At 58.9% G+C, this 116496-nt stretch overlaps 4 protein-coding genes across 14 annotated transcripts; 2 read left to right on the top strand and 2 right to left on the bottom strand.

Moving 5' to 3' along the window:
- Positions 1-403: 403 nt before the first annotated feature.
- Positions 404-6551, top strand: LOC107133240 (uncharacterized). Of its 2 annotated transcripts, none has more exons than XM_059875761.1 (3): positions 404-1674; positions 5355-5437; positions 6464-6551. In XM_059875761.1, the coding sequence occupies exons 1-3, from the start codon at positions 1121-1123 to the stop codon at positions 6532-6534; spliced, it is 708 nt and encodes a 235-aa protein (XP_059731744.1). In that variant the 5' UTR covers positions 404-1120; the 3' UTR covers positions 6535-6551. The 2 variants fall into 2 exon arrangements, 1 of the variants encoding a protein (XP_059731744.1); XR_003029758.2 differs by lacking the exon at positions 404-1674 and adding an exon at positions 1796-3376.
- A 1626-nt stretch (positions 6552-8177) lies between these two features.
- Positions 8178-57479, bottom strand: MORN1 (MORN repeat containing 1). 7 transcript variants are annotated; one of them, XM_010813423.4, is made up of 14 exons: positions 57109-57472; positions 56608-56679; positions 55686-55784; positions 55079-55189; positions 53985-54075; positions 53304-53391; positions 43951-44047; positions 42924-43034; positions 35845-35968; positions 35373-35497; positions 20971-21104; positions 20798-20871; positions 10374-10420; positions 8178-8424 (listed from the first exon to the last, which is right to left on the bottom strand). In XM_010813423.4, the coding sequence occupies exons 1-14, from the start codon at positions 57269-57271 to the stop codon at positions 8276-8278; spliced, it is 1485 nt and encodes a 494-aa protein (XP_010811725.1). In that variant the 5' UTR covers positions 57272-57472; the 3' UTR covers positions 8178-8275. The 7 variants fall into 7 exon arrangements, 6 of the variants coding, with proteins under 6 accessions (XP_010811725.1, XP_002694170.2, XP_015330674.1 ...); XM_002694124.6 differs by having other exon boundaries at positions 57163-57468; XM_059875760.1 differs by having other exon boundaries at positions 8313-8424; positions 10345-10420; positions 57109-57471.
- Positions 57480-57636: 157 nt separating this feature from the next.
- On the top strand, positions 57637-67676 carry RER1 (retention in endoplasmic reticulum sorting receptor 1). Its single transcript, NM_001105492.1, is given in 7 exon segments — positions 57637-57666; positions 60934-61015; positions 62024-62128; positions 63675-63774; positions 64948-65026; positions 66200-66335; positions 66882-67676. Coding segments are annotated over 6 exon segments (591 nt in total). The 5' UTR covers positions 57637-57666; position 60934; the 3' UTR covers positions 66972-67676.
- A 2-nt stretch (positions 67677-67678) lies between these two features.
- Positions 67679-73269, bottom strand: PEX10 (peroxisomal biogenesis factor 10). Of its 4 annotated transcripts, XM_024976457.2 has the most exons (7): positions 73079-73269; positions 72103-72183; positions 71815-71871; positions 71344-71744; positions 70021-70196; positions 69787-69922; positions 67679-69048 (listed from the first exon to the last, which is right to left on the bottom strand). In XM_024976457.2, exons 1-7 carry the CDS (start codon positions 73188-73190, stop codon positions 68980-68982), a joined length of 1032 nt encoding a protein of 343 aa, XP_024832225.1. In that variant the 5' UTR covers positions 73191-73269; the 3' UTR covers positions 67679-68979. The 4 variants fall into 4 exon arrangements, with proteins under 4 accessions (XP_024832225.1, XP_024832224.1, XP_005217172.1 ...); XM_024976456.2 differs by lacking the exon at positions 70021-70196; XM_005217115.4 differs by lacking the exon at positions 71815-71871.
- Between the last annotated feature and the right edge of the window lie 43227 nt (positions 73270-116496).

The raw sequence follows: 116496 nt of genomic DNA, 5'->3' as shown, positions 1-116496 counted from the left end.
CCGTCACCGGGGGCGTCTGCCTTCCCCACGGCTGCTTCCCCGGCGGGAAAACAGCAGCTGCTTGGACACGCCCAGCGCCGGGAGGCCCAGCTGGTCCGGGCTCCTCCGCCCAGTGCGGCCTCCCTGCCAGGACGCGGGGCGCACCGCCACCCTGCTGTGCCCTCGGGCCTGAGGGAGGCGGTGGGCCGGGAGCCCGGGACGGAAGGCAGCGCCGTGGGGCGCCCGGGTCTCCCTCGGCCTGGGTTTACCCCAGAACCCATGAGATTGCGACCCGGCCAGACGCCAGGGTTGCCCCCAGCCCTGGAGTACCACCCCCTCCTCGGAGGCAGGCTAGGCCCCGCCCCCCCTGGCGGGAGGCGGGAGGCGGGAGGCGGGAGGCGGGGGGGGGGGGGGGGGGGGGGGAGAAGCCTGGGGAGAGTTATAACTCCGGTTCCAAACATTCCAAATTCCTGCTTCTTCCGGCCTGGCCGGAAGCCGGGCTGGGGAGGGTGCGCAGGCCCAGGGTGGCGGGGGGATGGTTGCAGGCCGTTTTGGGGTGAATCTGAGCCCCTTTGCCACCTCCCTTGCGCGCGGCTCCAGGTTCCCAGTGCCGAGTCTAGGGCGGTGGGTACGGGGGCCACGCCCTACTGCGCAGAGGCTGGACACACCCCAAGGCTGCACGGCACCCCAGAAGGCCCCTCCCAAGTCACGCGGGTCTCAGATGCCCCGCAAACGCACCGAAGCGGGTGCATAACGTGAACCCGAGATGCACCCCAGCACGGGGTGTCCGTACGGGGCACGGCGCCCAGTGAGTCAGGCAGAGTGGGTGTCACCGCCGGAGTGAGTCACCAAGAGGGTGTGCGCCCCTCGTGGGCGGTGCCAGGAGCCTGGGGAGCGGGCTGCGCCCGCCCCAGGAAGGCCACGCCCCAGTTGGGGACTAGGCAGATTCCCCCCACTTCCTTCCGCGAAGCTTCCTTCTGCGATCCAGAGAGGCTGTTGAGGGCCGGGGAGGGGCGCGTGATGCGCCCCAGTCCGCGGCCGAGGGGCTTCCCGGGAAGGGCGGGTGCGCCGGGAACGCTGGCGGCCGGGTCCGGAAGGGCCGCGCGGCTGCCGCGCCCCCGCCCCGCAGCCTCAGTTTCCGATGACGCGTCTGCAGAAACCCCGACGCGGCCCCCAGGCTCCGCTGCCCGGTTTCACTTCCCCTCCCCCTGCCCGGCGTGAGGCGCGGGGCTCAGTCTGCCTCGGATTCCAACGGGGGTGGGCACGGAGGCGCTTCCGGCCGTGGGGCTGGGTCGACGAAGGGGTTACGACGGGGCGGCCCGCCCCCGCCCAGGCCCCTCCTCTCCACGCCTGCGCCGGCACCGGGGGTGGGGCCGCGCGGTACCCGGCCGCCCCGAGATCGACCCCTCCCCCGCGAGGGGCGGGATTAGGTTCAGGCCACGGTGGGGGCCGAGCGGGCCGCGACAACCCCCACTCCGCAGCCTGGGCGCGCGGTCCGCGGGGCCCGGAGGCGGCGCTAGCTCGGGAAGGAGGGGGTCAAGCGGCAGGAAGTGCGCTCTCCCACCGCGTCCTGAGCACAGTGACCCCCTCCCGTCCGACGCGCGGGGGAGAATTGGGATGGCGGGAGAGAGAGGGGTACCCTGGGGAGGAGGCGCCTCGCGGGCACGTTGCGCTGGAGCGAGCCCTCGCTCAGGGGTAGGGTGGGGGCTCCCTGGTTCTCTGAGCGTCTTCCTTGCGGGGGCGGACGGGCGCTGACGTGTCCACGCGTCTGAGTGCAACTAGGTTTGGTGGAGCCGGTGGGCGGGGGGGAGGGGGGGTGGGGAAGGAGTGTCAGCGCGACCCCCGGCGGCGGAGGTGGAAACTGCAGCTTCCGACCGAGCGCGGGGAGGGGCGCACCCTGGGGTCCGCATTCGAATCGAGGTTTCAGCTCAGTTTGGGTGCTGTTTTTCTGTGGGGGGGGGGCGTCGCTTGTCTAGTATGCCAGGTTCGAAGGAAAACCCGATCCTTTTAAATCCCTTGAATTCTGGGAGCGCGATCCCACTGGTATGGAAAAGCGTCCCTGTGCCAACAACCGTGCCCCACTCAGTACAGGCCCTGGGCTCCATTTCTCTGCAGTGTTCCCCATCCAGGTCCCTCATCCAGGCCGGACTTTATCCTAGTCACTGCTAGGCGGCTAAGCGCTTCTTCTGGAGAGGCAACCCCAGGGCACCCCAGCCGCCAGTGTGGGTGGGAGGTGGAATGGGCCTTGAAGGACGTGACCAAAGAAAGCCACAGTGACCTGCTCCCCCTGCGTTACACTCCCTCCCTGTTTTCTCTAGGCCTGTCTCTGTCCCCAAGCTTCTCGGTCCATCAGGATGGTAACCCCCTACTCCACACGGCTTACCTCTCTCTGGCACTGTCCAACGCATGGACCCCTCACCCCACTGGCTTCCTGCCTCTCTCCACCAGCTCACTGCAGCCTGCTGGCTCCTTCCCCAGCCCTCCAGTGCACCACTGGCAGCAGGTTCTTGCCTAATCAGCATCTGTGTGGTGCCCAGGTGCATCCCAGCCCTGACCCTGGCATCTGCCTGATGGCTGCCCTTCATGTCTACTCCGTCTTCTCTAGCAGGGTCCTCAAGAGGAGCTCACCACGGATGAGCCCACAGGATGAGAAACTCCTGGAGGGTCAGGGAGCACTGAGGGGTTGGGGGCTGGGCAGCGTTCCTCAGGCTGACCCTGGAGGCAGGACTCCCATCCGGTCCACCCTGCTGGGCTCTGCAGCTCCATCCGTGGGAGAGCCTCTCCTGGTGTTGGGGCGGGGGGGAGCAGGACGAAGGGGGTGACACCCCTGAGGGCAGTGACCAGGAGGACGGTAGGAGGACTGGCCTGCTGGCTCAGTCCCGTACATCTGGCGCACGGTCAGGCTGCCTCCGACTGATGACAGTCCTATTTATAGCCTCCACCAGAGAACGTCCCTGGCCGTGGCAGTGGGCACCCGCCTGCGCCTTGAGACCTCGGGCCTCCTGCCAAGAGGAGCCTGGGCGGGGGCTGCTGTGGCCAGTGCGGGTCACCACCTGGCTCGCTGCCTGCCCCAGCCGCTCCGCAGGCCTACTGAGGGGCCGAGGCAGTTTCCAGCCTGAGGAGAGGGGCTACTGGAGACACCACCCACCCAACTCTTGAGGTCCCCTATGCCTGACCCAGCCTAGCTCTTCCATTGGAGAGGCCCCGGGCTGTCCTCAGTGGCTGGCTGTGCCCTGCAGGGATGGGGCAGGAAGGAAGAGGCCTTGGGCAGCTGGCGTGTGCCCCAGTGATCTGGCTGAAACAGGCCCAGAGACCCCTGCTGATGCCCCGAGGACCGAGGTTCCCAGGGTGCCTCAAGTCCACAGTGAGCTGCCCACGCTGCACAGGAGCCAGACTGGTAGGCTGGTCCCCTTGCACCCTCCAGGAAGCCCTGCTTGGGGTGGCGGGAGGTTGTTCTGCACAGCTGGCCTCGCCACCTGCCTGGCACTGAGACTAGGAGGCCTGCCCAGGATGCAGAGAAGGAAGGCCTCCCCCAGCGGCATCCCGGGTGACCCAGGACCAGTGGGAGGGGAGGCCAGGAGGCGCTGCCTGTGCCAGGCTCTGTCCTGTGCTGACTGCTACGCGGCCGCTGATGGTCTGAGGGGCTGTGCCTGCCAAGGCTCTGCAGGGAAGTGGGCTGGACAGAGGGCAGGTGCCCCCACCTTTCTCATCTCTTTGTCTCTGCATCTCTTGTCTGTGGCTCTAGACTCCAGTCGAGGAAGGAAGATGTTTTCTGTTTCTGGTGATTCCTGACTCAGGGCTCAGGCTCGTGCTTGTCACTCAGTAAATGTCCATTACATGAGTGGACCATCCGGAGCTGATGTTGCCACCCTTTTAGAAGTCAGAGGGCAGGAGGAGGGCCCACAGGGGACACTGAGGCCCCAGGGGGAAAGGTGCCCTCCTTGGGGTGTGAGGCACGTGGGGGCAGCCTCATGGCACCTCTACACCCACCTCAGTCTGCCTGCACCCCACCCGGCATGGAGGTGGGTGGGTTGGGGGCCCACCTGGCCTGTGGGAGACCCCAGGAGGCCTGATTCCTCTGAGAAGGTGGCCCTGGGGTCTTCAGGCCAGGGGCAGATGCAGAGCCGCCCCAGAGAGGCAGGCCTGATGGAGTCCAGCCATCTTGATGCTCTGGCTGTTTATGGTCCAGGCTGGACACCACCCTCTCAGGACCATCCCTCTCCCTACCCAGCTCCTCCTCCAGCCCACATGATGGCCAGGCCAGCACCTTTGGCCGCTGCTGACTCTCCCTCTTTTTTTTGGTGTGTTTTTTGAGAATTCAGATTTTGTATAGATTTGTCTGTGGGACACAGTGTTAGGATTGGGGGGTCCTGTCAGGGAGGGGCAGTACCTCTGTGAACCTCCAGCTCCCCAACACCTTCAACCAAAGTCCAGCAGGTTCCTGAGGCCGTGGCCCCTAAAAGACCTGCTGGTCATCAACTCAGGTGCATTGGCCAGGAGCAGTGCCCACGCCCCACCCAGGACTCCTGCCAGGGGGTGGGCACAGGGTGGGGCAGGGGAAGTGCCTTTCACCTGGGACCAGAACTGCCGCGGCTCCCCCGCCTCCCAGACTCCAAGTCGCCCTTGCTCTCAGGCTTTGCAAAGTATAGAGGTTTCACTGGTTTGCATTTGGAGAGGCTGCCGACTGAAAAGTCAGCTTTGCTCCAAGTCTGCAGGGGCCCCACGTGGGGACCCCCCGCCCTGCGTCCAAGTAGGCCTGTGTCCTCATGAGACAGTGGCCCTGAGCTTGCGGCCCTGGGCTTGGTGACTGGAAACCATGATGCCGGTTTGGAGTTCAACCCGAGAAGATGCCTCCTGACCCGGGCGTGCGGGAGACAGCAGCTGCTTCTGTTTCCAGCGTTTTTGTTTTCTAAATTGAAACATCATTTTCATTGTTTTCCTTTTGACAGAAATGTGGTTTCATCTTGTGGGGAAGGAAGAGCTGCAGAGAATTTGCTGTCTTGGGCGGGCCGGGTGGACTACGGTGGCTGGAGGAAGTGGTCTCAGGGGGCTTTTAGGGACACGTGGCCCTTTGGCTCCTGGCCCCACACTTGGGGGGTCCCGCTGGGGATCTGCCCCCACATTCATGCAGCCAAGTGTGGACACTGCAACCCCCCAACCCTGCAGCTCACCTGCACCCCCTTCTGGAGGGGACTCCGTCCTGCAGGCCCTCCAGCTACCTCCATGCTCTTTGGGCAGGACAGAGACCCCTGGGGCCCAGGCACGACGCAGGAGTCAGAGCTGCCTGAGAACAGGTCTCTCTGGGGACCTGTTGTCCCCAGAGGGGACATGATGTCCTCATCTCTGGGACATCATGACCTATCCTCTCCTAACAGATGTTCAGAGGCCGAGGCCCGGCTGGATAGGGCTGGCATCGTCAGTGGCCGCTTGAGCTCCTGGAACAGAAAGAGGCTGGCAGGTACGGCTTGCTCCGGGTGCCTGGCAGCACCCCCCATGCTTCTCAGACTCAGAACTAGGCCAGCCCCCCTTTTCCTGGACCCCCTTCTCCTTGGCTGTCATTCTTCTCTGTTCTGTTGCCACAGCTAGCCCTTTGGGGGTTCAGTGCCCAGCTGCCCCACCTGCTCTGGGAGCTGGGGTCCAGCAGAGGCGGAGGTCATCTGGTCCTGCAGGGGGACCAGCTCCACCCCAGCTGCCCCTACTGCTAGCTGTGACTATGTGGAGGCAGGTGTGTTGAGGGAAATTGTGTGCGAACCTACTAAGAGACAAGCAGGAATGGTGAAGGGATGGGTGGGTCCAAGGACATGACTGGATTGGTTCCAGTCATCAGACTCGTCTGGCCTTTCATGTGAGAACATAATTATCCCACGGTAGGAGAAGGCAATGGCAACCCACTCCAGTACTCTTGCCTGGAAAATCCCATGGACGAAGGAGCATGGTAGGCTGAAGTCCATGGGGTCGATAAGAGTCAGACACGACTGAGCGACTTCACTTTCACTTTTTACTTTCACGCATTGGAGGAAATGGCAACCCACTCCAGTGTTCTTGCCTGGAGACTCCCAGGGACGGGGGAGCCTGGTGGGCTGCCGTCTATGGGGTCGCACAGAGTCGGATACGACTGAAGTGACTTAGCAGCAGCAGCAGTGACATAGTGGTGGTGTTAGTCTTCAGTTGAGTCCAGTTGTTTGCAACCCCATGGACTACTGTAGCCCTCCAGGCTCTTCTGTGGGACTCTCCAGGCAGGAATACTGGAGTGGGTTGCCATACCCTCCTCCAGACCGGCCTCCCACATCCATCCGTCCATAATTATACCCATCCCCACCCACCATCCCTCCATCCGTCCGCCCTCTGCCTGTTCTTCCAGTTGTCCTCTGCCTCCCGCCCTGTCCTGCACACCTCTCTGCCTGTTTGTCTCCAGTGCCTCTGGACACATCACAGAGTGGCTGTTGCACCAGCCGCATGCTCCACGTCCACCCTTTGGTTACAGGTACCTTCCGGGCACCTCCTGTAGGCCACACACTTCGCCATGTACCGAGCTGTGCTGGTGAACAGAACTGAAGAAGTGCCGGCCTTTGGGAGATTCCTGTGTGAGATGCATGGCGTGCTGGCCCGTAACATGTGCAGGGGAAGAGAGAGTTGGGGGCGGGGGGCTTTGAAGCAGGTGACCTAGGAAGGTCTTGTGAGCAGGTGAAGAAAAGAAAGTGTTAGTTGCTCAGTTGTGTCTGACTCTTTGTGACCTCATGGATTGTAGCCTGCCAGGCTCCATGGGATTCCCCAGGCAAGAGTACTGGAGTGGGTTGCCATTTCCTTCTCCAGGGAATCTTCCCGACCCAGGGATGGAACTGGGGTCTCCTGCACTGCAGGCGGGTTCACCTGCCAAGCAGGTGAAGGGCACATGCAGAGGCCGTGAGGCAGAGCGTACCTGGCTCAGCTGAAGGGCTGCAGGGAGTGGGGGCCATGGGGGGCCAGGGCAGTGAGCTGTGGGTGCCAGCTCTGGTTGGGCCTGCAGTCCTGGTCACGATGTGGCCCAGCGGCCCCTTGTGTTGGGGAGGGGTGTCGGGTGAGATGGCTCGTGCTGCGGCTGCACCTTGAGCACCCGCAGGGTCATTGTGGGGTGGGGCAGGGATGTGACCCACAGAGCCAGAGAACAGTCGGATGCTGACGGTTTGGGCCTTGACGACAGAAAGTTGTGGTGTTCTCCATGGAGCAGGAGGAGCTGGTATGGAGCACGTCAGGTCTGAAGGGCCCTGGACCCCCGCCCAAGGGGGCTGCCCCACCATTGCTACTGGCCATGTGGCTGGGAGAGATCAGAAATCTGGAGGAGGGACCGGGCCCTGGGCCCCAAGGCTGAATCAGGGGCGGGGTGTGCAGGGTGGGGCATACCAGGGCCAAGAGTGATGTCTGGAGCCCCTGGGGTGTGCTGGGTAGAGGAGGCAGGGCCCCTGCTGGGAGTACTCCACAGGTGGGGTAGAGTGCTCATGGGGGAGAAGGAGGGCGTCGACCATAGGTGTGGGAGGGCAGTGGGTGCTGGATTGAGGGTGATGGCCAGGAGGGCCTTTAAGATGGGAGACAGCAGCTGGGGCTTCAGTGGCCAGTCCACCCTGGCCCGGAGGTGACTGCCGGCCAGGACCAGAGGGCTCTGGGTGTCCCTTCCCCCATTCCGTGAAGAAAGCAGGTGGTCAGGTGAGAGGATGGGGGTGAGCTCATCCCTTCTGGATGCAGGGAGATGGGGGGCCTTGGATCTGAGGCTGGTGTGTGGTCAGCCCCAAGTAGGGGGTTGGCTGCTCCCTGGCTTCCTGGTGTGCTGGGCCTCTATCCCTGACCTGAGGCCTGGCTTATCCGCTGGGGCTGCATTTCAGAGGCCCTCTATTCCCAACCCCCAGGCCAGGCTTATCCCCGGGGTGCATTTCAGAGGCTGCTGTAACATCTGAAAAGCGGTCCCTGCAGACAAGGCCTCTCAGTTCAGCGTGTGACTCAGTCACCGGCCCGTGGCCTCTTGACCTCCCGTTTGGGAGCCGTCGTGGCCCCCAGCTTTGGGAAGGCCCCTGAGCCGCCCTCCAGGGCAGGAATGGTGGGAAGCAGGCGCTGGCTGGCCCGGGCTCCCCCCAGGGAAAGCATGGATAGTGCAGCTGAGACAGCAGAGAAGGGTACTGGTCACATCATCCGCCCAGCCTCGGGAGGCCCAGATGAGCCAGCCTGGTTCTGGGCGTTCAGGCAGGGACCGCACCCTCTGGTTAGCACTCAGAAGTGGTTGTTGAGCATTTTATTAAAACCAGTGGCGGGAGTCTTGGGCACCCCTCTAGCTCAGGGCTTCCGGGTCTTCTCTGGGGACGTGGGGCTGTTGGCCTGCCCCCCTCGCCAAGACCCGAAGGTGTTTGAAGGCTGTGGGCAGCGTGTGGCCCAGGAATGGAGGGGTGGTCACGTCGCGAATCATGATGACATACTCGCCTACAAGAGACGGGCACTTGGACTCAGCTCCTGCCACCCTCAGATCCTCTGCTCCCACCCTCAGGGCCCCCGGCTCAGTGCCTGGTCTAGGGCGGCAGGGCTTTCTCTTCCTGGGGTGCTGGTACAGTGTAAGTAAGTGCATTGCGGGTGAGTGAAGCCACCTCCCACCTCAGGACAAAGGCCAGTGATGACTCCGTGTCCTAGGGCGGAGTGGGGGGCCACACCAGGGACGCAGACCAGCTCAAGGCCCCCCCTCCCCGCCAGTGGGGCCGTGTGGCTGAGGGCAGGGGTTCTTTCGAAAATACTTTCCTATCTTTTTAGGAGAACATTAACTTCCTCTAGAATGTTTTTAAAAATAATTAGCCTCTGAAGACACGGTTGTCTGGCTTGTTTTGTGGGAAGGGGCGGCTCTGGGGGTGGGGTGGGGGGCCGCCCGCTGGGGGACATGGGGAGAGAAGGAAGTACTTTTCCTCCATAGTCTGTAAACTGTCTGGAGAGCTTCAAAGTTGGAGAAACCATAAAAAAGAAAATAAGAAATAACAGAAAGTGAGGTTGCCGTGGAAACCGTCCTCTCCCGCCTGAGCCCGCGGGGGCTGGCACCGGAGCGCGGAAAAAGCTCGCCGGGCTGGCCGGGGCTCCCACCAGGAATGCAGCCGCAGCCGAGGGGGCCGCGGGAGTCCGCTCCCACCATCAGGGAACATTCCAGCACCCGGGCCTGGAAAACAGGCTGCCTCCCTGGCTGCGCGGCTGCCCTCCAACTCAGGCCAGCCTGGGGGCCCGTGGCTGCCCCATGTTTCCCGGGGCGGATGAGAAAGGGCCTCTGGGGCTGGCAGGAATTTGCTCAGCCTTGAGTCAGTTCCTTCAGAAGAAACCACGGTTCTGGGGGGCCGAGGGGCCGGGAGGGGGCCCACATTCCGCAGCCGGGGCACCGGGCCTCCCTGGCGGGCCCGGAGGAACACTGCACATGGCAACGCAGTGTTTCCAAGCAGCCGGTTTCTAGGTGTTCCCGGGAACACGCAGCCACTCCAGCCGCGGCCGAGGGCGCCCACCGGTTGGGGAGCGGCCTCAGAGCCGAGCCCGAGCCCTCAGCTGACCTTGTTCCTGAGGCCGCCCTTCTCCCAGCAGATGGGAAAGGAACTGGCCAGGGGCCCCCTTGCCTGCCTCAGAAACCATCTGAGGCCTGGCCCCAACCGCCACGTGGTCCTGCCATGGGCCCGGCGCCCAGCCTGGCCTGGCCTGGCCTGACCCACGTTTCAGAGCCGTCCACCTGGCTTCGCCCCTCACAGCCTGGACATCCAGCCTATCCCCTGCCGGCCTCCCCCAGGTGGTGCACAGGGTGGTGGGGGGCAGCCTCTCCACCACCTCCTCAGCATGTGGGGGTCCTAGGGTTCTGCTGGGGGTGACCTCGGTGCTGACCCTACTGGCTGGTTGGTAGGCATGTGTGGCTGTTGGGACAGTGAGTACCAGCCCAAAGGAAAGATGGGGGCACTGCCTGGAACCCCAGCCCTGCCCCGCACAAAGGCCCTTCTGGCTTTAGCAGGGCTTGTCAACACTCACCACTGCACAAGGGGTTGGGGGGGCCCACACCTGGAGGCCTACTGGCCTCCCGATCAGGATCCTAGAGACAGGAGCCAGGGTTTTTTGCCTTGGCCGAGGGGACGGGAGGTACCCTTGCCTGGCATATGCAGTCCTTTGAGGGGACCAAGGCTTGGGAAGACCCTCGGCCCATTGGCACACCCTCCTCCCCCCTCCCAGGCCCTCTTGGTGCTCCTTCGGAGGGCCCGGAGAGCATGGTTGGAGGCAGCTTCATGCACCTCAGGGCCCATCCGGAGCCCCAGAGCTGCCCTTTATGACGATGTGCTCAGGGGTGGACACAAAAGTTCTGCTGGGATGGTGGAGTGACAGCCGGGGATGCCCTACCTGACCATGTTTGCCAGCTGCCTGCCTACCTGGGAAGGCCTCTGCTGCTGGCTCCACCGTGGCCACCCCATCAAGCCTGCGGGGAGAGAGGAGGAAGCTCTGAATGCACAGCCCGGCCCCCGAGTCTGGGCCCCTGGCATCCAGGCCTGAGGATGGCAGAGGCCACAGGCCGGCCCTTATGTGACCGTCTTGTCCTCCCAGGCCCACTGCTGTCAACTTCTCTTTGCTCTGCCTGCACCTGGGCAGGACAGGTGTCCCTGTGAGGCTTGGGACCCCCTGGGGCCTCAGCCCCTGAACCCCATTGTCTAATCCCAGACGTGCCCATGGATGGATGGAGCTGGAGACAGACAAACCCGGTCCCGTCTACCCCACGGGTGCTGCGCATGCAGAATCCAGGCACGGCTTTGAGAAGTGGGTGCCAGAGCAGCAGCGGGCCTCGAGGACACGCGGCGTCTGTGTGGAGGGGACGTGAGAGCTGTGCTTATTTTCCAGCAGGAAGTGACAAGCGGCAGCCAGGACTCAGCGGTTTTGGGGCCGTGGGGCACTGGCACCCCCCACGTGAGGCGGGAGAGGAGAGGCAGCAGGTGAAGACAGGAGGGGCCAGGCCCACACGTCTGAAGGCTGGAGCCCGTCACCTGTGGCCACAGCTGCTGCAGCTGTTCCCCGAGGCCCAGTCTCAGCGTGTCTGTCTCGACCACTCCAGCTTCCGCTCTGCTGTGTGAGAGGCTCACTCTGCCTGCCCACAGGGGAGGGTCACCTGCCCAGGAGGACCTGGCTGTGTCCCTGGCAAGGACCAGCTGGCATCGTCTCCAGGGAAATGCAGGTTGCCTATATGGGGCCCTGTGCCCAGTTGACTCCTGGCCGCCTCCTCCGTTTCTCCTCTGGGTCAGACCCTCAGGCCCCCTATGCTTCCTCGGGGGACAAGGGAGCCGGCAACGCGTGGATGGCCACCCTGGATCCTCTCTGGGAGGCAGAGTCCGAGGTGCGAATTATCCTGAATTATTTGCCCTGAATTATCCTCCAAAGGGACCTGGGGGAACCAGGCAACGCCCACCCCTGTCCTCCTGGCCAGCGGTTTCCTGTTCTCAGAACCCGGGGAGGGGGGCGCTCCTTGCGCAGGCTTGGTGACCCACCAGGTTCTGACCCCTTGCCAAGCTTCGATACCACATGCATGGTTTGGGTGATAAAAAATTAAAGACAAAAGATTTCAAAATTATTTCATTTTGAGTAGGGGAAAATGGGCCTTGGCTTGGACCCAGGAGCCACGTTAAAGATTTTGAAGTGCGGGTAAGGAGGGGAGGCAGATAAATAATTCAGCTCTAAGAATAACCAGAGCCTGTCAGGCTGCCAGCTTTAAGAGAAATAAACCGGGTTACAAGAATCCTGAGAGTTTTTACAGAACCCCCAGTGTTTCAAGAAAACAGGCAGAGTCAGGAAGGAGCCGCCAGAGGTGCAGGTTAACTGACAGTTCCCGTGGACCCGCAGGCGCAGCTGCAGCCTGGGCAGCCTGTGAGGTGGCGGTTCTGTCTGGGCCCAGAAATGCCAACTGGACCCCCCTGGTGTACACAGCACTGGAATCAGGAGGGCTTGGAGCTGGGACCCTTGACGGGCTGCCTCTCAGACTCCACCTGGACCCCAGGTCGGGGGGAAAGCACACGGGGGAGACCTGTGACTTGGGTTTGGGTGGGGTGGGGAGGGATGCGGGAGGGGCTGGGTGCACCCCGAGGTCCTACAGTCCTCTGCTCTGTGATTAGGGTCTTTGTGCTCCTGTTTCTTGTGCTTGGGGTTCTTCATTGTCTGGTACCTGTGGGTTCATAGTTGTCATCAAATTTGAAAAACTTCTGGCCATTATTTCTTCAAATATTTTTTCTGTCTTCTCCTCACCGCATCACTTTGGAAGCTCTGGTTTTTATGTCTATTTGGCTTCTTGAGGTCTCAGGGTTCAGTAAGCAGGATTGGCTTACTGGGTCTGGTCATGTCGTTCTCTCTGTATTTCACTTTGGATCCACTTGCCCTCTTTACAGCTGTTACCCCTCCCTCGGACACTGCAGTTTCAACCTCCAGACGTTTGATTCAGTCTTTTCGTACCTTCCATGTCCTGTCCAGTTATCACCCGTCCAGCGTCCTTGTCTACAGATTCTTACAGCTCTGTCATTCAGGCTCAGTTTTGATCGATGGTTTTACTCTTATTATGGGGCCTGTCTTCCTGCATTCCCTGCATGCCTGGTGATCTTTGAAAAGATGCCAGACACTGGAGTTACCCTCTTGCAGGCCGGATACTTTGTATTCTTGTACATATCCTCGATGCTGTTACACTGCTTAAGAACAGTTTGATTCTTGTGGGCCTTTCTTTGAAGGTTTGTGGGGTTTAAGGTAGGATCCTTGTGAGTATTATGCCAACACTCCGTGAATTCAGCCTGGCTGTCAGAATGAGCCCCCACTTTTCACATCTTGTTTGAGTTCTGGGCATGACTCCCTTTGACCCTCTTGGTGGGTCTTTCCTGGCCTCCGGCACAATTGATCCTCTCATGCATGGGTTGATCTGTGCTCTGCAGACTCTAGGGCTCCCTCCTCTCCAGGGCTCCCATCCAGCAAACTCTCACTGCCTTCGCTTTCCAGGCCTCCCACTCCGTGTCTCCCCTTGGGGGCACTCCTGAACCGGCCTGAGTCCCCTTCCTGCGCCACAGTTGGAGACCCTAGGGGCAGCATACTGGGGGCTCCCACCGCGATGGATCCCCGCCCTTCAACATCGAATGTGAAATGTCTCTAGCTCTGTTGTGTATCTTGTCCAGTTAATTACATGTGTCCTCGTGGGAGAGCAAGTGCGGCCCCTCGTGATCCACCTTGGCTGGAAGCAGAAGCCTGAACAGACCAAACCGAGGTCTGGCACCCAGAGAGCCCAGGCTCGTCTCCCAGTGACCCGCCCTGAAGGGTGGGACTCCTTGGTGCAGGGCAGCCTCCAACTGCTGCCCCCTCACCCTGTACCTGCTGTGTGGTCTTGTCCTTCCAGGCCCCACAGCGGCATCTCGATCTGACGGATGTGTCCCTGTGAGACGATGCTTGTAGTGAAGCTCCTGGTGGTCCCCCACGAGGCCCGGGGGCCTTGCCCTCTGCCAGTCCACCGGCTGTCCCCTGGCCATGCCTTTCCCTCCTGGAGGCCCAGAGAGCATCCTTCTGGAGCTGGTGCTATACAGGACTGCACCGGGGTCACAGGGGCCCCAGGAGTCTGCCCTGGGTCTTGTCCATGGAAATGACCACGAATACGTCTGTCCCCCAGCAGAGCCGTTGCCAAGGCGATGCTCACTGATCCTGGGCACAGTGTGGGTGCCACAGCCAAGCTCCGTGTTCTGTGGCTTCTCAGTGCTTTTCCTCATGTCTCAGGTCGGGAGAGCCAATGGGTAGAGGTGAGAAAAGGGCCCTGATGGGATAAGAAGCTTGAGGCTGGCTGGCCAGACCCTGGCAAGTGGGGCACCTGCACACACCCCATTCTTTGGCTGGAGCAGCTGAGTGGAGGCAGGAGGTGGGGGAGCAGGCAGTGGACTTCCCTGGCCAGGTGCACCGAGGGCAGTGGCGAAGTGGTTCACGTTCTGGGGAGACTGGTTCCCTAGTGGGTCAGGGGTTCCCAGCAGCCCTGTCCGCCATAGACCCACAGGCCAGGGGGCTCAGGGCATGGGTTCTGGCCCTGACCCTTGTGGCTGTCAGTTTTCCAAACTCTGAAATGAACACATAGGCAGCACATGGAGTGTGGATCCCCAGACCTGATCTGGCCATGGCAACCAGTCTATGAGGCTGACCGGCTGGGAGAGGGCGGGGGCCCTTTTCTGCAGCCTGGTCAGGGGACAGCCCTGGGAAGTCTGGGTTGAGTCCAGACCCTGGCAGTGGTGGTGGTGGGGGGCGGGGGGAGGATCAAACCGGCGCTCATGGGAGCCCAGTCAAGACATGAATCAGGGACACGGTTGCCCTGAGGGTCTGCAGCTCACGGGGGCTGTGGACCCAGGGCTGCTGTGGCCCCCACTGAGAGCCTGTAAGAAACTTCCAAAATTGGAAGTCAGCTAATTGCAGCATTGCAGCTGACCCTGATTTGGGGCCAAGCTGGAAACTGTTGCTGCCTCCCGAGGGCCCCCGAGAAACAGGAGCCGCAGGCCACGAGCCCTGAGCCCAGGCTGAGGCGCAGGCCCAGTGTCTAGCCCAGCTCCGCTCCCAGGGAGAGCGGAGCTGGGAGCTCATCTGCAGAGGCTCTTCTGTCCCACGGGGTGCCTTCTGGTGCTCAGCTCTGGGCCCTGGACAGTCTGCAGGGTGCTTTCTGTTTGGGGGTGCCTGCTTGCCTGCTGCAGGGGTCCTCACCCTGGGGAACTGTGGGTTGTACCTAGCAAAAGGTGTGTGAAGGGTTAAGGGCGCTGCCCGGCCTCCAGCTTCTCCATCTGCCGTGGGAGTGATTCTTCCAGGCCTGCGTCAGGCGGGAAACATCCTGCCCTGCTGGGCGGGGGGAGGTCGGGGCGCCAGAGCAACACGGCCTGGCCAGCTGTTCTCACCCGGCCCCCACACCTGCTCTGGTTTGTTATTCCCGCTCAGACAAGGCTCACTTCTCAGTCTTTGAAAGTCTCTAATGGCGGTGCAGTGGTAAAGAACCTGCCTGCCCATGCAGGAGACGCGGGTTCGACCCCTAGATTAGGAAGATCCCCTGAAGAAGGAAATGGCAACCCACTCCGGTATTGCTGCTTGAGAAATCCCATGGACAGAGGAGCCTGGCAGGCTACAATCCATGGGTTCGCAAAGAGTCAGATGACTGAGCAACTAAACAACAACAGAAAGAAGAACTTTCTGTTTCTCTCCTGTTCCGTGAACACCCACCTGGAGGCTCTCCTAACTGGGGTAGGGCGGGGGTGGGGAAGAGGGCCTGTGGACTTTGCCCTTGTCCTCATGTGGGGATTCTTAGGGTCATTTGAGATTCAGTTCTATGGCATTTGCCTGCACACCCCAGGGCTGAGCTCTGGGTAGGACAGAGTGGGGAGTTTGTTGTTGTTCGGTCGTTAAGTTGTGTCCGACTCCTTGTGACCCTATGGACTGTAGCACGCCAGGTTCCCTGTCCTTCACTATCACCCAGGGTTTGCTCAAACTCGTGTCTATTGAGTCAACGATGCCATCCAACCTCTGTTGCCCCCTCAACTCCTGCCCTCAATCTTTCCCAGCATCAGGGTCTTTTCCAATAAGTTGGCTCTTTGCATCAGGTGGCCAAAGTATCAGAGCTTCAGCTTCATCATTAGTCCTTTCAATGAATATTCAGGGTTGATTTCCTTTAGAATTGACTGGTTTGATTTCCTTGCTGTTCAAGGGACTCTCAAGAGTCTTTTTCAGCACCACAGTTCAAAAGCCTCAATTCTTTGGCGCTCAACCTTCTTTATGGTCCAACTCTCACATCTGTGCATGACTCCTGGAAAAACCATAGTTTTGACTACAGGGACTTTTGTCGGCAAAGTGATGTCTCTGCTTTTGAATACGCTGTCTAGGCTGGTCAGGGTGCCCAGAATTGGCTCTCAGAAGCAGAGGGTGCAGGGAGAGGCCTGGGGGCTGAGGGAGGCAGCAGCCCCTGCCTGCGGCCGTGGGGGGAGTTGCCTGTTTACTCAGTCATGGGGGCTGAGGTGGGCCCCATTCCTACCCCACGCCTGGGGGTGCACCTCTCTCATGTCTGCCTGCCAGGCCTCACCAGGCCTGCCCCACCGGGCCCAGTGCACTGGGGAGGGGGTGCTGACGTTCAAGACAGGACTCGTGGACCCTGGTGTCCCCAGTGCCCCCAGCGCTGTCTGGGACTTGGCAGGCAGGGCGACGGCAGGCAGGACGCAGGCTCAGGGCGGGTAGCCTTTCAGGGGGACGAGAGCCTGTCCTAGGTGCTTGGCGGTCACAGCGACCCTGCGTGGAGGTGGGGTTCCTGGGCCTCGGGCATCAACTATCTGTTCAAGTAAAAAATTGTCTCCATCTGTGTTGGCTAATGACTGATTAAATGACTAATCACGGAAGTCTTAATTAAACCCATTTTTCTTCGAGCAAGTGGGGGAGGGGCCCCGTTCCTGGCATGTGTTAGGCTCTGGCTGGTTCTCCGCGGAGCAGTTACGGGCAAGGTCAGTGCAGTCACTGCGCTGATGGGGCTGCAGGCATGTCTTCCTGTGTGGAGCCTGTGTTCAGGATTTCGGGGAGGATGCGGCTGGAGCCACGCTCTGTGCGTTTTGACGGGAGTCCCCTGTGTGGCCGGGCAGGCTCCAGGCCACGGTTCTGAAATGGAGTCGGTCTTGTGCAGCAAGCGGACACAGTCTCACGTCAGTCAGGAACTGCCAGGGCTCTGTGTCATGCTGTGAAATTCCGTAACATGCCAGGAATGTCTCCACAGGAATGCGGCGGGGCCGGCGGCGGGGCCCGGGCTCGCCTCGGGAGCAGCGCCGTGCAGGGCCGCCTGCCGGCCTGCCCGGTGCTGGGGCCGCCCCGTGTGCACACCGTCTCTCCCAACCCGGAGCTCAGAGCCGGGCGACCCGGGCAGGCTCCCCTGATCGTGCTGAGCCAGCCACTCAGGAACCAGACTTGAGATATGACGAAGCCGCGAGTGCGATGGCCAGCAAGGGCCGGAGCCCTGTGGACACAGGCCATTACCAGGGGAGGAGGAGATCAGGGCGGCCACACCTGTCTGTGAACCCCGGGCTCAGGCCCTCCCAGGTCGTGCACGCAAAAGGCCCCTTGCAGGCCTTGACTCTCTGGGGTTGGGGTCTGTGTGGTGAGGGGTCCCAGTGGGCTGGGCCAGCCTGGGAACCCCAGGACTTGGCAGTACCTGGGCACCCCTTCTCCAAAATTGGGGCACTCACCCCAAGACCATTCTGTCTTTGGAGGGGCAGGGGTCTGGTGGGCCACCGGCTGGGCTCTGGGAAGGCCCAGACCCCTAGGCCAAGGGTGCTAGTCCGCCCAGTGGACCCCTTCCTCCACTGTGTTTAGGGAGCATGCTGCTGCTGCTAAGTCGCTTCAGTCGTGCATGAAGGTAGTTTAATTAGATCCGAATATCGTGACAAAAGGCCAGAAGTCCGTCCTAAAGGCGCCCTTGTCGTGTGAAATAAAGACCCACTCGGCCCTGAAGTTGGGGGCCCATGTCTTGCCAGACCTTGTGGGGATGAAGAGACACTGCTTCAACCCTTCCTGTTCTTGGAACCCCTTGATGACGACCATGGGTGAAGCTAACACGTGACCATGTGAGGTGTCCTGTGGCTCTGGGGGGTCACCAGGTGAGGACGCACGGGGGCCCCGGGGCAGCAGGGCAGGGAAGGCGGTGACTGAATGCGGAGCCATGCAGGCTGTGGGCCTCTGGAGCCTGCTCTGAGGGTCAGGTGGCCCTGGGGCCTCAAGGTTGGTCTGTCCTGGGCCCAGCCCCGCAGTTGGCCGCCTGGACCCCTTCCTCGCTCACCAGAAGCTGAGGAATGGCTGGCTTGCCCTTGATCTCCTCCTGGGCCACCTGGGGGTTGGGGGGCACCACCTGAATTCAGCGGCTTCTTCCACCCTTCCTGGACTTTGGGATCTGACACTGAGAGGCCAAAACCACAGGCCAGCCTGGAGGCTCCAGGGTCATGGCCAAACTCGGGCCCGTGGACAGGGCGTGGACAAACTCGGGCCCCATGGGCGGGATTTTGGGGAAAACAGAAGGGTTTTAAGTGCCAGCTGCTGCATGCTCGCGGACCAGACATCAGGGGTGGGCTGGGCTGTGCCCTGCTGGGCACTTCGTGCTCCTGTCTCACTCCTTGCAGGTGGTCAGAAGGACTGTCCCTTTGCCCCATCAGGTCATGGGGGAGATCTGTGCAAACATCCTGCCCCGGGGGGCGGGCATTGGTGTGTGCTAAGTCGCTTCAGTCGTGTCCAGCTCTTTGCGACACCCATGGACTATAAACCACCAGGCTCCTCTGTCCACGGGATCCTCCAGGCGAGGATACTGGAGTGGGTTGCCATTTCCTTCTCCAGGGGATATTCCTGATCCAGGGATTGAACGCACGTCTCCTGCATCATCTGGCATTGCAAACGGATTCTTTACCACTGAGCCACTGAGGAAGTCCCAGGAGGCCCAGCTGAAATGAAGTATCCACAACCTCACAAGGATTCTCAGTGCAACCCAGGTGCTTCTCATTTGCCTGAGCCAGTTGCTGGAAAAGATGGATTTCTTAGAAAACCTAAAGGTGGGCTTTTAGGGTCCAGAGCCAGGTTTGGATGCTGGCGCGAGGCACTGGAGCCTGAACACACGTGAGGAAGTAGTGGTGGGGATGGTGGATCAGGAGGCCCTGGGGGCCTTGGGCAGGCTCTCCACCTCTTCTCTGGGTGGGAGCCTCGGACATACAGACACCCATCGGGGTGGGGGCTCAGGGGCACAGAGCTGGGCCTGGATTCAGGAGGTCTGGAGACCAGTGCCCGCAGGAAGGAAAGGCGCTTATGGCTGCAAAAGCCTGGCCTGGGGCCTCAGGGGCAGGTCAGGCTGGGTAGGTAGGCTCGGGCCGGGGCGCTGTGGCCAAGCCAGGGTTGCCTGACCACGCTGGCTCGTGTCTTTAACCAAGGTAACTCTAGGCCCATGGGGAGCTCTGTACACAGCCAGCATGGCCGGGGTTGGGGGGTGACCCGGGAGCTTTGGGAGAATATCTCCCTGGGGTTTCTGTATTTGGAGAACAAGCTCAGAGGGGCTCCCTGGGGAGAACGGGCCAGCCTGCCCCTTGGGCCGAGATGAGGGAATGCAGCAGAGCACAGGGACCCTCTGCGATGGTCCCAGCCTGGGTGAGGACACTGCATTTCAAGAGCTTGGAGAGCCCTTGGCAGAGCGGACGGCAGGAGGAGGAGCTCGCTGCTCCTGTCTTCTCGGAAGAGGACAACAGTGAAAGCCTCCTTTTTTGCTGAAATCAGACGTTTCCACATCAGTCTCAGCTGCCGAGTTGCCACAGTTACTGAATCCAGCACATGCTTCGCTGTGAGCATCTGGGCCTGGGCTGTGTTGTGAGTTAGTCTTGGGGGTGTTTCAGCCTTTGGCTGCGCACGCACGTCCCTGAGACCGAAACACCGGGCAACGTGGGGTCTCCGTGTCTTGCAGGAGCCTTTTCTTTTTTGGAGGCTGTGCTTCTCTGGTTGTTGTGTGAAATGAGCTTCATATTTAGTTCACACACCATGACTCAGAACGATGCAGAAGGGTGGCCCCTTCCTCTGGAAATGGCGCATCCCCACACAGCCTGCGACCCCGTGCCAGCCTCCAAGTGTCCCAGCCGGCCCACGCCTGCTGGCGTCATCATCACCAATGAGCAAGCTAATTGCAGAGTGTTGGCGGATGCAGTGGCTCAAGGCCGCTTGCCCCCTGCCCGTTTGTCCTGCGTTTCTCATTTTCCTAGAGTTTTGTGGCTGCATCTCTGCCGGCCGGTCTCTGCTCTTTTGCATGGCTGTTTCCACGTGTGCCCTAGGCTGGTGGCAAGAGGTGTCCATGGCACCCCGACCATGACTCCCGAGGGCTCATGCTGGGGTTGGAGGCCAGACCTTGGTGGGAGGTGGGAGTCTCGGAGGGCCTGAGTGGCCACATCCTCCCCTGAGCCTGGGTCTCTTCTCCAGAAGGAAGGTTCCTGTCTTTGGGGTTCCGTGGCCAAATTGCCAGCCCAGGTCTGCTTTGCCTAACCACACCTCACAGGTTCCACCCCAGGAGGAGACCTCAGATGGGGGTGCACTGGTGGCTCCTTGGGGGCTGCCCAGTGCTCAGGGCTTTCAGGTGGGTGAGGATCAGTCCCACCCGAACCTCTGGAGCTGTGGGGCTTGGCGGGGAGGTGGGGGGCAGGGGGCTCCCAGGAATTTCTCTGGAATCCAGCCTTCTTCCTGAGAAGGAACAGCTGAGGGATATCCCCTCGCCTCCCCCAATACCCCTGCACAGCCCTGCCTACTTCTTCAGACAGAAACCTGAACTCAGCCTGGGTGAGCTCTGGTCTCCTTGCCTGCAGGCCGGGCGGCTGTGGCCCCAGGTATGTGACGGCCTGCACAGACAGAAAGGGAGGCACACAGACCAAGCTCCAGGCCACGGTGCTGCCACCTGAGGGCCTGCTGCCCGCCCGGGGACCCCGACCTCTGTCCATGTGCCAGAGCGTCTGCAGGCCCCTTGAGGGAGGGGACCCCTGTGACTACTCTGCTCCCCTGGCCTCAGGCCTGCCTGGGTGAATCCCCACGTGGACAGCCGCAGGACGTGGGTGGGCTCCACCCAGCTGCCTGCTCCCAGGCAAGGCCCTCAGTGCAGGAAGTTCGCCATCCTAGACCAGGCCCCGGGCTCCATGGCGTCCAAGTCATCTCAGGCCCCGGGGATACCGGGCAGGCGGGCGGAGAAGGGCCCCATCCTGGGATGCACACACCTGGGAGGCTTGGCTGTGGCCCAGCTGATGGGGGAGGCCAGAGCAACCCCAGCGCCGATGAGTGTTCCTACCTGCTGCCTCCTGGTGGGCCTTGTGCTATGGGCGTCATCCCCCTGTGGTCCTGGCCTCTGGGCCTGCTGCCCACCTTTTAGAAGCAGCGGGTGGAGGCAGGGTTCAGCTCCCAGATCCCTCATGCATTGCCTCAGCGTCAGGCTGAGCCCTGTCGGGGGTGTCCCACCCCTACCTCATGGAGGCCCTCCAGAAACAGGATGGCGTGGTACCCTGGTGGTGGGGGCCCAAGGTGGACGTCGGAGAACTGGACGCAGCCTCGCTCTGCTCGCCGACGGCTCCCGGGACAGCGGGGCTCGTGTTTCCCGGCTGAGGGGAAAGAGGATTCCAGAAAAACAAAGGAAAAGGCCCTTTAAGTATCACAAAACAAAAGTCAGAAAGGACATTTCCTATGGCCTCTCTGAAGTGGACTTGTGTGGCTGAGGTTGTTGGGCCGTGGATGGCCACACGGGCTCTGGGGGGCCTGGCGCTACTGCCCAGAGTGCCGGCCACACGGCCATCTCCAGGGGAGTGGCTGGGCTGGTGTAGACACAGGGCCCCACTGGGTGTGGTTTTGGGTCCCCCGCCTCTCGATGCTCCTTTGTCTGCGGTCCACCATGAGGCCTGGCAGGTGGTGCTTTGGGGATGCGGGGGTCTCCTGTCACAACACCTGTGCCACTGAGGCCCTGGGTGCCCTGGACAGGCCCCAGGTCAGAGGCCTTGTGCTCAGCCAGGCAGAGCCTGAAGTCCTCTTCTGAACAGTATGACAGGAGGACGTGCCTCCTTAATGAGGGCTACCCCATGTGGTGACGTCAGACCACACCTGTGGCAGGCAAGCACAGAGCACGGAAGGGCCCACAGCCACCAGCTCCACAAGGGAGGCCGCCCCCCCAGGGGACCTGAAACCCTTTAGTGCTGGAGAACGTCAGAGGGCTGGGTTTAATCTGCCCCACTGGGGCCCCCGCCCACCCTGGCTTCCTCCAGCCCCTCCCCCAGGAGTCCTAAGGTCTGACGGCCATAGGGAGTGCTTCTACCCCTCCCCTTCCCCGTGTCTCTTCTGCCTGCAGGGGCCCCTGCGGTGTGGTGCTGTGCAGGGCCACCCCAAGACTGTCCCAAACAGACGCACATCAATCAGGCTTGCTCTCATATGGGGATGGACTCAGGGCTCTTCTGACCACCCTCTGCCCCAAGGGCCCTGCCCACGTGTACACAAGTCGGGAAGGGCCAAGGGGAGGTGGTTGGACACTCCTGCCAGCCGACTCTGCAGGGTGAACCCTTCATTGGCCCCCTCGGTGGGGGTCTGAGTGAGTGGAGGGGTGTCTCTTCATCGGCCCCCTCGGCGGGGGCGGGGGGTCTGAGCAAGTGAAGGGGTCTCTCCTCCATACCCTGGATGGGGCCCTGGGGTGCAGGCATTAACACCCCTTCCCTGGAGCCTAGCTTCTGCAGGGAGAGGTGTAGATGGACCCCAGAAGTATTTCCAAATTACAGGTGGGGAATTATTTCTCTCGGCGGGGTCTTAATCTCATTGTTACAGCGCATTATAAAAGCAGAGTCTTTGCTCCCGCAAGGACGTCCTCTATGCACGCTGTCTCCTGTCAGCTCAGCTGCCCGGGCACTGTGGATGTCCTGGGCAGCGAAAGGAACGCGCTGCTGACGGAATCGTTTCCAGCTCTTAACGCACCGCGGCTTCCGTGCGGCTTCGTGGGAGCTAACGTCTCCCACCTCTGGACAGTAAAGACCCACTCTGTGTCCTCTGCCAAGGTGACCGGCTAGTGGGCCCCAGACAGAGCTGGGCTTGCTGAGGCCATGGTTTCTCCTGGGCAGCAACCAGACCTAGGCCCACAAAGCACCGTACTGGGGGGCTGGGGACTAGGGGCCTGTGTGGAAACAAGCTGGTGTGCAAGTCCATGCACATCCACACTAAGCCCGAGCTGCCGCCCCCCGGCTCTGGGCACCAACGGGGCTGCTGGAAGAGGCCGGTCAGTCCTCCAGACCCTGCAGGCCGCCCGGAGCATGGGTGCTCCTGTGTCCTCCCCGCGAGTGAAGAGGGACTGAGGAAGCGAGGCTGGACCGTGCAGTGAGACCCCAGTGCTCTGGGTGCGCACACGACCCTGAAACCACGCAGGCGGACGTGACCAGGAGGGGACGCCGAGACCCTGACAGCAGCTCAGGACGCCTCCACCTAAGCTACGAGGGTGGGCACCCTGACCCCCAGGACGCCTGCTTACCATCCAGGGACAGAAGAGGAAGGGCTCCAAGACCCCTTTGTTGAGTGACAGAACCTGGCGCTGTCCAGCTGAAACCCCATAGGTAGCTCTACCTGCAGTCCTAGGAGGGAACCTTCTAGATTTGGGGACATGTGGACCCTAGCCTGGGGCTGGGGGCTGTGATCCTGGACACAGGAGACGGGGGAGGGGTGTCCATCCGCACAGACACGCACTGCCTGTGCTAGACACCTGGCCACTTCTAGCCACCTCCGCTCACCAGTCTCATACTTCTCAGGGGGACCCCCCCAGCTGCCCACTGCCCTCCCTGGTGATTGCCACCCCGCCGAGCCTTTCAGTTCCAGGCTCTGGATGTTCAGTTCACCCCTCATGCTCCAGCGCATGGATCCATCTCTGCCTGTACCCTGAGCACGAGCTGGTCCTATCCTCGCTCACGGCTGAGCCGTGCTGAGCCCTCTGGTCCGTGGTGCTGCTGGCCTCTGCCCATACCTCCCAATCAGGTCCCTGCTATGGGCGTGATGACCCCTCCTGACCCTGTCTGCCCTGTGACCAACCTGGTCCCGAGAGTTTGAACTACACATAGGAGAAGTGGGTGCTCCACGGGAGGGAAGACCCCACTTCTGACAACAGACTCAGCCTCAGAGACCCTGCCAGGCCCCTGGCTGCGCACTGCCTTCCCTGGTGGGCACAGGCTAGCCATTCTCCTGGCTGAGTGTGTGTGGGCCAAGTGGCCACTTCAAGTGTACCCAAGTCCTGAGGATGCTGCAGGAGAGGGAGGGAGCCCCTACCCCTCGTGTCCTGAAAGGGTCATCACTCCTGGGCGAGGGTCCTGCCTGGGCCTCCGGGGCCCTTGGGGCGGCTCCTGGTGCGTTTCTGCAGCCTCCCCAGCCAGGTGGCCCCGCGAGCAGGTTCGCGACTCCAGCTCTCTGGGGTGACTTCCGAACCTTTCTGTCGATTTTAATTACATCAATTACGGCTTTATCAGCAAAATAAAGGTCACTGTGCTGCCTCCAGGGAGCAGGAGGCCGAGCTGGCCAGGGAGAGCGGGCAGCTTGACCTCTCCGGGAGGGAAATGCCAATTAATTATCTTTTTACAGCCGACTCAATTAGACTCCCTAATCACCTGTGTAGGACACAGAGGAGGCGCAGAGACCTCGGGAATAAGTGCCGCTGCTGTGGGCCCGGGTCTCTGGGGCAGCTGGCTCCAGGCAGGACGTTTCCTCTCTAGCAAGACTTGAGCCCCTAGGAGGTTATTAGCCTGAAGAGGACGAGCTGGCCCATCTGTTGGTGGCCAGACACACCACGCCAGTCTCAGGGTAGACTCCATCAGTAAGGGGCTGGCTGGTTACAGAGATGGACACGCGGGCAGCCAGCAGCCGGCAGCAGGGGAAGCAGGGAGGCCCACGCGGGAAGGACACCTGGGGCCCTGGGTCTTGATGGCCAAGGGCAGGGGAGGCAGCCTGAGGGCTGGGGGGTCTCCCTGCCCTTCTCCAGCTGCCCAGGACCTGGGCGACAGCTCCCTCTGAGTTGTGTGCCAGCCCTCTGGGCCCCGTTTGTCCCTGGGCACACACAACTCTGCTGGGGCCTGGGATCTGGCCTGGAGGATCTGCCTTCAGCCGGTCAGCTGCCTCCCCACCTGGCACAGGTGTGCACACACACGTACATGCGCACACACAAGTCCCGACTCTCACACTCCCTTGCCCAAGAGGCCTCCAGCCCCAGGGCCACTACCCTGTGACCCTCTCCATGGGCTGCCTGATGCCAACCTGTGGATGTGGTTGAGGGTGCCGACCTCACCCCCGAACAACGGAGCTGCCCCCACAGACCAGGCCTCGGTCCTGTCGGTGGTGTTTGCCTGGGAGGGTTTCCTAACATTTGTCAAAAACCTCTTGAGCGACCCTTCCCCACAAGGCCCCTCCTCAGCCCTGCCGTGGCTCCTGGGGAAAGGGGAGGGGGAGGAAAGAGGAAGTGCCACCCCCCACAGTCACTGGAAACAGTCCAGGCTCCTCCATGTACATTCAGTGAACCAGCTGGAGGGAGCAACCTGGATGTCTGGGTGAGCTCCCCCAACACCCATCCTAGCGGCCACATCCTGCAGAGCCGTCTGGACTTCACTTCCCACGCAGTAGGCCCGAGGGCTGGGGCTCCCCCTGCAGTGGACCCATGCTCCTGTCCAGGGAGACGACAGGAGAGAAACACTGGAGTCAGGGATGAGCAGCTCTGAGCCGCTGACATCTGACAGGTCAGTCTGTCCTGTTGGCTGAGGGGGTGAGCAGTGTGGCTGGGAGAGTCGAGTGCACCCTGAGCCCCCCAGGTGATCAGAAGTGGAGCAGGGACCCCTAGCCCCTCTCAGTCCTGTCCTCCTGACCTTGGAGCCAGGAGTCAATTCTGGTGCCCGTGAACCACTTGGTACCAGGAGATGGTTCAGGACAGGAGGAAGTAAGAAAGGCCGTGGGTCTTGGTTGGTTGAGGCCACAACTGCCTCAGAACCCTGCAGGTGGGTCCGTGTGGCAGGGACCAGAGTGGATGGGCTACTGTGCCCCAATCATGGCTGACATCCACCCAGAGTCCTGCTTTCTGACCCCACCTGGCACCCCCTGGGCCACACATCCTCTCTAAGGTTAGGCTGTGAGCATCCTTCACCAAGTGGGGAAACAAAGCCAGAGCCTCATCCATTTCCTCCTGGCTCCTCTCCATCTCCCAGGGTCCCCGTCTACCTGGGCCTTTCTCCAGTTTCGCTGTTGCTCACCTCTGCTGGCTCCTCCAACCCCAAACATGCTCCTCCCTAGACCTCCTTCCACACCTTGTTTGGATGCTGATACCCTGAGGAGTGAAGCCTGCTTCTCCTGGACAGTCCTTCCTGGCTCTTACGGCCTCAGTTCTCAGGCGTCCTTAGGACCAGCTCTGCCTGCTGCATTGTCCTCACCACTCTACCACCATCATCCCCATCACCGTCTTCATCAACACCATCATCATCCTCATCACCACCACTTCACCATCTTCATCACCATCACCACCATCATATCATCACCATTACCATCATTATCATCATCGTTACCACCACCATGACTGTCCTCACCTCCACGGTAGGGTCACTCTGCACTCTCCAGGGGCCAGGTCCTTTGCTAAGCTCTTCCCAGGTGGTGTGCACACATGGAACCCTCACCTCAGCCCAGAAGAGACACCATCGTCTCCCTGTTTAGAGAGCAGGAAACTGAGGCCAGCCCGCCCTGGTCAAGGTGTCTACTGCTCTGCTGGTGCCACCAGGGTGGAGGCAGGTGCACAGAGCTTGTCTTTGAAGAGCCCTGGCTGGGCCTGCATTCCCTCAGGAGCCCCTGCAAGGGCGCCCCCTCCATCTTGGTTGTACTTGTCCCGGCTGCCTGCACCTGGGGTGGAGACATGGGCCCAAGCTCAGCCCCAGAAATAAATTCTCCGCGTGTGGAACACAGAGCCTTATCTGTAACTGGGCCCTCTTCCCAGCTGGGGGACTCAGCTTATTTTTTTTAATAAGAGATTTTCAAACTCAAGAATTTCCAGGCCAGCCAGGGGATGGTAACCTGGCCTGGCCTGGCCTGGCCTGGGAGGGGTGGGCATGTGGAACCTTCAGTTCCCCTGGTGGGTGGCTGCAGATCATATACAGCCTTGACATACTCCTTTCCCAATTTTCAACCAGTCTGTTCCATGTCTGGTTATAACTTTGCTTCTTGACCCACATATGGGTTTCTCAGAAAACAGGTAAGGTGGTCTGGTACTCTCATCTCTTTAAGAATTTTCCAGTTTGCTGTGATCCACACAATCAAAGGCTTTAATGTAGTCAATGAAGCAGATGTTTTTCTGGAACTCCCTTGCTTTTTCCATAATCCAGTGAATGTTGGCAATTTGATCTCTAGTTCCTCTGCCTTTACTTAATCTAGCTTGCACATCTGGAAATTCTTGGTTCATGTACTGTTGAAGCCTAGCTTGAAGGATTTTGAGCATAACCTTGCTAGCATGCGAAATGAGTGCAATTGTATGGTAGTTTGAACATTCTTTGGCATTGCCCTTCTTTGGGACTGGAATGAAAACCGACCTTTTCCAGTCTTGTGGCCACTTCTGAGTTTTCCAAATTTGCTGGCATATCGAGTGCAGCACTGCAGCAGCTCCTGGAGGTTCCCACTAGCCCACAGGTTCCCATCCATTCCCCAGTCCTCAGCCAGAGACTGAAAGGAAGCCAATGGCCCCCGGGTGTTCCCCGTGTGTCCACTTCGTGCAGGTGGCTCGCTAAGCAGCAGCCTCGCCCTGGGTGGAGGAGGAGTGGGGGTGGGGTGGGGCCCAGACCCCAGGAGTGGCCCAAGGACGCTTGCCCGAGGTCTCTCCTATAGAGATGTGTCCTTTTACATGCTGGGAACTTGCCATTTCTGAAGCTTTGATGACACTTTGATGACAACTGTCCTGGGGGTCTCAGATGGCCCTGGTCAGAGGCCTCAGGGGCCATGAAGGGGCCTGAAGCAGGGCAACTGCCAGCTGCTTTCCACCATGAGGGTCACTGCGGGGAGCAGTCAGCAGGCAGGGAGGCTGGGTGGCTGCCGGGGAGGCCTGGGGTCTCCAGGGGCAGAAGCTTGTCTTTCTGAGTGATTGAGTCAGCCTCGGACTAGGTGGGGAACTCACATGCTTCTGTTCTTCCAGAAAAGAGTGGAGGGCTGTTTGTCGCTCTCTCTAGGAGACCATCAGGGCAAAGCTTGTGGATGGCATGTGGGGCCTGGTCATGCTGTCTCTGCCTCCAGCCCCCTCCTGCACAGGGCAGGGCTGGCACAAGACCCTAGGCTCCGAGGAAGGAAGGAATGGAGTCAGCAAACTGCCTTTAAAGAGAAAAAGTGGGGCTTCCCTGGTGGCCCAGCAGTTAAGAATCTGCCTTCCAATGCAGGGGACACAGGTTTGATCCTTCGTCAGGGAACTAAGATTTACATGCCATGGGACAAGTAAGCATGTGGGCCACAACTACTGAGCCCACACTCTAAAACCTACATACCACAACTAGAGAGACAGCTGTGCTCCACAGGAAAGACCCAGCACAGCCAAAAACAGGTGCTGATTCCGAGGCTTCGCGACAAGGCTTGTAGGGGCTCCAGCCACCAGGCGCCAGGGAGCAGCTGGTGGGGGGCGGTTGGGAGGGTGGGGGGTTTTGGGGGGCGAAGGGGTTGGGGGGCGGGACCCAAGGAGGCCACGAGACTCACCCTCTTCCCCACACTGCTCCGGGAACTGTGCCCTGACTGAGGGGTGAGAGTGCGCGGTGACACGCACACACGAGAGTGAGCACACACTCACACACTCACACACACACGGGACTCAGCCACAGGGAAAACACTCTCCCCAGGGCAAGGCCTCCAATGCACACACACACATATGCGTGTACAGAGACTTACGTGTGCACACACACCCCCACAAGTGCAGCCCCTCACCTGGCCCAGGCCCCTCCTCCTAGTCACCCAGTCCTGACTCTGCCCCCATCCCTGGGGCCCAACTCAGGCCTGCCCTGCTGCCCCTGGGACCACAGTAACCCCCCAAGGAGACCTCTTCCTCCATCCCCGGTGCCTTTGGCATGTGCTTCCTGACAGAGGCTGGGTCCTGGCATCTTGCGGGGAGCCCTGGACAAGTTAGGGCACCCACCTTGCCTCCCGCCCTCCACAGTCTCCTGGTTGAAGCTGCTACTGGACCCTAGGGGCCACACATACCACAAGCTGTACCACGAGCCCCCGTGCCTCCCCTCCAGGCCGTGGACCCATTGACCAGCCGTGGCATCTCAGTCAGTCAGTGCAGAAGCCTGACCCAGCACGGCGTTATGGGTGTCCCCTGTGGACAGGGGCCCGCAGGCAGCATTTTGGCCGATGGAGGAAGCCATGGGTTCGGTGACATAGTGGGGTAATGGGAGGGGGCAGAAACTGTTCCTGTGGGAACCCCTGGGGTGAGGCTGCAGACAGGCGGGGGCTCTGACCATAGAAGACGGGCAGCCCCATGAGGGGCACCCAGGTGGGAGGCAGAAGGGGTGATGGAGGGGGAGGCCCACCCCATCTGATCCTGGAAGCTGCCAGCCGCCACTGGCTAGTTAGTTGGCTTCTTGGTCAGAATCTAAATGTGAGGGAGACCAGGAAGCAAACTGTTCTGGTGGTTCTAAGTGGTCTGGGCCCCCATGACTCCCAAGGTCATGAAGAGAGCCCACTGGACGATCCCAGCAGTGGGGTCCTTGCCTCAGAGGCTGTGACCCGGGGCTGAGATGGGGGCCAGGCTGGCGCCGTGTCACCAGGAGGCTCGTTCAGGTCACCCACGGTTCAGTCCTTTCTAAGGAGACAGATGCACCCAGCGTGAGCATCCACATGGGTGCAGGATCGTGGCCTGCCAGACCTTGGCTGCACAGGGAGCCTGGGTCCACACTCGTCTCCCTTTTTCTCTCCACCACCTGCCAGAGACCCACTGTCAGGGGTCAAAGGGCATAGGGTGTCCGAGGCAGAGCCAGAGTCCTGCTGCTGCCCATGCCCATGGGGCTGCAAGACACACGGAGGGGCTGGTGCCCTGCAGCTCCTGGCCAGCCCCAGACAGGCATCAAGTGTGGGAAGGAGGAGCTGGAGGGGGCTCCAGTTGGACGCTGGAGGTTAGGCCCCCACTGCCCTGCAGACGGGCTCCTCTTCCTCCGTGGGCTCCCAGACCACAGGATTGCTGCAGGGCCCGAGGGCTGTGTACCTGTCTCCTTAGAAAGGACTGAACCGTGGGTGACCTGAACGAGCCTCCTGGCGACCCGGCACCAGCCTGGCCCCCATCTCAGCCCCGGGTCACAGCCTCTGAGGCAAGGACCCCACTGCTGGGATCGTCCAGTGGGCTCTCTTCATGACCTTGGGAGTCATGGGGGCCCAGACCACTTAGAACCACCAGACCAGCCAGGGCCCCGGCTCCCAGAAGCTGTGGTCTCGGGGGCCTGCAGCCCCTACCACTCTGATGCCAGCTCCAGGCAGGCAGCTCCCTCCCATCTGAGTTCACTTCCCTTGTCCTCCACAGCATCAGTCCTGGAAGCAGCGCGGAATCTTTTTATATTTCCCTGGGACGTTCCTTCTAGCTGGACAATTCCTAGACAAGAAATTTATAGCACAAATTTTCCTTTAAAAATATGGATCTTTCATGCTATTCTGCCATAATTAACCATAGACAATTAATATTAAAATGCGTTATCACCCCAAGAGGCAATGAAATCTCCAGATCTCTGCTATGCATTCCGTCACTTTTATTGGCAAGACTGGATTAGCAGCAAAGGGCACCTTGATTTTTAAAATCATCTAACAGATCTCCTCTGATGGACACTCAAAACCATGTTTAACAGTGAAAATGAGGGCCACTCAGATCAACTGGAAACATTTCCTGGTAGGGTTTTGTGCATTAAAAAACAACAACGACAACAAAACAGCAATCTGAGGTTCTCCCTCCCTGCTTTGGCGTTTTTTTAGGTTCCCAAATCCAATTTACAGGGGATTGTCTGAGCCACCCGGGCTCTGCTAGCCTCACAATGTCCCTCTAGCAATTAGCAGCACCTGCATTAGGATTCAATGGACTTAAATTACTGGGGGGTGAGGCAGACACCCCACTGACAACAATTAACACAAAAGAGCTGCACCATTTAAAGCTGTGGGTGGGAATTACAAAAGGTTAAGAGACTAAATATAAAAAAAATTTTTGAATATAAAATCAATGTGCTTTGTTACAAAAATCTGGGTGCTATAATTTAACCAAATTAGGGTTTAGAATATCTGGCAATAGTCCACGTCTATGACATCGTTTTTTATTCTCAACAAAAAGCAACTTGTCTATTCAAAAGTTAAAAACAATCAAAGAACTGAAATATTTCATGTCAACAAAATAATAAAACACAGAGTTTTGAATTACGTACTACTGACATTAGGCCTTTGGAAAGGGAAAGCATTTTCTCTCCTCGTTTCACTTATTTGTATAATTGGAAACCAAGTTCTCAGAGGTTCGTTTTCTTAATTGCCTGCGGGATGCGGGAGTAGAGTGCTGACCCACCATCTGCGAGAGCCTGGCCCCGCTGGGGCTGGGGCTGGGGCAGGTGAGGGCTGAGCCCCCAGGGCAGGGGGCCCACGGGAGGCTGGCGTAGGGGGTGAGATCCTGAGTGGGGGTGCTTCCCAGTGGCCCCTCCTTTGTAAACAGGCATTGGCCCTGGGCACCCACAGTTCTGAACCACTGATCAGGAGGCTATATTTTCTTCTGCCCAGAGAAGTCTGGGGTGCAGGGTTGGGGCGCAGGGGTGCTGAGCCCCTGTAGCTGCTCCAGCTGGCTGGGGTCTGTGCTCATGCACATCTGGGCTGTCAGAACAAGTTGAAACAGGAAAGCTGCTTTTAAATGTAAGACGATCCAGGTTCTGTTCTAACTTATGGTCAGCCTCAGCTTCAAGGCTTCTGCTCAGGGCTGTCTTTCCTCCCTCCCTTCCCAGGGCAGTCGACCTCTGGGAGACCCTTAACCACTCCAGGGTTTGAACCTGACCTTGTGCTCCAGGGTGGGAAGGGGGTGGGCAGGAGGACACAGCAGCTCTCCCCATCCGCTCGCTGAACACAGCGCTTCCTCTAGAAGCAGGGTCACAGGTACCCCTGCCAGGGTCTGCTGGACACGCCCAAGGGGTCTCAGCTCAGGGCAGGGCCCAGGGTTGGTGGCTCCTGACCCCCAGCATTCAGCCCTGGCTGGCCTGCCCCAATGAGTAGGCCTGGGGGGCCCTCATCAGCTCCCAAGGCTGTGACATCCCCATGGCACAACCATACCATCTCCCTCGGTACCTGCTGGTCTAACAGAATCAGCATCTTCACCACCGGCCCATTTTACCAAACCCGTTAACCACAGTCTACAGTCCTGTCATGGGGCTGGAGGGTGAGGTTGGGGGCAGGCAGGGGTCACAAATGGGCCTGCTTTCTACAAGGAGATGTGGGGGGAGGTGGGGGTACCTGCACAGAGGTGGCAGGAGGCCCAGGTCCTTGCCCACAGCCTGTGTCCCGTCCAGCTCTGTGCCCTCCAGGGTCTGGCGGTGCAGTGAGATGATGGGGCTTCTGATTTGGGCTTCAAAACACTTGGCAGATGATGAGAAATATCCAGCCTCTGCTTCTTCTCTGGTAGCAGAACCTGGTCCAAGCTGACAAACTGTTTCTTGTCTCTGCATGGCCTAGTGGGGTCCTGTGACCAAGTTCTGGCCAGTGAGGTATAAGCGGTGATGGGAATGATAACCCCAGGAAGCTTTTTAGAAGGGAAGGGCTTCCGACTCCTTATGCCTCCCTCTTCCTGCTAGCTGGAATATGGCAGTGATGGCTGGCACTTGTGCAACCCTCAAGGGCCATGAAGTGGTGCACAGAGTAGCAGAATAGGAAACAGAGGCAGGAGTCCTCGGTCACTGAGAGACGGGTGACCACAGTGGGGCTGCCCAGTGAGCACAAGGGGCTGGGCGACTAGGCTTGGGTGAGCGCCACCCCGTATCTGGCTGTGCTGGTCACAACAGGCAATCGGTAGTGCTCACAACTCCGGGGGGAAGCTGGATGTTTCACTGGACTTTTCTGGTTGGAGGGGGGGTCCCTGTAAGTCGCTTCAGTAGGAATAGTCACCTCAGAGGTTCTATTGGCTCAAGTTTCTTCCAGGACTTGTGCTGGGTTATCTTTGATCTGAAACCCACTGGGCTGTTATTGAGACCTGTTTGTGAAGGGATCCTGGCTGCGGCCGGCAACCTGAAGAGACATCCTCCGGGCTGGGCCCACGGCAATGCCCCTGGCCTCAGACTCAGCAGGGCCACCCTCTGTGCCGTGTCCTGCCCATCTCAGACCTCACCCAGGGGAGCACACAGGCAGAGACAGCCATCCAAGACCCCTGGGGCCCTCAACAGGCTGGAGAAAGGGCTTGGGTCCCTAGTGAAGGTCTGGGTCTAAGAACCAAGCAAGAAAGGGTCATGGCTGTGCTGGGGTGAGTGTGAGGGGGACAGGGCTTAGTATCCTGGTTCTGAGATACAGACATTCACCCCACGTGCAAAGGACTCCGGGTTTGTGCTGCTCTTATGGCCGAGCTGCCCCAGAACACTGCGCTCTCGGCTTTCCTTCAGGACGAGGGAGGGATAAAGAAAACTTAAAAGTTAAAGATATCTATCTTCATATCGTTGGGCTTCCCAGGTGGTGCAATGGTAAAGAATCCACCTGCAATATGGGAGACCCAGGAGATGCGGGTTTGATCCCTGAGTGAGGAAGATCCCCTGGAGGAGGGAATGGCTGCCCACTCCAGTATTCTTGCCTAGGAAATCCTGTGGATGGAGGAGCCTGGCAGGTTATACAGTCCATGTGTTTGGACACAACTGAAAGACTGAGCATATATACATACATCCCTGTATAGTCATAAAAGGAGGTTTTATCAGAACTAGGAAAGGCTTGGTCACTCCTCTGGCCATTTCAGGGCTTTGCTCCACCCACCAGGGTCCTAGGTCCGACTGTGTGCCCCCCAGACCCCCTGCAACCCTGGGCCCTCCTTCCTGCTGACCGTGTACATGACTCACAAGTTTTAACCATCATTGTTGTTGTTGTTGTTCAGTCGCTCAGTTGTGTCTGACTCTTTGTGACTCCATGGACTACAGCACACCAGGCTTCCCTGTCCTTCACCAACTCCCAGAGCTTGCTCAAACTCATATCCATTGAGTAAGTGATGCCATCCAACCTCCTCATCCTCTGTCGTTCCCTTCTCCTTCTGTCTTCAATCTTTCCCAGCATCAGGGTCTTTTCTAATGAGTCAGCTCTTCGCATCAGGTGGCCAACGTGTTGGAGCTGGAGCTTCAGCTTCAGCATCAGTCCTTCCAGTGAACATTCAGGATGGATGTTCTGTTATTATCTTAGGGTTTCTCTCACTGGAGGATAACTGCTCACCTCCTTGCCGAAGAGCTGGAGTGTGCACCACAGGACAGACAGATGCAGAGTGTTCACCACCCTGGGCTGACCCAGGCTCTCTAGCAACAGGCCCGAGGGGCTGGGGTATGGGGAGGGGGTGAGTGTCATCTTGGCGGGTGGGGACTTTCACCTGGAAGGGTCCTACGTGAACCCACTCCTGTGAAGGGCAGACTGAGTCCTAAGAAGGGCAGGAACAGGAGGTGTGTCCTCCTTGCCCTCTAGATGGGGGCCCTGTTCCCTCCTCAGGGCACTGTCCAGAGCCAGACCTGGTGGCGGGGCAGAGGGTACAGGGGGCTCAGTCCATCGTCCTGCAGGCGGATGCTGAGAGCACCTCATTTTGTAAAAGAGGAGCTGAGCCCTAGGGAGGTTCAGGCGGAAAGGGATGGATTCACTCCTGCTGAGCACCCAGGGCCTGTGACTCAGCCGCGAGCGCTGAAGGGGCTGGAGCTGAGAGGGTGCGGACCCCTCGGCTTCCCCACAGGCTGTTTTCTATGGCTTGACACCCACATGCTAGGTCCAGTCCAGGGGCCTGCACATGGTCACTGATGCGGGGCTCACACTTGGGCCGGCAGAGGGCCTTTATGTAGAAACACCAGCACATTCTCCGATGACGACAATGATAACAACAACGCAGCTAAATTTGCTTCCGTAAACAGAAGGGGATGCAGAGACAGGGTCCTGGGCCAGGTCACCAAGGGTCCCCTGAACCAGCCAGCCCTGCCCACCCTGGGAGGGAGGGACCCAGGCCTTGGTCTGGACGCTGCTCCATCTGACTTGGGCCCTGGACGTGGCAAGTCTGTGCCCCTACCCACCTGGGGCATCACCAGGGCGAAGGAGAATGTGAGGCCCTAAATTGAAGAGTATGCACCTGCCCGGTGGGGACCCCAGCTCCAATTACCCAGAGGTCCTCCCAGAAGGGTCGAGAACATGGGGTACCAGGTGGGACCCCCACGGCTGGGACACTGCCCTCCCTTAACTAAAACACACCCCCTGCCGACTAAGAGCCCCAGGTTTGTGAGAGGATTCAATCCTCAGCTCTAACTACAGAGATGAAAAACAGACGGCCTCACTCTGCGTTCACGGCCACAAGGGACACGCTTGTGGAGTGCGCAGGACAGTGGTGCCGCAGCCCGGACCACTCACCTCCACCCCTGCCCGCCCGGGGCTCTGGATCTGCACCGTGAGCATGTCCAGCAGCCTGGACACAGGTCGGCCACCCCCAGCCCGCCTTCAAACCCCCGGCCACAGTGACTGTCCTTGGAACCATCTGGCCTGGGCCTGAGTGTGTCCTCCTGGGACATCCCAGGTCTCCCATGTCCACTGTTCTCAGGGGTCAACTTCACTTCCTTCTGCTCAGGTTTGGGGGACACTGCTATCAGCCATGCCTCCCTGAGCTCATGTTGCCCACTGCAGACCCCCCAGTTAGCCCCACTCACCAGGCGGGCCACCAGGGTCCCCGTCAGGGAGCAGTGAGTCGGTGCTGGCACTTTCCAGGGCAGCCCTGGGCTCTGGGCCCTCGGACGCGGGGCTGGACAGAGGGTAGGAGATGCACTGGAATCCACTGTGGAGGGAAGGACAGTGTCACGCAGCTGCAAAGACACGGAGTCCAGGGAGAAGAAAGGGCCGCGTGGCTCCTCAGAGGCCAGGGGGCAGGGAGGAAGCAGGGAAGGGGCGGTGTCTCACTCGGCCTCCCTGCCTCGCTGCCCTTGGCCCAGGACCCCTTCCTTGCTCCACTACCACCGTCAGAAGGGGCCTCGGCTTCGCCTTCGCCAGATCAGCGTGTGGTGACCCCACATGTCTTGGTGTGAGGCGTGGGCAGGGACAGTCCCAGCCAACCCCCCACAGAGTAAAGGAGGGACCGCTCCTGCCATGCCTGCCCAGGTGCTGCCCAGGGCCACCTTTACTCACAAGGGGGTCTGGATGGGCGTCTGCCCCAAGCCGTCGTCTACTCTGAAAAAGCTGACCTCCGAGTAGGCTGGGAGCTGCACGTACCGGACGCCCGCGGAGATCTCCAACTCCCGGCCATCCTCACCTTCCAGAAGGAGAGAGAAGTTGCTGAGGGCCATTAGGGCGGAGCGGCAGGACCCGGACCCCTGTCTCCCTGGGCCTTTGTGAGGAGCAGGGCATCGGATGGGGCCGCAACCACGCTCACCTTGCCCTACCCTTGCATTCCTGGACCCTCAGCTCCACTCCACCCTCAGCCAAGCTGCCCACGGCCCAGAGGAAAAGGACGTTTGCTAGAGACGTGAAGGCAGGCTTCTCGGGGAAACCAGTGCAGACAGGCAACCCCACGCGCAGTGGAAGATGAGCCGGGATCCTTGATGTGAGAACAAAACCAAGATGCAGGAGAGCCAAGAGAACTTATCACTAGCAGATGTACATGACAAGAAACGTTAAAAGTTAAGTCCTTTGGGCAGAAGGGAAATGGCAGCAATGGAAACCTGTGTCTACAGGAAGCAGTGGGGGCCAGAAATGGCATCTGGAGGCAGATGGCACTTCCTTTTCTGTCTGTCAGCTACTCCCCAAAGATAAACAACTGTTGAAACAAAAATGACCTACAGGTTATAAAGCTGATTAGACACATGAATGTAAAACGTACTGAAACAAGAGCATAAAGATTGTATTGTAGACAGGAAGTATAAACTGTAAAGCTCTTATACTGTCGATGATGGAGTATGATAGCACTTGGAGTTAGACTGATAATTTAAAGATGTATATTTACATCTTTAAGTAAACCTTAAAGTATCCCCTAAAATGACACAGAAAAGAGTTATAATCAATAATCCAGAAGAGGAGATAAAATAGAATTAAAAAAAAAAACTCAATTAATCCAAAAAAGAAAGGAATAGAATATAAGGGAAAAAAACCAGCCAGGGAAAATAAGGAAGAAATTGTAAAATGGTAAGCTTGAACCTACTGTATTAAAAATTATATTAAATGTGAATGGTGTAAACCATTTAGTTAAAAGAGAGATGGATAAAAAAGCAGGACCTAGGTATATGCTGCCTACAAAATAATATATTTAAACTATAAGGACGTGAATAGGTTAAAGGTAAAAGCATGGATGACGATGCTGATACCAGTTAAAAGAACACTGAGTGACTGCATTAATATCAACAAAAGTAGGTGTCAGAGCATAGATTATCAGCATGCATAAAGGAGATAATTTCACAATGATATGGTCAATTAATTGACATAAAAATACTAAATGTTTATGCCCCTAATAACAGAGTTTCAAAATACATGAAGCTAAAATTGATAGAAACGAAAGCAGAAATAAATAGAAACACAAGCATAATCAGAGATTTCAATATACCACTGTCAATAACTGATGGAACAAATAAACATAAAATCAGTAAGGATATAGCAAACTCAACAAAAACATCAACACAATTTACTTGATTGACATTTATAGAATATCCTATCCAATTCCACTCAAGAAGAGAATCCACACTCTTCTCAAAGTGCACTCCAAACATTTCCCAAAACAGACCATATTTTGAGCCGTAATACAAGTCTCAAAAATTTAAGTGAATTTAAGATACAAGGTATGACTCTAACCACATAGAATTAAGTTAGAATCAGTAACAGAAAGATCTCTGGAAAATCTTCAAATATTTGGAAGTGAAACAACACACTTCTAAATAACTCTTGGGTCTAAAAGGAATCAAAAGGGAAATCAGAACGTATTTCAAATTGAATGAAAATGAAAGCATACCACATCAAAATTTGCAGGATTCAGTTAAAGTAGTACTAAGGGGTAAATTTATAGCAACAAACTTCTATATTAGAAAAGAAAAGTATGAAAGAACCTTGGAAACAATTCCACCTTAACAAGTGAAAAAAGAAAATAAAATTCAACCCAAACTAAGCAGAAGCAAGGAAGTAATAAGATAGAAAGAGGAATTAATGAAATAAAAAGCAGACAATAGAGAAACGAATGAAACCAAAAGTAGGCTGTTTATCAATGAAACAGATAATGTCTCACTATACTATTCAGGAAAAAAAAAAGAAGACATCCGTAATCCATATTAGGAACAAGAGAGGTGATATCAGTTCATTAAGCAGGGAGCAAGGGAATGTCATGAACATTCAAGAAATCGGACAACTTGGAAGACACAAAACACCAAAGCTCACTCAAGAACAAACAGATAACCTAAATAGGCTTATATGCAAGGGAAATGGGATTAGTAGTTAAAAATCTTCCCACAGAGAAATCTCCAGGCCCAGGTGGGCTTCGTATTGAATTCTACAAACATTTAAGAAACAATACTAATTCGACACAAACTCTTCCAGGAAATTAAAGAGGAGGGAATTTCCCCAACTTACTTTATGAGGTTGGCAATATCCTGATACCAAAACTGGACAAAGACAACACAACGAAAAAAAAAATCAAGACCAATTTCCTTATGAACAGACATGCAAATATTTGAAACAAAATGTAGCAAACTGAATGCCCAGGTAATTCAAGGGGGGAAGAGAGGAAAGAATAGTTTTTTAACAAACGAAGCTGGGACAACTGGACATCCACTTGCAAAAGAGGATGAAGCTGGACCCCTGCCTCACACCACATACCAAGGTTAACTCCAAATAGACATTAGGCTAAATGTAAGAGCTTAAAATATAAAATCCTTAGAAGAAAACAGAGGAATAAAACTTCATGACTCAGTTAGGCAGTCTTCTTAGATACGACACCAAAAGTACAAACAACAAGAGAAATAAAAATAAACTGAACTTCATCAAAATTTAAACTTTTGTGTTCAAAGTAAACAGTCAAGAAACTGCATGACAACCCATAAAACAGGAAAAAATATCTGCAAATCAGATATCTGATATGGCGCTCATATCCAGAATATATAAAGAATTCTAGATTACTCAGAATAAAAAGACAAGTTGCCCAGAGTTTTAACGGGCAAAGGATCTGTATAGATTTTTCTCCAGAGAAGATCTACAGATGGCCAGCAAGTGCATAAAAAGATGCTGCACACATCATTACTTGTTAGGGAAATGCAAGTCAAAACCACAGTGAGACACCAGGACAACTACAACCAGAAAAACAGAGTAACTGGTGCTGGTGAGGAGGTGGAGCGACGGAAGCCCTCAGCCACTGCTGGTGGGAACGAAAAGGAAGAAAAGCAAATTGTATTTATTTGTAGATGACATGATCCTTTGTACAGAAAATCCTAAGAAATCCTCAGAAAGTTAGTTAGAACAAACAAGCCCAGCAAGGTTATAAAACATACATAAATCAGCTGTAGTCTTGCAATTTCTGAAGCGAAGATAACAATTCCATTTGTAATAACATAAAAGGAAATAACAAATGTATCAATAACTATAATTGAATAATGATAAATTTTGTTGTTGTTCAGTTGCTAAGTAGTATCTGACTCTGAAACCGCATGGACTGTAGCACGCTAGGCTTCCCCTTCACCATCTCCTGGGTTTGCTCAAACTTGTTTTTTGCTGACTACAGAGCTTCTCCATCTTCAGCTGCAAAGAACATAATCAATCCGATTTTGGTATTTACCATCTGGTGATATCCATGTGTAGAGCTGTCTCTTATGTTGGTAGAAAAGAGTGTTTGCTATGACCAGTGTGTTTTCTTGACAAAACTCTGTTAGCCTTTGCCCTGATTCATTTTGTACTCCAAGGCCAAACTTGCCTGTTACTCCAGGTATCTCTTGACTTCCTACTTTTGCATTCCAGTCCCCTATGATGAAAAGGACATCTTTTTCTTGGTGTTAGTTCTAGAAGGTCTTGTAGGTCATCACAGAACCGTTCAACTTCAGCTTCTTCAGCATTAGTGGCTGGAGCATAGACTTGGATTACTATAATGTTGAATGGTTTGCCTTGGGAATGAACCAAGATGATTCTGTTGTTTTGGGGGCTGTACCCAAGTACTGCATTTCAGACTTTTGACTGTGAGTGCTACTCCATTTCTTCCAAGGGATTCTTGCTCACAGTAGTAGATATAAACGCTCATCTGAATTAAATTCCCATACATTTTAGTTCATGGATTCCTAAGGTGTTGACCACTTGATTTACCACTCCAATTTACCTTGATTCATGGACCAAACAATCCAGGTTCCTATGCAAATTATTAATCATTTATTAGTAAGTTTAACAAAAGAGTGAGACTTGCACACTGAAAAATACTAACATTGATGAACCTGAAGATAAATAGATGAAGAGATATTTCAAGGCCAATCAGAAGAGTCAGCTTCTCCCAGCTTTTTCAACCCATCCCTGACAGAATCCCAAAGAAGGCAGGCTTGTTTTTTTCCCTTTTTGGGGGCAAAAATTGACAAGTTGATCCCAGAATAGTCATACAGAAATACGAAGGTCCCAGAATATCCAAAACAATTCTGAAACAGAAGTAAAGGCTGGAGGAATCTCCAGTTTCAAAGCACGTGCTGTGTGCTCGCTCAGATGCTCAGGTGTGTCTGACTCTGCGACCTTATGGACTGTGGCTCACCGGGCTCTTCTGTCCATGGGATTTCCCAGGCAAGAATACTGGAGTGGGTAGCCATTCCCTTCTCCAAGGGATCTTCCTGACCCAGGGATCGATCTTGTGTCTCCTGCACTGGCAGGCAGATTTTTTTTTAACCACTTAGCCTCTGGGGAAGCCCAGTAAGCTTTGAAAGCTTACTGGAAGGCTATGGTATAAGGACAGACATATTGATCGATGGAGTGGAACTGACATCCATCCACGTGTAAACCTTTACACTTACAGTCAAGTCACCTCTGACCAAGGTGCCCAGGCAATTCTGTGGGGAAAGAACAGTCTTTTCAATACATGGCACTGGGACAGCTGGAATCCACGTGAGAAAAGATGAATTCAGACCTTTATCTGATCCATGAAAATTAACTTGAGCCAAAGTTGTAAAAGAAAAGAGGAGGAAAATCTCTGTAAACTTGGGTTAAGAATCCTCAGATGCATGACTAAGACCGTAGTCGATAAAAGAAGAAACTGACAAACTGGGCTTCATCAGAATTTCCAACTTTGAGGACTTCTCTGGCAGTACAGTGGTTAGGACTCTGCGCTTCCACTGTAGGGGGTACAGATTTGACCCCTGGTCAGGGAACTAAGTAAGATCCCACAGGCTGTATGGCAAAAAAAAAAAAAGAACTTTTAAAACTTTGAACATTAAAAGACAACATTAACCAAAGAAGAAGAGGGCAGCAGAGGATGAGATGGTTGGATGGCATCACCGACTCAATGGACATGAATTTGAGCAAACTCTGGGAGATAGTGGAGGACGGGGGAGCCCGGTGTGCTGCAGTCCATGGGATCACAAAGAGTGGGACAAGGCTGAGCAACTCAACAACAACAACAACAAACAGGTCACACTGAAAGAAAATATCTGCAAAGATACACATGAGAAAGGACTCATATCCAGAACACACACAGAACTTGTATACAAGTAAAAAGACGAACCACTTAATTTTTTAAAAAACTGGGTGAGATACATGAATAAACACTTTTCTGTGAAGATGTACAAATGGCCAGTACACACATGAAGAGCTGTTCAACATCATTAGTTTTGGGTTAACACAGATCAAAACCGTGAGGAGGTGCCACTGGACACCCTGAGGATGGCCACTCCCTGGCGAGGATGGGGAGAAATCAGAACCTCATATGTTGCTGACGGGATTGTAAAATGGTACTGCCACTTCAGAAAACCATTTGGGTGTTTCCTTAGAAATGCAAATGCCAACCTGCCACATGACCCAGCAAGCCCACTTATGAATGTGTGCCTGAGAGAAGTGAGCCATGTTTACACCAGGCCCTGCGCACAGATGTCCCCTGCAGCCAAGCACCCAGGACGGGACCGGCCCCTGGGGACGCAGGCCCACAAGTGTGCGGCCCACGGAGGGGCGAGCAGGGCTGCGTGGGTGGGCTGAGGGGCAGAGCACGGCCACAGGCTGGATCCCATCCACGAGCAGCTTCTGGGAACGGACATTGGTGGTGCCCAGGGTGGAGGGTAGGCATGGGGTGGGAGCCAAGGGTCTCTCTGGGCAGAAGGAAATGCTCCAAAGCAGAATGGGTGTGGTGATGCTTGCCCAACTCTGCAAGTTTACTACGAATCGTTGGCTCACCGAATATAGATGAGTTTTACGGTATGTGACACTGTGATGAAGTTGTTAAAATAAACCAATTGTGACTAAATATACTTGATTTATGCTACACACCATGCTTCCTCACAGAGCCGCAGACCCGAGGTGAACCAGTAGTGATTATCCCTGGTAGTCCTGCCCTGTCCCTCTGCCCCCTGGGGTCTGCTCTGCTCATGGGGTGAGAAGCCTGGTGGTCCCTTTGCTTGGCTGGAGGGCAGACCAAGCATCTAAATGCAGCCTGGATGGATGGGCGTCTGTCCACCTTGGTTACCCCAGGAGGAGCAAGAGAAGCCCTCCTCTTGGCAGGCTGAACGGCTGGCCCTGCCCTCTTGCAACCTCCCTGTCCGCTGACTCTGAGTGAGCACCAGGGAGGGCTGCCCACGTGCACACACACAGGCATACACACGTGCATATGCTCACACACACATGCACATGTGCTCACATACAGAGCACACAGAGTCCACATGCTCACATACACACACGTGGAGGCACACAGCCCACATGCTCACACACATACACGGAGGCACACACAGCCCACATGCTCACACACACACACACACGGAGGCATGCGTGGAGCACATGCACTCATACACACACAGGCATGCACAGAGCCCACGTGTTCACATGGAGGCACACAAAGAGCCCTCGTGCTCACATGCACACGCAGGCCCCATATGGCTGGCTGCCTCCCACCAGCTGGAGGCTCGCACCCTGCCACCCTTTTTGCCAGGGCCCCAGCAGCAAGAACTCAAAAACGGGGGGCACCTGGGCAGAGTCCCGATGCTAGGAGACAACTGTGGCATCTTGTCTCCCGAGCTGACAGTTGCTCGTCTTTCTGAAGAGCTCGCTGTCTTCCTGGAGATACTTACTTGTGGCCACTTCCCCGTTGTCCTGCTGCAGCTGAACGGTCAACACGAGGGAAGACCCTTGAGCTGTGTCCATCACCTCTGGACCCAAAATTGCGATCCTCGTGGCTTGTGCTGCAGAGAACAGAGCACACAGATGTGTGTATGGGGGCTGGGTTGGGGACTCCGGGTCTGCATCGGCACCCCACATGCCCTAAGCAGGTGCTCAGCCCCATCCCTGGGGCACCCGGATGAGGGGGGTGTGGATGGCATGGCCATCAGGGCTGGGGTTTTCATGGATGCCATGAACCCTATCCTGAGGGTCAGCTCTGAACCCACCTGATGGTGCTGGGGGAGGGCAGGGCAGAGGTGACCGCTGAGTGCAAGTGACCACTCAGCGGTGTCCAGTGCACACGGCCTCCTGCCCACCGTTCTGACCCGGGCCCTGCTTTCATTGTGTCTGAGTCCATGATCTGACATGTGCTGGATGAGGCTGCGACCACCTGCCTGGAAGCTGGCCTGGCCAGGGGCCTACTTGCAGCTCTGAGTCAGCAGCTGCACCCATGGATCTGGTACCAAGGTCCTGTGGTGCCCTTGTCCTGGAGGCTAACAGAAGGTCCCCACACATGCCCAAGGGGCAATTCAGGGTGGGGGAAGGCCCCAGCAGAGGACCTGGAAGGCCACAGGCCACCTGAGGTCACGTGCAGTGCAGAGAGCTCAGGGTAGGGGCAGGACGGAGACCAGGCAGGGGGCCAGGCACCCAGAGCCCTGAGGCTGGGAGAGTCCAAGACTGGCAGACCCTGTGACTGGGAGGCCTGCTTGCAGGACCACGTGGCTCCAGAGTCCAGGGGCCTCTGCATGTCTTAAACCCGGTAAGACCACACAGAGCATGGATTTCTCAAAAGGGGATTGTAGATCCCTCTTCATCCCAGCCCGCCGGTCCATTCCTCCCATGAAGCTGCCCAGCGCCAACCAGGAGAGGACATGGCCTGACCCAGATGTGACCCTTGGGAGGACCCCGTGAGGCCAGCAGCAAAGCCAGGGTACCTACCCATGGGGTGACCGTTGATCCATATCCCTCGGTAGATGACCCCGGAGCAGTGGGCCATGCTGCCCTGTCCACTGAACACGCCACTGTGCCACTGTCCCTGCAGAGAGAACCGTGGGCTCAGGCGGGCTGGGCCCTGAGGACACTTTGCCCTCCAGGTTTCAGGGGCCCCTGGGGAAACAAGCTGAGGGGGACCCAATTTGCTCCACACAGTGCACTACTCCCCTGTGAATTGGGAGTTTAGGGACAATGGCCTGAATGCAAAATGCAAACAAAATACGGCTCCAAATACTTTACAGCACAAAACGCTTTTAGTACAAAGACGCTGCAATTGTGCAGAGGATCACGGGAGGCCTGTGGGGTGGTGGAGCCGAGCGCTCTGGCTCATTCCTTGATGATGAAAGGGCCAATTAAAAGCTCAGCGTGAACCCGCACAGCCCACCTGGGCAATGCCGGCTCATGCACACCGCGGCCCTGCTGCCCCTGTAACAAGCCTGCTTTGTAACCAATACACACGACAGAGTGGAAGTAGGATGGAAAATAGCAGGAAGATTATTTTCATGGAAAGTTGAGATCTTAATGGTGTTTTACTGACTATGAATTGCTCCTGTTAGAAGAAGAATCAGCCCAAGGCATGTTTGGTGCAGAAGCTGACTGGGCTCCCACTTTCGTGGTCTGCCCTCTGAGGCCCCAAGGCCACCCAGCAGCTGGGCCCTGCAGCAGGCACTCTTGGCCCTAGGGAGGGACCAGTAGGTGGGAACGGCCCCTGAAGGCTGCAGCCCTAAAGAGCTCAGATGCCCTCTGACTTGGGGGAGGAGGTTCCAAGGCTGTTCCAAGCACGCGGCCACTGCAATCTCATTGTGAGTTGACGGGAAGGGCATGGCCATGGCTTGCCCTCCAGGTGGGATGTCGGGCAACTGTGGCGCCCAGCAGGTCAGCTTCAGGAGCCGGGCAGCCAGCTGGGTGGAAGGTGGGCAGAGGCCTGGCTCTCCTGGAGCTGAGGAGCAGCTCATCCCTTCAGCCCCCACACCCAGATGGCAAAGCCAGCCAGATAGTGACTGGGGGGCCACATTCCCAGAAAGCTCAGGGCCGGCTCGATGACCTGACAGTCATTGTATCGCGTCCCTTAAGATGCAGCTCATATCTGCAGGCAGCTGACCAGGCTAAAGTGGGGGCGATGCCTTAGGTATCATAGCAGGTGGGGACCACAGCTAGCATGGGGGCCCCTGCTGTCATCCAGGCTAGAGGTGGGGAGCCCCAGAGTTGCCCGCTGACCATCCCTGGAAATGGCATGGCCTCTGAGCAGCATCTGCTGGGCTTGATGCCTGCTCCTAGGAAGGACTCCTGTGCACACATGTGCATGCACGCAGGCTTCTGTGTCGTGCATCTGCGTGCATCATTGCGTCATGCCATGTGCTGGCATGTGTGTGCCTGAGCTGGGCTGCTGTCCCCTGAGTTGGGGTGGGGATAGCCCTGGGATTGCAGGGTGGCCCCCCAGGTATGTGGGGCAGGTTAATGTGGGCACCAGACCTTTCCCCTGCTCGAGCCCCAGCAGTCTGTTGGCTAGGGTTGGCGGTGACGCTTGTGGGCGAAGAAGTCACTGGGACGCTCTGCTTCCCTTGCTCAGGACACCGTCCCCAGACCTGACAAGTCACCAGCTCACACTTAGGAAGCAGGACCCCGGCTGGTGAGACGCAGACCTCTCACGAGCCAAAGTGAACTAGTTGTCCTCGCCCCACCCCCTCAGCCCTTCTGCTTTGACGTCCACGCCTTCTTCTGCGGCTCCGCGCTGGGGAACAGAAGCCACCCTGGCTCAGGCCCCAGGCTTGGGCATCAGCAGATGGTCTAACGGGATGCAGTCTGGCCTATGGCCCCGGGAAGGGTGGCCGCCTTCACAGACAAAGCCCTCCTGTGAGGCCGCACTGCCCTTCGCCTCCACGTTTCCGTGGCAGGGGCTGCGCTCACTTTGCGCCGGGGTGAGTGCTGTCTGCCCGGGTGGCTGTGGGCCTCATCCTCATCCCACGCAGTGGTGCTGGGGTCACCTCCCCTTCCCCTGCCCCGCTGGGCTGGACGCCAGGCCTCTGGAGCTGGGCCACATGCAGAGGATGTCCAGGGGCAGGTGGGAGGCCGGGAGTCCAGTCACGGAAAGCTGGAGGAAGGGAGCTCGGTGTGCATGGCCCTTCCCCCACGTGACCGCCTGGGCCTCCCCTCCGAGGGTCTCCATCACGTGATCCCAAACCTTACTTCCATGGGAGGCCAAGTTCTGTGCCGGTTGGCCCCTCCTTTCCCTCCGCATCGTGGCCATGGCCTGTGTTTGGTCAGGACACAAGCTTCCTGGTGGCAGGGATCACACTTCCCTAGAGGCCTCCTGAGACAACCAGGGCAGGAATGCGCACATGCCGACACTCTGACAGTGCTATGGACCCAGGGCCACTCAACTATGTCGGGGAGGGGGGCGGGGTCTGAGATGAGATGTGGGTTTTCAAAAGTATGAAGGCAGAACCTTGGGCTCAGCCAGAAGCAGATGCAATCAAATCCAGCACGCAGCACCTTGGAGGGCGGCCGGGGGCACACAGACTGCCAAGCGGATGGGCTGTGAACCTGCCCATCAGACCAGGAGCCCCCCACCGGGTGTCAGCAGGATCAACTCCCTGGGAGGTCTCTGTCCAGTGCTCGCTGTCTAATTGCCACCAGGGTCCTTCCCGACCCTTGACCAGCCATTTAATCATGCTCCTGGAATCTGGGCCCCTCTCCTTTCCCACCAGCTTAGGCTTCGACAAAGAACTCACTCGGGACAGATAGACCCCAGCGATGTAACTAATGCAACAGTGTGGAATCTAATCAGTTATAAATCACGCCTTTGAAAATTCTGCCCTTTCTCAGTCAGCCGACATGCTCCCAAGCAGGAACAAACATGGGTTAACCCGTCTTACAGAGGAGGCCAGCCCCCACTGCCCCCGGTCTAGGTGAGGACCTGTGCGTGCTAGCGAGGGGCAGGGAGGAAGTGAGGATGACGGCCACACACAGTTCTTCCATAACACACACAGAGCCAGAAGGGCATGGGGCCCCCGTTAGGACACAGGAGGGGCAGGGGACACAGGAGATGGTCGCCAGGGGTAAGTGAGCCATGCCGGTGGCAGACGGTTGCTGGGGGGCCCAGGGCCTCGCAGCTGCAGGATGGGGATGTACGTGTTCATAACTTCTTCCCTGGCCTTTTACTTGAGGAGTTGAGTTCCCTTCTCCTCCTGCCTTCAATCTTTCCCAGCATCAAGGTCTTTTCAAATAAGTCAGTTCTTCACATCAGGTGGCCAAAGTATTGGGAGTTTCAGCTTAAGCATCAGTCCTTACAATGAACATTCAGGACTGATTTCCTTTAGGATGGACTGGTTTGATCTCCTTGCAGTCCAAGACTGTCAAGAGTCTTCTCCAACACCATAGTTCAAGCAAGGAGAGATAAGAAAGCCTTCCATTTTCTCGTTAACTGACGCTATTTTTCCTTCCCGGGGAAAGTGCTGGTGGTTTTCCTAGAATTGCTTTTGTGGCTGTGTTGTCCCCTCTTGCGTTGTCGGCACTCCCAGGCACACTCTGAATCTCTGCCCTGGTCAGAAGGCCACCCTCCTGGCTCCTCCTTGGTCTCTTCTTCACCTTCAGGTCTCCCCAGGACACTGGGGTCTTGATGACACACCAGCAGGGCCAGGGCCCAGCTCTGCAACACCTGCCTCAGTGGCATCTGCAGTCTGGAGGGGGCGGCCCCCACTGTCACCAAACTCACTCCTGGAGCAGGTGGGGGCTTTCCTGAGGCCTTGGCTCCCAGATCAGGCAGGGGCATGGCCCAAGTCACCTGCCTGAGCTTGCGACTGCAGGGGCCAGGGTCTCCAGATTTTGAGGTGATGTGCTGGGGCCACAGTGACCACACAGGCCAGTGCTGGTGGCCCTGCCACCACTGTCAGTCTCAGCAGACACAAGACCCCTCACTTTCCTAAGGCATCACCTTTGGCCACCATGATCCTGGCCAAACGTTTACTCGGTTTACTCGTTTACTCGGGTTTCAAAGTATGACAAGTTCTGCTGCTGCATAAACAAGCTGCCTCTGCGGGTCCGTCTGTGTCTACCCTCCTCACCCGGCATGCAGGGTGGTGCGGGTTCCACTCTGGCAGCCCAGGCCCCTCCGCTGGCGATGCTACAACTGGCCGATACCTCTCATGGTGCTCCTGGGGTCAGGGCCTCCATTCCTAGACTGACCTCTGGCTGCGCACTCAGGACCCTGGCATTCCTGCGGATGCACAGGTGAGAAGCAGGTGAGGACGCGCACAAGGCCACCACCTGCTCTGTTGCAGTGAGCAGGTGCACCGACCAGCAGGCCTCCCCCAGGAAAGCCAACACGAGAAACGCAGCCAACGCGCACGGAGGTGCCCCGGGGATGGACGGAGGCTGGCGGAACCATGTGCTACTGTTGCACAGGTAGGAACGATCCACGTGCACCCAAGGCCGAGCCTCAGCGGACAGCAAGCCTACATCCCCCCTGCCGGGCATGCGCTCACCTCCGTGGCCAACGATCGTTCCCTGCACTCCACGGAGGCAGCCCCAAGGACGCCACTCTCCCAGGGGCTGCCTGGTGCTCCTGGGGGTCAACAGCCCACGCCACATCCTCAGGAGGAGTGACGAGCTTGCCGCTGCTGGGCATGCGTGTCCCCATCTCCCTCGGCGGGGGAGCAGCACAGACAGTCTGGCACATGCCAGACACACCCTCAGGCCCCAGGTTGGACCAGATGACCTGGCTTCTGCAAACTATGGCCATCCAGCCTGACTGCGTGCCTGGCCCCACCACAAGGCAGTGGAGTCAGTTTGGGTTTGGGATTCATTGTTCTTACTTTATAACAGATTTACTGCATCGATCTTCAGGGATAAGATTTTTCTAGAGCTAATTTTTTTAAAGCTTCCCTGAGAAGCTCGGCTTCAGGAGGCCCTGCGGACAAGGCAGCGGTGGTCCTTGTGCAGTGACACCAGGGCTCTGGCTGCCCTTCTCCTGGGCCTTCCTGCTCTCCACACTGGACGTTTTCCCACTGAATGGACTGGGCTGCTGGAAGAGAGGCAGGGGCAGGGAACTCGGGGTGGTGGGGGGTTGTGGCTCTGACACAAAAACACCCACAGAAGACAAACCGTTTGCCTTCTGGGAAATCAAATCACTGCAGGAGAGATAAAGAGCAGTACACTGCGGGGTCTATGGTGAGGGGAGCCCAGAATGGCTTTCTGGAGCAACGGGGTGCTGGGGAGGGTGCAGTCTGGGGAGGCCCGGGCCTCAATTTGGGGCAAAGACTCTGAGGGTGGAAGTCAAAAGGTGGAGGAACCCCCACCCACCACACGAGGCATCTCATACATCCCTAGATAATGAGCATGTGCTTCAAGTGGGGAACGGCTGTACCTGGGGCCGGCCTCAGGATGTACCCCAGAGAGGTGAGCGCAGGGAGTCCCCCAGGAGGGTTCGGCAGAGGCCAGACAGCCAAGCAGAGGCCATGGCTACAGTGGACGAGGCTCACCTCCCGATCACCTTATTGGTAGGGCTGACTGCCGGCACCCAGGTTGTTTAGAAAACGGAAAACACAGGTGTTGAGAGCACGTGGGGGAATGGGAACACTGGTGCTGCTGGTGGGGATGGAAAATGGTGTGGAGTCTCAAAAAGTTACAAACAGAATCACCATGTGACCCCGCAGGCACACTGTTCTCAGGGGAGTCTGGAGCAGGACAGGCTCACAGCAGCGTCACTCACAGAAGATGCCAAGGTGGGGACAGGCTGCGTGTCCATCAATGGACGAGCGGCCAGATACAGTGTGGAAGGGTCATCTGTGCGATGGAGCAGGACCCAGTCTCAAACAGGGAGGAAGTGCTAACGCCTGCTCCAACGTGGATGGACCTTAGGACACGATGCTGAGTGAGACAAACCCGGGGACAAATCCTATGTGATCCCTGTTCTGAGGTCCTTGGAGGAGTCAGAGTCACACAGACACAAAGCAGGAGGGTGGGGGTGGAGCTTCGGTTTGGGAAGAGGAGAAAGTCCTAGAGATGATGGTGGTGGTGGCTGCCCAACAACGTTAATGGGCCCAATGCCACTGAGCTGTGCACTGAATTAAAATGATAAATTTTATGTTAAATGTATTTACAATAAAATTACAAAATAGAAAGCTAGCTGTTTGCCTAGTGAGAGCCTGGGGACAGCTGCATCCTCACGGGAGATGCGCCAGCTCCCTGTGGTGGGTCTGCCTCTGCCGGGTGACCCCCATGCCCAGAGGTCAGACCAGCAGGCAGCCCTACAGTTCAGAGGTGGGCACTGAGACCCGGAGCCCACGTCCATGCGGCCCTGTCCTCCCACCAGCCCTGACCCCACAACCCTGAGTGAGCAGGCCTGGCCTGTGTCCACGGTGTCAGGAAGCCGTTTGGCAAAGGTGGCCTGAGGGCTTGGGTGTCTGCCCCTGGTGGGGACTGTGACCATGGTGGGGGGTGGGAGGGCAGGTGGCACTTCCTGACCATTCAGGCGCTCAGGGCCCGGGTGGAAGGCAGGTCATCAGAGCACGAGGCCCTGAGGCTGGGCACTGCTAAGCAATGGGAACACAGGTGGATAGTTCAAATCCTGGAGAAGGACTCTTGTTCACCTGTAAAGTGCCCAGGGGTGGAGGGGTGGGGATGGGGCTGCCACCCCCTGGTGCTCTACCTTTTCCATCTGACATTCAGCCCAGAGCGCAGCGCTGCACTGGAGCAGCCCTCGATGGGACAGCGGCCGGCAGGGCTGGGCTGCCCCCTGGTGGACGCCAGTGGGGTGGGCAGCTGAGCTGAGACCTGCAAGGGAGGCAGAGAGGGGGAACCCAGGATAGCCCTGGAGGCACCCGCACAGCCTCTGGGGGCAGGGCATGTGGGGTGGAGGTGGGGACGAAGTTTTATGGGGCTCTCTGGAAGAAGGTGGGGTCTCTGCCACCCCCTGGTTGGGAGGCCTCCTCGTCTCTGAGTCGGGTGGTGAGAGTCAGCGAGGCCCTGAGGACAGTGCAGGGCGCTGTGATCCCTTGGTTGCCAGCCCAAGAGGTATGGACGCCATGGGGGTTCTTCTGGGTCCCCTGTATTTCTTCCAGAGCAGCTCTACAGAATTCAGGCTGTGGCTGCCCAGGGGGAGCCCCAAAGGGCTCCATGAGAATGGACAGACATCCCCCTGGGGAGACGAGACAAAGCTGTGGCTGGGTCACAGTGGCCTCTGCAAACAGGCTCCAGTGCAGACTGTCAAACGCAGCAGCCCAGGCACCGGCCGGCAGCTGTGTGGACACAACATCCCGGGAGCAGCCAGCCACTGGACCAGGGCCTGGGAGGTGGTGGTACCTGAACACAGCGTTATTTTACCAGCACGTCAGGGAGCATGCTGTGGGGAGCTTTGTGGCCAGGGCAGGACTCCATGATCCCTTCCAGGCCACTCCATCTCAGGAAGGGCCCCAGTCAGTTACCAGTTTACCACCTCTCAGCCCCAAATCCACCCTTCTCGCCCAGCTCTGTGCTTTGGGAGCCAGACCCTGAAACGTATCCCATCACCGGCTGGTACCATCCTAGGCAGGCACTGCAGGGACGATGGGGGAAGGGGGTTCCCCTGGGCTCCAGCGTGCCCTCTCCTGACCCCTCAGGCTCAGGGGTTTGTGCTCGGTGAGCTCCTCTGCGTCCCAGGTTTCCTGCACACCCGCCTGGTGCCCTGGGCAGCTCCCCAGCCCAGTGGACTGTGGCTGCAGCCTGCCTGCATCTCCAGAGGGGCTGGGCTTTCCCTTGTCTCCTGGGACTTCCTTTCCAAACTTTGCTCTAACTTGCACATGAGAAAATTGGCAAAGATGTGAATTCAACTGACAGCCTAATCCTGCAACCCACATGATCAAATTCTATTTGAGCCCCAAGACTATGAGACAGGAGGGCCTCTTGAGGGTGCAGTGGAGCTGAACGCAGACCTGAGCTCACATCATTTCCCTGCGAGTGTCCAGGACACTGGGGGCCTCATGGCCACTGTCATGCATTCACAGCCGTCCTGTCACAGCCAAGCACGATGGCAGCTTGGTCACTCCTGAAGCTGCAGCCACGAGTCACTCACGTCTCCCAGGTGCTCAGCCCGGTGGTTGGGCTCAAGGACACAGCCAAGCCAGTCCCAAAACACCACCTTTGGGGGCACCTCCTGGGCCAGTTTCCCATTTGCCTTTTCCATATTCTTGCTTCCACCCCTTGCAGTATCTTCTTCCCTTTCACTCGTTAACATTTTCACAATTGCTGGTGTGGCTCCTGTCTCCTGGTTCAGATTCAGGCATCACTGCCATCCATCCAATGTCCGGGCCATCAATGTGGGGACATCCTCACTTCTGCTCTTGTCAAACAGGCCGATGTCTTTACCTCCAAACCACTCCAAGTTTAGTCCCACACGCCACACTGGTCACCATCACCTCTTTTCATGAGTGAGAAACAGAGGGACCTTTCAAACACAGGAATCAGGCCATCAACTTCTTCCAGCACTTTCCATGATGCTTAGAATAAAACTCCAACCCCTTGTGGCTCCAGGGCCTACATGTGAGACTGCCCCGACCTCCTGCCTTGTTGCCCCCACCCCACTCAGGCCATGAAGACTTCCTCCTGCCCAGTAGCCAAGTCTCGCCCTGCTCTGCCCACAGTGCCCTTGCATGCTGTCTGCACACGCAGCCTCTCCCATCCTTCAGGCTGGGCTCACATGACACTCTCTGACCCTGGGCATCTCTACAGAGCCAGTGGGGCTCCTCATCCACCGGGTGGGCTGCTGGGCTGTCCCTGCCAGCCAACCACTAGACAGGACACACATCCTGGGTACCAACATCCTGGCTCCCGGCCAGACACATGGGCTGGTGTCCAGGAAGCACAAGGATGATGGATTCTGGGGACCAAGAAGGTCTTCCCATGTGCCCGCCCCTCTTGGCCTCATGGCACCTAAACCCATCGAAAGCCGCCCCCACATCATGGCAGCTGAGAGCAGCAGCTGCCATGATGCGGGCGCGGGGGGCACAGAGCCCTGTTTGTGAGAAGGGGGAGGGCCTTGCTTGCTTCCCCAGGTCGTTGGCTCACTGGGACCCCCAAGCATGTTCCCTCAAAAAGGCGTCACCAGCCGTGCCCACAGGTGACAGTGTTGGTCACAGGGTAGATCAGGAACCAGATGGATGAAGAGGTGTGAGTGGCTGGACCTTAAGTTCCCTGAACCTCAGCCTTCTCATCAGCGAAACGGGAACAGGGGCCGTCCCTACCCCACGGGGTCAGAAGGACAACACCCTGCTGCACCTGGGGGTGCCCAGGGCAGAGGACACTGGCTGGTTGGCCCCCAGTACCTCATAGGTGGAGCCATCCGCGAGCCGCAGCATCCCATGGCCCTGGCGCTGGTCCCGGACCCAGTTGCCCTCGTACTTGTCGCCATTCCTGGGGGCAAGCGCAGAGGCTGCTCTCAGGCCGGGAAGGCCAGGTGGCTGCACTGACGCATACCGGCTCCCCGGCTGGGCCCCAGCGCATGTCCCCGGGACTGAGGCAAAAATAGGCCCAGAACAGATGGCGTGAGCCGCGGCCTTGCCAGGACCTGGTGGAGGGGCAGGCAGCCTGGGTGCCTGGCAGGGTGCAGTGACAGGCGGCCCTGCTTGCTGGGTCCCAGGTGTGAAGACTGGGGAAGATGACGGGGAAGGAAGCGCAAGGAGGAAGGGACCCTGCAAACCCCAGGGCAGGATTTTGCATGAAAACTGCCCAGAATTTGGAAGATGCCCAGCCACAGGCCTGAAGGAGAAACCTGGGGGGGCGTGCTCTCAGCCCCACTCTACGCTCCCCCAACCTCCACCTTCCTACCAGATATTTTATTCATGGGATGGAGAATGGAGGTGGAGATTGATATTTTTTCTACTAAACACACATAGAACCAAGTTCAATAACTAAGAGAGAAATTATAGAATCCCATCAAGGCACACAGACCCTCCTTTCAGGGCTAGGCGCTCGAGGAGGGATGGCCCGCTGGCCAGTGGACTCACCGGAAGACCATCTGCCCTTGGCCGTGCCGCTTGTTGTCGTGAAACGACCCCCAGTACACTTGTCCGTCTGCGTCCACCAGACACCCGTGTCCTGAAGAAGGAGCCCAGAGCAGAGGTCACCTTGTGCCTCCCTTAGGGGAGGGGATTGTCTGGAGGAAAGCTAGCGTTGGCACCCCTGGGGACCGAGCTGCATGGGGTCCCTCGGCCCCAAGATCTGATCTGGGACAGCTGGGCAGCCACACGCAGTGGGAGAAGCTCTGGGTTCAGTTCTCAAGGTCCCAAGTGAGGGTGGGGGTGCCATTCAAGGGCCACGATCCCCCAGAATAGAGACTGAAATGCTGATGTCCCACTCGGGTGGTGCTGCGGTGTAGTCAAGGCCAGCTCACAGGAGTGAGTTCATGCTGAGGATGAGGACATGTGGCCATCCTGGGCCTCCACCATCTATTCAAAGGACCCAGAGACCAGAGAAATCGCCAGTGTAGACGTGGTGTCTCCAAGATCTGGACACTCAGGGAGGGGAGTGCATCCAGACTCCACGGGGAGGCCTTGGAGGGGCGGGGACTTTTGCAGGGGGTGGGCTGTTGTGGGCATAGCCACTCCCCTCACTCCCCGGGGGCCTCACTCGCACTGGCCCCCCACCAACGTGGCCTCCTGACCAGCACTGATCCTCCCCATGGTGGCCTTCTGACTGGTGCTGTTCCCCTCCATGTGGCCTACTGACTCAGGCTGTCCGGCCTCCCCAACACGTAGCCTCTTGACTGGCTTGGCCTGGCAGGGTATGGAGATGGCAACTGAGTGGAGGATCGGGGGGGCCATCAGCCTCTCACTCCAGGAGCCCCACAGCCCTGCTCAAGGGCTGCGACCCCCACGAGGCCAGCCCAGCCCAGGATTGAGCGCAAGGACAGAACGGGGACCTGAGTCACCAAGTCTGGGTGGCTTGCTGTAAACCCCTTACTCTGAACCTCAGTGGACAGAGGAGCATGCTGGTGCCTGGGCCGTCAGGCCCTGAGTCAGAATCCCAGGAGGGTTATGGACAAGTCTCTGCAGTGCCTGCCCCACAGCCCATACCCTGCACCTTGCTGCGGACACCCGACCTTCTCTCAGGCCACGGAAGAGCTCCCCTTCGTAATGTCCGCCGGCTTGGTACTTCATGATGCCGTGTCCCTGGGGCTCTCCCAGAACAAACTGTCCAGTGTAGGTGTTCCCTGGATGGGAGGCAGGAAGCCGTGTCTAGGGTTAGAACCGCTTCCTGACATCCTCAGGGTAATGATTACCTAGTTCTCACCTGACTCCCAGGCAGCAGTGGTTACAGAGCAGGGTATATGTTTATCTCACAGCTCATGCTGGTGGACGAGGGAGATGAGACAGAGTGGGTATGGTCCCATCACCTACGATCCTCTCCCGCTCTCTTAGGGACCCTCTCGGGGGCATCTGTATGCCTGGAGCAGAGGCCCCTCCAGGCCAGAGTCTGTGGGGTGAGACTTCTCTCCACCAAAAATCCACTTCACGCTTGCCTGTGAGGGTCTGAGGTCCTGCAAGGCAGCACAGGGGCCATCCCGCCCCAAGCTGGCATGAGGCCGCTACGAGACACCTTTGGGGAGCCAGGGGTCCTCAGGTTTAGACACAAGTGCCTTCTGCATCCAGAAAGGAGGGGGCAGCTCACAGCAGGGTGGGTTCAGGAAGAAACGCTGGCAAGCTGACCTGTCAGTGCCCAGTGCCGACAGCCCTCTCCCGTGATCTCTCCATCCACAAAGTCACCTTCGTAGTAACTCCCATCTTTAAACAGCAGCTTCCCCTGACCTGGTGAAAGACATCGTGATGTCAGGCTGTGGCTGGGAGTGACTGCTGGGGCCTGTGTGCGGCAGGGAGAAGAGCAGGTCGCAAGGTCTTTGTATTTGGTTCTGTCTGGGCCATCAAAACCTCAGGGACCCTGCCCCTAGATCTCCTCAGAGGGCATGTAACGGCCATCTTGCCTCTGTCAGCGCAGGTGCAGAGGGAGGTGCGGGGGGTGGGGGGGAGAGAGAGAGAGAGAAAGGGCGAGAGAGAGAAAAGCATGAGGCAACACTGAAAAATAAATTTTGAAAAGAAGGAACCACTTTGTCCAGGTCAGGAAGAGACTCACAGATTTCAGCACAAAAGGGAGAAACACCCACGTGGCAAAAACACTCCCATAAAAGTCAAAAGGTTCAAAATACACTGGCAGCCAACTGATACACAAATAGTTCATGAGAAAATACTGAAAGATCAATCCTCTGGCAGAAAAATCTGCAGAGGCTTCGAGCAGACAGAACCCCAAACAGGCATACAACTGTGACAGTAAACTTTGGAAAGTCCAGGTCTGCCTCTGGGGTGGACGCCAGGGGACTCTCACTTGCTACTTGCTCTCCTTGCTATTTAGATTCTTTTTTTACAAAAATGGTCAGGCTCTTCATCTTCAAGGAAAAAATAAAGACAGTTTTCATCAGCACCAAGGCGGCTGTCTGGGTCCCCCATTCTGCAGGAGATGGCCCCTCATGGGCACGAGTGAGGGCCCGGTATGGCAGGCAGGCACGTGGCCCCAGCTCCTCTGGGATGTGTGCTGTCAGTGGAATGGCTACAGCAAGAGGCCATAGCCTGTCCTTACCGTGTTTCTTGCCTCCTCTCCATTCTCCTTCGTATCGAAAGAAAGAATTCGGATAAACGTAGACCCCATAACCTGAAGGTTGAAAGGACACCCAGCTGAGCACCAGGTACAGATGACTTGGCTTGACGACAAGCACGCACAAGGTGGGGGCCATCCCGGGGCTTCTCTAGGTGTCTGTCGTTTCACCTCTTAGTGAGCCTCACCCCCACTGCTCCCCAAAAGCTGTTTGGGTCACAACTCTCCCTGTTAATCCGTTTATACAGCAGACATGCTGAGCGCCCAACCCGTGCAGAGGCGCCCGCCCCGCCACCCTGGGTCACCGAGGGTCGACTCAGTTCCTCCCAACTGGGTCTCCAGGCCCCAGCCGGTTCTGCTACTCGGGGCCCGGTACCCCGCCCATATCGTGGGCACCCAGACACCTGAGTTGGGGACGACAAAGCTCCCAGGGGTGCGAGCTGGGTTCGCAGTGAAGGTGGGGGAATGCTCAGCGAGTGCCCGGACCTGTCCGCCTCCCTCCCTTCCCGACGGAGGCCCGGTAGGGTAGTCGGCCGTTACCGTCCCGCGGTGGCCTTCCTGGAAGCTCCCGGTGCGGCAGGCAGGAGGTCGCGCGTCCCTCACTGGCGAACGCCATCTTGCCGCTAGAGGTTTCCCTTAGCAACCACATAGTTCTTCTCTACTGGCTTGTTGGTTGTGAGGGGGCGTGGCCTCTAGTCAGTCCCTGGGCGTTACCAAGTTCTGGAGCTGAACTATCTGGGCCCGGAGCCAGAGGACGCGAATGCGCTTGCGCAGCATGGCGAATTTCCGCCGCTTACGTCTCTTCCGCCTACGTGACAGCCCAGCCAACGGCCTGGGCGCTCGCACAGGAAGCGGAAATGGTTGGAGGCTCACGGCCCCGCCCCGGCGGCCATCTTGGAAGCCCGGGAGGCGGTGCCGCGCAGGACTGAGCGGAAGTGCTCGGTTGCCCCTTCCCGGACCGAGCGAAACGCCGGCGCGGCAGCCACCCGCGTCCTCCTTCCCGCGGCCCTCGGGAGACCGCGTTCGGCCGCAGTGGACCGCGAGGTGCTGGCGGGCGGGGCGGGGCTGGGGTCGGGCGGGTGCCGTGGTTCTGAGGGGCGCGCGTGAGACTGGGGCAGGGCCGGACCCCCGGGGTCGCCGCGGTGACCGGCTCCAGTTCCCTGGCAGCGCGTCCTGGGAGGGGTCGGCTGCCTGCCCGGGGCCGTGGGACCTCGGTGTCCTCGCCGATCCAGGGCGGCCTGCGGGACTTGGGTAGGAAGCGCCGCGGTGGACTTGGGTCGCTCGGGGTCGAGTCCTGGCCCTTCTGCACACCGAAGATCCTGAGCGCTCGGGCTAACCCGCCCGACGGCGCCCCGCGTGCTGTCCCACAGCTGCCTCCGGAAACCTGCCCCAGGCACATAGGCCTGGGAGCGTCCCTGGGCGCCTGCTACTCGGTCCGATTGGTCTCATTCTCGGAGATGTGTAAGGTGGAGCTCTCCTCGTAGGTGAATATAGGGCCCCCAGGTCTTGGTGGTGCAGGTGTGGTGGAGACGGGAAGGTGGTCGTGCCCAGGTAAAGGAGCCGGCCGTGAGCCCTGGCCGAGTATTCGGGTGGGTGAGGTCTGGAAGGGCTTTTCAGCGAAGAGAACAACATCGGAGGATGAAAGTGTGGGAAATTACCAGGCTCGGGACCCGGGAGAAAGGGGGCAGGGGATGAGGGGAGACATAGAGGGAACCAAACGGTGCCAGGCAGGACTGTCCTCGGTGTGGGATGCGTCTGCGTGGGGACAGCTCCACAGACAGGTGCAGTGATGACTCTGGTACTATGCCCACAAACCTGCATAAGTGATACTCCTGGTCTCTGTTTGGAACAGTTTGATCTTGTTTTTTTCTTTGTTTCCTTTGTGGCTGAGCCTGAGGCAGTGACATCCGACAGAGAACTTAACCCACTGCTAGCTCTGTGTCTGGCCTCATGGATAACGGAGCCGGCAGTGGAGGGACAAGGCTCCCCTTCCAGGAGCTTGCATTCTAGTAGGAGGAAATAGAGAAATGAGGCAGAAAGCAGTCAGAAGTGGCCTTGGAACTGCAGAGGACTGCAGACACCCCAGCTGTGTGACGGCCACCCTGATTGGAAACAAGTCCGAACAAGGCCAGCTTGCTGCCTTCCTCCTGGGGGTGCTTCTGGTTAGAACCGGGCCCCACACTGGTTCTAACAAGGCTGGCTGCTGACTCCCCACCAAAGGCCTGGGGGGGTGGTGCTGAGATGCTGTGGCCCTGTTTCACAGACTGGAGTGGGGAGGGCCACAGTGGCCTGCGAGTCACGCCATAGACAGGCCATTTGATCCAAAGTTCACCTTCTTAATGTTGATGGGAGTTCAGCCAAGGCGTGGAGTTATGTTAATGTAAATGTCTTATGTCAGGTGACCTGAAGTTGGTCAACATGTCATGGGAAGATCTTTCACACATTCAGTTAAGAGAACGAGACTTAGAAGCGGTTGTCTCTGTGTAGGGCATACTTTAGAGGAATAGCAGGTGTTTGTCTAATGTTAATTTTAATACCTCAATTCAAGTAAAGGCATTTAAATGGTAGACACTTTAGTCGTAAAAAAGTAAAATAGGGAAAAATTTGTATGGAATCGTAGGATAAATGATGTTACTGATACAGCTTTCTTCTGGCCTGACTTTGGTCTAAATAGCGTGGCTGGCCTTCTCTAATTTAGCCCTTTTGAAAATAGGAAATTTTCCCCAGTTGAATATAAAGGCAAACTTCCCCAAAAGACAGGGCTAGGAGCTACAGTTCACTGTGGCTCCCAGGAAAGCAAAGGGCATTTCTGGGTCTCCTTGGCACTCTGCCCCTCCACTGCTGGGCTCCAGGAAATGGTGTTACGGAATCAGAGTAGACGTTCTAGCACAGATGTGCTGGTGCTTGTGGGATTGCTCAGATTATCTGCATATCAAAGTTGTACTGTTGACCCTTGAACAGCATGGATTTGTACTGCACGGGTCCACTCTCGTGTGGATTTTTTTCATGAGAACAGTACCGCAGTACTGCACAATCTGCGATTGGTTGAACTGCAGGTCCAGAGACTGACTCTAAAGTTATACTTGGATCGTTGACTGCTGGGGCTGACGCCCCTGCGTTTGTTCAAGGACCCACTGCAATTGGTACTGTGTTCCATCTGGGATCTAGGATCATGTTGTGAGCCTGCTAACTAGCGGGTGCATTCAGGGAGGATGTGCAGATCCAGGCTCTAGCCTGGCAGTGAAGAGGCCGAACAAGGCTCAGACCGTTGGACGCCTCAGGTGTCTGCCCAAATGGGAAGGGCTGCTGTGCCACCTTCCAGATGAGGAACGGTGGCTGCATGACCATACCACTCAGGGGCGGTGGACTCCATGTTGGAGTCCACTTCTGGTCCCCAGCCCTGCCATGGTGCCACAGGTGGGGAGGAAGCCGCCCATGGTATGGGGGCAGTGAGAGCTTGTCCCTAGCATTTTCACCAGCTTTGGACTGGCATGGCCTTCCGCCCTCTGCTTCCTTTTTGTTCTGCGGTTCAGGTGGGGGCCGTGCTGGGCTGCAGGAGCCAAGGCCAGAGCTGCTCTTGACTTTGAGCAAGTGGCCTGGACTGTCTGAGGCTGACGTGCTGCTGTGGCATAGGGGTGACGGTGCCCACCCTTCTCTTGGCGATTTGGGCTCTCATGTGCTGAGTCCTCACGGAGTCGCGCAGTCGGATGAAGTAGTCAGGAGCAGATAGGGTTACCTCCACGCACAGATAAGGAACTGGGGCGCAGACAGACGGCTACTGGGAATCCTGGCCATGGAGTGGGGACCTGGTCTGGACAGGGCCTGGCACCGTGGGGAGCAGCCTGGACAGAGACCAGGTGGGGCCTAGAGAAGAGGGGCTACTTGGGAGCCTGTGGAGCGGCAGGAGGAGATGCTGGCAGCGGGCGAGTCTGGAGAGCCTTGGGGAGGTGGGTGTAGCCACCTGTGCTGCAGACTGGCCCCAGGGAATGTGTCCACAGGACTTTGCAGCCAGCGGGGTGGCCCTGGGACTGGTGGGAGGAGTGTGAGCAGGTGACAGGAGCGGAAATGAAAGTCCACCGGCGCTGCTTTGCATGTCACGTGGCCTCCTGGCTCCACCAGAGCATGTCGCTGGCTTCTTTCTCTTTCCTGGATGACTCGTGGTAAAGACACAGGCCGGAAGCCTCCATGTGTGTGAAATAGTGAATACTAGAAAAACCTGCTCGGTGGTGTTGATGGAAATAGGGCAGTGATTAGGTGCTTGAATGCTGTTTATTTAGTATAAAAGTGTTTTGTGTTTTTCTTGGCTTACAGAATGTCTGAAGGTGACAGTGTGGGAGATTCTGTCCATGGGAAGCCGTCTGTGGTCTACAGATTTTTCACACGACTTGGACAGGTTGGTTTGGGGTTGCAGAGCTGTATACACATTTAAGGAGAAGGCAGTGGCACCCCACTCCAATAGTCTTGCCTGGAAAATCCCATGGACGGAGGAGCCTCGTAGGCTGCAGTCCATGGGGTCGCTAGGAGTCGGACACGACTAAACGACCTCACTTTCACTTTTCACTTTCATGCACTGGAGAAGGAAATGGCAACCCACTCCAGTGTTCTTGCCTGGAGAATCCCAGGGACGGCGGAGCCTGGTGAGCTGCCGTCTATGGGGTCTCACAGAGTCAGACAGGACTGAAGCGACTTAGCAGCAGCAGCCACATTTAAATGAGACTTGACCCTGGGGCATTTCCCCATGGAGTGTAAGTGTCCTGGTAGCCCCCCTGGGGCTAAACTAAAACTGTGTTGACTTTTAAAAGAAAAAAAAATAGCATCTGGAAAACTTGATAATTATTGAAGCCAGGTTATGGGCCTCTGTGGGCACACATTCTCTCTTATGAATGAATAAAATTTTTCATAATTAGAACTTAAAAATCGGAATTAATTTCAAATCAAAATGAGAATGCAGACGTGTATATTAGTTAAATACTTACACAGATGTACACACGTACGTAGACATGTGTGCACATGTGTGAATCTAGGAATTTGGCCATTTGCTCTGCAGCTGTGTCCATTCCTCGCCCCCTGCCCCTCCACTGCTGGGCGGGCGGGACCGGCTCCAGGGTAAGCGGCTACGGGACAGGACCTGCCGCTGAGCCCCAGGTGCAGAGTGGTAACATTCCTCTGTCTCTGCTGTCCTCTCTGTCTCCCCACGATGGCCTCTCGGGCCGATGCTGTGGGGCCATCGGCTGTGAGAGAGATCTGTAATATCTTTGGTTAAAGAACAAGTGCGTCTCCAGAACTGTCGCAAGTAACTTTTGGATTAATTGTAGTCACCGCTCGGCGCGCAGGTCAGCAGCAGGCGTGCTGTGCAGCGGGAACCCCAGGGCGGCCGTAACACAGTCTGTGTCCCTCCTAGATCTACCAGTCCTGGCTGGACAAGTCTACGCCACACACGGCCGTGAGATGGGTGGTGACGCTGGGCCTGAGCTTCATCTACATGATCCGCGTTTATCTGCTGCAGGTCGGTGGGGCGGGACCTGGCCTGGTGTGCAGGTGGGAGGGTTGTTTCTCCTTCTGTCTCTGGGGTAGAAGTGTCCTGGTCTGCTCAGGGGACCTCCTGGTACCCCTTGGCTGGGCCTCCTGGGGGCTGGGGACAAACTCACCTTCTGGACTGGCCACCTCATTCCCTGGGTGCATGAGACAGGCTGGCATCCGAGGAAGACCAGGTGAGATGACTGAGGGCTCTCCCAGGGGCCGGGCGTCCTCCCTGAACCCTGAGAGCAGGGAGGCTTAGGCCTCGTCCGGGGCTTTTTGCCCTGGGCAGGACAGCTGTTTCCTCCATGAGAGCAGACCCATCTTCCTGGGTGTCTCCCAGGTTAAGAAGGAAGGGTGTGAGGACAGGTACTCCACCCATTGGACACTGCCCTGCGTCCAGCCCTGGGGGAAACTGTCCCCTCGGCCGAGTGTAGAGACTCATCCTTGGTGGTGGTGCTTGTGTCTGTGTTTCTGAGAGGAAGCCTAACCCTGCTCAGTGCAGAGGTGGCAGGCCTGGAGCAGCTCTGCAGCAGGCACGGTTTGTGTCGGCAGTCTACAGTTAATGTTGTTTGCTGTGCTTGGGTTTAGGTGTTCTTAAGAAATTGGACCTTGGTCCAGTCTTCATGGAAAGAGTGACCTCGAAACCTTGAATTGGGGAATTTGGGCAGGATGGGGGTGTGTTTCCCAGGTTAGACTCACCAAGTCCATGCCTGATTTGACATCCCTCCAGCCTCAACTCAGCTGTTAATTTTTCACATCTAGGATTTTGTTGTCTCACTTGAACATTTTTTAAGGTATCAGGACATCAAATGCCAGCGTGACAGATCTCAACTGGTTTGTGTGAAAACATTTGGGCTTTTAGAATTGGTCATGCAGCGCAGTTCTGGTTCTCATTGGATAAACTCACTCCTTTAAGAATGAGCTGAGGACTTCCCTGGCAGTCCAGTGGTTAGGACCTCCAGTGCGGGGCCCAGGTTCGATCCTTGGTCGGGGAACTAAGATGCCGTGTGCCATGCGACCAAGAAGTCCAGTGGCAGACGTATGCCCTCCTCTGTGTCTCCTGAGGAAGATTTTTCTCCGTAATACTCTGAGTCGTTGGTTTCCTGATTTTCTGGTTCTGGATTTCTTCTGGGCAGAGGTTGTGAGCAGTCCTCGCACGGTGTGTGTGGTGCCAGCCACCTGCTGCAGGGAGCTGAACTCTCAGGTCTTGGGCTGGTTCGGGGCCCGTGTCCAGGTTGGGGGCTGCTGGCGAGGACAGACCTGTGACCTGGGTGTGCAGCTTGGGTGTGTGGCTTTGTGAAGCACCCTGTTTCTGCTATCTTCTGGGGCTCTGGTGGCTTCAGGTTTTGGGTGCCTTTAACTGGACGCTGGCTTGTCCATGCTCAAGACCCACAATGCAGCCTGAGACTCACTGTCACTGTGGTTGCTCACTGCTCTTCTGTCACTTGTTCTGAGCTTGTGTCCACGTGGGTTCAGTCCAGATGAGGACTGGGTTCAGGGTGGCCTCACTGACCGTGTTCCTTCTCTTCTAGGGTTGGTACATCGTGACCTATGCCTTGGGAATCTACCACCTGAATCTGTTCATAGCTTTCCTTTCTCCAAAAGTGGACCCTTCGTTAATGGAAGATTCAGGTACAGTGAAGTGTGCCTCCTTTGCTCTTTGGGGAGAGTTGTGATTTTATGTGTTTCACAGAACTTTTTTCTCCAGAAACATTTGAAATCTCAACTTTGGAGACTGTTCTTTAGGTGTTTAAAATGTACTTGGAACTTCTGTGATCCTGGCAAGTTTGTTTGTAGAAGGACTTGATAAACCCTGTCACAGTCACAGGAGGTGGGCGCTTTTTCCTTTCTGTGTTTGGCAGATGAGGAAACTGAGCCTTGGGGCTCTGTAGCCTGTTCAGGGGTGGGATGGAGGGGTAGGGTGGGGGTGAGCCGGGGCCTGCCTCCTGGGCAGGTGGCCTAGCCAGGGTCCCTTCTCGCAAAAGCAGGCATCCATACTGGTTGGCGTGGCTCACTGAGGCCACTGGCCCCAATGTCCCAGGACAGTGGGTTGAAGAGTTCTTGGCTCTGGCTGCTCCTGGCATACCTGGGCCAGATGGAGGCCTCAGTGCATGCCTGCCAGCCAGCTGGGGATGAGGTGGTGCATGACCAGATGCTGAGGCCTTCATTTGGGCCAACGCTGCCATGTTGGTAACATCCGCTGCAGCTCCTGTGGAGCCCATGGGATCCTGCTTGTTGTGGCAGAGACACTGTCCAGACTGCAGATCGTGACTAGAACAGTGTGTTTTCTCTGTGGAGTATCTGATGGAAATATCAAAGGAAACAACCCTTTCATTTACTGTTGCCATTTGGGGAATTAGAAAGCAAGAGGCCTGTCTGTAGGCCTCAGTTTCTCCATGTGTCACTGGGGAGGGCACCTTCCTGGGTGGGGTGGGGTGGGATTCCTGGCTCGTGGAGGAGGGCAGGTGTCCCGAGTCCAGTGCCCTCTCGAGCCAACACGGCTCCCGCCTCTGCCTGCTCGTGGCTGTGTGTGCTCATCTCTCCCCTTCCCTTCAGGTCTCATGTCGTCCAGTTGATGGGTTCCTGAAAATTGGCATGGGGTGAATTTTTTACACGATCTCTTGAAGTAGTCTTAACAAGAAATTCTTATACAAATCTAAAGCTGTGAATGTTTCTAAATCAGCCAAAATTTTTGTTAAAGTCTGGGTTTCACGTGTCAGGGCTGTTGGTTCAAAGCCCTAGGGAGCTTAGAGCTGTAGGAAGGACGGGACTGCCCGCCTCACCCTGCTGACTCTGACCTTTCAGACGACGGCCCCTCATTACCCACCAAACAGAACGAGGAGTTCCGACCCTTCATCAGGAGGCTCCCAGAGTTTAAGTTCTGGTGAGTCCCTCATCCCCCGTGGTCCTGCCCCCGTGTTCATCTCGCCCCACCCTTGTACCACCACCCGTGCTCCTCCCCGTGTGTTCCCCCTTTTTCTTCCACACGGTCCTTCTCACGTGCTCCTCCCCCCAAGCTCCTCCCTGCTGTGCTTGTTTCCACATGTGGCTCTGAGCTGGGCAGGTGTTTTGGTTCTGGTGAGCTGGCAGCCTAGACTCCTCAGAGAAACGCCAGCTCTAGTGTGTTTCCCTGTCTTGGACGTTGTCTCACCCAGAATGTGAGATATGCCTGCTGGGCATGGAGGGTCCTAGGGGCCTCCAGGGCCCACCCTGCTCTGGGTTGCAAAGTAACATCATTGTGCCTTGAAGCCACAAAAAGGGGGCTGCTTCGGGGTGGAGGGTCCTGGGTAGGTGACTGACTCGGCCTCTGGGGGTACGCTGCTGTGCACTGAGGGGACTAGCTCCCTCCCCACTTGGTTCTTGGATGACCTGAGCACAGGACAGGTGTTGGTGTGAAGAGCGGTTGACTTGTCTGTAGGCCTCCTGGAGGTGGTCCCATGTGTGTGATGTAATGATGAGTGTGAGAGGGGGGTGGAGATGACCCCGCTGGCTGGGGAAGTGGGAGGGTCTGTGAGTGTGTCTGTCCTGTTCTGTGTCATTGGCGTCTTCACCCTGCCCTCCTGGTGCGGGTGCAGCCCCAGTTGGGTGTGAAGTGCTGGGCCTAGGGCTCCTAGGGGAGGGGTGGGAAGCAGGCGAGGCTGGGTCCTGTCTGCGCTCTGGGGTAGCCTTTGCGCGCTAGAAAGGGAGAGCCAGGTGCACTTGAAGTAGGGCTGCGACCCTGGAGTGCTTGACCCTGAGCTGGAGGGCGGGTGGCCCTGAGGTCTAGTTGCACCTGTTTGATGGGATGCTGCTTGGCCACGGGGACAGCCTGCCAGGCATGTGGGACTTGGGCTGGAGGCTTGGGACTGGGTTTCTAGACGTGCCCCTGCAGCACATGGCATCCCTGTCCAGCCACCAGCCTGAGCAGCACCAGCACCCCCACTGCTCATTTTACGCTTTGCGTCTGTGTCACATGTGGTACGTGACACACGCCACACGTAGCTCCCACCCGCTTCTGGAGGAGACCCCGCCCCCCGGGGCCGCCTCCTGTGCTGACCACTGACCTCTCCTTCCACAGGCACGCGGCGACCAAGGGCATCTTGGTGGCCATGGTGTGCACCTTCTTTGAGGCCTTCAACGTCCCGGTGTTCTGGCCCATCCTGGTGATGTACTTCATCATGCTGTTCTGTATCACCATGAAGAGGCAGATAAAGGTAAAGCTCAGGTGCTGCTGTGCCGTGAGACAGCATGCCTGGCTTCAGGAGCTCTGAGCTAGGCTTCGGTCCGAGACACCGGGGCTGTGCAGTCTGGTGGGTGTGTGCGCTTGCCACTGGCATGAGCCACAGCCGCTGTGTCTGGTCCGTGTACAGGGCCAGGTCCTCAGCACAGCCTCAGGTCACACCCTCAGGTCTGGCACATCATCCAGGGGACAGTCAGGGCCCAGGATGCGTCATGTGATGCCACCATCACCCTAAGCCATACTTGGTGACAGGGCGGCTCCGCTTTGTCCTTTTCTTCCCCAATCCCAGGTCCCCAGCTTAGTAGCTCTAGTTTGTTCTGCACACAGGGTGGGGGTCATGAAACCTGTCTCCTACCCCTGAGGTTTCCAGCAGCTCAGCTGGCTCAGCCAGGCAGTAGGGGGACGGGGTGTCTGAGGAGCCCTGGCTTCCTGCCTGCATGCAGCAAAGATGGGCTCAGAGCTGGAGGGGAGTTGGGCCATGGGGAGGCCATGCTGAGATGTTTCTGTCTGTCTGTCCCAGCACATGATCAAGTACCGGTACATCCCATTCACGCACGGCAAGAGGACATACAAGGGCAAAGAGGACGCGGGCAAGACATTCGCCAGCTAGACGGCCACCTGCCACCTCACGGCGCCTTCTCTTCTCACATACAGTAGTTGAGTACAAGGGAGTTATTTTCTTTCTAAAAAGAAGCTTCGATTACTTGTAACTGAAGTATCAGGTTTTTGAAGAAACTGGCATTTAAACCGAATCGCATTGATTTATTTTCCAGCCGGTCAGGTGTGCAGACGCCGGACTTGTAGTGGAACGCAGGCTGGGGGACAGCCGGGTGGTCTGGGGAGGGTGGGTGGCCGGCCGGCCGGCTGGCGGTGGGGTCAAGCCCGCAGAGGGATCTAGGACGCCTGGCTGCTGCCTCTGAGGATGCCTGCCGCCCGCGTGGAGGATGCGCACCCACCGGAGCAGCCGCTCCCTTAGCTGCGGGTTCCAATGCCAGTTTCCCAGTTCATCTCACGGGAGATGTGTCGAGTTGGCCTCTACCATGATGACTCAAAACTTTGTTCTTAACCACCATGATTGCTTTTGAGGGCCTGGAATTACAAATATATATTTTAATTGTTTGAGATTATTTTGACACCTTTCTTTGATACGTCAAGAGTTGTTTTAAGTGTGTTCTCGGCAGCAGCCCCTTTCAGAGGCATCTGGCAGGAGGGCCAGTGCCGTGGGCTTTAACACACGGCTTCTCACTTTCTACGGGGAAACAACTTTAACCTGCATGTCAGCTTTTTTGATGTGATAAAAACCAATACTCGTAAACATTTTACTAAGTGACTTTTTAATTCCAACTTTATTAAAGACAATGTCCCCGCTCTTGTGTAGTCTCTATCTAACCCACCACAGCTCCTGCACCACGAGGGCCCGCGGGGCGCCCAGCCGCCCTGGGAGGTGGTCACACTGCCACGCCGCTGACTCCCGGCTCCAAGCGCCGTTTCCATCTGTCTCGGTTGTGGACCTCAAGTGTTCCCCTCATGGCTTCTTTTTTGCCAGTTTTTGCAAATCTGAACTAAGCAGCTCTTGCTTTTAAGAGGCCACATGAAGATCTTTGTGTACCTGACCCGAATTTTAAACTTCACACGTAAATGATGTTCAGATCAGTACCTGTTACCAGGCCGTGGCAGCTGCAGCGCTTGTGCTCTCGACTTGCTCATACTGTTGTCCCAGTAAGTGCACTGATGTCAGACTTGACGGGAACTTGCAGCCACTCGTTGACAGTGTGAGGATGGGGTTTAGGACCCACGGTGCCTCCCCCTGTGCTCCTACCTGCCTGGAGCAGGGCCCGCGGTCACAGCCCGTCTGTGGGGCTGACCTCCGCCTCTTGAGGAGGGCCTTGGCCACCAAGTCATGTGGAGAAGAGGCCCTTCCACATGGGTGTGTGCACCCCTCACAGCGTCAGCACACCAGCACTTCTGTGGAATTGGTGCTGTAAGGATGCCTACGCCAAAATCCAGTCTGCAGGATTTAAGCAGATCTAAAAACCTGAAGATAACAAAGGTGGCAGGAAGCAGGCTGGCCACAGTGGTGAGTGGTGATGGCAAGCTGGCTGGCCCGCTAGGTGCTCCACGTGGGAGGAGACCCCTCCTGTGGTGAGGCTGGAACACACACTGCCGTGTTCTAGAATGGGAAGCAGACTTGACCATTTACTAGAAGGCATGTGCCAGAGGTGTTACGGTTGAAGACAGCTTCTGGCTTTCTGGGAACAGTTGTGCTCCCGCCCTCCAAAGCCAGCTTCAGGGACAAGGGTGAAGTCTGTGGGTCTTCTGGGCTGCAGGATTATCATGCTGGGAAAGCAAACTGCTGGTGCTCGGCTCCAGGTCAGTCAGGCCCCGCCCTGTGAGTGACTGGTTTGGGGAAGGGAGGGGCGTTCTGAGGGTGGACTGGCCGCCCAGCAGGTCCCCACCCAGCCTGCCCTGCAGGCCTGCATTAGCCAGGTCCAAGTCCAGGTCCGGCGCCCATCCTCCTGGCAGCTGGCACGGTATCACACGTGACAAAAGTCTTGAGGCTTTCTTGATGTCTGTGCAGGAGAAGTCGACAAGAATAAGGCTGCTCTTCCAGCAAGGGGTCAGCGGTAGTGCCGCAGGTAGACCAGCTTCTGGGGGAGGAACTTCTCCCTGCAGAGGGGACACTCCGTCTGGGGAGAGGGGGGACAGTCACAGGCCGCACCCGGCACAGCATCTCCAATAAAACAGGGATGTACCCATGTCTCTTAGAGCATTTTTCGAGACATTGCGGGCGGTCAGGGCGCATGGCAGGGACAGTGACCAGTGAGGGGACGGTCAGGCCACAGGTGATGCGGGATGGGGAGGGTGCTTGGCCATTGAAGGACCATGGCTACCCAGAGCCTCCCAGGAGTTTTGGGGTGTGAACTTGAGTGTCCTGTCCCCACCCCTTGGGACTGGGTCCCTCCTGTGAGGGCACGTGCCCCACATGGGCCGTGTGGGAGGCAGTGCCTGTGTTCCTGGGGCCTCTGCAGGGTGGCCTGGACCCCGGGAGGAGGCTGCAGCACCCCCGCCCCTGGGGCCCTGTGGGCTGAGGAACCAGGCAGGCTGGGCCTCAGGCCCCCGGAAGAGATGGGGAGGTACATGGGGGCCCAGGGGCTGCCCCTGCCCGGAACCATTACAGGCCTACGAGCCAAGTCCCCTGCTCTGGTCCCCTGGCTTGCTGGACTGTACACTCCAAGGTCTCAAGGCTGAGCTCTGGCCCCAGGACTCTAGGGCCTGCCTTTCTGGGTTGGAGCTTCAGCTTTCACCAGTGCAGTGCCCTGACTCCAGACATTGCCCTGGGTCCAGCCTACCTGGAGGCTTCTAGAAGTACGCCCCTACCCCAAATGACAGGCGGTTTTGGGGACAGGAATGCTCCAGGCGCCCACCTTGGTGTCGCTCCAGTGGGTTATACACTCCCAGCAGAACAGGTGGCCGCAGGGTGTGGCCGTCGAATGCCTGCGTTCCTCCAAGCACAGCGTGCACAGTGGGTTTCTGGAAACTGCTCTTTCCTCTGCATGGTTCCTGGTGGGAGTGGGTGGATGGGACACAACTGAGCCGGAGTCCTGCCGGGCACCTGGGGAGCCAGCCCCTACCCTACGCTGCCGCCCTGCCCCATGCACCTGCGGTGGGACAGGCCGCGCTGCAGCCTCCACTCCCTCCGGGCACGCTGCCTCTGCTGGAAGCCGTAGAGCTGCAGGCCTGCGGCCAGCGCCAGGTGCAGCAGGGACACCAGCCCCAGCAGCTGGTAGCTGGCGCGAACCCGAGGGTCCTCGGCAAGCGGGCGGCGGACACGGAGCTGTCAGAGACCCGGAGGACAGTCACGTGCTCAGAGGGCGCGAGGCACTGAGCAGCCCAAGGGCCTACCCTTCAGGTGGGATTAAGCCAAGCCTGCCCTCTGGCTGCGGGGTTGGGCAGGAGTGCCTGGTGGGCCCAGCACTGAGCAAGGAGGGTGGTGATGGAGCCTGCAGGTCACTGGTTGCAAGCAAGGCATCGTGGGAAGGGGACTGCTAGGCACCCAAGCCTCACAGAAAAGGAACCAGCAAAGAGGCCTGAGCTGGGGAGCCCTGCGGACGGCAGGGGACCCCTGCATGGCGGATCTGCTATTCAGCCCCATCTGGAAACAGAAGCTCCTGCTTGTATCAAGGCCCTGGGCTGACCGTGTGATTCTGCAGGCTGGGACTCCTAGCCACATCCTCCAATGGAAAGCTACTTGCCCTCCACTGCCGTCTCCTTCCCTAGCTGGGAGCAGGGACTGTCAGGTTAGCCAGACCAGCCAGAGCCCAAGAGGTGGGGCCCTGGTGTCTGTGGAGGAAGAGCCCCCGTGGCTGCCCCGAGGCCCCGAGTGGGCTGCAGTAGCTCGACAGACACCTGACGCAGCGGGCAGTGTGAGGGCAGTGAGCACTGGAGCTGGGAGGAGGCGGCGCAGAGGCACTGGACACCCCTGCCAGGGGAGGCGAGTGGTGGGGAAGAGCCTGGAGACCCTCGGGAGGTGGGGCCCAAGGGGAGGCCTTCCGGATGAACCTTGAAGCCAGGGCATCAGCTGAGACCCAGCAGGGTTGGAGTCCCTGTGGTGGGCGGAGACCACCAAACCTCCCCAGGTGGGAGGCCAGCAGGGATGCTGGTGGCAACGGGGTCCATGTGGTTGCTATCTGGTCACCCTCAGGGGGATGTCCCCAGACCTGACCCTCTGTCAGGACGGCCTGGATGGGGTGGGCATAGGGCCCAGGAGCCCGGGTATACAGCAAGGTGGCCACAGGTACTGGCAGTGGAAAAAAGACTCACCCCACCCTCATCAGGGTTTTTGGAAGCCAGACTTCCTCTGGTCTTTTAGGACCCGACAAGACCCATGCTTCCAGTGGGGATTTCAGCTCCAGCCCTGTGACTGCTTGCGGGCATAGTCCCCGAAGAACAGCCTCTGCAGACAAGCCAGACCTGTTACTTACGTAGGTGATGCCTGTGAACCTCTTGGCCAGGTGGTAGAAGGCACCATGGATGTAGAACCAGGCCACGTGGAGACGTTGGAGGCACCCGAGGCCCTGCTTGAGCGCTGACACGGCGCGCAGGAGCACCCCCTGCTGCTGTTCCGTCAGGCCGGCCGTGCACCGGTGCACCCAGCGCCTCATCCCTGACTGGCTGCTGGGGGCCAGGCTGCCCCGCAAGGGCCAGGTGCCATCACCGGTGGCCTGCAGCTCATGCTCCAGGTGGAGCAGGGCCTTATCCAGCAGGTAGGGCAGGACGGTGTGCAGCGCCACCAGGATCCCGCGTCGCAGCCTTGAGGGCACGTGGCGCTGTGATGGGCCCACCTGCACGACGCTGACGTATTCCTCCCCAAGGGTCTGGTAGCCTGCAGGGAGAGGGGCCTCAGCGATCTCCTCTACCGGGCCCCCACCTCCCCTCCAAAGGATGATACTCACAGCCCACGCCCTGTGGTAGGGCGCAGTGCTGGGACCCCTCTTGGACCACGGGTTCAGCTGCGGAGAAACAGTCCCAGACAGACGTGACAGGGAACCTCAGGGCTTCCAGAGGCCTGGCCTGGACTCAGGGCCTGGCCCCCACCTAGGGAGGGGTTTGGGCCCCTTCCTTCCCAGAGACTGCATGCGGGCCAGTTGGGGGACACTGTGAAGCACCTCCAGAAAGCTCCCTTTGCAGGCAGCCCTCTCCTGTCCTCGGGGCCCCTCGGGAGGTCGCACTGTGGCCACTACCTGCTAGTGTGGTGAGGCCGAAGTAGGCGAGATCCGACACCAGCTCTACCTCTCTCCTCCACTCCAGCCACTTCTTCGCACCTAAGAGGAGGAACTGTACGTGTTATTCCTGAGGGGCTGGGGGCCGTGGGGCATGAGGGTCAGAACAATCCTTGCTCCTGCTGCCCAGGCTCAGCCCTGTAGCCCCTGACTTGCCCCCTACACTCTGCTCGCTGCCTGGACTCACGCGCTGTTCACTCTTGCCATTGACACCTGCCTCACCTGGGCTCTGAGTGTCCTGAGAACCTACCCACCTGCAGCCATGCCCCCTCCAGGATCCACCTAGGCAACTGCTCTAGAACCCAGGGAACCACAAGGACAGGCAGTGTAACACAGTGACCAGCAATCAAACCCGAGCTCCAACACTGCTGGCTGTGAGCTCAGGTGAGTTATATCTCTGGGATCCCCGTTTTTCTGTCTCTGAGGAGGGTAATAGCAGCAGGTCCTCCAGGCAGGCATGTGTTAAAACGAGTTAATGTTCTGAAGCACGGAGAGCAGTGTCTGACATGGAGTAAGTGAACCTGTTAGCAAGATTAATACACGGGCCATTTGTTTTGATCCTGTCGTGTTCCTCTCTTGCTCAAGGCCGGCCCATGGCCACCCGGCCCCAGTGTACAGTCCAGCTTCCCTTCAGCTGCTCCGAAGGAGCCCGCTGTTGGCTGGAATCTACCCCACGCTCTTGCCCCTACACTGGACTCCAACGCCCCTGCTCCACGGTAGCCTCGTGTCAGCAGAGCCGTGAACTCTTCCGCGCCTGGTGGCTGGCCTCCAACCCCGCCCTCTGCAGCAGGGGTCAAAGACCAGAGCACCTGCTCCTTCCTTCAGCTCAGGTCTTGGGGGGCGCACAGGGTCAGGCCGAGCCTGCAGAGGGCTGACCAGCGGGCCTGCGGCTCGTCTCCCCGCCTCGCGCCCCCACGGCCCCCGCAGCGGCCCTCACCTGCTAGGTTGTGTAGGGCGCCGCCCGCCGCGCTCCGCAGCCCGCCGCGGTAGTAGTCGTCCTTCTGCGCCGCGCGGACCACCTCCGGCGGGCTGGCGACCGCGGAAGCCATGGTCAAGGGTTGCAGGGCCGCGGGGATCTTGGGGACCGGGGGACGGGGAGGCGACGCAGGGACCCAGATAGCCACGCCCACGCGGCGGCGCCAGATGACAGAACTGGGCTCGGCGTGCGGCGCAGACCTTGCGCGTCACCGAGGGCGGGGCGGGGCGGGGCGGGGTTGACAGCCGCGTGGCCAGAGCGGCGCGAACCTGGCCCAGGGTGCACACGCAGGGCTGGAGGGGGCGGGTGAGCCGGGAACTGGTGAGCGGCACGGTGTGGGAAGTGACCGCGGGGACAGCCCCCACAAACTGGGAGAAGCGTCAGAGCCACAGCAGGTGCTGACTCCCCTTGGTGGGGCACTTGGTCGCCCCCGGGGCCGGAAGTAAGGTGGGCTGTGGTCTCCCCGCTCCCTGCAGTTCTCTCTGAGGGGCGCTGGCGCCCCTGTGTTCTAATACCCGCGACGCGCCTGTGGGCCCAGGGAAGGTGCTCTGGGGCCCGGGAGAGGGCAGGGAGCGCGGATTCTTGAACCACGGTGTTTATACTAGCGGCTGCCCCACACGTGCAGACCCCCGACTCCTCTCAGCTGCTCTCAGAGCAGGGACCAAAGAGGGCCGCGGGGGTGAGGGGCGGGGGGTGGAGAGACTGGGAGGCCACGCACCAGAGGGGACAGAGCTAGGAGATCCCGGTGCCCAGGCACAGGCCACAGCTGGACTTGAGCTGCAGTTCAGGGCCCAGGGAGGGGCCTGGGGAGAGGGCAGTGAGAGGAGGCAGTTGGGGTGCCTTAAGGGCTCTGGGTCTGGAGCAGGTTGTGTGTGTGTGTGTGTGCTTGCTCAGTCTGTCCAGCTCTTTTTGCCACCCCATGGACTGTCGCCCGCCAGGCTCCTTTGTCCATGGAATACCCCAGACAAGATGCTGGAGTAGGTTACCATTTCCTCCTCCAGGGGATCTTCTCCACCAAGGGATCAAACCAGAGTCTCCTGTGTCTCCTGCATTAGCAGGCGGGTTCTTTACCACTGAGTCACTTGAGAAGTGAGCAGGCCATCAGTTCAATGACTCGGTCGTGTCCGACTCTTTGTGTCCCCATGGACTGCAGCATCAAAGTGTCTGTATGTGTGCCTCAGTGGAGGGGGGTGTAGGGGCGCCCCACAAGGACCAGAGGGCCTTGTCCTTTCGGACCTAAGGGGTAGGAGAGAAAGGAGGCAGGTGACCGAGGGGATAGGGGAACCACCAGGGCCCTGACTTTGGCTGGGAGGGTGTGGGCTGAGACGGGTTGCAGCTCCTGCCTTACTTTTGCTCCCACATGGATGTTGGTGTGGGTATGTGCCCAGACAGCACAGCTCAGCTGCACGGAGCCAGCCTGGGGACAGACTCAGGTCTTGTCGGGCTCCACCAGGTGCAGGCAGGCCCCACCTAGAGGGAGGAGACAGGACCTGGGTGGTCCCACAGTCCCTCCTACTACTGAAGCCCCAGTGACCCTTGGAGTGGTGCCCTTGTCTGTGTACCCTGGTCACAGAGGCCACCCACTGCTTTGGTTTGTAGTCCGGGGTGGACCCTCAGGCAGAGGCCAGGTGGAGACACAAGCCTCACTGGTTTCTGGCCAACTCTCGTGAGACACGCTGACCCCAGAGATGCCCTGGCCTGTGGGTTTCACAGACAGACAGTGTCCACCAACACCAAGGTTGATTTGAAGAGGTTTTGTGCCCTTCCTCAGGGTTACCACCTGGTTCCTTCAGAACCGTGAGGGGCGGGCCTCACCTGGGTCACCTCCCCCACTGGCTGGTTCCACCTTCCTGCCTCGCACTGCATGTCCAGGTCTTCCCACCAGCACTGCCACACTGGGCAGGGCAAGGCCAGAAACTGTTACTGTGTGACTGTTCTCAGGGAAGTGGGGCCTGGAATCCAGCTGGGTTCAGGCCACCCTGGGTCTCTTCACGTGCCATGGAGATGGTTAGTTGGGATCCGAGGGCCCCAACTGTGACTTGAGCTTTTTAGGAGGAGGGTCAGAGCCCAGAATGGCCAGCAGGTGGCGCCATCAGCCCACCTGCTCCGCCAGGGTAGCGGTAGACTTGTAGAGGACTGGGTAGTGAGTCTCACCCTAAAGAGTGACTCTGGATCAAAACCGAAGGAGTGAGGCTAGCAGGGTGCAGAGATGCCCACATGACCAAGGAGGGGGATGAGACAGTTTCAGAAGGAAGTCGAGGTGGACGGGAAGTCCCAGCCTGGTCAAGCGTCAGCTGTCCTTGTCCCCTGGTGGTCAGGCAAGTTGGAGCCCCGGGCGTGCGATGGTCTTTTGCTGGAGGCCTCACCATGTGACTTCTGACCAACTCTGGCTCCTGCGACAGGAAGGGGAAGACCTGCAAGGACTTGGCCACTGGGACCAGGCAGATATCTGACCAGGTGTAGACCCCACATGGGGCCTAGACGTCCTCTACTTCATTTGGCTCCCTTTCTGCAGAAGCAGCTGAGCCAGGAACCTGCTGTGACCTCAGCTATGTAACCTCATCTACAGGAACTCACCTGCTCCCTCTGACACCCCTGGGCTTCAGTTTTCTGGTCTGCGGAATGGGGATGCAGATATAAGGAGCTGTTGCTTATAAAGTGCCTATTTTGTGTATATCAGCAGCTGTAAGCTTGGGCAGGGCTGGGGCTGGGTCAATGGGAGTGGGGTCCTCACCTCGCCACTGAATTCAGTCACTTCCTCACACTGTCAGATTGGTCCCTCTTTCGGGACACTTGCTCCTCATTGAGCTCAGCATGGGGGGCAGCCCTATGCACACTCTTGTTTCCCCTGCTCATCTCCCACCCTCCTCCAGCCCCACCCAGCAGCCCAGTGGTCAGGCTGGCCAGCTGATCTGTGTCCCTCTGCTGAGAGACCAGCTTCACTGGATACACCTTGCTTGGGCAGCTGCTGTGCCCTCGAGCCTGGCTCAGGAATACCTGTCCAGAGAAGGAAGGAGAGGCATGGGGGGTCAGCTTGCAGCACTTGATTGTTGCCAAGGTGGTTCGCTGTGTGACCCCCTCCTCCCGAAGCTCCAGGGCATGGGGTCCTCCAAGCATGGCAGGATACCTGGCTGGGTAGACCGCTGCCCTGGGACTGGGGGTGGTCTGCTCCCAGCAGAACCTTTCCTGGAACCCTGGATCCCCTGGCACATCCTATAGCGGGGAGCAGGTGCTTCTCATTGTCTGAGGATGGCTGAGGAGCCAGTGAGGCTGAGATACCAACCTGGGGGTGGCGTGGGGAGACGCAGATGGCTGGGGACCCTGGTCAGCTTTGCTGTTGGGTCTGGGTCCTTGACTGAGCAGGCACTTTGTGGGGCGTGGAGCAGAGGTGCGCACTGCTGCCTCTGGTGGGGAAGTGGGGGTAGAGTCGGGGGTGGGCTGCTGCAGTTCTGGCCCCAGGTGTGGGGCTGGACTGGCCCAACTCCCCCCTTCCCTACAGCGGGAGGGACTGGCCGTTAGGGTGCAGCTCTCCCTGGGGACAAACCGGAGAACAGGTTCCTCTAGCCAGTGGTGCTGCTGGGCTGGGAGCACACCTTACCCGCCAGGCAGCTGCCTTCTGTGGGTGGCCCCTCAGAACTGAGTTGGGACTCCCACCAGCCCCTGGGGCAAAAGCCTCGCCAACTCCCCCGACCCCCCATCACAAGACCCAGAGCAGCGCCTGGCCAGGGGCTTGTTGGGAGAGGGGACGGGACAGGGGCTGCCTGGGGCTTAAGCTGGCCTGGGAAGTAATGTCGAGAGATTTTGGAGCACAGGCACTGGCCAGGGACTCTGCCAGTGGCCAGGGCCAGTGTGATTCCTGGCTCAATGGGGTGCTTGGACTTGGGGGCCCTGGGCCTCTATCAGGCTTCAAGGGGGAATGGGACAGGAATCTGGGGCTTGAGGGACCAAAGTGGGAAGTGGTACCATCCTTGTGGCAGAGCTGCAACTGAGCTCGGAGAGGCCATGCCTAGTCCAGGGCAGGTGCAAGGTGAACCCCAAGTCTGCCTGGTCCCACATCTGGATCCTGATGGTTTTGCCTGATGCTGGGGAGAAGGTGGAGGTGTGAGAGCAGATGTCATCCTAGGGCTGAGCTGGTTGATAACTGGGGCCTGGACACTAAGGGCCCAAGAAAAAGGTGATCTCGGGGGACTTCCTGGAGGAGGAGGTTTTGCACTGGCATGTGAGAGAGGGGCTCCACCCACACCAGAGCCCATTCTTCCAGCCTCCCAGGGGGAAAGAGAGGTAAGACAAGCCAGGACCCTGCAAGGTGGGGTACCCTCCACAAGACGGAGGATCCATGGGCACCAGGCAAGGCCAGGGAGGCCTAAAGAGGGTGGCCTGAGAAAGGCCCCTGGCTGGGCACAGGTCACCCACACACACTCCTGTGACTCCAGCCCAGGGAGTGGCATCCGCTAGGGGTGCCACATGTGGACAGGCTCAGGGAGGTCAGTCTTGTCCTGGGAGCTCATCTGCTGGAGGCTCCCTGCAGAAGTCCCCCCTACCCCGTGTCACTGTCTCCATCACAGTGTCCTCCTAATGGGGCGGGCACGAGGGCTGCCACCTTTGCGCTGTAGATGTGACCTCAGCAGGTCCTCACCAGCCTCGGCCACAGGATCCTCACCTGCCAAATGGGGGATAGGAAGTCTTACCCGCTGACCCTGGGAGCCTCCAGGCTCCACGTGTGTGCAGTGCGGGCAGCACGGGGCAGCCCGAGGGTTGGTTCCCTCGTGAGCGGCCTGGGGCTGAGTTGCTCAGGGTTTGCAGGGAGGCGGGGCAGCAGGTGGTAAAGGCCTCAGGGGTTTGCAGGCTTCTCAGAAGCAGAAATGCTTTGTCTGTGACTCCAGTGATGGTGCTGAGAGGGCAAGTCCAGAGGATGTCTCCTGTCTGGCTCCCTTGTCTGTTCCCAGTGGGCGTCCAGTGGGCAGCAGCGCTTGGGGGTCTGTGTGGACCGAGCTGTGAAGCCAGGGTGAGTGGATGAGACTGGATGCGCAGCGGGCACGGTCCCCAGCTTGTGCTCGTCGGAAAGTGAGGCCGTGGTCTGTCTCGTCAGCCCCACCGCTGGCCAGGGCTCTGGAGGGAACTGCGCTGGTTTGGACCTCCAAGTCCACTTGGTTCTGAATTTGGGTTTGGGGCACAGGCTGTCCTGACTCACGGTGGCTAGTAGCTGCCAATGACCAGCTCTTCCCACAGCCCCTCTGCAGCCTTGAGGCTGCACTGAGCACCCCCAAGGAGGGATGTTTACTCTCGAAGTAGAAGAGCTGAGGCTACTGAAGGCCCGCAGCCTCCTCAGCTGGGATGTGAGGGTCAGGAAGCCACCAGGGCCTGGGGACTGCAAGTGCACTGCAGGGGCTCCCCAGGCAGAAACACAGGAGTGCGGTCCGGTGGCTTCTTTGGTGAGCACACAGCAAGGCATTGTGTGGACAGAGTGGCTCCCATCTGTTGGAGGCCAGGGGTCGGGAGCTGAGTCCCTCGCAGGAGGCTCTGGGTGCTGTGTGCATCCACAGGGTCCCTGATGTGGCCTGTCTGGGGGCTGTAAAATGACAGTTTACAGTGGAACCTGCCAAGACCCATCCCCGAGACCGGGCTGAGGGGGAACCCCACGAGGTGTCTTTAGTGTTCTCCCCCCGTGCGAGTCTTCCCTTGCATTTGGGAGCTGTGGCCGCGCCCTCACTGCCCAGTGCCACCCAGTGCCCTCTTGACTCACTGGCGCACAGCTGACCAGTCGTCTTCATCCTACCCGGTACCCCCAGGGTGCTCTCTGGTGGTGTTCAGTGCTCATCTTTGGTTTTAGTTATTTTTCAGAATGCATAGAGTGTTTTGTTGCAATCACCTTAAAAGCTTTTTAAATACAATTTTAAAGATTATACTCCATTTACAATTATTACAAAATATTGGCTGTATTCCATGTTGTACAATATATCCTTGTAGACTGTCTTACACTGAATAACTTATACCTCCCAGTCCTCTGTCCCCATATGATCCCTCCTCCCAACCAGAAACCACAAGTTTGTTCTCTATACGCTTAGTATAATCTCCAAGTCCATCCATGTTGCTGCAAATGGCATTATTTCATTCTTTTTATGGCTAATATTCCATTGTATATATGTAACATGCATGCACGGAGAAGGCGATGGCACCCCACTCCAGTACTCTTGCCTGGAAAATCTCACAGACGGAGGAGCCTGGTGGGCTGCAGTCCATGGGGTCGCTAAGAGTCGGACATGACTGAGTGACTTCACTTTCACTTTTCACTTCATGCATTGGAGAAGGAAATGGCAACCCACTCCAGTATTCTTGCCTGGAGAATCCCAGGGATGGCGGAGCCTGGTGGGCTGCCATCTATGGGGTCGCACAGAGTCTGACACAACTGAAGCGACTTAGCAGCAGCAGCAACATGCATGCATGCATGCTCAGTCGCTTTAGTCGTGTCTGACACTTTGCAATCCTATGGACTGTAGCCTGCCAGGCTCCCCTGTCCATGGGATTCTCCAGGCAAGAATACTGGAGTGGGTTGCCATGCCCTCCTCCAGGGGATCTTCCTGACCCAGGAATCTCACTCACGTCTCCTGCATCTCTTGCATTGCAGACAGATTCTTTACCGCTGAGCCACCAAGGAAGCCCGTATAGGTACCACATCTTTTATCCATTCATCTGTTGATGGACATGATGGACACAGATTGCTTCCACATTTTGTGTTGTAATTACTTTTTAAAATTTATTTTTAATAAATAATTGCTTTACAATGTTGTATTGGTCTCTGTGGTACAACAACGTGAATCAGCTTTAAGTATACATTTATCCTCTCTTGAGTGTCCCTCCCACCCCCTGCAATTACTTTTGATTCATACCTATATTAGCGACACAGAGGTTTTTGGTCTCTGTATCCCTTTCCACTCTGAACAATTGTTGGGGACACCACAGAGGCAGAGCTGGTGAGAGCTGGCTGTGAGATCTTCAGTAATTCTGTGAGCTGGTTGGTAAACATAGCCATTATTAAAATCAAATTATGAAAATGAATAACCAACAAGGTCCTAATGTACATCACAGGGAACTCTGCTCAGTGTTTTGTGGCAGCATGGATGGGAGGGGAGTCTGGGGAAGAATGGATCCTGGGGGAGAATGGATGCATGTGTTTGTATGGCTGAGTCCCTTTGCTGTCCACCTGAAACTTTATAGTCAGAGCTATGGTTTTTCCAGTAGTCATATACAGATGTGAGAGTTGGACCGTAAGAAAGGCTGAGTGCTGAAGAATTGATGCTTTTGAATTGTGGTGCTGGAGAAGTCTCTTGAGAGTCCCTTGGATGGCAAGGAGATCAACCCAGTCAATCCTAAAGGAAATTAACCCTGAATATTCACTGGGAGGACTGATGCTGAAGCTGAAGCTCTAATTCTTTGGCCATCTGATGCGAAGAGCTAACTCATTGGAAAAGACCCTGATGCTGGGAAAGACTGAAGGCAGGAGGAGACAGGGATGACAGAGGATGAGATGGTCGGATGACATCACTAACTCAATGGACAGGAGTTTGAGCAACCTAAGAGATGGTGAAGGACAGGGAAGCCTGGCATGCTGCAGTTCATGGGGTCACAAAGAGTAGGACACAACTTAGCGACGGAACAACCACAACAATATGTATGCCTCAGTCCCTTCACTGTCCACCTGAAATTTTCACAACGTTGTTAACTGGCTGTACTCCAATACAAAATAAAATGTTAAAAATGAAAAAAAAATCAAATTATATAAACCATATAAGTTATATAAAAACACAAGCAATCAACACTCAAAATTTAGCACTTCCTAATTATTCACTTCTTACTATAGATAGGATATGTGTCTGTTCCATCTAAGGACTGGCAATCCCAGGGGATGGAATGTGCCCATTTCTTCCCGATTCCTTGCTCCTGAATCTCACGGTTGCAGCTTGAAATTGGCCGAGGCAGGTGCACTTAGAGCACAGACATCAGCGAGCATGACCTGCAGGGCTTTCCTCCCCAGAGAGCTTGACCTGCACACCCCGGGTTAGGAGCTCCTGACAGTTTCCACAAAGACCATAAAAGTGATCGTTTAAAACAATAGCTATGGGGGACTTCCTGGGTTGTCCAGTGGTTAAGAATCTGCCTTGCAATGCATAGGGATGTGGGTTCAATCCCTGGTCAGGGAACTAGGATCCCTCATGCTGTGGGGGCAGCTAAGCCTGTGCACTGTGATTGGAGAAGCCCATGCACACCGCATGGAAGACCCAGCACAGCAAAAAAAGAGAAAAGTTATGGATGGAGTTTTACTAAAAATAACAATCAACACATTGCATGTTAATATAAATAACATTTTATGAAAATAACTATGTTTTTCCAAACAAAAAATTCAGCAAAAGAGTGACATTTTTTACATTGTTGCAAATCTCCATAATGTTTGGGTAGAGAAGAGAAGACAGCTCCATCTGCCCTACTGGTTGTGGTAAAGAATTCGAAGAAATCTTCTGATTCAGGTGTGTGTGTGCTAATTCAGTTCAGTTCAGTTGCTCAGTCATGTCCAACTCTTTGGGGCCCCAAGGACTGTAGCCCGCCAGGCTCTTCTGCCCATGGGATTTCCCCAGGCAGGAATACTAGAGTGAGTAGCCATTTCCTGCTCCAAGGGATCTTCCTGACCCAGGGATCCAACCCATGTCTCCTGCATTGGCAGGCGGATTGTTTACCAACTGTCCTGCGGGGGAAGCCCAGGTAACAGTGGGTATTCTTCAATGAGTTGCCAAAACAGAACCAATGAGAGCTTCTTTAGGAAGTTGAGATGTGAAAGCTACAACCAAGGGGAACTTCTCTGGCGGTCCAGTGTTTAAGAACCCGCTTGCTAATGCAGGGGACATGGGTTTGATCCCTGGTCAGAGAACTAAGATCCCACGAGCGGCAGGGCAACTAAGCCACAACACAGGATCCCTCGTGCCACAACTAAGACCTGATGCAGCCAAACAGATGAATAAATACATTTTTTAAAAGTTGCAGCTGTATCAGTGGCCATAAGGGATTCTGTTCCACCAACACCCACTGGTCTGGTTTTCACTTGCAAAGGATCTTCACCATGATTTTGGACTATCCTGTTTTGGTCATTTGGGAAATACTCATTTGCTGGATTTTCCAAGTGTTAACATGTTTCATTAGATCATATTAACACCACCAATCTCATGCGAAAAAGCCGTCACCGATGGGAAGCTATCAGACCCAGAGCGGTAGGTACCAGTTCTCCCCAAAAGCTGATATTCACTTAAGCTCTGACTTCTAGCGTTGGCGGCAGCTCTTGTCATTTCATTTCTTTTCCTCTGAAGTGGCGGACTCACTCCATTTGTTTTTGACAGCAGCTGGTAGATGTCTGCACACCCATACGGCAGGGCCAGCTGTTCTTCCGGGTAAAACACGGTGTCTGTGTGCTGCATCCGTGGCCGGTTCAGGGGCGGCAGCTTTGTGTGCACTTGGGAGCCCTTTGTCGTCATCTCAAACAGAAAACTAGAAAGATGCGAACCCAGAGCTGAGGTTTCATGGATGCGTCCTTCTTACTGCTCTGTTGAGGACGTGTTCAGGGAAACAGCATTTGCTTTGTTCAATCCTGAGCATGTGGTGATGCAGGGCATGAGGACGTGGCCCTGCAGCCTTGATCCGTGCAGAGCGAGCGCTACCCCCTGCCCCCATTGGTACACATATCTGCGTGGGGAAGGAGAGGGAATTATGAGAACAGTTCTGACCTTGAGGGCCCCTGCAAGGTTCTGGGCACCTGGGGTTCCATGGGCTGCACTTTGGGAAGCAGTGCTCAGAGGCATGGCCTTGGCTGGCTGCCCCTCGGATCTCCGCTCCTTCGTTTGCCGCTGTGCTCTCACCGTGCATGTCTCTCCCCTGAGAGGTCTCTCTTCTTCCTTCTGATGTGTTGTTCCAAGTGTGTGACCTCCAGCACCCCTGCCCCAGTCCCTCGAGGCTAGGAGGGGTTTTCTCTGTGGCAGAGGGGCTGGGTCCCAGGCTACACACACAGGCCCTGGCTGAGTGATCCCCGCTTGTACCCAGGACTTGCCCTCAACTGAAGCCCTTCCCTCCTGTCCCCGGGCTTGGGTCCTGCTCCATGAAGCCCCTGGACCCAGACGTGTGGGTGTGTTACCTGGTCACTCCTGCCTAGCCTGGGGGTCAGGGCACAGGCCCAGATAGGCTGGAGGGTGGCCAGCCAAGCCCACATGCACAGATGGCAATGCCCACACCCAGACCAGCAGACTCCCCTACCTACAGTGGCCAATGCCCAGCCTTGAGGCTGGGCTGAAGTGGCTGCCAAGTAGCTGTTCCTGGTGCGTCAACAGTGGCACCCACCCTCCCGCCCTGTCCTGGCTGGCCTCTGAGGGGCAGGGGTCCAGTGGGCCTCGTGGCCCCGTCCCCACCCACTCAGCCTGATTCTTAATGACGTCAGGCTGACTGCACACCCGTGGGCAGTGGCCAGTTCCCAGCCTGATGCTGGCAACTGAGCTGGGGTCTGGGCAGAGACTGGAGGCCTGAGTTGGGAGGTGCCCACTCCTTAGCTGGGGGTCAGCCTGTGAAAGGAGGAAGGGCCGAGGTGGGGACCCTCCCCATGGGAGACTGGGATGGCTGGAACGAGGGGCACCACCAGGGCCCTGGCATGTCTCAGGCAGGGCCGGCAGCAAAGGCTCAAGGCGCCGGTGCTGACCTCGCAGTCCTCTGCGGCCTCGCCTTGGTGCGCAGTGGGTGCTGCTGCCTAATTAGGTTCTGCTGTGCTAGCCCGGCCCCGCTCCGGCAGACGTGTCCGGGCACAGCTCCTGGGCTCCTGCCGAGGCAGGAAGCGCAGGCCTGCTTGGATCCCCAGCAGCAGCCGGTACGGCGGCTAGAGCAGTGCCTGCCTTTCGGGCTGTGTGGCCAAGGGGCCGTGGGGATCCAGTCGCCCCGGAGAAGCTACCTGCAGGTGAGCCGGGGGCCCGGGCTGCGTCAAGAGGGGCCCAGGATGGGATGTAGGCCTGTGAAGGGCGAAGGTAGGCCCAGCCCAGCTTGGGTGGACGAGGCCTCTGGGCTGGACGGAGGGCTGCGTGGCATTGCCCCTGTGCTCATGGGACGAGCAGGACCCCGAACTCCTGGGGGAGCGGGGAGGGGATGAGCAAGGCTGGGGTAGGGGACCCTGGTGGTTGAGTCTGGGGAGTGGCAGCCTATTCTGGGGGGGGGGTTGCTGCTGCTGATTTGGCATGGGGGTGAGGCAAGAGGAGAGCCTGGGTAGGGGTGAAGCCTGCTGGAGTGGAGGAGGGGCCCTTCTTCCCGGGGGGGCCGGAGAAGGGACACAAAGTAGGGCTGCTCTGAGGGGCCCTTGGGGGGTGCTGCCCCCACCCCCAGCTGTTTTTTTTCCCCTTGGGCAGAGCGTGGCTCCCAGGGTCTGAGAGCCTAGCTGTCCCAATGTCCCTCCCAGGGTCAGGCCTCAGAAGCTCTGTCCTGTGCACGTGAGGAGGGCTCCAGAGCCCAGTGGCCAAGGCCCTCTGTGCCCCTGGGGAGGAGGCTCAGAGGAGGGAGTGGGCACTGAGGAAGCCTATGGAAGGATATGGGTGGGCAATTGAGGAGCTGGGTAGATGCAGGAGAGGTGGGGGGAGCAGCAGAGGGGCCTGAACAGAGGCCCGGGGGCAACAGAGCCTCTGTGGAGGCTGCAAGGAGGCTGGGCGGTGCCTGGGCCCAGCCAGCCCAGGGGCAAGGGGCAGCCTGAGAGGCCAGCATGGCCTTGAGCCACTGCCCAGACTGAGTGGTGGCTGGGAAGGCCTGAGACCGCAGACCTGGGGGTGACAGTGCAGAGGGACCTGAGGGCTGGAGAAAGGGCAGAGGGGGGCCCAGCTGTGCCTTGGGTTCCCCCTGTGGTCTGTGGGGCTCCTGCGTGGCCAGGGCATCCAGCACTATCTACAGCAGAAGAGGCTGGCTGGTTTCTATAAAAACACCCCCTGTTTTGCCTTTGAAATTTATCGAGCTGTGGGACAAGTCCCAGCAGAGCGATGCAGCCACACTCGGGTGATGAGGCCACTGATATGGTCCCGGCCTCTGGCTGCGCCTGTGCGTGTATGTGCGTGCTCAGTCGTGTCCGGCTCTGTGCGGCCCTGTGGACTGTAGCCCGCCAGGCTCCTCTGTCCATGGGATTTTGCAGGCAAGCATCCTGGAGTGAGTTGCTATTTCCTTCTTCAGGGGATCTTCCCCACCCAGGGATCAAACCCATGTCTCCGGCATCTCCTGCACTGGCAGGTGGATTCCTTACCACTGAGCCCCCCTGGGAAGCCCTTGGCTGTACCGGCTCCTCCCCCAAAGCCTTGATACTCCTGGGGTGGGGCGGGGGTGGGGTCGCCCTCCTGCCTGACTCCCACCAGGCTGCCCTGCACCCTGCCCTGGAGAGGGGGTAGGGCTGGACTGCCTTTCAGCCGCCTCCTGCCCTCCTGCCCCAGCATTGACCTGGACGGCTGGACAGGCCTCACCCCACCAGCCCCGCGACCCCTGCCTCTTGAGGTGTGGTGAGGGGCAAGCCCAGACTCCATCTGGGCAGGGGAAGGGGCGGGGGACCCCGGGCAGAGGGATCTCAGTGCAGCCCCTCCCTGCCTCCTGCAGATGGCCGGCCTCAGCTAGTAATCCAGGCCAGCTCCGCCTCTCACCTGCTGCCCCACCTCCGAGAGCCAAGGTCCCTCTGTGATGGCACCCTCGCCCGAGGACCCGGGCCCTGATCTGGAGAGCAGACGGTCTTTCCTGAGCACCAACATCGTGCCCGTGGGTGAGTGCGGTCTCCAGCCCGACAGTGACGTGGTTCTGGGCTCACCCAGCAGGTGTGATGTCCTGGTCCCACCCGAGGAAAGGGTCAGGCCTGCTCTTTTGGAACGGTGAGGGGTGCCGTGGGCTGCCAGGAGTGGGACCTCTTCTGGGACAGGGGACGCAGCACAAGCAGACTTATTAGGAAGCCAGCTTGGGGGCTGCCAGCTCTCTCTCCGGCTCCGTCTGGCTCGGTCAGAGCCCTGCGAGCCCTGCGCCGGCTTGGGGGCCCTCAGCTGGGCTGGGCCTCCTATGACCATGGGCCGCGCCTCTAGTTCTGGCCCTTGGTGTGCATTTCCTGGTGTCCTGTGGCCTGTTGGCTGGGACACTTGTGGCCTCGGAAGTGGGTTGTGTGGGTTGAAGAGCCTGCTGTCTTCTTGATTTTAAAAACCACGGGAGTTTAGTGTCCAGACTGGAAAGTACACAGACCTCATGGGCGTAGCTGGGTGCGGTCATGCAGTGGGAACTATGGGCTCCAGCTGCCCCCACACCCTAGCTCTCCAGTCTTCTCACGTCCATCACCTAACATCTGTCTGCTGCATCTTGACTTCCAACTTTCGGAATCGTGCAGGTGTGTGGGTGGACCTGGCCAGGTGTGAGCCCTTGCCTGAGGGGAGGGTGGGCGCCCAGCTGTGTCCTGCTCCTCCCTGGACCGCCCAGGCTCCACATCCTGCCAGACAAACCATGCCTGCAGTGCTCCATGTGGCAGACTTACAGGGAGGTGGGGGGCTTGTCCCCTCCCTGCCCAGGGTGGTTGGATGCTGTCTGCCCCAAGGTCCACATGCTGTGCTGAGTTGAGGTTACCACAGTGTGTGTGCCCCTCGTTGCTCTGGGCCTGCCAGCCCCAAGCCAGGAGCTGCAGGATGAGGGGGTGCTGAGCCCACCTGGGAGGGGGATGGATGGGCCACGGGAGCAGAACTCGGGGGCCTGGCACACTGCATCTCGGCAGTGTTTCCTTCTCAGCTATGTGGTTGGCCTGGTGCCCAGGGGCGGTCTCTCACCCACCCAGAGGGAGAGACCCTGGGGTGCAGATTTCTGGCTGGTTGGCTGGGCCCTCTGCTGTGCAGTGTGTCTGTCTCTGCCTGCTGTTGGGGGGCGGGGGCCTCTTCCTGGATCTTCCTTGGCAGACACAGCAGCTCAGGGGACCCTGACTCTCCTGGGATGTCCTGGGTGGGGGTCTGCATGGTGCCCGGCTAGCACTGGGCCGTGGCCATGATGACGGATTTGTGTCTCAGTGGGGCGTGTCTGCATGTGTGTGGGGGTGTGTGTGTGTGCTCGTGCAGACGAGGGCTTGCTCCTCTTGGGGGGCCATGCCCCCAGCAGAGCACACGGAGCTGAGAGTGTGCGCACACCTGTGGGCGTTATGCTCCCTGTCCCCCCCTTCTGGGCCCCAAGGGAGCCGCCCACTTCATTCCTCCACATTCCCTGGATGCGCCCAGACAAGCTTTCTCCGCCTGAGGGGGTGTCTGCTTGGAGGCACACGGTCCCCTGCCTGGGCTCAGGGCCTGCCTTTCACCTCAGTCTGGGATGGACACCCAGGGAAGGGGTGCTTGGACAAGGGAGCGGAGGGAAGGGGAGGCCTCTGGGCCCCTGGCAGTTCTGGCGGTTGGGAGGGGCTGTGATGTTGAGGAAAGGGGGCCCCACCCTCAGACTGATGCCCCTCCCCCTGCTCCCAGCCCCCACCTCCATGCTTTCCTGTCTCCCCCACGCCTGGCTCACTGATGCTGACGTCAGGCTTGATCCTGTGCTGGGTGTGGGGCTGAGGGCAGGGCTGGCAGGGTTGGGCAGGGGCCTGATCTGGCCTGGAAGTCCTTCCAGAAGGTCCTGAGGCAGCCCTGGTGAGCATGGGATGGCAGGAGGCCCATGGGCTGGGAGATAGGCTCAGAGCTGGTGAAGCAGGCCAGTATGTCCTGGAGGCTGTCTGGGACGGTCAGGAGGCTCCTTCTTGCCTTGAACTGAAGCACGTCTGGGCTCCCGTGGGCCACAATGGCTACCCTGGCCAGGCCAGTTCTGTCCCCAAGTGGGGACCAGTGGGGTGGGCGGGGCAGAGGCACCCCAGAAGTGGGGGCCTGGGGGTTGCTTTGGAGTCCTGGTCACTCGGGCTGTGGGGCCAGTGACCCACTTGGAGCCCACTCAGTGCCACCCACACTGGACTTGCGTCCATGGTGTCCACGATAGGGGCAGGCCCTGCTCTAGCCCGGGCAGTGCGTGTGGCTGGTGTGGCTCACATTCTGTGGCTCTCATCTTGGCCTAGGGCTCTTGGCCCAGAGCAGACCACACGCACCAGCTCCTACTCGGCCTGGGCCAGTGGACAGGGTGGGGCCAGGCCCCACCCCCACAGCATGGTCTCCTACCCAGCTTCTCCGGCATTTAGAATTACTTAATCCCATGCACCAGGCCGGAGAGTGCAAATGAGCTGCCCTGAGGTTATGGATCTGGGGGTGCTGTGGGAGGGGCTCGAGGCGTGGGTCTGGCCCCCCACTGCCCTGGGGCTTGCAGTGCTGGGGCAGTGGAGTGGGTGTCCTTGCTGACCTGGGGCCAGAGGGTCTGTGGCGGCTGTAGCCTCTGGGCCGTGAGGCTGGGGGTGGGGACTGGATTGAGTCTACACGGCAGGAGTGTGAACTCCTGGGGCTTCGAAGTGTGTTTAGACTACCTGCTTACCTGGGAGTTGGTCCCCCTGTGCTGGCCTTGCTGCGTCTCTTTCCTGCTGAGGGCGGGGCCTGCTGGAGATGGTCTGGAGGCACAGAGCGCACCCTCCCCTGCCCTCTATGTGCAGCTCCAGCTGCTGCAGGTCACCGCCTGTGCCTCTCTGGCCCTCACTCTCCTGCTCCCTCCTGTCGAGCCCCGCCCTGGGAGCCTAGACCTGCGGCTCCCTTCTAACCTTCGCATCTTCTTCCAGAGCATGAATTTTCCTGGCTGCCTCACTCTGGTGGACGCGGTGCCTCGGCCAGTACCGAGCACCCAGCGAGCCCGTGATCGCTGGCAGTTATGCAGGCATCTCAGTCTGTGCCTCTCGTTGTTTCCTTGGAGGCGCCGTGTGCTTGGCATCCAAGCTCTTGAAGCTCCCACCTTCAGCATCCTGGGCAGCCTTGGCGTCTGGTGCACTTGCTCCAGCCTCCCCAGCTGCCTTTTCTTGCTTGGTGCGGTGCCATGGGCTTTTTTGGAGGAGGCAGGACTCATGGACTCACCTTCAGGACCATCCGCATCTGGGCAAAGTGACTGTGGCTCCCTGGACAATAGCAGCTTTGGGCTCCTTCATTCTCTGGACACCCTGAGGGCCTCTGGGCATGGCATGCTCCCCTCATGAAGAGTCCTTATCCTCAGGAATCCAGAATGCAGCCTGGTTTAGAGAAGCAAAACCAAACCCTGCCTGTGAGTAGATGAAGTAGATACGATAAAGTCCAAGTACTATGAGCTCATCCGCTTCCCTCAGGTGCTCACTCATGGCCTATTAACTCTTCGTTTACACACAGTTTTTAACAGGTGGCCCAGAGGGTGAGCAGGCCAACTGGACTCCCCAGTCTTGGAGAGTGTGGTGAGGGTGTTTCCTCTAGTAAATGCCCAGCCCAAGCAATTAGAGGAGCCCTTGACTGCAGGGTTTCCTGGCCAGGTGGACGGGGGACAGAACCTTTCTGATCACGTCCTCTGATCCTGCAGGCCCTCTTCCTGGTGCCACGTGCACTGACACTTCTTGTCTTCATGAATCCTGGGCTAGTTGTGTGGATGAAGCCATGAGTTGTTTTGGTCCTGGGCATCCGCCCAGGCCCTGGGTGTAGAGGGATACCCCAGCCTCCACACCTGGGGTAGCATGGGGGGTCCCCCATGCTCAGAGCTTCTGTACAGGGGAGATTTCTTCTAACAAGTGTGGGCCCTGCAGCTCCCAACTACCCAGGCACCAGAAACCCAGCAAACCCAGTCAGAGCTGGGCCAGGCCCTGGGACAGAGACCTGGCTGTGATGGCGGGTGGGGAAGCAGATGGCCTCAGACTATCCTGCCAGGTCTACAGAGGGGCGGGCACCCCAGGGCGGCTTGGAAAGGGGGCCGGACCACTGAACTCTGATCAGGAGAAGGGAAGGGGCCATGGCAGGTAGAAGCAGGAGACGGAGCAGCTGGTCCAGTGTGTGGGGCCAGTGGACAGTCAGGGGCTGCAGCTAGGACCCTGGGAGCTGCTTCCTGTGGGAGGAAACCTGGTCTTAGGGGATTCCAGAGTGAGGCCAGGGGAGCAGGGGGCCTCATGCACCAGACACAGGACACCTCTGAGTTGACCAGTGCTGGTGGCTCACTCTCCAAGCACTGTACCCAACCATCCTGGCCAGAGGAAGCCAGCCAGGCCAGTAGCAAGCTCAGCAGAAGTTGTTTGGGTTTCGCTGAGGCCAGAGGATGTATGAATGTGTTTGTGAGGTGAGGGGTGTTAGGGGTGGCAGGTTGGGAGCTCTCTGCAGGGACTGGTGAGGGGGCTGGTCCAATCTCTCCGGAGTCTGGCTAGATAAGGAGGGGTGGGCCAGGAAGGACACCCTTCAGGTGGGTGGGGGGTGAGGGGCATGAAGTCCTGCTTGGCCCCTCCCAGGACCTACTCCAGAGCCCAGTGCCCAGGGCCTCTGTCCTCCCACTGGGCCGGGCAGCCATATGGGCAGGGGACAGCTAACCCTCAGCGTGTGCAGGCACAGGACTCCAGACCTGAGCCAGTGGGAGAGGGAGAGTGTAGTCCAGACCTGGCCCCTGGATGACAGCTTCGGGGTCTGCTTTCCATCCAGCCGGCCACGAGGGGGGCACCTGGGTAGCAGCAGGGTGCCACTCTGCCTGGTTCAGACCCCCTGCTCTCTGAGCATTGTTGCCCACCCCAGAGACTTGAGGTCTACTCTCTACTCCCACCAGGAGTCACCCCACTCAAGATGCCCAGGCCCCCCTCCTGGCTGGGTGCACCGTGGGCATCCCAAGGCCAGTCAGACAGCTCCGCCCGAATCTCAGACTTGTCAGCATGAGAATTTGATGTCAGCTCAGTTTGAGAGGACAGCACTGCCCCCCACAGTCCAGGAGCCCAAGTTCTGCTCTCAATGTTTCGGGTCCCCACACTTTTCTCCAAGCCCATGGCCCTGCCTGTCTGAGCTACCTGGGTGTCCGCATCTGCCTAACAAGGCCTGCAGCCAGACCTCCTGTTGCACAGGCTCTCATCTCCCCTCTCCTGGCCCCTCCCCACTAACCACCTGTCTTACTTATCTTCTGGACCTGACCTGAGAATACCTCCTCACTTTTGTCTCTAAGACCCTCTGTGATCTGGCCCCTGCATCCCTTTCCTATCTCGCACCCCCAGCCCTTCTCCCTCTGCTCAGCCCCTCCCCTCTAAGGATCCCTCCTGCTGTGCTCCCTCCAGGAAGCTGCCTAGTGTCAGCTGTGACAGTTTTCATCAACCAGGATGCAAGACGAGTTGGTTAGCTCATGCTGGTCAGTCAGCAGAGGCCTCCAGGGCAGGGGTCTTGGGATGGGGGCCCACTGAATCCCGTCATCCCACTGGGTACCCTGGGGACTCACAAAGAGTGTCTGTCAGTGGTTACAGGACTGAAGGAACAAACAAGTGGGGCAATGAATGAATGGGCTGGCTGCTGCATGGGAGCCATATTTGGTTCACAAGAGTGGTGGGTGGAATAGGCCAGGGGCTTGGGCGTGGTGTAAGAAGAGGGGCAGGCCCCAGTGTCTCCTGGTCTAGAGACCCCCCCTGGGGTGGTCCTGGGGAGGGTCTCTCTGCTAGGACCACCCTCCTGTGCTCTGGCCACCCTCTCTTTCTGTCCCTCCCCACTGTCTAAGGCACACTCCCCTCTCCCACCCATCTCCCTCCTTGTCACCCAGGTCCTTCCCTGCCCCTCCTGAGCCAGTGACCCCCAGCTAGGTGGGAAGGCAGTGGTGGGCACCGAGGGTGGGTTGGGGTGCCTTCAGGGAAGACGGGGAGGGTGCTGTGCTTCTCCACCCTGTCCTGTTACCCACCCGGGGCCAGGAGAGGGCCCCTCCAGCCACCCCTGGCTTGGGCAGGTCAAGGACTCTGTCCTCCCCTCCGCACCCCAGCCCAGCCCCATCCGCGCCTCCTCCCTGGCCTGTGGACCTTCACGTCCATGCTGCTGTGGGCTGCAGCCACCGACTGTTTTCTCCCCAGCTGACCCCAGCTCCTGCTCTGGAAGCAGCCCTCTGCCCCACGCTGCCTGCCCACCAGCCTCCCACGCTTCCTGTCCACAGGCAGCTCCCTTGTAGGCCCCAGGACTTGAGAGCCCCCGGTGGGGGGGTTGCTCATGTGCTCTACCTCCTTCATCCAGATGCGGACTGTGTTGCCCGACCCAGGGGTTCAGGCTGGCCTGGCCCTGTGGATGGCCACATTATACATGGCTTGGACCAGGTTCCCTGAGTCCTGATCCAGCTCAGGCGCCCTCCCTGTCCTGCCAGACCCAGATGGAAGTGCCCACCCTTGCCAATGAAAAAAGTGCTTTGGGGGCCAAATACCTGGTCTCTGGTGGGGGAGGCCTGGGGCAGGTGCCTTCCTCTTCCTGCACCTCAGCTCCCTCTCCAAGGAAAACCAGGGTCAGGAATCGATGGTTCCTAAGGGCTGGTAGAGCCTATAGAGACCTCCAGCCCATCAGAGATCCCCCCAGTCAGCACCATCTTGGGGCAGCAAAGTTCCCGGGGGGTCTGGGGGCAGCTCACCCACTCCGCTTCTGGTGCCCATGGAGATGGCTGGTTGCCACCCAGGCCAGCGCTGGCCCGGCCAGGGCTGCCCCCTGCGCTGTGTGTAGAGGCGGGAGATGGATGAGCTGGCTCTGATCCTGCATGTTGTCTTGAGTTCTGATGGAGAACGAGATGTCTTAAGACCAGATGCTGGTGGAAACTGAAACACTTTCTAAATTTAGCGGGTGAGAATTGCACATTCACCCAATTACGCTTATTGATCTGGTGAGCACACCCTTGCTTTGCCCATGGCATGCGCTGTGCCTCTCGCTGCCTCTACGTGTGTGTCTCTGGGCCTCTGCCCTCAAGGGTGACCTTGGGCTCTCGCCTGGACCACCTGCTTCTCCCAAAGCCAGGCAATGCTGCCTATGGGGATTTCCAGGTTCCTGGAGCAGCAGGTCAGTCTGGAGAGCAGATGTGCCTGAGGCCACCTGCAGCCAGAGAGGCTGGTGTGTTTGGGGGAGCAGTGGGCACAGGGTGCCCTGCTTGCAAGGCCCTCATCATCTTGCTGGAGACAGACTGGAAACAAGGGCAAAGCCCCTGTGACATCTCAAGGGAAGTTCTGTGTGGTAGTCCCAGAGGGAGTGAGCCCGGAGGATGAGGGAACCAGGGAAGGCTTCCTGGAGGAGGGGTCTCACTCCGGGCCTTGGGAGCCAAGTGGGAGGGGTGGAGGCCAGTGGGTGGGGCCCGCTGGGCACCAGGCTGAGCGGTCTGTGTTGAGTGACAGGAGAGCAAAGTCCCTGAGGGTTTGGAGCCAGAGCAGGCCGCTCAGGCCCGTGTAGGAGAAGCAGGGGTAGGGTGCCTTGGAGGGAGGCCCTGAGGCCAGAGGAGGTGATGGGGAGGCCTGCATAGCAGCCAGCCAGGGACACATGGGTAAGGAAGGGTGGCCAGGGGGGATCTCAGTGGGGGCACAGGTGGGTGAGGGGCAAGCAGGCTGTCCATCCTGGCTGCTGAGGCTGCCCCCAGAGGATCTGGAGGGCATGTCCACACAGACAGCACACTCCGAGTGCAGTAGGAGTGTCCACACAGACCCCGCACACTGTATGCGGCAGGTGCGTCCACACACAGACAGCCCGTGCTTTGTGCAGCCTCCTTGCTTGGAGGCCCTGAGTCCCAGAGCTTCTGTGGTCCTCTTTGGGGATTCTTGGAGTCTCTGGCTCAGGATGGAGACTTCTTTCAAGGCTTCCAATTTGCATTTAAGTTTTGGCTTCCTGTGGGAGCAAGCCCAGTTTCCCTGTCTCATCGTTACCCTTGGTTTCTGCGTGTCTGGGTGTCTCCGTGTTTCTCTGTCCCTGGGTCCTGGGCTCTCAGTTGTATCCCCTGGGCATGGAGGGTGCATCCCTGTGGGGGGTGCAGGCATGACCTGACTGCTGCCTCTGTAGCTCTGGAGGTATCTCTCTGACTGGAAGTGTTGGGGGGGGGGCGGTCTTTGTCTTCAGTTTGCAGCCCAGTGGGAGAGCCTGATGCCTGGGAGAGCCTGAGCAGAGGCTGCCAGAGCTAGGTCAGCCTTGGCTAGATAAGCACCCCAAGCACTTGCCTGGTTGCAGCTCCTAGTGCGGGTGTGCAGGGGGAGCTGGGAGCAGGAGTTCAGCCCTTGTCCAGTGCACTGGGAAAGCAGAAACCCTGGGGAGATAGGCTGGCCCTGGCCGGTGCCAGCATGCTATCTCTCGGGGGTCTGCGAGGCCCTGCCTGGGAGGGATCTTGAGGCCCACCCCACGGTCTGTGGCACATCATGGCACCTACCATGCAGCCTGGAGAAAGTTGGGCCTCCAGGCTGCAGCAGTCTATAAAGAACCTTAGAGACCAACGGGTCTTATATTCAGGGAAACTGAGGCCCAGAGAGGGGAGGGGTTGAGCTGAGGTTACATCTGCATGGGTCTGTGGGGAGCTGGGACCCGAGCCTGCATCTTGTCTCATTACCAGACCAGGGCTGGCAGGCAGGATCTTGGCCTCTCTGGACACGGGTGCCTGGTTGGACCTGTTCTCTGACCGGCCTGTCCCTACCTCCTCCACTGCAGTAGAAAGGGGCAGTTGGGGGCTTTCAGGAAGCCTGATCCGGCTGGGAGGTGCCACGAAGGAGAGACCAGGGTCCAGAGCCTGTGCGTCACTGCTTAGGGGGCCCCCAAGGACCTGGATCTTTGACATGGAGTGTGCTGGGGCAGCTGCTAGGGAGTGCTGCCCTTTGTGGCCGGCAGGCAGTGGGCAGTTCCCACTGCTGCCTGTGGTGTCCAGGCCCTCTCCTGACTGCGGGGGGGAAGGGGGGAGTGTCCCAGTTTCCAAGACAGCGCAGCTAAGCGCCCCTCCTCCGACTCAGGGCCCTCGGCCCCCTGGTGTGAGCTGAGGGGTGGGGGTGCCTGGTGTCCTGCCCAGGAACCGCTCTGGGGCTGGGCTGCCACCCCTCCCCCACCAGCTCCAGGCACTCTTGCAGGTTTCTGCACGTGCCACCTTATGCCTTGGGTGAGGGGTGGCCCAGGTCCCTGCTTCAAGCACCAGGGTGGCGGTGGATGGGAGTGTGGTGGGAAGGCAACGCCTGGCACACGCCCGACTGCCGGCTGGCTCCACAAGTGCGCTGCCTCTCGATGGGGAAGCGGTTCTCGGCCCGCCCCCCTCCCGGTCCCGCGGCCCGGGCCTACCCGAGGCCCGGAGGGGGGGCGTGGGGGCGGGGCGGGGAGGCTGCGGGCGCATCCTTGCCCGGAATGTATTATACTTTGGCCGGGCCAGCGCGGGGCCGGCGGGTTGGCCCCACTATGCGCCCGGCGCCCCGCGCTCTGCGCTCCGGCTCCACGGCCGGCGGCGCCCGTAGCTCTGCGCCGGCCGCGAGCCCGCGCCCCCGGCCCCCTCCCCGCGCGGGGCGGGCAGGGGGTGTGGTGCGGGAGGCACGAGTGACAGCGCTTTCCGCGCGCGGCGCCTCCACGGGGCGCAGTGTCAGCGCGCCGAGCCCGCCGCGCGCACAGCCCGCCGCGGGCTTCCGAGTCGGCGGGGCGATGCCGCCCGAGCCTGAGCCCCAGCCCCAGCCCGAGCCCTAAGCCGGCCGCTGACAGCGCCCCAGCCCGGACTGCCGCGGCCCCCCGCCGCCGCCGCCGTTTCGGAGACAATGGACGCGGGAGCCGCCCCGCGGAAGCACAGTAGGTGCCGCGCCGCTCCTGTTGCTGCGCCCGGGGCTCCGTGAACGCGCGGGGGCGCCGCTGCCCTGGGCGGCGGGTCCGGGCCCCAGCGAGGAGGGGGCGCGAGCGGCTCCCCTCGTGCCGGCCTCCGCCGCCGCCTGGTGGGTCGAGCTGCTTCTGAGGTCCAGACCTCGGCCCTGATCTTGGAGGGGTCGGGCCGGGGTATGGGTGTAGGATGGTATGGGAAAGGTCCTGGGCTCTCTTGGAGGCTGCAGGTGCCGGCTGAGGGATCTGGGGGCCGCCCCCTGCAAACTTTCCTGCCCTGGTTGGGGATGGATGTCTGAGCTGAGACTGTGCCCCCAGAGCCCGGGTCCAGAGGCCATGTTCTCTAGTTGGGTGTGGACGGCACAACAGGGGCCCTGCCTTTTGGGTGCTGGGTGGACATTGCGCAGAGAAGGGGCTGGCATGGCTCCTGGGGATGCAGGTGCCGCTTCTGGCCTCGGGCCAGCCTCTCCAAGTGCTGGCAGGCAGGGGTGCGTGCGGTGGGCACTGCTGTGGCTGGCAGGACACAGCCAGGCTCAGGGGAAGCTCTGCCCAGGTGGTCTGCTGATGGGGGTGGGAGAAGCAGGCCTTCCTGGGGCCCGGGGCCTATGAGCGGAGCTAGGGGGCCAGCGTAATTTTGGGGATGTAGACACCTCTGTGGCTAGCAGAGGGAAGAAGCCCAGGAAGCAGAAGGCCTCCCCACCCCTCTCTTCCACCCTGTCCCGCTCAGGGACCCTTGAGCTGCACAGAGTGACTGCAGACCCCCTGCCCAGACTGGCCTTTCCCCATGGCCTTCTCCATCCCTGGAAATGTGTTGGCTCTGTGTCCTCTCTGTTCCTTTGTGCATGGTCCCTGAGAGGTGACACTGTGGCACCTGGGGCCCGAAGGCTGCACTCACGGCAGCATTTGTGATCAGCCAGGGTCCTCCGAGCCCCCAGCCCAGTCAGAGAGCTGCAGCCCCAGAGGGGGTTCACAGAGGTCAGAGGTCATCATTTCCTCTCCTGGGTGGTGAGAACAGGAGCTAGCTGGCCTGTCTCCCCAAGGTTCTGGGATAAGCAGCCCCCCACTCCCATCATATTCCCTCTGCATTTAACCCATAGCCACATCCTCTGTGCCACCCTGTGGGGAGGATCAGGGGTTCCAGAAAGTGCGGGGAGGCAGGTGGAGTGTGTGCCCTTGGACCGTGTCTGAAGGGTCCCCACGGCCCCCTTTCCCAAGGTCCAACAGCTCGGTGGCCCTGCCCTGGCCTGTGCCTGACCAGAGGCAGTGACCCTGTGCCCATGGTAGGAGAGAGCTCACCCTTTCTCAGGCCAGGCAGTGTGTGCTGTGCCTGGGGTGCCCTGGCTGGAGGTGGGGGGGCCTGCTGGCTTTGACCTCTTGTATGAGGTGCGTCCAGGGAGCGCAGTGAGCCCAAGATTGGTCTGGGGTCCCTGGGGTTGGGCCTGTCACCCAGCCACTGGCAGAGCTGATGCGGCTGCTGTCAGGGGGCTGCTGGGGAGCACTGGGAGGACGACCAGCAGGCAGCAACCCCTCCTCGGGGTGGCCAGGCAGGGACTCCCTCAGCTGGGACTTGGGGCAGGTCTGGCACCCCTTAGGTGCCAGAGGGGCCAGTGGGTAGGAGAAGTGCTTGCAGACTCTCTAGGAGGTTCCTCGAGGCCCTCACTCCATGCAGCTAAGAGCTCAGCTTACATAATCCTTCACTCTGCACACAGGTTGCCGTAAGCCGCAGCAGCCAGGTTTGACAATACGAGTTGTAATTGGATTTTAATTTTTAATGTCTGCAGTAGATGAAAAGCTGTGGGCCAATTTGTATATATTCTGCTACCTTGCACTTATTTGGACTACTTCATTAGCTGGTAACTATCCTGCCCGCCCTGCCAGCTGCTCCCTGGAAGGATGGGAGTCTGGGCCCGGGACCCATGGGTGGCCTGCCACCTGCTCCCCTCCTGTCACTGCTGGGTCGACTGTCCCCTACCCTGATGTGCACCCATGTCCACTGTAGCCCCCAGGCCCCGCACTCTGGGAGCTGCTGGGAAAGGACAGCCCTCAGGGGCTCGGGGCACATACCCACTGAACTGCAGATTTCTTGCGGCCCAGCAGGACTTTTGACCCCAAGGGCCACTGGACAGACAGGGCCCTGGGCCCTCTAGGACTCTGCCTGCCCCTCCCAACTGCCAGACCCATCCGGAGAGCCAGGGTTGGGGTGGGAGTCAGGACTCTACTGCCCAGTCTCCCAGGTGCTGGAGGTGGGCATGCCCCGGGGGATCCCCAAGCCTCCAGACAGACCCCGGCCCCAGGCGGCAGCAGGACCTACACGCCATTGACTCCACCCCCTGCCGCAGCTCTAGGGGTCCCGGGAGGCAGGACGGCCTTCTCCCTGCACTGCCCGCCCTCCGGATTATTCTTAGGTCTGTTGTGTAACAGGCCCGCATCCACGGAACGGGGAGGGAGGGCTCCTGGGAGATGTCTCCAGCGCAGCCGCCAGCCAGCCAGTTTGTCCCTTCGCAGCCCAGCACAAAGGGACAAAGGAGGCCGCCTGGCTAACCAACCCAGCCCTACCCGGGGAAAGGGCCCCGGCCCGAGGGCATGTGCTCCCTGGGGCTCATCTGGCCTGGGTCTATGGTAGCTTCCAGCCCCTGCAGCCGTGTGTGTGAGTGTGTGTGTGTGTGTGTGTGTGTGTGTGTATCCCTCTGGGGCAGAGTGGTCTGGGGGTCCACTCTGCTCCCAGTCTACCCCCCAAGGCTCTTCTTCTGCTTCTTACCCACTCTGTGCTCCCAGCAGCCTCTGGGGTTGATCGCAGGGTCTCCACCCCCGCAGATCAGAGCAGACTCTTCACGCCTCTTTTCGCAGCTCTTGCTCCGCATCAGACATGTTGGGCCTGGGGCTCCAGGAGGCTCAGGCTGAATGGCAAACAAGCCCATCCAGGCAGCCCTGAAAATGTGTGGGGAAGGCCCTGAAAGGCTCCCCTTGCCTTCATCCTGTGGGGTCAGCAACCACTTCACTGCCTCCATCCCTGTGGGGCCTGCGGAAACGTGCATGGACCCTGGCTCTTATACAGGGTCTCGCTCCCAGACCTCGGGGAAAAGGGTGAATGGCTGGCACGTTGAGGGCACCCACCACGGGTTTGTCCCACCAGTTAACAGGACCAAACAGCTGGATGAATGTGGGGAGCACAGAGACATGTGAGCCGGACAAGAAAGCTGTGATGGAGGGAGGCGGGGACCACCTGTGGGTGGGTCGAAGGGTGGGCTATGACCCCGGGGCTTCATTTATGACTGAGACCTCAACCCCAGGAGGCAGGAGGGCAGGGAGGGCGGTGGTAGGGGCAGGTTCTGAAATGTCCCTGCCTTCTCATGCAGGGAGGGAGAGCCTGGGGCAAACTCTGACTTGAGCGAGGCACCGGTTCTCCTGCCTGGCCTCCCCTGGTCCCCGAGCTGTCTCCGTCCTCCGTCCTCCGAGTCATTCTTGAAAGGGGCTCCCTGCCAGGGTGGGAGGCTCCTGGGCCTAAGGCCGCTGTGGTCCTCGTCCTGGTGGCTCCCAGACAGTCAGACCCCGGCAGAGGCCTCAAGAAGGTGTCTCGTTTCCTGAACCCATGAGCCCAGAGGGTAGCATGAGTGCCCTGGGGCTTCTGGAACAAATGACCACAGACTGGGGGGCTTCAAATTACTGGTGCTATTCTCACATGTCCTGGAGGTGGGAAGTCTGAGGTCAATGTGTCGACAGGAGCTCGCTCCCTCTGAAGCCTGCAGCTGCATCCTCCAGCCTCAGGCTCTGTCCTCACTCGGCCGGGTCCTCTGTGTGTCCTGTTCCCCCTCTTCTTATAAGGACACTTGTTGGATTTAGGCTCCCTTGGGTAATCCAGGATGGCCTTGTCTCAAGATCCTTAACTTGATTACATCTGCAAAGACTTTTTTCCAAATAAGATCTGGGGTGTAGACACATCTTTTGGGGGCCACCATTCAGCACCCCACATTAGTCGTGTTGTCGGTCTACTGCACCCACTGGTGAGCCAGAGCCTGGATCTCACCTCTCTGGGCGCCCCAGGCTGAGGATGGGGCTGGCGTGGGGTTCTCTGACATATGAGCAGGGCTGCCCAGCTGTGGAGCCTTTCCTGGCTGCCTCCTGGTTTCCGACACCCCTGTCTCTCCTTGGCTGAGAGACAGGGATGCGAACTGACTCCTGAGGCTCCTGGGGGCAGGAGCGAAGGGGGCCCTGCAGGTCCTGGCCTCCTGGGGGATGTGGAGGCCGGGTGGGTCCTGGGCAGGGGCTTCATCCTCTTAGTGAATGGCTGCTCCCAGATCCCACCGGCCACAGGTCACAGCACCCCCTGTGGGGGGTCTCCCAAATGGCCCCACATCAGAGCCTGACCCCTGCAGCCAGCAATTTGAGGGCTCTAGTGCCTCAGTCAGCTGCTCTGACCAGGCCCTTCTGGCCCCGGTGCGGCCCCTTGCAGCCCCAGAACTGTGTATAGCAGGATTTAGGTGTTAGCTGAAAGCATGGAAAACACAGACTCAAGAGAGGTATGGGCTACTAAATACGTGTTGTAAACAGGATACCAGGTCAGGGATGGGTGGAGACCAGGTCTGCAGGTAGCTCTGCTTCCTGGGAGCACTGTCTGCTCTGGGCTTGCCCTCCCAGGACGGCTGGGATGAGGGGTGGGAGGGCCCACCCCACCCCACCCACCCCAGAGTGGGAAGGCCTGGGTCAGCTCCAGTTCTTCAGCCCCTCTGTGGCCTCGGGCAGGGACTCAGCCTCAGTGTCTTCACCTGTGGAATGGGGAAGTAATAGCCTGCAGTGCAGTAAGGGGGAGGCTGTTTGTGTGTGTAGCCCTCTGCCCCACCCCAGCGGGGACCCCCTTGCCACCACCCCCCTCTCGGCTCTTGCCTGAAGAACCTCCCCCCTCGGCCTCTGCTGCTTCTGAGTGCCTAGGGCTGAGCGATGGCCGCTGGTAGCCTGCAGGTCTTGTAACTTGGGTGAGCATGGCCACTTCTCTATACTCAGAGCTCAGCGGAGCCCAGCCTCCACCAGGGCCCTTAAGGGAGTATACAACAGCTTCCCAGCAGTGGCCGGCATCCTGAGGCTGGTCGGAGGGGCTTGTCCCCTTCCCGTGGTGGAGCTGAGAGCCTGGCTCTCCATCTGGAGTAAAGCCGGGGCCTCCTGCCCCTCCCGCCTCCCAGGAGACCTTCCGTGTCCTCCAGGCTCCCTTCCTTCCTGGGTGGCCTTTCAGCATAGGGTGTTGCTCTGGGCCAGTCACCAAATGGCCCACTTTTCTGGGAGCTCCCAATCGCTTTCCTGAGCAGCAAGGACAAGGGCTTCCCGGGAGGCCTGGTGCAGCCTTCAGAAAACGGAGAGGGGCGAATCTATAGCCTGGTCCTGAGCCCCACCGTCTCCCAGCAATCCTGGACCTGCAGCTCCCTGGGCTGTGCGTTCCTGGGCCGGATGCTGGTTCCCCAAGCTCAGCATCCTCTCCTGTCACAAGGGATGTGGGTGATGGCAGGGTGAATGAGTTAACTTGTAGCCAAGGTGAGGAGCCTGCCAGAAGGTGGCGATTGCTCCACTTGAGCTGGGGCTTCCTTGCTCTCCCCAGGGGACATGGGTTCCTGTCGCTCGGCCCCTGGAAGCAGGACTCAGGGTGCCAGGCAGCAGTTGGCGGACAGGGCCTGGTGGTCCAGGATGGAGGCCTCTGTTGGCCTCCACGTCGCCAAGGGGCCACGGGCTCCCGACCCCCCTGTTCCCACCATCTCTGGATGGAGGCGGAGTGGTGGGCCTGCCCCAGCTCCTCTGGGGGTCTGGAGCCCAGAGCTGTGTGCGCTCAGAGGGGCCGCCACCCTCCACAGTTATTTGAGGGGATGTCCGTGGGTTGCAGCCTCCCGCAACAGGCCAGAAACTGTCACCAAGAATATGGCTTATGAAGATGGCTTTGGGGACCGTGCCCGGCCATATACTCCTGCTCCCCGGAAGACCCCTGCCAGGAGCTGGCTCCGTGGGCCAAAGCTCACCCCTGGAGCCCTAACCCTCACCGTTCCTCAGGAGGAGGGCCATGGGCAGCCCTGTAGGTTGGCGGTGTGGGACCCTTACCCAGTGCTAGGGCCGCCTGGAGAGGGTCCCCTGCACTAGGAGCAGAGAGCTCCCCTGTAACTGTGGATCGAGCCCTCAGTGGATGGCCTCTGCCTACTGTGTCCATGGGCTCTGGGCCCCCAGCCTGGCCCCCGCCCCCCGCCGGGACTGCCAGGAGGGGATGATTCAGGCTGAGCTGGGGGGCTGAGCTGGGGGCGGCGCTGGCACCTGGCACTCCCTGTGCCAGTGTCTGTTCACACAGAAAACACGTTCCGATCCTGGGATCTTGTCACCCTCCAGAAATGCCAAACCTGGGCAGTGGGGGTTGTGTTTCCTGCAGCCTGGAGGGCAGGCTGAGCAGGGCCCCTCTGGGATGGGGCACCCCCGGGGGCCCTGTGGGGCTGTGTCAGCCACTGTCTTACCCCCAGGCAACGTGTCCACCCGGGTTTGCAAAAGGAGAGGTGAGCCCAGGGGACAGCTGGGCCTGGGTGCTGGATGGAGCCTTCAGGGAGCAAATGGGAGCTTCCCGAGAGCCGTGCTGGGCTGGGGGCCCCGGGACCCACCCTGCATGCAGGAGAGCAGCCTGGTGGGAGGATTTAATCTCAGTTTAGAGACAGCTCTGCCCTGGAGTGATCCCTGGGGAGAGGGCCGGCCCGCGTGGGACGTGAGGCTGCCCCTGCCTCTTGTCGCCTCCCCCCACCTCGCCCTCCCCTCCTGCCTGGAGAGGCACCTAAATAATTCCTGTGTGGGGAGGCTTGGCCAGGGCTGTCCAGTCAAGTCCAGGGTCTTGTCCCTCTGTCTAGGTCTTGGGAAACCCCCTGAGTGTTTTTTTCCAGGCTTAGAGACCTTGGTCCTGTTATTGCCCCATTTAAAAGTTGAGGACATGGAGGCTGGGTGGGGTGAACTGCCAGAGTTCCGGGGCAGCAGGTGGAGGTGTAGGTGACACCCGTGGCAGCTGGTTAACTAGGACAGTCTGTGCACACAGTAGGCACTCACTGGGTGCTGGTTCCTCTTCCTTTCATGGAAGGGGTCACGGGGCCCAGTCATGCTGGCTGTGGTGCGGGGGGTGGGACCACTGCTCCTGGCACAAACAGGACCCTCACCTTCGGTGCTGCCCTCTGGCTTTCCCCCCACCAGGAGGAGAGCTGTGCCGGGATCCAGTCCTGCTGCCCTGCTGGGGTTCTCATTCTTGTGCACCCTGCCTCCTGGGGTGCTGGCATCCCATTCCTGCCCATCCCAGCAGTGGGCCCTGCCTGGGTGTGCGTGCCCCTCTCCCCAACCTGGGGTGGGCTGCTGCAGCTGCCAGAGTCCCCAGGACTGTGGCCCACACCAGGCCAGGGGTTGCTGGGAAAGCCCTTTCTGCATTCCTCAGGTGGGGAGGGTAGCAAAGGGAGCCCCCAGCCCCCAGTGAGCCCGAGGCTTGGGGTCCTTGGCACCCAGCACCACCTGAGCCTTGCTGGGGGTGGGAGAGGACGTGAGCATGGGATCCGGGCTGCTGGGGTCCGCTCCCCCAGGGGTGCAGGAGGGGATGGTTGGGAGCTCCACCCCAGGTCCGGGCACCTCAGCAGCACGCTGCTCCCGCAGGCCGTCTGCTGCAGAGCAGACCCCGTGACCACGGAGCGTTTCTGAGCAACCGCTTTCCAGGCCAGGCCGTGGCCCACTTCTCAGCTGCAGCTTGATTGGTGCAGTGGAATTCCAGAGCAGCAGGTGGCCATCCACCCCGGCCCTCGGGCAGCAGCAGGGGCTGGGCTCCAGCGAACCTCTGCTTACCTAGGTGGGCTTGGGGGTGGGGGGCGGGCAGGGGCTCTGCTTCCTCAGAGCAAAGCTAGCCTGTGTCACTCTGGGTGAAGCTGCGTCCCAAGGGACTGAGCAAATGGACGTCACCGTGGCCTGTCCCTATTGCCATCACCCTTCCAACCTGCGTGGGGTGTGGCCTGCGTGGCTGCCCCCCACAGGATGGCTCAATGAGGGGTCATTCCATGGAGGCTCCAAGTGTCCAAGTCTCGGCCCCTCATTCTGCTGGGACTGGATTGGCAATGCCCTGGGTGGGCCTGGCCCCTTTACCGGGAGCAGGTGGCTTGATGGCTGCCCTAACCTTCCTGGGAATCTTGTGGTCACGATCCTGGGATGTGGGGACCATGAGGGCCCTTGGAGCGCCCCTCACGGATGAGGCCCCGAGTGTGGGGAGGGGAGGACTTGGGCACCAGTGAGCTTCTCCTGACGTTTGGCGGGGGGATCTGGGTTGGTCTCTGCAGTGTCTGGGCCCTGCTGGCCTCTCAGTAGCTGAAGAGCTGCTAGACTGGGTTTCTCAGGTGCAGCCCTGGGGCTGGGGGTGCAGGGAGCCGGCCAGGCCCAGGACTTTCCGGTGTGGAAGTCGAGGCCAGTGGGCATCTGGGACTGGGCACCAGAGGCCCAGTCGGTGTCTCCTCCACGTGCCTCAGGCAGACATGCACCCGGCCTGGGAGAGGCCCACCGCCCCCCAGCAGAGCCGAGGACAGCCCCCTGAAAGGCCCATCTGTACCTCCCTCAGCCGTGGTGGGCATCGGCTGCCCCTTGGGATGGCGGGGTGGTGGCAGAGGAGAGCAGGCGGGGGCTGAGGGCCCAAGATGGGGTCGGGCTGGGTCGGGGAAGGTGGAGGTCCAGGCAGCCACGTCTTCCAGCAGAGGCGAGCTCGCCTGGGGTGCTGCCCCGCTCACTGGCCTCCCCGCTGGGGTAGGTAGCATCATCTCATGAGGTCTCAGGGGCAGGGTTGGGAAAGGCTGGGGGTCAGAGCCGCGTCCAGGAGTGCAAGAGCACGTTCGGGTGCTCTGTCCACCCCTCTACCCGTGCTGCTGCCTGGGGGCTCCTGTCGGTGCCTGGGGGGAGGACAGGGTCTCCCTCCTGCCTGTGCCCCCATCTTCACCCCTCACCTGCCGTGGGCGGGGCGGGCATCCTCGAAGCAGGTTTGTGTGTGTTTGCATGTGTGTGTTTAGAGTATTTTTAAAGCAACTCTGCAGCTGTGCTCAGCTCGGCTACATTCTCCGGTGGGTGCTTGGCACGTGGCGCATTGTGGGGTTATTTTGGGCTTGGCATTATTGGGAGTTATATTCTGTGTCTGTAAGGAAACAGCATCAACACAGGCTGAGTTGGGGGGTACTTGATGCGTCTTAGGAAGCGGAGCCCAGAGTGAGATGGGGCCCTCGGGGGCTATAATAGGGGCAGGGCAGGAGTCTCCCTGGGGCTGCCCACTACCTCTGGCCCATGGGTTCTGACAGCCCTGCCCGGCGAGTCCTTCCCTGGTCCCCCTTGCAGGGGCTGCTTTGCAGAGACCTGCCGGCTTGAGCTGGACAGCCGAGGAGCCGGACAGGACAGACTCTGGCTGGTGCCTGGTTCTGGGGGACTTTTCTCAGAGCAGGCAGATGGATAGGGAACGACAGAGGCCCAGGGAGGGTCAGTATGACCAGAGGGGGACATTAGGCACAGGGAGGCCACCAGCCCATACCCCTCGGGTCTGTAGCCACAGTCGGGGTCAGCCAGCTGCCTGACCAGATGATACATTAGACCACAGCGCCAGACCCCTACTAGCCTTTGACCTCCTCTGCCTGCTGTCCAGGACAGAACAGGAGTGGGGTGGGGGCTGCTGGGCTGTCCCTCCTAGAAAGACACTCAAAGAGCCACAGCTGGTTTCTAGGATGCAACCCCCCCAGTCATGCATCAAGGTCCACCTGGCCCCACCAGCCCAGCAAGCCCATTACACACCCCACCTCTGGGGTGCCTGCTCCCACCCCATCAAGGCCCCACGCTGCATCTGCGGCCCCCACCTGTAGGAGCTGGGGGCGTCCCGTTGTGGGGAGACACGTGGCTGCGTGCTCAGTCCTGACCTCGTGTTCTCTATCACGTGCTCTCCTGTCTCCTCAAAAAGACCTAAATTGCCCCCTTGCACTCAGCTGAGCCTGAAAAAGCCCTAGGAGGTGACTCAGCCGTCACCACTGGGCCCCGCTCCTGGTGACACACGAGGTCACTGGGGCTGCTTGGCCCATCTGAAACCTGCAGGCTCGTCAGGTGGGGGCCTAGGCAACCCCCCAGCAGTTGGCCTCCCACGGAGCCCAGGCTGCATTTGTGAGTGCCCCTTGGTCCTGCAGGGTGGGAGGGAAGATGGAAGGGCAGGGCGCTGGTTCATGTGGAGGATCGGGCTGGAAGCTGCCACCACCTCTGGCACCTTCCCCTCATCTGGGCTTGTCCAAGGGTCTGGGTGGGAGGAGGGCCCTGGCTTGTAGCCCACCTAGTCCTCAGAGGACAACCCCTCCCATCCTTTCCTGGGCTCGGGGAGGGCTGTGCTCCATGGGCAGAGAATGAGTCCCAGGGCCATATCAGCTCCCAGGTGGGAAAAGACTGTGGGGTTTGCCCCTGTGACTGGGGCACCACAGGGTGGTCGGCACCATCCATGGGCCTTTGCTTCGGGTCCTCTGTCCAGTCTGGGTCCCTGGCTGCCATCTCCTTTCCTAAGGAGCCATCTCCAGGCTGTTGCAGTGGCTTTCGGTCCTGCCCGGATGGTCATCACAGTGGTCAGTCCTTACCCAGGTGGTCTGGGGATAGGACACTCACATATCTCTCAGGACGGCCCAGGCGGGGCCACTCTCGGAAGCCATCCTGGACCGATGGGCTGGTGACTCCATCCTCGGTGAACAGGAGTGTGATCTGGCCCTGAGGGGCTGTTCTGGGTCAGCCCGCCCTGGCTTGCTGGAACTCCAGCCTGCAGTCAGTCGGCTGGTTGCCCACTCAGCGGTCAGGGGCAGGTGCAGCCATGGGATGGGGGCTGTGAGGGACTTGGGGTTTGGGGGACCTTGTGCCTCGGCAGCCCCAAGGGCTATGATATGGGGTTCCTGACCCCTCTGCCCTCGTTTCCAGCTGCCAACAGTGGGTCACTCAGAAGTATGAGGCTCAGCTGCTCCCTGGGGAACCATGGTCTGCTGAAGTGGGGGATGCCCCCTTCTTGAGCCTACTGGGTGACTTCCCACCCCTGAGGGGCACCAAGAGGTTGCAGGTGGTCAGTGAGGACTCCCTGGAGGAGGCAGCTTTCCTTGGAGTGACTAGCCAGAGGCTGACCAGCATTCCTTCTGTGTCATGGTGGCACCTGCAGGGGTGGGTGGGTGGGGCTGTTCCCATCCCCACTGCGAGGTGCTGGGGGCTGCTCCCCGCCTCTGCTTGAACACCCTCAGTGACTCACCCACCGGATAGGCCAACCCTCTTGCTTTTCTTTTTTTGTGCCCTAAGAGAAAATAAACATTTGCATGTGTAGCACTTGATGGCTGCTGGGGCCCACACAATTGCAGGGGGCCAGCAGGAGGCCAAGGGCATGGTGCCTGGGCTCCCAGTGCTATGTCTGTCCAGGGCTTCATGCCCTGGGCTGTGAGTGGAAATGCATGTACCCGGAGGGGAACCTGGGTGGCGATCACCATGTGGCAGGGGAGTGACCTGTCACCACCCCAGGTTGTCGTCCCCGGGAACCTGAAAGCAAAGGAGAGGCGACTGCCCAGGGTCGAGGCTCAGGGAAGCTGAGCAGGAAGCTAATGGACACAGGAGCCCAGACTGCCTGTTCTGTGGGCAGTGTCCTCTGCACAGAGTAGTGAGAGGGGCCCCTCCACGTCCCACCAGGCCCTGAACCCTTGGCTGCCTGGTGGGACCCCTGGTCCATTTGGATCTTGGTGTCTCTGAACGTGAGGGAAAGTATGATTTCCAGGTGCCCTGGTCCTGACTTGTGTGTTCACACCTTCCCCAGCTGTGTGTTCACACCTCCCCCAGCTGTGTGTTCACACTTTACCTAGCCTGTGTGTTCATACCTCCCCCAGCTGTGTGGCCCCACCTCTGCCCAGCTATGTGTTCGTACCTCCCCTGACCTGTGTGTTCACACCTCCCCCCAGCTATGTGTCCCCACCTCCCCCCAGCTGTGTGTTCACACTTCTCCCAGCTGGGTGTTCACACTTCCCCCAGCCGTGTGTTCACACTTCCCCCAGCCGTGTGTTCACACTTTACCTGGCCTGTGTGTTCATACCTCCCCTAGCTGTGTGGCTCCACCTCTGCCCAGCTATGTGTTCATACCTCCCCTGACCTGTGTGTTCACACCTCCCCCAGCTGTGTGTTCACACTTCTCCCAGCTGGGTGACCCCACCTCTCCCCAGCTGTGTGTTCACACCTCCCCTGACCTGTGTGTTCACACCCCCACTCATCTCTTGAGCTGTGTTCACACCCCCTTTCTGAACTGTGTTCACTCTCCCAGCTGTGCTCACACTTGCTCCCAGACACCCTGCACCCCTCTTGCTCAGGGCATTGCCCACCTCTCTGAAGGAGGAGGGTAATGATTAGGGCCTTCATGCGAAGAGTTGATTCATTGGAAAAGACCCTGATGCTGGGAGGGATTGGGGGCAGGAGGAGAAGGGGAAGACAGGATGAGATGGCTGGATGGCATCACTGACTCGATGGACGTGAGTCTCAGTGAACTCCGGGAGTTGGTGATGGACAGGGAGGCCTGGTGTGCTGTGATTCATGGGGTCGCAAAGAGTCGGACACGACTGAGTGACTGATCTGATCTGATCTGAACTCGATTGTGGGGCAGGGGTGTGGAGGGACAGTGGGTCTGTTTGGCACCGGCTGAGGCCCCTGGGCAGACTTGTGCTCTCAAAAACTGGTGTCCCCCCATAGACCCATCTTCATGGGACAGTCCCGATTTCATTCCCTGCGTCTGCCTCCTGTGTCCCTGGAGTCTTGCTGGGTTTGAATACTTGTGTGGATGTAAGCTTTGTCCCGCTGGTGGAAAGCTGATTGTCGGCAGTCTCATGGTGCTAGTGGCTAACTTCTTGCTCTGGGGCCCCCTCTCCCGGTGACTGGGGCGGCCCTTGGCCACTGGTCAGGATTTGGTGACACCCAGGGTGTCCTTGCCCACATGCCTACCATGGCTTCGTAGGACCTGGCTTCTCTTTGTAAAGGGTCAGTCCTGAAGGCCCCTTGTGGTCTGTGTCCAGACCGAGTTCAGCATGTGTTGTGGGAAAACTGGGAATCTGGCGGGTACCGCGAGCTTGCAGGGCGCTCTCCACTTGCCTGGAGCCCCTGGGGCTAAACCGTGAGCCGTTCCCTCCTGGCCCTGTCCCAGTGGCCTCACCTTCCCCCTACAAGTCATCAGGACAGACTCCACCCTCATCGTAAATCCTTTCTAATTTGCTTATTCAGTTTTGTGGTTGGAGACGCATGTGCTGGTGCCCAGGATTTTTAAATGGTTTCCATTCTACCAATGAACACCCAGCAAGTGGCCGTCTGGATATAGCAATGGAGTAAATTTAGAAATAATTTGTACATGAAATTGCACCTCCGGGAAGACTGGGGCAGGCAGCTTTTAGAGGACGGTTTCAGGCCAGCGCCAGTGACAGGACTGTCTGTTCGTCCTTGGCGGGAGCGGGGTGGGAGCTGATGGCCAAGGAGGGGTCCAATAACTCCTCCCACTCACCCACCTCCGGCTCCTCTGTGCCCTGAGCTGGATCCTGGGCCCAGAACTCATCTTACTGTGTGAATGTGGTCCCGCTGAAATCTCTGCTTCTGTTCTGGCCTCCTTGTGCCCTCAGCCCCCTCTCTGCCTGGTCTGGGCCCCGCCTGAAGAGCGGCTCCCCACCCCTGTCAGAGGCGCCCCCGCACAGTGCAGTGACCTGTCCTCTCCCAGGTTTTGCAAAAGCTGATGGCTCCAGGGGTCCCCTGCTCTGCATACCCAACCCAGGGCTCCCGCAAAGGGCCTGGGACTGCTGGCCACTCCTCCACCTTCCCTGAACTGCAAGCTCCCTGAGGGTGTGGGCTGCTTCCACTTCACTCATCACTCCCTCCCCAGCCCCAAGCGCAATGCCTGGCACATAGCAGGTGGTTAATAAACATCGGCTGTTGGCTGGGGTGGGGGTCGGTGTGTGGCAGTGGAACAGGTGGGGGGAAGGGCGAGGAAGGACAGCCCAGGGACACGGGTGGCCGAATGTGGCCGGAGCATGGGGATGCGTGCCACCTGTGCCCCTCTGGTCCAGGAGGATGTCCAAGGCTTGCGGGCCTGGTGGCCAAAGGCTGGGCTTGGCATGCACATGCTTCTAATTTCAAAGATGTGTGTAGTTTTAGTCGACGCAAGTGGCCAAATGGCTTTCCATCCCCGTGCTCAGGGGCACATGGGTGCCAAGATGGTGCACAGCCTGGCGAGGCTGAAGGGGATGCCCAGGTCCTGGGGGCTGACCCAGCCTGCTACAGGGTCAATGGTAGGCCGCTTCTGGGGTGTTGGGGGTTGCCTTGGGTGGGCTGGACCGGCGGCTCTGCAGCCACATTTAGCCTGGAAACCAGCCCACTGTCTTGGTGCCTGGCAGCCATGGCTCTGCCCAGCTCTGCATGAGGGCACAGGATCTAGGTCAGATTGGTGCAGGGCAGCAGCGCCGGGCAGTGAGGGCAATGCTGTTCCCGTGGGCTGTGTCTGGGGGACCGCAGCAGCCTTGGGCTGGGCCCTGACCCAGTGACCTCGCCAGGCCCCTCTGGTGGTCTGGGCACAAGGCTGTCCAGGGGAAGGGTTGGGGGAGGTGAGTGGATGTGTGTCGTAGCTGCGGTGCCCTTGCCTGAGTGGGGACTGGGCCCCTGGGCAGCTGGGGGCCTGCACGTGAGGGTGTGGCCTTGGCCATTCAGGCAGAACCTTCTGGGAACTCATCCTTCCTCCCCCATCTGTGCCCTCCTCTCTCTGCCAGCCTATTTTTCCTGCCTCCTCCCACGGGTTGACCTGAAGTTCTAGGGATCTGGCCACACTGGGGCCTTGGCCCTCATCCTGCCCGGTGACCCTCAAGGAGGCTGTGGCGATGGGAACCTCCCTGGTCAGTGAGACTCCACTGCCCCTGTTGCCCTCTGAATCCACCGACCTCAAACCCAGCCCCTCCTTGCTGTGTGTGACTCTGTTGTCCCTCTCCTGCCTGGGGATTGAGCGACGATGTTTCTTTCAAAGGGTCACCTGGCTCTGCCAGGCTTGGGGCCCCAAAAGACAGGTTCATGCCCTTGTAGGGGGCTGGCATGGGGGTGTGGGGGGTGGTGGGGATGCCAGGCCCAGAGCAGCACCCTTCCCACCCAGGATGTCTGTGTCAGGGTCTCCTGGGCTGTTCACCCTGTACCCCGTGATTCTGTCCAGTTCTTGGTTCCTTGGGTCCCATTTTCTCAGTCGTCTTCCCAGATGCTCTCTGGAGCTTGGCCTGAGCTGGCCGCACACCTCACTGCCACCTCACACCCTGCCCCCATCTCCTCCCGTGGCCTGTGGTCACTCTGGGCAGCTGTGGTCACTCCAGGCAGCTTGGTGAGGCTGGTTGCCCTTAGTCAGTCCTCTCCAGCCAGGCCAAGTGCTCCTCTGTGACCGCAACCTCAGGCCCAAGCCCTGGGCTCAGCTCATCACAGGGGTGATCCCACGAGGGGATCAGGGCCTGAGGGAGCAGGAAATCTTCATAGGGGGACATCTTGGGGCCCAGACAGAGGGGCTGACCCCTGCCTGGCCTCCGTGTGCCACTTGCCTCTGCCTCCCCAGCTACTTCCCAAGACAGGATGTTGCTCAGCCCTTACTGGTGTGTTGAGTGCGTATATAAGATGGTGGGGTGCATCAGGTCACCCATGAAGGCCTCCCGGGCTTCTCAGTCCCTTTAACAGAAGCCATAACGTTTACAGAACTCTCAAACCAACCAAGAAAGTGACGCTAAATTGGCTTCATTGTTGAATAATTAATAAAACTTCCTCGGTGCCACTGGGCTGTGTTACTCCCAGTGGTGGGGCTGTCAGTACCGCCTTGTTGCCCAAGGGGCCGCCTTTCCATCTTTAAACAAGCGCTCAACTCCTTGCAGAGGTGATTAAGACATGCGTGTGTGCGCTGGGCCACAGGGCCCACACTGGAGGCGGCAGCAGGGACCAGTGTGGCTGTTGGGGTGACCTATCTGGAACGGGTGCTGCCTGAAGTCAGGGCCTGGGTCCTGGTCTCTGCTCTGACTCTGCTTGGCCGTGAACCCTGGGCGAGACCCCTCTGCTTGGTTTTCCTTATGGAAAAGAAGAGAGGTTGGACCTGGTGCCTTGAGGGCCCTGCTAACTGGGACATTCTGAAGCAGCCTTGGAGAAGCAGAATCAGGGACCCAACCAGGGCCTCTCTGCTGTGCGCCGGGTCCCTGGTGCCCGTGGAGCCTCGGCAGAGCCTCACAGGCAACCAGGCCGTGGCCACACGCTGGCGTCCTGCAGAGGGTCCTGGGGCACATCTCCCTGGAGGTTCATGTAGGAGTCGGAATCCGGAACCTTGAGGTGCCCCGTGAAGGTTTCTGAGGGTTTCTTACTCCACCAGTGGCAAGGCGATTCCTCAAGGCTGTCTGCTGCTAAGGGCCGTCCAGCTCCGTGGCCGCTGCGGCCCAGGCTGCCCAGCTGTCCTGCAGCCCAGGCACTGCTCAGGGCTGGGCTCTTCTCACAGCGGCCCCCACGAGGGGTGTTGCACTTGGACCTGTGGCACAAGATGGCCTGGTTGCAGCTGCGACCCCGCCTGGTGCCCACTGCTCCTCCCTGCCCTCCAGACCATCTGTGGCCTCAGCTGGGGCTCCAGGCTGGCCACCCCCTCAGAACTACTGGAACTTCCTCAGTTACAGATGGGGAAGCTGAGGCCAGAGGATCAGGTACAGGCTGCCACAGGCTGTGCACGGGAGTGCCCACCATCCTCAGGGCACACACACATGCATTCACATAGGCCCTTGGGGGTCCCCTGAACCTGAAGAGACCTTGTCCTGGTCATGGCCCAGGTCTCCAACCTAGCTCAGGGCAGGGCTGCCTGATGCATTTTTGGGGATCAGAGTTGTAGGACCTCTTCTGGCAGGACCACAGGACAAGGGCTGTGCCATCCCCTTTAAGTAAACCATGAAACTCTTAAGTGGGAGTTGGGTTTCAGGCTGTGGAAGGGCTCTGGTAGGTGGTGGGAGCTGGGGACCAGGTTCTGCCCTCTGAGACCCTGGGCGGCCCCGCCCCTCTCCGAGTCTCTGTCCAGTCTTTAGAGGCCCCCATCCCCCGCAGAGACAGAGCTAGGTGGAGACACTGTAGGGTCAGGGGTGATGGCAGTATACACATGTGACACCGAGCATGGCGTTAGCAGGAGGCGACCCCTGGTGCGTGTCTTGGGGGGATCAGGGCCAGCTTAGGTCTGGTCAGGGAGCCTTAGGAGGGGAGGATGGGCTCAACAGGGTCCTGAGGTGGCCCTGGCTATCAGGAGCTGGTAGTGAGTGGCTGCCCCCTTCCAGAGCCTGGTCCTAGGGGCACATGTGCAGTGTTTCCAGTTCGGGTAGGGAAACCAAGGTGACACGTGAGGTCTGCCCAACTTGCAGGCCTGCCTGGAAACCAAGGGCTCTGGGTCCAAGGCGCAGGCTGGCGCCCATGTCTTAGGGCACAGTCTCCTGGCTCCTCCCAGCAGTGCTTGGGAACCGAAGTTTGGACCCAGCTGGAGCTCATGGCCAGATCCAGCCTCAGACTGGCCCCTGCCGGACACAGCGTTTTGAGCTGGGAAGTGGCCCTGCCCCAGAGAGTGGGGTAGAGAGGTCACAGTGCTGGGCTTGGTCCTCCTTAACTGTTCTGACCTGTGGGGCCAAATGCACCGCCCAGCTCTGGGTGTCCAGGTCTGGGCTCCGTCCCCAGGGCTTGGGAAGCCCCTTTTTCCTTGTAACCCCAGGCCTGAGCAAGGCCCTTGGTCCCCCAGTCAACCCAAAGCAGGTTGAGGAAGCCAAGCCTGATCCCAAAGCAGGAGTATCACACATTGGAGGGGGGCAGGGGAGAGGGCAGTGTGCCCAGCCTGGAGGACAGAATTGAGGCTCAAGGGCACAAGACACCCGCCCCAGAGAGGGGGCTCAGGCAGTGGCCCTGTGCCCACTCCCCATCACCTGACTGTCCTGTTTGCTTCTTCAAACAAGAAGGAAATCAAACTCCTGAACTGGGGGCTGGTGGCCCTTCCTCCATGTGCAGTCCCACTCACACTAGCCAGGCCACATCACATGCTCCCAAAGGCAGAATTTTGCTTAAATGCCCAGAAAGGAGATTTAGGAGATCAGAATCTTAAGCAAATTAACATGTGCAGCAGGCAGCTTTTAATCACCGCCTTTAATCGCAGGCCCCAGTAACGGAAATCATCTCGCTGGGCTGAGCTCAGTGGGCGGGGCTGGCGACACCGATGGATTATTCATTAGAACCTGAACTTGAGTTTCATCCAGCTGCTCCGCAGGGGAGGGCTAAGGGGCCTTTGGTCCACTCCAGGGAGACGTGCTGGGCTTTCCAGAGCCCCTCCCCCAGGACCCTGTGGTTCCCCGACACCCCTACCCCCACCCTGTCCCCCACCCGGCGCGTTCTCCATCTCAGGTCTGCCTTTGGTTTAGCCTGTCATCTCCTCTCCCTTGTTCCCCACTTCCTGCCCCGGTTTCTCCCCTTCTGAGAGTTTGGGGCTGTTGGCCCATTCCCAGTGGGGACTGGACTTACCAAGCCCAGGCGTGGCTGCTGGACTGTCCCTCCTCGCTTTGCTCCCTGCCTTCTCATGGGGCTGCAGGTGACGCTGGGCCCTCCCTGGGTAGGGTCCAGGTGGTGGTGGTGATAGCCCACGTGGCTCCAATCCCCATCCGTACTTGGGGGCCTCGCCTGGCAGGAAGACATCAGCCCCTGGGGAGGCAGTGGCTCAGAGAGCCCCGAGGAGCCCCCAGTCCTCCTCCTCAGGCTCTTTGCCTGCCTGGGCCCAGGCCGGGCTCCCTCATCCCTGTAAACCTCCCCAGGATGCCCCTAGGCAGACGGGGTCAGCCCTGCCAGACGGGGCTTCGGGCAGAAGCAGCAGCTTTCAAAGCAGCACCTGAGGGAGAGAAACCCCTTGTGTTGACCTGGGAAGTGTTGTTTCCTGCGATGGCGCTACAGCAGGTCAAACTGGAGCGCTGCCGGAGAGGCCGGCTTTGCTGGGGTCGGGGCTGAGGTGGGGGCGCTGCTCCACACTTGTCCTCCTGAGACTGTGCCCCTGCTTGGCTCCTGGCAGGGCCTGCCCCAGGCAGCATGCTAGGGGACTACTCTCTGGTACCCCACAGCCCCACCACCTCTCAGACCCCACAGACTTTCGGTAGGCAGGGGCGGGGACAGGAGGGATTTGGATGCTAAGAGACTGGGCTGTCACCAGGGGCTCCTGGACCCCCACTATTGTCATCCTGCACAACCCCCACCAGGACAGCCAGTGAAATGTCACCCCTGAAGTGCTGAACCTTCATGGGGGCCCCTTGTGGAGTGGGGTGACTTGTCCTGGATCCGGCCCACCTGCCTGGGAGGGGGCTGTTCAGTGATGTGGGGGATGCCAGCTGGGACCACACTTGGCTCCTGGGGCAGTTGCATGCAGCTGCCCCTTCTGGTAGAAGGCCTGGCTCGGAGGATGGGAGTGAGGTCAGGGACAGCCAGGGGTGGTGCCCCGAGCCTCTGCTGGAGAAGTGCCTCCCTCATGCCAACCCCCACTCCAACCCCTGCCTGGGGTGCTCTGTCCCACCCTCTGTGGTTCCCAGCCTGGCCGAGGCAGTGGCAGTGAAGGGTTAAGGCGGGCGGGGCTCCCGCGGGAGGGGCGGTCCTGGCAGCAGCGGCAGCTCTGGCAGCACTCAGCACTCAGCTTGTTGATCGGGTATGGGCGCGCGAGGGGTGCTCGGTTCTGACGGACTCACGGGGCCAGCACGCTGCCTGGGGACCCCTCAAGCTGTTCTGGTAGTGGTGGGGGTGGAGCCTGCGGGCCATGGAAGCACCTGGGGACCCCGGCGGGCTCAGCCTGGACCAAGGTAAGGGGTCAGGAGGGGCTGGAGGAAGGCTGTGGTCAGCTCCTTGGGGAGCCTAGGACCAGGTGCTGAGATGCCCATTGGTGACCCTCTGACCCCACGTGGGCAATGTTTGACTCCCACCCACCCCCACTCCGATCGAAGATCTCTGGGGTGACCCCATTCACATCAACACCCACACATCCCTCCCTCTGCTTGCCCCTTGACCCACGTTGTCCCTACTTGTGCTGGCATCCCACTCCCATGGGCAGTGGGAAGAGGTCCCTGGCAGAGCCAGCACACTCCTCGGCCACCAACCTACCCCCGGTGGGCAGAAGCCTTGGTGGGGGGGCAAATCTGGGGTGTCCTGACCTGAAGGACCCTGGGGCTGAGCCTGTTCACCCCTGCCCCCATCCAGGGTGGTGGGGGCAGCCCCACACCTCTGTCAGCACCATGGACAGGGCAACGGTAGCCTCTGCCTGAGGGACCTGCCCATGGTTGCTGAACTCTGGCACCTATGTGAGCGATTTCCTGCTCAAATCTGTCACGCTGTGTTGACCTGGGGGCCTGGGCACTGCCCTGGGCAGACAGCACAGGTCAGCAGGGGTGGCAGGAGTCCTCTGGGGCTGCCCGGAGCTGCCTGGCACAAGGAGCTTGAGTGTAGAAGGGTCAAGTGCTGGGTGTCGCTGTCTATCCTGCAGGGATGGGATGGAAAGAACTTCTCCAAAGAGGGTCTCTGTGTATCCCCAGTGCAGCACTTGGTCTGGACCAGGGCTGGGAGAGGCAGGGAGGGAAGGGGGCCAGCCCCACGGCTGCAGCAGGAGTGTCTCTGGCCAGACAACAC

Source organism: Bos taurus, chromosome 16 (genome assembly GCF_002263795.3).
Source record: "Bos taurus isolate L1 Dominette 01449 registration number 42190680 breed Hereford chromosome 16, ARS-UCD2.0, whole genome shotgun sequence".
NCBI classification, from domain to species: Eukaryota; Metazoa; Chordata; class Mammalia; order Artiodactyla; family Bovidae; genus Bos; species Bos taurus.
This window is presented reverse-complemented; position numbering and strand designations above follow the sequence as displayed.

What these genes read in the sequence shown, in the direction of transcription:
- LOC107133240 (XM_059875761.1), top strand. Translation starts at nt 1,121, where the DNA reads ATGACGCGTCTGCAGAAACCCCGACGCGGCCCCCAGGCTCCGCTGCCC. An exon ending in GAGCGAGCCCTCGCTCAGGG is followed by an intron (nt 1,675 to 5,354) that starts GTAGGGTGGGGG and finishes CTCTCCTAACAG; the next exon opens with ATGTTCAGAGGCCGAGGCCC. An exon ending in GAACAGAAAGAGGCTGGCAG is followed by an intron (nt 5,438 to 6,463) that starts GTACGGCTTGCT and finishes CTTTGGTTACAG; the next exon opens with GTACCTTCCGGGCACCTCCT.
- MORN1 (XM_010813423.4), bottom strand. Translation starts at nt 57,271, where the DNA reads ATGTGGTTGCTAAGGGAAACCTCTAGCGGCAAGATGGCGTTCGCCAGT. An exon ending in TCGGCACTGGGCACTGACAG is followed by an intron (nt 55,190 to 55,685) that starts GTCAGCTTGCCA and finishes CCTCCCATCCAG; the next exon opens with GGAACACCTACACTGGACAG. An exon ending in GGACCCTGGTGGCCCGCCTG is followed by an intron (nt 21,105 to 35,372) that starts GTGAGTGGGGCT and finishes CTTTCCCCTCAG; the next exon opens with CCGGGAAACACGAGCCCCGC.
- PEX10 (XM_024976456.2), bottom strand. Translation starts at nt 73,190, where the DNA reads ATGGCTTCCGCGGTCGCCAGCCCGCCGGAGGTGGTCCGCGCGGCGCAG. An exon ending in CGCCCTACACAACCTAGCAG is followed by an intron (nt 72,184 to 73,078) that starts GTGAGGGCCGCT and finishes TCCTCCTCTTAG; the next exon opens with GTGCGAAGAAGTGGCTGGAG. An exon ending in CCCACTGGAGCGACACCAAG is followed by an intron (nt 69,049 to 69,786) that starts GTGGGCGCCTGG and finishes CCCTCTCCCCAG; the next exon opens with ACGGAGTGTCCCCTCTGCAG.